The 144,179-nt window shown below is 46.8% G+C and overlaps 1 protein-coding gene across 2 annotated transcripts; it reads left to right on the top strand.

The window, feature by feature from the left end:
- Positions 1 to 37,708: 37,708 nt before the first annotated feature.
- LOC144808021 (indolethylamine N-methyltransferase-like) lies at positions 37,709 to 82,495 on the top strand. 2 transcript variants are annotated; one of them, XM_078673583.1, is made up of 3 exons: positions 37,709 to 37,891; positions 45,638 to 45,845; positions 81,750 to 82,495. In XM_078673583.1, exons 1-3 carry the CDS (start codon positions 37,741 to 37,743, stop codon positions 82,006 to 82,008), a joined length of 618 nt encoding a protein of 205 aa, XP_078529709.1. In that variant the 5' UTR covers positions 37,709 to 37,740; the 3' UTR covers positions 82,009 to 82,495. The 2 variants fall into 2 exon arrangements, with proteins under 2 accessions (XP_078529709.1, XP_078529710.1); XM_078673584.1 differs by lacking the exon at positions 81,750 to 82,495 and adding an exon at positions 78,698 to 78,908.
- The last annotated feature ends 61,684 nt before the right edge of the window (positions 82,496 to 144,179 follow it).

Raw genomic sequence — 144,179 nt, 5'->3', positions numbered from 1 at the left:
TGCGGCCACCTCCTCCGCACTAAAAATCTCCCGAGCTATAACTTGCTCCCCGCTCAAACGCCCGCACGGGAGCCGGGCACGGGGTGCGGGACCCTTCCCCTTCACGGGCTGCTTCCCGGCTCCCTTTACCATGGTCTGGGCAGAAAGGAAGGTAAATAATAAAGGAGAAATAGAATAGGGAAGAAGAAAAGAAAAGAGTTAATAAAAGTAGTTTAAAATTAACCTAAGTAGCAGAAAACACAACAATATAGAGCTAGAAAAATAGAGGGATAGATAATAAGTAAAATAGAACAAAAAAACTTCAAACAAGCAAAGGATGGCAGAGATTGACAGAGGATACAGAAAGCATGCCCAGAACCATAGCAATGAATGAAAAACAAGATGGCCGCGTCAGTTGACGACCGCGTGGGTAAGTTTGCGCGAGATTTTCCACGCGATCACACGCGAACATGTACTAGAGAGCCGCACACTTTGCGAGATTACATATAGCACCCGGAAATGGAATTACGTCACGCAAACAAGATGGCCGCGCCCATGTACGACCGCTAGGGTAACTTCGCAAATGTTGCGCTACAAGCGGCTTGCAAACACGCAAAAAATCACGTGAACAAACACGCCGCAAAAAAACCAAATCGTGTATTTGCACGAATTTGCGGCTTCCGAAATCGATCTCGCACGAATTCGCGCCCCGCGAATCGCGCGAAATTGCAAAATAATGATTTTTGCAAAACTGAAAGCACTCAGCAGGTGCAAAAGTTCAATCTTAACATTAATAACCATTGCCTCTAGTGCTTCCTGAGGGGCCCCTCCAGATTTCAGTTGCCTACTTGCAACTATTCTATGACCCTGCACTGACCCTCACAGCAGGCTCAGAGAATAGCTACAAGTATGCCAAAGGTCCTGCAAAAAAAAATTAGACTGCAACAGAAAGCAATTACAGATAAGGAAGCAGGTGCCAGACTGGAAGTTCAAATTCAGTGACACATTAATCAATCAGCCCCTAATTCATTCATGTCAGTTGAGGCAGGGCAGGTGTGCTTTTCCCCCCATAATCTACAGTGATGAAACACAGGGTGGCATGGGTGAGCCAGAGGGTGGCAGTGGTGAAACAGAGGGTGGCAGTGGTGAAAAAGAGGGTGCTGTGATGAACCAGACGTAGAAACAACATGGTCGCGACCGTTGCTACCCGACAAGTAAGTTCGCGTTTGTGAACTGGTAAAAAACCCTCGCGAAACGGCAGAAACACTTGCGAAACCAAAAAAAACCAAATCCGCTAAATTCTCGAGAGTTCGCGGATTTTGCGGATTGCGAATCCGTAAACACGCATTTTCGCGGATTGCCAATTCGCAAAATTCGCCCATGCTTACTCCTTACTGGAACTCTTGATGGCCCTGGGGACCACCATTTCCCAGGGCCAGCTCTTGCAGTGTCTCGTGGTGCCTATCCCTGGGAGACTGCTGTTTGCTATGGTAGGGCGGGAGCGCCGCGGCTCCCACTTTAGCACAGTAAACTGGGTTACGATTTGAAAGAGAGAGCAAGTTAATCTGCTGTCTCTTTGAAGTAGGAAAGCAGATTGCTTTTCGTTAGAGAGAGCAGCATGGAAGCTGCTCTCTCTGAGAAAGCAATGATGGCTCTCGAAGGATGCGGGGAGCCGGCTGGGACTGTGGGTGCATTGGCTTTCTCCAATGTTATTTTTTGAGTCCCTGGGGATGGGGTCCTTTTGTAGCTCCTTAAACATTCGTACATATAACTTCTGCAAAATCATTTTTTGTTTTGGGGAACAGAGTATTACTCCAGTGACTTTGTCATCCATGTATCTTTTTTACTTTTTCTTTATTTGAATTCTGCTTTATTTGCAGTATGTTTCTACCTTTCTACACAATGAGTTCCACATCGTAGCATCCATTGCAGTGTTCTTAGCCTTTTTGTTCTTTTGGTGACTTACCAGTTTGTGTTCAAGATTCTGTGTCCTATTTGTGTTGCTTTCCTTTGTCTATCTTTTATGCAGTCTTTTTTTGTGTATGTTCTTTTGTATCTAACTTTATTTATTCAGTGGTTCACGCAGTGTGCGAAATATAGGAGTACATCTGTAGACATGAAGTTTACTCCTTTCCTTTGCCTCCCTCAATCCTAATTGAGAACATAATGGGGTGAGTCAAACTAAGGCAGTGCTGTTGTTATTTTTTTAAAGTTTCCAGGACAGTAGGTAGTATAAATAAATAAATAAATAAAGCACTTGACACAATGCAGAGTGACACTGTATTTATTATATTTAATTTTAGAATATTTTGAAAATAATATACACTCATGTACAAAATATTGTTCTTTTAATTGCTATATATTTCATATGAATCACCACATTTGCTGATATTACAGTGAAGATAAAATGAACGGTTTATGTATTTCTACAAGGACCTACAACATAAGAAATTTTGTATCGAAAATCAACAAAATTTGAAAGACGGTTTGACATTAGTCACAGTGTCATAGAAGAACTAGACAACATTTTTATAAGTAGGGAGAATGAAGAGGAAGTTAGAAACTCCTACATAGTTCCTTACTCTAAGCTCTGCTGACTATGCTTGGGATGATTTACTTCAATTTCTTGATTACACAAATTCATATGATGATACTCAATGTCATGTAAGGCTTCCAGAAAATGAGCATCTAAAGTTAAGTTTGGAAAATCACAGCTGATATCTACAGCATTTATATGTTCCTTAGCATACATTTTAGTTCTCCATGACGACGGTACCAGTACTCATTACTACCACGCTGACATGCCATGAGATTAATGAGGTGAGATTCCAAAATATTATCTTTCTGCTGTACTTTATGTATACATTTGTTTGCTGAAACATTTTGTAGATGTACATTTGTTTTCAATATATGGCGTGCGTGCTGACAAAGTCGGCGATGGAGTTGCTGAACTGAGGCCGGGGTCCAGGGGGTGTGTAAATCAGCGTTCCTCTGTGTACCTATAGAGTACACAGAGGTACAGAGTTATTCACAGAGCACAGAGAGTTACAGCATTACTCTCAGAGTTACAGAGCTACTTAAAGAGAACACAGAGTTACAGAGCTCCTTACAGAGTACACAGAGTTACAGAGCTACTTAAACAGTTCACAGAGATACAGAGCGACCTACATAGTTCAGTTTTATGGTGCTACTTACAGTGTACACAGAGTTACATAGCTACTTACAGAGTACACAGAGTTACACAGCTACTTACAGAGTACACATAGTACTTATAGAGTACAGAGTCACAGTGCTACATACAGCGTGCACAGAGTTACATAGCTATAGACAGAGTACACAGAGCTACTCACAGAGTACACATAGTTATTGAGGTATGTACAGAGTACACAGAGTTACAGAGCTACTGAACTACACACATAACTACTTGAAGAGTACACAAAGTTGCAGAGCTACTTACAGAGTACACAGAGTTATAGAGCTACTTACACAGCACACAGAGTTACAGAGCTACTTACAGAGTTCAGACTTATGGAGCTACTTAATGAGAACAAAGAGTTGCAGAACTACTGACAGAGTATGCATAGTTACAGAGCCACTCACAGAGTTACTTACAGAGTCACAGAGCTGCGTACAGAGTACACAGAGTTACAGAGCTACTTACAGAGTACACAGAGGTATAGAGCTGCTTACACAGTACACAGAGTTACAGAGCTACTTACAGAGTTCAGAGTTACGGAGCTAATTAATGAGTACACAGAGTTGCAGAGCTACTCACAGAGTATGCATAGTTACTTACAGAATACACAGAGTTATGGAGCTACGCACAGAGATACGGAGCCACTTACAGAGTGCACAAAGTTACAAAGCTACGTACAGGGTATACAGAGTTACTTACAGAGTCACAGAGCTGCGTACAGAGTACACAGAGTTAAACAGCTACTTACTGAGTACACAGAGTTACAGAGCTAATCAGAGTACACAAAGTCACAGAGCTACTTACAGAGTACACAGAGTTACGGAGCTACGCACAGAGTTACGGAGCCACTTACAGAGTACACAGAGTTACAAAGCTACTTACAGGGTACACAGAGATACATAGTTACTTACAGAGTACACAGAGTCATTGAGCTACTTGCAGAGTACACAGAGTTACAGAGTAAATAGGGTGGGGGTCTATGAATATGATGGAGGTGGTATGTGTAGATAATGGGGTCTGTATAGGAATATGATTATGTGTGCCTAAGGATGTGTGTGCATATCATGGTGGGTGAGTGGTTGTATGGTTGAGGATGTTTTGCTATATGATAGAGGGTGGATGTATGGACATCAATAGTGGATGTGTTGGTATGGGATTCTATTATGAGACTGAATTTTTTTTTAGGTCGAGGGTGGGTGAGCAAGTGCTAGCAAATGCGCGTTCACTCGCCAGACCCGTATATGCAATACCAGGCTTGGAATCCTCCACAGCATACCATTTGTTTGCATTATTGTTGCTGTACATGCATAACTTTCTTTTCTTTGTGTGGTGCACAGACCAAATACAGATTCATTTTCTTTGATTAGTACCCCTGGGCTCGCCATGTGCTGCTTGCGTCGGAAGCTGGATACTACTTCTGAGCCAAGACATGGGCAACACTGGCCGCGACATAGCTTTTTTTTCATCTTATTTAACTTATACTCAACCCCTTCAGCTTCTTCTGCTCTCCCTCCTATCCCTGTTTGCGTTCACTTCTCCCACCCACCCAATCTTTCTTTTTTAAATGTAACTCATCACCACCTCTCCCTATTTTTTTTTTATGCCATCCTTGGTCCCCCCCCCCTTTGATCCACACTCCATCTCGCTAAACTTGATCAAAAAAATTGCTGAGAAGAAACCGGCGTAAGCCACTTTATGTAGCTTTCTAAAATCATCCCATTAAAAATCAACACCACCTGCCACCACCTCTCCAGTTAGCCAGTCCCACCAAAAGCTAATCAAACCCTAAAAAAGAGTACTGCACCTCGGAGCTTTGATGCATGCTCCACAGGGCATTATCAATCAATCAATCAATCAAGGACATTTATAGAGCGCACTACTTACCGGGAGGGTCTCAAGGCGCTGGGGGGGGGGGGGGTGCTGCTACTGCTCGAACAGCCAGGTCTTGAGCTTCTTCCTGAAGGAGAGGTGGTCTTGGGTCAGGCGCAGGTCGGGAGGGAGGGAGTTCCAGGTCTTGGCGGCCAGGTGGGAGAAGGACCTTCCTCCTGTTGTCGTTCTTCGGATGCGGGGGACGGCGGCGAGGGCGTGACTGGCTGATCGGAGGTGGCGTTTGGGAGCGTAGAAGTTGATGCGGTTGTTGAGGTAGCTCGGGCCTAGATCGTGTAGGGCTTTGTGTGCGTGGGTGAGGAGACGGAAGGTGATTCTCTTGGTGACGGGGAGCCAGTGCAGGTCTCTCAGATGTCCGGAGATATGGCTGCGTCGGGGGATGTCGAGGATGAGTCTGGCTGAGGCGTTCTGGATCCGCTGGAGTCTCTTCTGGAGCTTGGCGGTGGTTCCGGCATAGAGGGCGTTGCCGTAGTCCAGTCGGCTGGTGACGAGGGCCTGGGTGACCGTCTTCCTGGTCTCGGTGGGGATCCACCGGAAGATCTTCCGTAGCATGCGCAGGATGTTGAAGCATGACGAGGAGACGGCGTTGACTTGTCTGGTCATGGAGAAGGAGGAGTCCAGGATGAAGCCCAGGTTGCGTGCGTGGTCTGTCGGTTTGGGTGCGGTGCCCAGGGCGGGGGCCACCAGGAGTTGTCCCAGGCGGAGGGCGAGGAGCCCAGGATGAGGACTTCCGTCTTGTCTGAGTTCAGTTTCAGGCGGCTGGTCGTCATCCACTCGGCTACATCTTTCATCCCTTCGTGAAGGTTGGCTCTGGAAGCGGCGGGGTCGTTGGTCAGGGAGAGGATCAGCTGGGTGTCATCGGCGTAGGAGATGATGTTCAGGTTGTGTTGGCGTGCGATGGGCGCGAGGGGGCTCATGTAGACGTTGAAGAGGGTGGGGCTCAGCGAGGATCCTTGAGGGACGCCGCAGATGACTTCGGTGGCCTCTGACTTGTACGGTGGTAGACGGACTCTCTGTGTTCTTCCGTCGAGGAAGGATACGATCCATTCCAGTGCCTTCTCCTGAATTCCGACGTTGCTGAGGCGCTGCACTAGGGTGCGGTGGCAGACAGTGTCGAATGCCGCGGAGAGGTCTAGGAGGATGAGGGCCGCTGTTTCTCCGTTGTCCATCAGGGCTCGGATGTCGTCGGTGGCAGCGATGAGGGCGGTCTCGGTGCTGTGGTTGGCTCGGAAGCCAGACTGTGAGGGGTCGAGGGATCCATTCGTCTCGAGGAAGGCGGCCAGCTGTTTGTTGACGGTCTTCTCGATGACTTTGGCTGGAAACGGGAGGAGCGAGATGGGGCGGTAGTTCTTGAGTTCGGTGGGGTCCGCTGTTGGTTTCTTTAGTAGAGCGCTGAGTTCGGCGTGCTTCCAGCTCTCCAGGAAGGTGGCAGTGTTGAAGGAGGTGTTGATGATGTCCCGCAGGTGGGGTGCGATGACAGCGTCGGCCTTGTTGAAGACGTGGTGAGGGCAGGGGTCGGTCGGAGATCCGGAGTGGATGGAGTTCATCATGCGGACGGTGTCATCGGTGCTGATCGGAGTCCAGGCGCGGAGGGTGGTGGTGGGCGGCGTTGCAGCGGTCGTTGTGTGCGATGGTTGAATGCTGAAGCTGTTGTGTATGTCCGCGATCTTGTTGTGGAAGTAGGAGGCGAGGGAATTGCAGAGGTCTTGCGATGGGGTGATGTCGTTGTTTCCGGCGTTGGGGTTGGAGAGCTCTTTCACGATGTTGAAGAGTTCCTTGCAGTTGTGTGAGTTGTTGTCCAGTCGGTCCTTGAATGCAGTTTTCTTGGTGGCGCGGATCAGTTGGTGGTGCTTCCGGGTGGCAAGCTTGAGGGTGGTCATGTTGTCCGGTGTTTGTTCCCTTCTCCAGACTTTCTCGAGGGCTCGGCAGTTCTTCTTGGAGCTCTTGAGTTCATCGGTGAACCATGGGGCTTTCTTGCTGCCGGGTCTGCTGGGCGGGGTCCTCAGAGGGGCGAGTTCGTCCGCGCAGTTGCTGATCCACTTCGTGAGGTTGTCGGCGGCCTGGCTGGGGTTCGCTGAGCTGGCGGGAGGGTGCTGACTCAGGGAAGCGGCGAGCTGGTCGGCTGTGATCTTGTTCCAGCTTCTTCGGGCAACCTGTTGCTGGTGGTGGTGGGTCGTCGTTCTTCTGAAGGTGAAGTGGACGCAGCTGTGGTCCGTCCAGTGGAGTCCTGTGGCGTGGCTGAAGGCGATGTCTATGCTGGATGAGAAGACGGCGTCGAGTGTGTGTCCGGCGAGGTGGGTGGGGGTGGTCACCAGCTGCTTGAGTCCCAGGTTTGCGAGGTTTTCCAGCAGGGTGGTGGTGTTGCGGTCGTCGTTGTTCTCCAGGTGGAAGTTGAGGTCCCCGAGGAGGATGTAGTCGGCTGAGGGGAGGGCGAGCGGGCTGATGAAGTCGGCGATGTCCTCGCTGAATTGTGTGCGTGGTCCCGGGGGTCTGTAGATGAGGGTGCCTCTGAGGGTGGTCTTGGGGTTGACGTGGATCTGGAAGTGCAGGTGTTCGGCGGGTGCGATGGTGTCGTCGGTGTTGGTCGTGATGCGGATGGTGTTCCTGTGAATGATGGCGATGCCTCCTCCTGTCTGGTTGACGCGGTCTCTCCGGATGATCTTGTAGCCGTCCGGGATGGCGATAGCGATGTCGGGCGCTGAGGAGGCGTTCATCCAGGTTTCCGTGAGGAAGGCGACGTCTGGGGTTGTGGTGTCGAGCAGGTTCCAGAGCTCGACGGCGTGTCTGTGGACGGAGCGGGTGTTGAGCAGGATGCACTTCAGGTGGTTGCTGCTGGTGTTCTGCTTGGTGGACGCTGGTGCAGTGCAGGTCCGGGTGCAGGAGAACTTGCAGGACTGGCAGATGAAGGGTCCGTGGGTGCGTCTCGGGGTGGCTCGGTAGCAACCAGGGGTTCGGCCGGCGTTGAGTGCGTTGAGGGTGGCGGCGTCGTACGTCTGGCGGGTGGGCTGGGGTCTGCGGGGGCCAGGGGTCCTGGCACTGGGCGCGGTCCAGGCGTGGACGGGCGTAGACGGGCTTACCTTTGGCGCACCTTCAGCGCTCAATCGGTGCTCCCGCTGCGCGTGTCCGCTGCGCGGTCGCTCTGGGGACGTCATAAGAAGGGAGCCGGTCGGGAGGGTCTGCGGGGAGGCGGGAGCGCGAGCCAATCGGCTGTCGGGGGGGCGGGCCACGGGCTGGGGCGGCGGGAAAAGCTGGAGCCGGCTTGGCGGCCCTCGGGAGGCTGGGGCGGCGGGAGAAGCTGGTGTGGGCTCGGCGGCCCTCGGGAGGCTGGGGCTGCGGTAGCGGCAGCAGGCACAGGAGCGTGGGGGTGACCAGGCCGAAGGCGCAGTGGTCACTCCCTGGAGCTTGCTCTGGCTCCCCTTAAGAAGGGAGCCGGTCGGGAGGGTCTGCGGGGAGGCGGGAGCGCGAGCCAATCGGCTGTCGGGGGGCGGGGCCACGGGCTGGGGCGGCGGGAAAAGCTGGAGCCGGCTTGGCGGCCCTCGGGAGGCTGGGGCAGCGGGAGAAGCTGGTGTGGGCTCGGCGGCCCTCAGGAGGCTGGGGCTGCGGCAGCGGCAGCAGGCACAGGAGCGTGGGGGTGACCAGGCCGACATTGAGACATTTGCCCTTTCTCCGTTCTTGAGCACCCTTGCTTTGAACTCAAAGTGCATAATTAGATGCCCTCTGAACCTTTCATTAAATTGGCAGGTGTTACATTCAGGTGTGCCCCACCTTATGTATTTCAGCAGTGTTTAGATGACGGATTGACAGATGTTGAAGTATAGGTATCAGAACAAGTAGAAGAACTATATCTTCAGGCAGGTTTCATTTTGCAGGAATGAAAGTTTAATGCATCCTTTGATCTTCTGAGGATAAGGTTCACATCACACAAACAGACAGAGGCGGCGCCAACTTCCTCCCTCCAGACGAGGCCCCGCGGCGCTGTCTACAGAGACTTCAGTTGATATTTACTTTGAAGAGCTTCAGCACACAGGGCACTTTCCTGGCTTTTACTGGGGAAGCAGGTTCCAGTTTACAGCACGTGGCACTTCCACAGCCTCTTCAGAGCTCTTGGGCTCTGCTTGGAAGGGCCCTGGCCTCAGAGTGACGCGGAGCTTGGAGCTGCCATTTTGTACAAACAGTGACAGAGCGAACGCCACGGGTTTATGACACTGGTCAAGCAGCTTATGCTCCTCTTAGCACACTAGATCTTTGTGGAAGCATTAAGTAGTATTTTATACCTCTCTATTCATCCTGACACTTGCCCTAGTATAAAGTAAAATGAATCCAGCTAGTAAGGTGAAGCCTTTGACAGCAAGCCTTTATTTAACTTATCCCTACTCCTCCCTCCTCTTTCAGAGGATCCTCTGCTTGAGCTTCACGAGGTGGTCCATTCGATAATGAGCTCCACCATGAAGGCAATGAATGTATTGCTGTGAGGTCACTCTCAACCTTCTTGAATCGACTTTCATCCCCTCTCCCACCATGCACTACTGAGGATGCTCTTTCATCACAGAGTCACCTTTCACCTGCTCTGTGTTTGGAGAAACCAAAAAAGTGCTCAAGGAAAAGAAGACACCTACCTGTGGCATCTCAAGTTTATAAGGAGCGAATATTTTGGCCAGTGTCTGATTGGCTGTAGTTGGAACTCTGCAGAAGGGGGCGAGAGTGATGGAAGCGATGAGGGGTTGTTACCTTTCAGGATACAGGTTCTACTTCATCAATTACTCTAGATTTGAATCCAGGTGGCATTGAGGTGAGGGTGATCCACAGGTTCAGGATGATTTCATGTCTGTGAAAGGGTCTGATAACGTTATCATTGATTTCTAGGGCAACCTTTCTTTATCCAGGTTCCATTGTTCTAGCTATGACAGGAGAATGGGTACATTTATTTTCCATTTGTGATGCTGTTAGCCTTCGTTGAAACAAAACACAAAGGGTGGGGCCGGGAAGCTTTGCAAACCAGCGGGTATTGGCTCCCAACTCATGAATCATTCACACCACAAAATACCTGGGTCAAACACTAAGAACACGTTAAGTACCTAGAATATGAGAGGACTATTCCATTATTAGGATAAAATCCTTCACCCACCAGAGGTGACATGCTTCATCATATGGATTATCCTCACACAGTGACAGCTAATCACGGTGCGGGCTACAACTACCTCTCTAATTTGGAGGCGCTCTTCGTCTGTTTTCAAGGTTTGGTAGCAATCCCTATGGAGTAAGTGGGTTGGTGAGGTTAGCAGAGGTTAGCCGTGTGTAGACAAAAAGTGATGTGAGGAACATGGTTAAAATTAACTCCTACAACAGGTGTTCAACTTCATTCTTGTCTACCTGGGTCAGGTTTAAAAAAAACTGGAAGGACACAGCAGAAGTCAAATTTCTCTGCCTTGTGTCATGGTCAGCCAATATGTACCCGGGGTGAACAGACATTTGTCAGGACCTTGGAAAAATAAACTTCTGCTAAAAAATGTGCAGTGATAAGAAAAGGAATATAGAACCATACAAGTGGTACCCAATGGTTCATCAGGAGATCGGCTTCTATCAAAGTAAGAAGATGTAAACATGGTCACAACAACATGTAGGTTATAACCAGAGTGTTACTCACACTTATCAATTGTAGTGCTGTTGGAAAAAGTTGATGTTGATATGACAAACAATATATTCATTTATGTGATTGAAATTGCGTCTTTTTTATGAATTTGCACATTGTGAATTCACATCAACCCCAACTAGCAAATACGTAGTCAGGCAACTAATGTGACGTAGGGCTTAGGTTATTGATTAACAGGTGGGGTGGCAGGTAGCTGGAAAAGACATGCACGGACAGGAAAACTTAGATCAATTCCACACATAGGTGCAGCGACACTACAATGGTCAAGGGAGATTGGCCCCAATATAGCACATATGGTTGGAGGGGGTAATCGGACTCCTAAAACACCATAAAGTCAGATGCCAAATAAGTTATATACATTTAGCTAATCAGAACACTGAACATACAGTCATCACATGCTCCCCATGCTGGACTTCCGTACATGTTACCCACTGGCCACCATACAAGGATTGCTGGAAACATTTTATGGCCTGCGATGAACTGTATTAAAGAAGGCCACTGGTCAATTGTAACTTCAGATAGGCATCAGACCCTATGGGGCACATTATGATAACAGGCGGATCGCCACCACCCGTATGGCGTGGCGATTCGCCCGCTAAAAACCTCCGCCCGCTACTTATTTTCCCCTGCCACATTACCATGGCGGAGGGGACCCCGGCGGACGGGAATACCGTCCGCCGGTTTCCCGCAGGTAGGCAATCCGCCCGATTGCCTACCGGGTGGAAAAGCATTTCATATGGTGGCGGTGTCTGTTAGACACCGCTGCCATATTACTATGAGGGCGGTGACATGCCTTTCCGTGGCGGCATTGTCTCCATGGAAAGGCATGCGGGGATTTCTTGCTGGGCCCGTTGCGGGCCCCCAGGGACTCTGGGGTGTGGAGGGTGCACATGGGGGGTACCTATGGTACCCCCCTGCATTTCAATGTACAACGTGGCAGACACCGCACAGTGCTGTCACGTTGTGCATTGAAAATCACAACATGCATTTTTAGCATTGCGGCGGGCGGTGCTTTCAGCACCGCCCGCCGCAATGTTAAAAATGCGGGATGCGCCCACCAGTGTGGCAGGCGCATCCTAATGGGATGTGCGGGACCGCCCCTAGCATTGCGGGCGGTCCCATTTCCCACTAGTATGGCGGGCGGAAAGTCCGCCCGCCATACTAATGTGCCCCTATGTTTGTAACTGTTCTCCCGGCCTAAATGTTTGTTTGAACATTTGGTGAGCCAGATAGGAGCTGATTGTTACCTCAAACCCAACTGCAGCCAAAAGAAGGAGACCCCTCCCAGATGAATTGACATTTGTGCATAAAGGAAGGAGAGCAGACACAGCAATTGAATGGATGTTCTGTTGAATTTGCGGGGCGAGGGTCTGTCCTGCAGCAGCCATCACAGAGGGTAAGAGACTACATCAGAAATGTAGTTTGGCATATAGTAAACTATGGATAAGCGTAAAAAGATAGCCCGAGTGCTACTGACAGAATCCGACATATTACCTAGTTTATATGTCCTAGCTGAGTAGTCATAAGGCAGCCTCGGAGGCGATCTTGCAGAAGTCACAATTTTTAGATAGTCAGCACGCTAGAAATAGTGAATATTTATTGTATAGCCCACTATGGCTCCCAGGACACTATTTTTGTGATTCAGATATACTGATTGGGTGCAGTAATTTTTTTTAGTCTAAAAGAGATTCTCAGTGCCACTGGTTTCTTAAAACTGGTGGTATCTGAAAGTAGTGAAAGGTGTTGGCTGCTTGAACCGCTGGGCGTGACACAGATGGTACTCTTGGCCCCTGGGTGTGATAAAGGGTGTGATTAGGACATTTAGGGAAAAAGATTAGGACCTGGGGGATTCTGTGTAGCTTGCGTGTGGCCAATGCGGCTTGTGGTCCTCGAGTTACCACTTTCTTCACATCTATTACCTTTGTCCCTGAGCAGATATTAACAGACTATCAGGCTCACTTAGTTCTGTGTACCATGCAGAGCTTGCCCAGTCTACAGGCTAGCATGCGCTAGGGGTGGGTGGAGTTTGCAGAGTCCTACTACGCAGAATTTTGGGGAGTAAAAAAAACTCTGCCTCGCTACTTGGAGTTCCACTTGTTGGGGTAGTTTGCCATCGCACCCGTCCGTGCCCCCCCAAATATCATGTGATCGGCATACATGGTGCACAAGTGTGTTCGGGCATTCTAAATGATGCACGAACAGCATTACGCAGTCCGCATGGGCGTGGCCATCTTGTTTTTCTGCTCTTCGTTATAGTGCTGGGCTTAAAATGTATCTGTTGATAATCTTTGTAATCATCCTTCCTTATTACTTTTCTACCTTACATTTTTATTTTTTATAATAGTGTGTGTCTTTGTGTTTGTGTATTTTATGTTTTTGTGCAATATTTTGGTGTTTTTGTGACTTTTTGACTTTATTTCCCCTTCTTTCCTAATTTCTTTTTTCTTTACTTTGCCTTCCTTTTTAATATTACCCAGCCAGCGCCATGGCAAAGAGGCAACTTCTTTGGAGGTGATGTTTGGAGAGGAGGCGGTGGTGGCACTAGTTTTTTTGTGCAGCGCTACCTCCCCTCTATGCTGGCAGAAAGCGGCAGGCCTGGTAGTGGTTGCCCCCAGCGGGAACGTTGGTGGGTGATAGGGGATGGTGTGCCGATGCGTGCGGCGCACCAGCAAGGTTCGGCACATCACCCAGCATCTAAAGCACCGGTGGGTGGACATTCAGGACCAGGAACAGGACCTGCTGAAACTGCTAGGCATCGAGATTCTGGGGCTCGGTGAGAATTAATTATTTGCTTTGTTCGTTTTCTACAATGCTAAAACATATTCCGAATAGCCTGCTGCTCACACTCAGAGCTATGTTTAGTTTACGCTGGTATATTATTGTGTGATTGAGTTTCAAGTTTCTGTTAGGCAGGTGCCACTACCTAATCACACTCATCAGGCGCTTGCTTTGGCTGTTTAATTGAGAAGCAATTGCAGACTGTTCTCCTGTCAATATAATGAATCACTGAGTAGCGCGTTCTCTCTGTGACTTTGTTTCTGTAGCTCGTACAGTTCCAGGTTATTTAATTGAATTCACAGTGAAGTGAAGTATGCATCTATTCATCGCAAAAAAGAGAGACTGAGTTGGTCCATCAAGGGTGTTGAGAAATAGGAATTAATAAAATCAAAGATCATTAACTGCAATACAATAGTTCCAAATACAGTTTTTGTTAAGGAGATTTGGAATATGGATTTACAACAGTTTATAGACTCAAGTCGAAACTAGTAGCGCTATAGGTGATCTGTTTGCTTTCATAAAACATTTTGTGGAGATTATTAAGAGAATCACTAATCTATTTTTATTTATCTTCTTAATTCCTTTCATCAGCACCCAAGGGCAAGAAGAGGGACTTTTCTGAGGGTCCGGGAGAAGCTGGTCAGCTGGCTCTGACCACCAGCGCGGCTACCAAGGGCTCTGCTAATCCCAGTAAGTCCTTTGATGATTGTTGTGGACTTCTTAGGATAGAATCTTGGGCTATTGGAATGTTGCTGCTGTCTATCATGAATATTCAGAGAGATGGCCTAAGTAAGCTAGTGTTTCAAATAAAAATCACCATGTATGGTTGTTGAGATGTCTATCCTTTGCCTGCTTATGCCTAGCTCAAACACAGTTCAGTGCATGCAAGACATTTGCCATGGTCATCACGGACCACATTCACCCACTCTAGTGTGCTGCTGACCCATTCATTTATAGTTACAGTATACCAGCAGTTTCCGATGACTGTACAGCAAGGCTGGAAAAAAAGGAAGAGGTCCCAATCCCATTGCATTTGCTATCTAACACCAAATCTCTTTCATTGACCATTATTCCATGGCTGGCCTGTCTAACTTTGTGAACGACCTAATCAAATACCCAGAGTAATATTTGGAAGATACTAACTGAGCTGTAGTGCTAAATTGCTGTTGTATTTGGGGTTGCATATCTGGGAGCTATAATAATGTGTAATGTTTTATTCTAGCCACACAGACTATATGTGATGCCGGCTCAAGTGACGCTGCAGGAGGAAACGGGTCAGTGGGAGGGGAGAAGAGGCAGCAGGGACGGGCACTGGGAAGTCACATAATAAGTTGCAATAACTATGCTCACTAGCTATTGCCATGGCGTCTCTCATCGTCATCAAAAATGACAGTAAAGTGAAAACCCCCTCAGCCTTACCAGCCACAAAAGTGGTTGAGTTATTATGGCCTCTCCTATCGGCAAAGCAGCAAAATCTCACAACCTGAGCTTTGACGGTTTGAGGGAGTCATGAAAGAATGGAATGTAACTTCAAAGAAGGGAAATGATACATGAGTTAAAGGGTGCGCGGTGGGTAAAGGGATGGATGGGCGAAAGGATGGTTTAATGAAAGAGTTGCTATTGAATGAGTGGATAATGTATTGGAAATTTTAGTGAAAGACTGGATGGGAAAAAGTAAAGCTTAATCTTGGTGGCTATGGGTGAATTAGAATTAAAGGATGTATGAATATTTGGATTGTTTGGATGAATAGCAAAGCAGCTCTACATCTTCTCATGAGGGACCTTCTGCTGCTCACCTACTCTGCTTAATTGGTTTATGCAGGATTATCACTATCATTCAAATCTATAGTTCTATGTGGGGGTTCTTTATTTATTATTTTATTCGTAGTTCTACTCCCTTGATTAGCTGTCTTTGTTAAGTGAGCCACATCTATCCTACCTATCATTCATCATCCCCCCTGCCGCCCGTGGCATTTTTGCCAACTATGACCGAAGTGCAGCATGGGTCAATAAATTTGTGACTGCAGTGTTGGCTGTGTAATTTGCATCTGCTTCAGTTAATGCGGCATTTACAATGTTTTTAATGCATTTCAAACCGAACACACAAGGTGTGTTGTCCCTTCACCCACTCAGTCAGCTCTTAGTACTTCACTCCTTTATTTTTTCATATGTTCTTCTGTCCCAGCCTACCAAATTGGAAAATCCATTCTTGGCATGTGTCCACATTTAATGCAATACCCATGTGGAGTGATTCAAGAACATGTTTTATTGTTTCCCATAACCGATTTAATTTGCACTTGTAGATTTTTCCCTTTCAAATTGTACCCTGACTGAATAAGCCAAAAATGATGAATCGATGATCAGTGTTGTGGCCCCTCTATTATTTATAGATTAAAAAAAAAGCTCTACCCTACCTGTCTCGTCCCTCTACCCTACCGCTGCAGTAGGGAAAATCAAGTTTCCTTTCCATGGTTTCTGCCCAGCAAATGAATTTGTTGGAAATACGTGGTGGCAGGCGAGGCCAAAGAGTAAAGTGAGAGTAAGTGCTTGATTTGATGTAAAGTTTGGCATTTGGGATACACAGTGACGAATGTGCCAAATAAAAACTATATAACCCATTCCTTTCCCTGTAGTACAGTCCATTAGATTCATTTTCCTCAACGTCTACTTAAAGGCAGACAGGATATTGTATTAACATTTGCATTTCATATGTGAGGTGTGTGATGTAGTATCTTATTAATTATTCATCTGACTCTTTGGAGACAGAGTAGAAATGCATTTGGTGAAGAGCAGGGCCATCGAAATTAAACATAGATAATTGTCAACTGCAGCTGCAGAGAGTAGCAGACTAGCAGAGGCGCTGGCTAGCAATGAGCATTTTTTTAGCCTCAATGTATCATAGTGGACCACTCCTATCTCTGCCTATTTAATCAAACTGATCCTTATAATCTTAGCCTGCTACATTGGTAGGAATGATGTCTAGCATGCCTGTATAAACATCAAAATCATATCTCAACAGTACTAGTACTTGTTCCAATGTGCACTGTTGCCAAGACATATCATTGCTCTATACATTTTTAAGATGGCGGTCATAGTTTCTGAGAAAATGCGCAGATGCGCTGCAGTCTGTCTTTGACATCTGATTTGGACCATTTAAACAGCAATGTTATTGTTGAGTCTCATGAATGGCTGGAATTTTTCAGAGTCATTGGAATCTTCAAACTAAAGTGTCTTGTGCCTGTGAGCATTTGAACATTAGGATGTTTTTTGTTTCATTATTAGAGGTGACGCGATTACTGTTTTTGCCATTACAGAAACGAGCATCTACTTTTCCAATATTTAACTCAGATTTGGAGGTTTCACATTTATTTCAGGTTAGTGAAAGAATACAGTTGTATGTCTTTTCATGGAAATGTCATGTAATTTCGTGGTGGCTTTTAGAACTAAGGGTGATTCTGATGTTTAGATCATGTCATCTCCATAATGAATTGGAGTGCAGTTCTGGTTTCTACATTGAGTAAGTAGTGTGGAACTAATGAATTCACAAGCGACTCGGACTTACCGGACCATCGAGGCAAGGGGTGGCTGCCTTCAACCCCCGGTCACTCTTGGACCCTGCCAGCTGTCTCCCCCCGCCGCAGCAGCCTCTGACACCGGGCAGCGGCCGCCGAGCGGGGGAGACTACTAATCCCGGTGTCCATAGCGGCAGGAAGCCGCCAGAGCACACTTCCGCGCCAGGAGGCGCTACTAATTCACCCTACAGTCTCGGGGGAGCGGGCGACTCGGACTTACCGGACCATCGAGGCAAGGGGTGGCTGCCTTCAACCCCCGGTCACTCTTGGACCCTGCCAGCTGTCTCCCCCCGCCGCAGCAGCCTCTGACACCGGGCAGCGGCCGCCGAGCGGGGGAGACTACTAATCCCGGCATCCATAGCGGCAGGAAGCCGCCAGAGCACACTTCCGCGCCAGGAGGCGCTACTAATTCACCCTACAGTCCCGCGTCGCGGGAGCGCCGGGTTAAGCCTGGGACAAGGGCGGGCCCTCTGTGGCCCTCCGAGGCCTGAGGAGGCCGGGACGGGCCACCCCACTTTTCACCATCACAGAGGGAGGTATTGTGCTTCATTATTATTTGACCTTTGTTTGGTATTTCTTTAATCTATTACAAACACGATGTCTATATGGGAAGAGTTCAACGCCCTATGTGGTACAAAGTATGTCCCTGATTCTATAACCTCCCCAACTGTGGATTCTTTTTGTCTTAAAGCAAATGACCCCGCTGATAAAGCTTACAACCAAGTAAATGCTGTGCCCCTCGGTTCCTACAATAGATGGAAGCATGACATCGAAACGAACTTTGGGAACAATATAAGTACACAAATACTGTGCACCAATGCTATACCATCACCTGCTAATCCAATAGCATTTATCGAGGACCCGGCCGCGGACAAACTAGAGGACCCTCTTTTGTCTCTAAATACGACTTTATTGGTCAAAATTGAGCAACTGCTGGTTGCTACCATCTCTCCCTTGGTTACAAAAATGAATGAATTAGGGGAAAGGCTGACCAATATTGAGTCAGTAATAAGAAAGCACCTGCTTCCAGCTACTACTACGGCCACATGCTTTCGCTCTAACCCTACCATCGCCCCCGAAATGCATAAATCTGGCAATGGTGCCACCCAAATACAGCCATCATGCACACCTACCCTAATAGGCCCCAAAGTATTTGTCAAACCTGCACCAAAAACCCATACAGTGGCTAGATCCGCCTTGGCAAGAATGCCACATATCAACCTACCCCCTGAGGCCGCCCCGTATGTGTCTGTCCTCTCTGGGGTCCCTGACCTCACCCAGGGAACACGCGAATCCCAGCAGGATCTGCTAAATAAGGCCACCTATTGGCTAAAAAAGAATAGACCCTTGCCGCCGGGGCTAGACGGGGGTATCTTGAGTGTCAGGAGGGTGGGATGGTTAGGGACGCTACCCAAATGCATTGCTGGGGATCTGGTACTAATTAAATTAAAAAACACCAATGTTGCCCACTTTTTTACGAGTTTGTACCCCCAAAGAAAGACAAGGCACAATTCGCATTTGGGATCTGTATGATTTTTACCCGAGCTCCCCTCACATTACATAGGACTAACTCTTAAGCTTTTAATGGCAATTGAATCTTGCACAATAATTGTTGAATGATGGTTTTGTATTGTGTCTATGAAATGAAATGTTTATGTTTTTTATTTATTTTTTATTTTTATTTTTATTCCTGTATTGTCGATGCTTTTATGATTTTTATTTTAAAATCGAATAAAGCTTATATTTGATTTGATTTGATTTGAATTCACAAGCATGGCATGTGGAAAGGGGGTAGTTATAACTATACACCAATTTAGCTTACTAATTCTGAAATGCACGAGGTGTATTACAGACAAATCAATGACTGCAACACCAATAGCAGTGATTTGCACTACGAGATCAAAAAGAACCAAACATGACAGCATCATTATCACCAAACACTAAACAGTAGCATTTTGTGTCTAAGGATGATGAATGGTACACCCTACACTATGTTATTTGATACTCATTTTTGTTATTTACAGATTTGTCCCCTGATGAAGGGATGCATGTCCCGAAATGCATTGGGCATTAAAGAACAGAACATTTGTCCATAAATAATTGAAGGGCTTTAATTCTGTGATGTATATTTCTGAAATTTCTAAGAAATAATTTGTGTACATGTCTCCTGAGGATTTGAAATAAAAACATTTCAATTTAAATACTAATCTATCTTGAATACAAACAACTAAGGGTCCTAGCACGATGGCGGGTGGACAAAGTCCGTCCGCCACCGTAACGGTGAACGGGACTGTCTGCCAGAGGATTGGAGGTCCTGCTATGGTCATTAGGATGCCACCGGCACTGTGGCGGTGGCATCCCCCATTCACAACATTGTGGCGGGGGTGCTCACAGCACTGCCCACCACAATGCTGTGAATGCACGTTGTGCATTGGCATGGACAAGGTGACAGGCACCGGGCAGTGCCTGTCACCATGTCCATGCCAATGTAGGTGGGTACCTGAGTGCACCCCCACCTCGAACACCTTGGGAGCCCGCAAAGGACCCCCTAAGGCAGGAAGCGCATGCCTTTCCATGGCGGCAATGCCACCATGGAAAGGCAAGTCTCCGCATTCATCATAATATGGATGGCAGTGTCTTGTAGACACTGTCACCATAACAGTGAACGGGACCGTCCACCAGAGGTGCGGCAGTACTGCTGTGGCCATTAGGATGCCACTGCCACCGTGGCGGTGGCATCCCCCATTCACAACTTTGTGGTGGGTGGTGCTCACAGCACCGCCCACCACAATGCTGTGAATGCACGTTGTGCTTTGACATGCACAAGGTGACAGGCACCGCACGGTGCCTGATACCTTGTCCATGCCAATGTAGGGGGGTACCTGAGTGCACCCTCCACCTCCAACAACTCCACCTCCACCCTCCACCTCGAACAACTCGGGAGCCCGCAAAGGGCCCCCTAAGGCAGAAACCACATGCCTTTCCATGGCAGCAACGCTGCAATGGAAAGGCAAGTCTCCGCATTCATCCTAATATGGATGGCGGTGTCTTGCAGACACCGTCACTATATTGTAGCCCTTTTCCGCCCGGTCACCTGTCCGACCCGTGGAAAACCGGTGGACGGTCTTTCCGTCCGCCGGGTTCCCCACCGCCATCATAATATGGCGGGGAAAATGGTAGGAGGGCGGTGGGAAATGACGATCCAACCGCTATACTAATGAACCCCTAAGTGTGTTAACATTTGTATTTGCAACAGTGCACATTGGAACAAGTACCGGTACTTGAGATATGATTTCCATTATTTTAGCACTGTTGGACTTGGCCCTGCTTGCAGGGTCATCCCGAACTTTTTCTCCTTCCCCCTAGCCATTTTGCTGTTGTGGAATGAGGGGTTGTTGGACGTTGGACACTTTAGCGCTGGTTAGCAGTGCCACGAATGTGTGCTTTCTGCCTTACATAGGTATATTAGGAGCCCCCCCACCTTTAGGGGACATCTCCCCCATGGTAGGAAATGTATATGCCATGTGTGGTGTGGGAGCAAAATAATAAATGCTGGGCAATGGTGTACGCACCTTTATTTTCACCATTGCAGAAATGTCACTTTTAAAATGGACGCCATTTATGTCTGCTTGTGCCGCCTGGCTGAGGAGGGTTGGCGGTCTAGCGTTTGAAGTGACAAGGTAATCTCCACCCCCGCCCCCCCACAGTGACTGTTGAGGCTGGAATTGCCAGAGACCTTCTTGAAGCTTCCAGTCCTTTCTGGTAGGTGGGGGGAGGAGCGTATATGTAGAGCAGTAGAGATTCCATGTGTTCAGACTGAACGTGGGCTTGATTGAGAGGGGACACCTTGCCAGGAGGTACCGCTGCAAGGGCCTCTGTGCTGGCCCCATAGCCCATCTGTACCCCTCTGCTGTCCACAGGGCCAGTGAGAGCCTTTGCTGGAGTGAAGACTGCTATGTCAGGAGGAGTGCCACTTTATGGGAGATGACTGCTTCTAGGCGCTGCTGTCCTGTACTGATGAGCGCCCCCTGTCTGCTGATCTTTGCCCAGCCTTGCCTGCTTGCTCTGCTGCCCTAGCACCTCGTGAGCGCTATACTTTGACTGCCTGTATTCCAAGGAGGTGAGGAGTGTGGGTACCCCACTTCTTGTGTGGGGCTCTGGATCCTCGCCAGCTCCCTAGCACTTGGGAGGCACTATTTTCCTGATTGCCAGAGGAGGAGCTGACGCCTGCAGCACGGTGCTGTCATAGCACTATATCTCGATCCCCAAAGAGAGGAGGAGCGTGGATCCTGCAGCTGACGTCTGGTGAGGGAGTCCCACTGCATGTTCCTCTAGCACCTCGTGGGCTCTATATTTGGAGTGACTGGGCTCTTCCTGCTGCCTAGTGCCTTGTGAGGACTGCAGCGCTATCCAAGCCCCGAAGAACTTTCCTGCCACCTAGCGCCTCGTGAGCGTTATCTTCTGGTCGCCTGCACTCCAAGGAAATGAGGAGCGTGGGTGCTACTCCCTCGGGTGGGACCTTGGGACTGTGGGCCATCTAGCACCTTGTGAGTGCCGCCTCCAGCCCCTGCCCAGGAGAAGAAGGGGCGTGGGTCCTGCAGCGCTGTGCTGCCAAAAGGCTATATTCACATTGACTGTGCTCTGCTTGCTGTCTAGCGCCTCGTGAAGTGCTACAACTGTTTTCCAATCCCCAGGACTCTTAGACCTGCATTCCTGGACTTAGCGCTGCAACTTTACTCCTGCATGAGGGGAGCACTTTATCTATACTGCCCACCTGAGAGACAGCTACTTCCAGGGAGTGGTGACAATCTTTGTAACGTGTGTGCATGTTTGAGGTTCGCCATTCTGACTTGAGGCCTAATGCATTTGTATGCACAGTGTAATCCTGCCATGATGTCCATGCTCTTATGCTAATGAGAAATGCCCTAAAGATTCATGCCTAAGGTGTTTATACCCCAGGATTGGTGCCTATTGTATTTGATGATGCCTAATGCCATGATGTATGCCTAACGTGTCTTTACACTAATGATATTGCATTGATGCCTCATCTGTTTTACTGCATAAGGTGGCTGCAGGCTAATTCTATGCGTAATGTGTTTCAAAACCTAAGGTTGATGCCTGATGTTCTTTTTCACCCAAGGCTTATACTGTTGGTGTTCTGCCTAATGATTATGCTCCATGCTCATGACTCATGCCTGTTTCCGTTTTTGGGCCTAAGCTTAATGTCAGGTTATGATGCCTCATGATTTATGCCTAATGACACTGCACTTATGCTAATGAGGTTGTTATGCTCACTGTCATGCATAATGTGTTTCCCGGTCAATGTGATGCTGAAATGATGCATAAAATGGATTATTCTTCCAGCTCATGTGCCTATTGACATGCCTCGTGTGTTATGGCTAATGTATGTGTCTATAATGCTCATGGTTTCTTTTACCCTAACGCTCACCAGGTTGGTGTTCCACATAATGTGCCATGCCCCGGACTGCTGAGGAGGTATATGCCTATTGTTGTGCCTGAGGTGCTTTTATGCCTATTGAGATGCCGCATGCATATGTTTAGGTCTAATGAGGACACATAATATGTTTTAGGCCTAATGAGGTGCTCAGATATTCTAGATTCATGCCTGATCTTATGTGATTATGCTGAATGTGCTATGATTCATGACCTAATGTGTTTATGCCCCATGCTAAAGGGATTTATACAAATGCGATGTTGCTCAGTGCATGGTCTTGCCAGTAGTTACTGGCTGTTGCGCATTTATTGATGGACTCTACATTTACTGATTATACCTTGTGATGGTTCTGGCAGTGGCCAGATTGGCCCTGCCTTGTAAATAGTCCCCTTTATAAATAGCTACTTGGTGCCAGTTGGCGCCATGTTCACAATTGTGATTGCATCCTACTGTGTTTGGTTTAATACACAAGTTATTTTCACATCACCTGGTGTGGTCTTGTTTTGTAGTGTGCCTGGTGTGTCGCCTGAGTGTGTGCTGCGCAGATGCTTTAAACTTTCCCCCGCGTTTGGCCTATCCGCTTCGGCACCACGCTACCCGTTTCTAACAAGCACCAAACACAACTTGTACTCCATATAGTGCATGATTTTTTTTTAGATTTTTTTTTATTGTCTCTTTTATAGCGCACAGCTACCCCAAGGGGTGTCCCGGCACTTTGGCAAAGAGAACTGAGGAAGAAAATACAACACAGCTACTAGCAGAGGCCAAAAGAAAATCAGACGGAAAAAAGCCCGGTCTTCAACTCCTTACGAAAGGAAAGGAGACTGTTGGCTTTCCTTAAGGAAACAGGAAGCTCATTCCAACATCGTGGAGCCAAGTATCGGAAGGAACGACCTCCGATCCGGGCGAGTCTGATAGGGGGAACAACGGCTTTGGCCAGCAAAGCCGACCGTAGAGTCCTCCTGGGCACATAAAATGCCATGCGCTTCCTCATATAATCAGGGCCAATCGAATGAAGGGCCTTCGAATGAAGGCCCCTGATGCCGTACTAATCAATGAGAAGTCATTTATTTTCAACTCAAATTGTCTAACTCAGTTTATAGTTACTTGAAAAAACTTTAGAAGAAAACATATAATCAAATCATAGTTTATGTAATCCTGTGATGTTATTCTCTGACTGTTGCATGGGCGAATTTTGCGAATTCGTGGTTCGCGAATTCACAAAAAAATCTGCAAATTCGCAGATTTTCCCGCGAAATCGCAGATTTTTGGGCAATTGCACTATACTCAACTGGAGTACTTTCTACTGGCTAATCAGTAAGTGCTACCTCGTTGGGTAAATGTATCGTGCTTTTCCTACACTACAGCAGCGTAAAGGCCCGGAAGAGTTGTCTTCAGTGACCCCGTGTTCCTTTAACTTTGCCACCGTGCCCATAGGCGCCAAGGTCCTCGAGTGAGCTGTCCATCACAGTGGGGGAAAGGGCGGGAAGAGGTTGCATAGCCTAGTATGTGTGGGGCCGGGCTTCTGTGCGAGTTCACATGCCTCTTGTTTATAAAGGGTCAGAGACCGATCAGAGCAGCAGATGAGGAGAAAGCAGTAAGTGCTACCTTGTTGGGTAAATGTATCTTGCTTTTCCTACACTACAGCAGCGTAAAGGCCCGGAAGAGTTGTGTTTAGTGACCACGTGTGTCTATAACTTTGCCACTGCGCCCATAGGCGCCGAGGTCCCTCGAGTGAGCTGTCCATCACAGTGGGGGAAAGGGCAGGAAGAGGTTGCATAGCCTAGTGTTTGTGGGGCAGGGCTTCTGTGCGAGTTCACATGCCTCTTGTTTATAAAGGGTCAGAGACCGATCAGAGCAGCAGTTAATTTCTTTGTAACCATTTTGTAAATGGTTACAAAGAAATTAGCTTCAACTTGGGCACCTGCTGTAACCCTGTAAGTGCTTCCTGAGCAAAATTCATCCCGCTCACGGATATGCAGATTTTGCCGCGATTTTGCGCGATTCGCGAAATCGCGGAATATCCGCAAATTCCGCGAGTGGAACAAATTTTCCGCCCATACTTACTTCTGACACACAGTCAGTGCTTTTTTATGTTTAGCAACATGTGTGGATAAAACATAACTGTAGCCTTATGACTCTCCTAATCATAATCACCATAAATAAATTCCAATGACACTAGTGCTACTCTGGCACCCAGTAATTTAAACAATTGGTTTCACAGAGCATTGTTTACAATTTAGATTTTTTTCCGCAATATAGCTACTCCTGCCGGTCCAGCCAGACCACCTAACAGGCAGGAGGTAGCGGCCCGTTTGCAGCAGCACATGCTGGAGCGTATCCAACAGGAATACCGGTGGCTGGTGGTCCTGGAACAGGAGGAAATTAATACACAATAGCCAGGACCCAGTGCAGCTGGTCCCCCGCAGCCTCCAGCCACCTGACAATCCCATCCCCATCCCTGGCGCCACCACCAGCCAACTGCTGCCACCCCCCACCACCCTAGCAACAGGCCTTTGCTGTGCCACATCCTGCAGTGGCTGAACACCATCGATGGTCGGCTCACAACGATAGAGCAGAGCCTGGACCAGCTCTGGACCGACATCCATAATGCCTTCTTCTAGCCTGTTTTTCTTTTTTTTTTTTTTTGGGAGGGGTTTGTTGGATGTTGGGGCTGGGTGGAGATGGTGGAAGCGAGTTGGGACTGAATTCACTTTTTCTTGGACATTTCTAGTTTTGGAGCTTGGATCAGTTTTGTTTGGGAGAAGGGGTGAACATGTTGTTTGGGTGGAGAGGGTAAGATTCTTTGTAAATAAAGAAATGGAAAAACTATTTTATTCCATCTAAATTTATGCCTGAAGTAGTTCTTTTACTTTTACTTTACAGTGCTGCCTTCGTCTAATTTTACGCAGCCTGTTTATGTGTGTGTAACTTAAGAGAGAGATAAGTACTTAGCTATAGAGTCTAGGCATATATTTGTCCAACTATCTTGACCCTTATGGGGAATGCAGCCATGATGACCGATATTGTGTAGAACTATCTAGATAAAAAAACAGCAGCAGTTTATTTATTTCCTACTAAGTTAAATTACATCCATACTGGTTGTCTTACCTGAAAATACATGCAACAATAACTGGGGAGGCATCACAGCTTCACAAGTGTGGTCCCACTTTTAGTTCCACCCAGGTAATCCCCAATTATACGATTGTTCTGAATGATTGATTGATTATCCATCATAGGCAACAAAATTGAAGTAGAAAGACTGAACACATGGGTTATATATATTTATCAAAGATTTACAAAGAATTGACACAGCGTGAGTACCAAGTGATAGCACAATGAGAGTGCTTGATTGTGCAGAAAAAGAATAAATAGCAATACAAGTAAGTTTTGGCTAATGTGGAGCTAGCAGTATTATTTGTGAAATCCTCAAGTTATAAAAAATGGACTCAAAGTCTGGAGTGGACAAGCTTAGGTTAGGCGTATACAGTTAGGCAACACAAGGCCTAATTGATGATGGTGACTACAGATGTCCTTCATTCTATATCTGTAGGAAACTGGCTCTATATATAATACACCAAAATGAGATATAGTGTGTATAGAGTCCAGGTGGCCCCAGAGGTAGGCAGAGGTTAAAGTTAGATAGAACTTTACTCTATTTGTGGTAGCTTGGTCGAGCAGTAAGGCAGTATCAGAGGACAGTGTAAGGCATTTGATGTACACACTCAGTCAGCCAATGAATTCACACACTCAAGAACTGAACTCTAGGCCAATTGTTTTTGTATAAAAATATATACTTTTGTTTTATTTTAGAAACAAGCAAGTCTGGCACAGGTAAGCATTAAATACTTTACAGTAATAGGTTGCTGAATGTAGAACAATTTGAAAATGCAATAGGAATTGTACTTTGTTTGATTTACAGGGGATGCAGTAAGTTGCAATACTTAGCAAATACAGTACACTGAAATTAATAGGCTTTTTAGTACATTATAGGTAAATTACTTTTCATGTTACTTTTCTAACTCAGTGCTGGATACCTAGATTCTGCACTGGGACATCTCCTGAACACAGGTAAGTAAATGCGTTTTGGTTATTTGTGTGATTTTTAAGAAATATTTTCAGATATCAAAACTCCACTTTTTGGAAGAAAATTGTCAATGTTATCCTATGGCGGAAAAACAGGTTATCGGTTCACAGGTAAAGTTATCAACTGTGGTAGTTAAGGTTCTGGGGTTAGACTCAGGGGTCCCCCAGGGTCATCGGTGCAATCTTGTTACACCCTCAGCGGCACTAGAGCGGCCTGGTGCAGAGTGTTGAGGCCCAATGTTATCCAATAGGGTTTGGGGGCATCCGGGTGGTGGCTGCTAACAAGCAGGCCACTGGGCTGTGGGAGCAAAGCTCCCAGGGTTTTGGTCAGGGAAAATGGGGAAACAAACTAGCACAAAAGGTGCACCCTCAGAAGCACTGAGACGCCCGGGTGCAGAGTGCTGTTTCGACGTAAGGCGCCCATGGTTTCCAATGGAGAACCTCTAGTTTGCAAAAGCACTGCAGGCAGGGAGACAAAGGACTTCTGGGTGCGACCACCACTTTAAGAGGTAAGTTGGGAAGTTAAGGGTTGATTAGGCACCATTGGTTTGGGCACACAAGTCCGTGGGCCGTCGGGTGCAGAGGTCCCTTTTGAGTTCAGATCTTCTTACCAGCTCCATGTCGCGGGTTCGGGGGGCCTTCTGGATTTAGGCTGCAGACATCAGCAGGAGGCTTGCGGCAGGTTAGGGGTCACACGATCTTGGTTCAGGATCGTCTGGGTGATCTCCTTCTGGTGTTTTTCCCACTCGAGCTCAGGCCGGGTTCCTCTGGTGCAGAGTGGGCTGGATTCGCGGTTTCCAGCTGCTGCCAGAGGTTGCAGTTGAACAAATCCGGTGTTCACAGGAGAAGCAGTCTTTGGAAGTGAAGGCAGGCAGGTCCTACTGGGTTTTTGAGGTTACTAGCTGCAGGACACACCGGGGTTTCACAGGAGCAGGAGCTCCTTCGAAGGGAGACAGGCTTGAAAGGCTGGGGCCAAGTCAGTGGGCATTGTCCTCTTGTTAGCTCTGCACGGCTCTTTGGTCCTTCTTCTTATCTTGTTCCTTGTCGTTTCTGGATCTGAAGAAGTGAGGTTCAGGGTGCCCCCTAAATACTAGATTTAGGGGCGTTATAGGTAGGTAAAGGGCAGGAACCAATGGGTCTCTTCCCTGGGGTAGGTACACCCCTATTGTGTCAACCTCCAGTGGGAGGGGGAAAGGAGCCTGGTCCTGGTTGGCTGGGTCCCCCCGTCCACAAGATGGCCGGGACTCAGAGTTGTGCTTCCCTCGCCTCCCCGACAAGAGGGGTGGAATTGGCAGAGGTGGAAACAACTCTCTGCCTCACTTGTTTTTCCCACTGGTTCTCCCACCCAAAGTGGGGGGTAGAACCAGCAGGGACCAGTTGCTGAAAGCAGAAAATGGTCTGGGGAGGCTCACTAAGGCGGCATGCATTTGAAGCTTCCCCTTCATGAACCCTGCCCATCCTGGGGGAGGAGGCTTGGCAATTCATCACAGTATGTGCATTATTTCAGGCCCCAAAGAGCAGAAGGCTCTCAACCCAGGGGTCCAGAAACATGTCTGGTGGTGGCAGCTGAAAGCAACCACTCAGCCTGGAGACTAGTGGTGGGTTAGTTTTCAGGGGGCATCTCTGAGATGCCCTCTGTGTGCATTTTTCATTAAATCCCACACTGGCATCAGTGTGAGTTTAATGTTCTGAGAAGTTTGATACCAAACTTCTTAGTTTTCAGTGTAGCCATTATGGTGCTGTGGAGTTCGTAATGACAAGCTCCCAACCCCATATACTATTAATGGCAGCACTGCACTTACAGTGCCCAGGAAAGGACCTGGGTACTGTAGGGGTACAGGGCTCATGCACCTGTACCCTCACCATTGGCATAGGGCACCCAGCTAGAGGGGTGACGGATCTATGCCAGGGCAGCGGGCTGCAAAATACTAGCCAGCAGATTAGCAGAGCTCTGTATCCAAGATACCACCCTCACTCTATTGTCATCTTACCTAGTGGATAGATCTTTCTCCGTTGAACTGTGAGCTCCCGTTTCCAGGTCATTCAAACTGCCTTGTGGGGTGCCTCATGGCTCTTCTTTGAGCCCCACACTTTTCAATGTATATGTGGCTCCTCTGGCCTCGATCATTAGGCAGTTTGGGTTTTCAGCTATCTCTTATGCAGACAACGCCTAGGCAGTGGAGTCAGTCTCAAGCAACATAGAGGAGAAAGACAACCGTTTCAATTGTTGCATGACGCAGGTAAACCAATGGATGCAGTCCAACTGCTTGACATTGAACAGCAAAAAAACCTAGATGGTGACCTGCCAGTTTGGGCGACCGCCCAACCCCAGTGCATAAGGTCGAATATCTAGGATTCATCTTTGATGACAAACTGACATTCAATAGTCAGATTAACAAGCTCTCCTCTACCATGTGGTTCATTTGAAAAATTATCGGGAAAATCTGCCCATTTATCCCCCGATGCACTAAAAACACTATTCACAGCCTTGGCCCTCTCCAGATTGGACTACGGTAATGCCCGCTACGTGGGGATCCAATCCCAGTACTTACTAAATCTGCAGCGACTGCAGGATGCAGCAGCCAGAAGAATACTGGATATCCCTAGGTTTGAGCCAGTCTCCCACAAAAGGATTACATTTAAATCACAATGTTTGTCATTTAAAGCTCTACATGGCATAGGGCCTCAGTTTTTGAGGACTCACCTGAAATGGTATGTGCAGGCCAGAAGTTTAAGATCAGCTCATACAAAACTTCTACAAACACCTAAGTTCAAGTAGGCCCGCTGGGGTGGGAGAAGTTTCCTGTTAGGGACAGTTAAGACCTGGAACCTTCATCCAATCACGATAAAGAGCAGCAAATCGTTTATATCTTTTAGAACGGCGCTAAAAACCTGGCTCTTTGCCAACTGATTCAGCTTGTATCCCACTCCAGCATCACTCTGCCCTACCGACTGTAGTGTCAAGATGCCCCTGGACATTTGTGCGCTTTACAAATACACCAATCAAATGAAACCAATCATTTGAGTAGAGGTTTGACAAAGAAAAGAACTACAACACATGGCCACCATTCATCGAGCAATAACCATCACCACACCATTCGCCATCAATCTTTTGTAGAAGGAAACAAAGAAATGAGTATGAGAGAGTAGAGATAAATGCATTGCAAACAGTGATCCAACTCACCATTTATCTAAATGTTCTGTCTTCGAGGTTGGGAAGTGAACCCACCCACCCACTTCTCTTAGTTAATATGATTGTTAAAAGAAAAATGATACTGTATTGTAAAATTGGGTGGTACAACTTCATTGTCCTCGGGAATTTCCACTCACTGGGGCCTGTCTGCACTGGTCCGGTAGGTAAGCAGGAGTGTTGTTGAGCTTAGCTAGCTTTCGCCTTTAGCTCTTGAAGGAGACTAGAAAAAGCCCTTCAGATTGTAAACTAGAAACTGTAATTTAGAGTGAACGATGAGGACAGAAGGGAGGTAAGCTTAGCGTTGTGTGGGCGTGTTCATAGTGTGCGGTGGCAAACTGTGTAGAAGGAGGCTGATAGGTCCAGGAGGATGAGGGCTGCTGTTTCTCTGTTGTCTAGCAGGGTCCTGATGTCCTCGGTGGCGGCAATGAGAGCGGTTTTGGTGCTGTGTTTGCTGCATATTTTAAAAGATTGAAACCAGATGTCATTCTCCTACAAGAGAGACACTTAAAAGGCAATCAATGTGGGTTCTTATGATGAGGTGCATATAAAACAATGGCCCACGCTGGATTCTCCACCGGGTAAAGGGGTGTGGCAATGCTCATCAGGAAATCCTACCCTTCAGACTAGAACGCACTTGGGCAGATTCCAACGGTACATATGTAGCAATCAAAGGAGTGTGGAACAGAAGAAACGTCCCTTTTGTTAGTGTATACGCACCACCCAAGCTCCAAAGGCAAAGGATGGATAAGCTTGCAACAATTTATTAGAGGCTGGTTCAGACACACACATTATTGGGGGCAATTTTAATAACATAATAGACCTCAAGAGTGACCGTATAACTGTCCCAACGGGAATCCCAAAGAGACGCCGCTCAAACGGTTTGCAGATAGATTACATATTTGCCCCACTGGGGGAACTTGGGGAGATACACAAGGTAGAATATTTGGCAAGGGGCCTCTCAGATCACTGGCCCTTGTGGCTCACCGTGGGTAACTGTACACAACTACAGAATGGGGAATGGAAATTTAACCCATGGGTACTTAAAGACCCTCAGGTTGCTAAGGAACTCAGGGTGGACACGGAGTTGTATTTTAGTGAGAATGTTGGGTTGGTGGACTGTGCCTTTAAATTATGGGACGATACAAAAGGGGATGATGGACGGAGCGCTTGAACAAATCAAACACTCACCCTCAGTCAACTGATCTGGGTTTAATCCATCACCATTCTTTAGCTCACTCGGCCACCCCAGTTCAGACATGGCTATATACAAATCAGTCTGACCCTGTGCCTCATGAGAACAGTACAGCCCAAACTGCCAAGCCATGTCTTCCTTGGACCGGAAACAAGCATCATGGGACCAGTTTCGGATTCATAATGCTCATCAGCCAGGCTATCTTGAATCCAGTGGCCAAGTGAGCAAGGGACTCACGTCTGAGCATACCCTGCCACACTTAGGGCGAACAAAGCGATACAAAAGGGGATGATGGACGGAGCGCTTGAGCAAATCAAACACTCACCCCCAGTCAACTGATCTGGGTTTAATCCATCACCATTCTTTAGCTCACTCGGCCACCCCAGTTCAGACATGGCTATATGCAAATCAGTCTGACCCTGTGCCTCATGGGAACAGTACAGCCTGAACTGCCAAGCCATGTCTTCCCTGGACCGGAAACAAGCATCCTGGGACCGGTTTCGGATTCATAATCCTCATCAGCCAGGCTATCTTGAATCCAGTGGCCAAGTGAGCAAGGGACTCACGTCTGAGCATACCCTGACACACTTAGGGCGAACAAAGCGATACAAAAGGGGATGATGGACGGAGCGCTTGAGCAAATCAAACACTCACCCCCAGTCAACTGATCTGGGTTTAATCCATCACCATTCTTTAGCTCACTCGGCCACCCCAGTTCAGACATGGCTATATGCAAATCAGTCTGACCCTGTGCCTCATGGGAACAGTACAGCCCGAACTGCCAAGCCATGTCTTCCCTGGACTGGAAACAAGCATCCTGGGACCGGTTTCGGATTCATAATCCTCATCAGCCAGGCTATCTTGAATCCAGTGGCCAAGTGAGCAAGGGACTCACGTCTGAGCATACCCTGCCACACTTAGGGCGAACAAAGCGATACAAAAGGGGATGATGGACGGAGCGCTTGAGCAAATCAAACACTCACCCCCAGTCAACTGATCTGGGTTTAATCCATCACCATTCTTTAGCTCACTCGGCCACCCCAGTTCAGACATGACTATATGCAAATCAGTCTGACCCTGTGCCTCATGGGAACAGTACAGCCCAAACTGCCAAGCCATGTCTTCCTTGGACCGGAAACAAGCATCATGGGACCAGTTTCGGATTCATAATGCTCATCAGCCAGGCTATCTTGAATCCAGTGGCCAAGTGAGCAAGGGACTCACGTCTGAGCATACCCTGCCACACTTAGGGCGAACAAAGCGATACAAAAGGGGATGATGGACGGAGCGCTTGAGCAAATCAAACACTCACCCCCAGTCAACTGATCTGGGTTTAATCCATCACCATTCTTTAGCTCACTCGGCCACCCCAGTTCAGACATGGCTATATGCAAATCAGTCTGACCCTGTGCCTCATGGGAACAGTACAGCCCGAACTGCCAAGCCATGTCTTCCCTGGACCGGAAACAAGCATCCTGGGACCGGTTTCGGATTCATAATCCTCATCAGCCAGGCTATCTTGAATCCAGTGGCCAAGTGAGCAAGGGACTCACGTCTGAGCATACCCTGCCACACTTAGGGCGAACAAAGCGATACAAAAGGGGATGATGGACGGAGCGCTTGAGCAAATCAAACATGGACCCGCAGTCAACTGATCTGGGTTTAATCCATCACCATTCTGTAGCTCACTCGGCCACCCCAGTTCAGACATTGCTATATGCAAATCAGTCTGACCCTGTGCCTCATGGGAACAGTACAGCCCGAACTGCCAAGCGATGTCTTCCCTGGACCGGAAACAAGCATCCTGGGACCGGTTTCGGATTCATAATCCTCATCAGCCAGGCTATCTTGAATCCAGTGGCCAAGTGAGCAAGGGACTCACGTCTGAGCATACCCTGCCACACTTAGGGCGAACAAAGTGATACAAAAGTGGATGATGGACGGAGCGCTTGAGCAAATCAAAAACTCGCCCCCAGTCAACTGATCTGGGTTTAATCCATCACCATTCTTTAGCTCACTCGGCCACCCCAGTTCAGACATGGCTATATGCAAATCAGTCTGACCCTGTGCCTCATGGGAACAGTACAGCCCGAACTGCCAAGCCATGTCTTCCCTGGACTGGAAACAAGCATCCTGGGACCGGTTTCGGATTCATAATCCTCATCAGCCAGGCTATCTTGAATCCAGTGGCCAAGTGAGCAAGGGACTCACGTCTGAGCATACCCTGCCACACTTAGGGCGAACAAAGCGATACAAAAGGGGATGATGGACGGAGCGCTTGAGCAAATCAAACACTCACCCCCAGTCAACTGATCTGGGTTTAATCCATCACCATTCTTTAGCTCACTCGGCCACCCCAGTTCAGACATGGCTATATGCAAATCAGTCTGACCCTGTGCCTCATGGGAACAGTACAGCCCGAACTGCCAAGCCATGTCTTCCTTGGACCGGAAACAAGCTTCCGAGGACCGGTTTCTGGCATTCCAGCCGTCTTCAGCCCGGCTTGCTTGAATCCAGTGGCAAAGTGAGCAAGGGACTCACGTCTGAGCATACCCTGCCACACTTATGGCGGCCAAAAGTGGTACAAAAGGGGGTGGTGATGGACGGAGTGTCTGAATCAATCAAACACTCACACCCAGTCAAAAGATCTGGGTTTAATCCATCACCGTTCTATAGCTCACTCGGCCACCCCAGTTCAGACATGGCTATATGCAAATCAGTCTGACCCTGTGCCTCATGGGAACAGTACAGCCGGAACTGCCAAGCCATGTCTTCCCTGGACCGGAAACAAGCATCCTGGGACCGGTTTAGGATTCATAATCCTCATCAGCCAGACTATCTTGAATCCAGTGGCCAAGTGAGCAAGGGACTCACGTCTGAGCATACCCGCCCACACTTAGGGCGAACAAAGCGATACAAAAGGGGATGATGGACGGAGCGCTTGAGCAAATCAAACACTCACCCCCAGTCAACTGATCTGGGTTTAATCCATCACCATTCTTTAGCTCACTCGGCCACCCCAGTTCAGACATGGAAGCTTGTTTCCGGTCCAGGGAAGACATGGCTTGGCAGTTCGGGCTGGACTGTTCCCATGAGGCACAGGGTCAGACTGATTTGCATATAGCCATGTCTGAACTGGGGTGGCGGAGTGGGCTATAGAACGGTGATGGATTAAACCCAGATCTTTTGACTGGGTGTGAGTGTTTGATTGATTCAGATGCTCCGTCCATCACCACCCCCTTTTGTACCACTTTTGGCCGCCATAAGTGTGGCAGGGTATGCTCAGACGTGAGTCCCTTGCTCACTTTGCCACTGGATTCAAGCAAGCTGGGCTTAAGACGGCTGGAATGCCAGAAACCGGTCCTCGGAAGCTTGTTGCTGGTCCAGGGAAGACATGGCTTGGCAGTTCGGGCTGGACTATTCCCATGAGGCACAGGGTCAGACTGATTTGCATATGGCCATGTCTGAACTGGGGTGGCAGAGTGGGCTAAAGAACGGTTATGGATTAAACCCAGATCTTTTGACTGGGTGTGAGTGTGTGATTGATTCAGATGCTCCGTCCATTACCACTCCCTAAAATCATGGACAGTTGTGAAACATATGGTACACATGCGAGGTACAAAATCAATTGGGGAAAAATCATACTTATATCCAGCAGACAAGAGTGGCGGCTATAATGCGGGCCTAAGTCAAATCCAGTTGGCGCGGGAGGGTATAAAATATCTAGGGATCTACATCACAACAAAAGGAAAGATGCAACTCTGTAATTTGTTACCAAATTGCATTTCTCTTATGCAATTCGAGATTAGGAATGGTCATGTTTAGGGCATCCCCTCCTAATACCGAATAGCAGTGGTATGTATAAATGTTTTGCGACCGAAATGTGGTCGCAAAACTTTCATATTTACCGACTTTGTAGAGAAGGCAGTAACCCATTCGCAAACAGGAAAAGGTCTCCAAGCGCTACATTACAAAAATGATATATTGCTATATTCAAAAAGCAATCACAGGCATGGTAGTCTGCTGACACCAGCATGCCACCGTCCCTGTGATTATAGCTGTTCCCAATGGGTCGCAAATTGCGACCTGCCTCAGTAAAATTGATGAGGTAGGTCCATTTGCGACTTATTGGAAATCCCAAACAGTGTCGGAGACAATCCTGTACAGTACTGTTTGCGATTTCCTGATTGCAAATCACAAGAATTCATATTTAGGAAATTGCAAACTGACTCTTTTGTCCATCTGCCACTCGATGTGGTATGGCCTTCAGTTTGCTAATCAGATTTCCTAAAACAGTTTTGACTGATGTAACATATTGAGATACAGTTAGAGTGTATGATTTCTAATCAGGCTCAATGCTTCAATCCCCAGAGAAGTACAGAATACTGGGAAAGCTTAAGTCATTTTCTGGATTTTGTTTGCTACATATTGGATGAGTGAGGGTTGTGTCACAAATGAATACTTACTCTTTAGCTATAACAAAGGCATCCCCTATCTCTATGAGGTCCCTTTGGGTCATCGTTTTGCCGAACATCAGGACCATAGTGTGGCTAGAGATAGAGCACACGTTAATGCACCACAGCCTGCATGGGGCGTAGGGCTTTAAAAAGCCATACTATAAAAGCCAGGAGCAATACTCATATTTATGATGTTAGTGCTTAGTAGATTGTGGAGAGATTGAGTGCCTAGACCACCTGGCACTCAGAGCACCCTTTGAAAGTCTCCCACATCTGAGCTGTATTCTATTTACCATGTGCATCCCATGGTGTAAGCGCCACTCCCATCGCTGCTGCAGCCCCAGCATCATCTTGTATTACCAGCTGTCATTGAACTGCAGCTTTATATCCCTGGTGGCGGCTTAAGCTTTTGAGGCCTTCCATGTGTCAGTCATGTCCCAGTGTTTCTGATCTAGTTGTCTGAGCAGCAGCAGCACCCTTCTGCACCAGAAGCTGCACCATCTGAACGGTGAGTGGGGTGTTAGTGGCACCTCCATTAAAAAAAAAAAATGTTGTTACTTGTTTTATTCAGTGCAGTTAAAAAACTTCTTTATTTAGGCAAAGCCATAAAATGTTTCCATCAATACAGTTAATAAACAACACCTCAATCCAATCAGTGCTAGCAAAACGTGCCATGTATTACAGCCTAAAATATGTTCACATCTTATATTTATACACATTATTATATACAGTTCAAAGAGATAGTTACAAATGTGCATTCATTATTAAATTGATAAAATCAGCTTTTAACAATCACAATTTTAATTAATAAGGGACAACCTAATCATTTGATAGCTAGTCTTCTTTTTGTCAACATCCCCCCAAAAACATTGATGTTGCACTGACATACAGTGCAGAAGGATCTATTCTTAGGGCTTATTTAAAAGCCCTTGCAACACTTTTGTTGTGTTTCGTCACTTTTTATGATGCACTGGCAGTGTAAAAAATGCACCATGTGCCTATTTAAAAGTGACACATATAGGCAGATGCATCACTTTGTAAACCCCAACGCTACGTTATACCTGTGCTAGTTATAATGTATGCAGGTGGGTAATGCCCCTGTATCTAAGCCTGGTAGAAGTGGCGCATTGAAACCTATCAGATTTCAGTATCCCACTTCTAGGACACCATTGCGTCAAATCTTTCCACCTGCCTCATAGCAGGCATATGGGAGATGCAGTACTATAATCATTGCCCTCCCCCCTGCATCACGCTTACGACACAACTCCAGTAATGCGTCCGTTTTGTGCCGACAGATAACGCAGAAGTACTGATGTATCTTTCATTCCTTATGATATGATGTGTCATAGGTAAATATGACGCATCCATTGTGTCGCAAGGAGGGCGCACGGAGAAGTGTTGCATTGCTGCTTTGTCACAGCGATGCAACACTTCTCATAAATCAGGCCGTTAGTATCCTCGAGGCAGAGCGGCGACACAAAGTCCCCATTAATCTGCATAGAGGTGCCAGCAAAGCCAAACGAATCTGGGCATAGGCCGGGCAAGCACAGAGCACATGTGGCTCAGTCTCTGCCTCGTCGCCAGTTCTCAGTATCAGAGCTTGACCACTTTACAGTCAAATACTTTAAAGGGAGAGTCCCTACTCTATATTGTTTCCTATCTAACCGGACCGTGATCAGGTCTGCGTACATCTCTAACCCATGCACTACTTTAAATGTAAACATTCCCCCGTCAGTAAGGTGCCACCACTTTGGCTCTTCCCTCTCTATTGTCAATGCCCAGGACTGTTGTTTTTTTAGTGAACTATTTGTTGTGTTACTTGCAGTATGCAGTGTTCAGCAGTGCTTCTGAAAACCACTAGTTTATATTACTCTGATGATACTAGCAACACTTACTGAGATCACCCTTGTGTTACAGGCAGGAAACACATAGCAGCCCCTGTATCTACTAGGAAGATCCAGTGGAGCTCAGCAACATTATGTGCTGTCGACCCCTCTTTTATCCTGCACTCTGATGTTACTTGAGAATCAGGGTAAACACTGACCATTAAACATCCTCCTAATGGGAATACATACGAAATGAGCAGCAATCTAGCATAATGTGAACCGGTACACAAGCAGTGAGTCATGGGGGAGGCAGAAGCCAATATATATTTATCATAATCACATGCTGAATATGTCAACACATGTATTAGCTTGTTTTGTAACTGCTGACTATAAAGGTAACGAGCTATTCAATAAAGAAACACTCAGCCATAACAACCCATCGCAAAGTCACACCACTTTTGGTCCTGAAATGGCTGCTGGTGGTTCAGTGCCCAAAAGTGCATTTGAGCAGAACTTTGATCCAGAGTTTATGTTCAATTTATATTTTCGCCTTGACTGTCCATTCGCTGAGGACACGGTGGCCAAAGGACTAAAAGCATTGGAAGAAGCTTTCACCACATGTAAGTACACCTTTGCACAGCTACACGCCGACTTATGCACCATACCTGGGCTCTCGTTACAAATAGCCTTTTAATGTGACATTTTTTAGATGGATTTTTCAGGTGTGATAAATACTTGTTTTTAGCTCAACAAAATGCTCTTGTTCCTGTCAATGCTGGTAATTCCCCCCCCCCCCCCGTAAATATGCCAAGTTTGACCCGCCGATATGTATTACAAAACCCATAATGATATATATGATACAATGAGTTACTGCCCAGCGCACAATGAACTGAGATGCCCTTAAGGGGGTCCTTCGACCTTCCTGAGCTCAATCATTTTGAGTGTCTTCACTTCATGCAATCACTGCCTCCAGAATCCTGTTTTCAGACGCTGTTCAAATGTGCTTGGGACAAAAACCACCTTAACTTTCCGACAAGAACATGAAACAGAGCCACATTCAAATGTGTTGTGAGAGGCCCCAGGGCTCACTGTGGACCAGATGTGAGAACCATTGTGCAGGTTGCAGTCAGCCCATTGAACTGTTTGCAACCGGAAAAATGCATTGTGTCATGTACAAGAGAAAAGATGCCACTCGGTAACTTGTTACCAAATTGCATTTTGCTTTTGCGTTTCGATATTAGGAGCTGTCATGCTTAGGGCATCCCCTCCTAATACTAAATAGCAGTGGTATGTAGGAATGTTTTGTGAACGAAATGTGGTTGCAGAACATTTCTAGTTACCGACTTTGTAGAGGAGGCAGTAGCCCATTTGCAGACGGGAAGGGGTCGTCAGGGGCTGCATTACAAAAAATGATATATTGCTATATGTAAAAAGCAATCAGTCACTCAGTCAGGAACCATGAATGTTTTAATAGAGAAGTATAGTAGACTGGGAAAGCTTAAGTCGTTTGTAGGATTTTTTTTGCTGCATATTGGATGAGTGAGGGTTGTGGCACAAATGAACACTCACGCTTGAGCTATAACAAAGGCAACCTCTTTCTTTATGAGGTCCATTCGGACATCAGGATCATTTCGAAAGAATGTAGCCCGTAGTGTGGCTAGAGATAGAGCACATATTAACCCCTTGGGCACAGCCGCGATTCTGCGCCTGTGCGGCGTTTTTCGAAGTGGGCGGGTTTATGACAGCCCCCAGCCGTCATCAGCACACGAGCCCCGTGATGCATGGCCGTCATCAGCATCGAAGGGGTTAATGCACCACAGCCTGCATGGTGCGTAGGTCCTATTAAACCCAGTAGTAATACGAGTATTAATGATGTTAGTGCTTAGTAGATTGTTGAGATGTGGATTGTAAAAAACACCTGGCACTCAGAGCGCCCTTTGAGAGTCACCCACATCTGTGCTGTATTCTATTTGCCGTATACATCCCATGGTGAAAGCACCACTCCCATCGTTGCTGCACCCCCAGCATCATCTTGGACTGCCAGCAGTCAGGAAACTGTAGCTTTATTTCACTGGCAGCCACGGCCGGTAGTGGGAGTACCTGCCGGGCGGTGATGTTGGGAGGGGGAAGGGCAAAAAATAAAACGAATTTCGTTGCGCGCACTGCATCGCATTTGGTGATGCAGTGCACGAAACGAAATTCGTTTTTTTATATGTTTACTTACCTGTAAAGCTCCGTAATCCATACATTACTACCCCCACCCTGCCCCTCGCCACGTCACCGCCCGGCAGGAACTCCCACTAACGGCTGTGGCTGATCACTGGTGGCAGGAGTTGTTGGCGACCTGACCGTTTGAGGCCATCCATGTATCAGTGATGTTCCAGTCTTTCTGATCTAGGTCTCTGAGCAGCAGCAAGCACTCTTCTGTTACAGACTACACCATCTGCACTGTGAGTGTGGTGTTAGTGGCAAGTTCATTAATCGAACCATTTTGTTACTTGTTTTATTCACTTCACTTAAAAAATACTTTATTTAGGCAAAGCCATAAAAGGTTTCCGTCAATACAGTTAATAAACAACATTCTTAATCTAATCATTGCCATTAAAACGTGCCATTTATTACAGCCTAAAATCTTTTCACATCTTATATTTATACACATTATTATATACAGTTCAAAAAGATAGTTAAAAATGAGCAAAAGTAATCAAATTGATAACATTAGCTTTTGACAGTCTCAATTTTAATTAAGAAGGAACATCATCCTCATTTGATAGCTAGTCTTCTTTTTGCCCCCCTAAAATAATCCGTGGTGTTGTAACGCCTGCCGTTTCAACACAGCTGTTATACAGCGAATGCCTTTATCATGCATATTTTAACAATGATTATGCCTTTACCACGCATGCTTTTACAACAAATTTCATTGTTGAAGCACGAAAGTTAAAGACATATGTGTAGTCAAGTTTTTCCATGATCCCAACCTGAGCCCAAAAACAGGCCTCGGGTGCCCCAAAAAAACAGGGTGAACCCCCTTGGTCCCCAGCCCTAAGAAGGAAAAACAGGCCCACGCCCTAAATTTTAAAACCGTCCTCTGGCACAGCAGTCACCCTGGCTCCCTGCCCTAAAAAAAGCCGACCCGCAGTGGCACCATCCTAAAAACGTCATGGACCCACACCCTCCTGTACAACCCCACTTACCTCACGATGAGCCAAGCAGCTCCTGAACACTGATGTGTGGCACAGTTTGTGTTTGTCTCTTCGCTCCTCTAACAATGTCAATAGCCTTTACCACAATGGTGCCTTTACTACAGCTACCATACATAAGCCCTTACCACCAGTGCCACGCATATGACCTTATCTTTACAATGTTCATTTGTTGTAAAGGCATGAGTAGTAAAGGCATATGCATTGTAAAACCTTGTGTGGTAACGGATACTCGTGGTAACAGTCCACATGTTGTTACAACCACGTGGCAAAGGCTATGCGTGATAATAGCTGCGTTTTAAATAGTTTTTCTTGTTTAAAAATGCATTAATCAAATACAATGTTATGGTTCTTCAAAATGTGTATGAAGTAAAGATTTGTTACATGCACCAAATGTTATAGATCCTCCTTTTTGTTCCGTCTTACATGTTGCGCAACACTCCAAACCCCACTCACATCTATACTGTGTCCTAGAAAACATAAATAAAGAAAAAATATGGTGGGTGATGAGAATAAGTAGCTGATAATGAGCATTAAATTATAGAAAATTTAGATTTTTTTGCACCATTTCTAATTGCAGTAAATACATTGGTAAATCCAGTTGGAAAATCTGACCTTCAGGTAGGGTCAGATTTGACCAGGTCATGCACACATAGGTTGACCAGCAGATGTCATATCTGGTCTTTAGTGTGATGTATACACGTCCATGAATGAGTCTAAAAATAGCAATGTGGCTGGCTTTGCAACCAAGAATAGTTGCACATGCCAAAGAAAACTTTGATTGATAGTGAAAAGCCTACTCTAACATTAATAGTGTTTGAACCTCGTGATGCCCAATATTTGGGTGTGAAACACCTTTGCAGTGAAAAGATTCAAAGGGCTATTTCAGGTTGTAGACTGTGGTGCCATTTCTCCAGAGAAAAGCTCTACTTAAGGCCATATCCTTTTCATATGTTGACTTAAAGCTTTATTAGGAGGTTGCTAGTTCCACTGTCGGCCTGCCAACAGTGTCTACAGGAGGACCACCAAGCCCGTTCTGCACCCGCCCACCGGATTCTGAATGTAATCAAGGGGGGGCGGGCATTACTGCTGCAGTCACACGGCGTTGGCTGTGCAAGGCTCATAAGAGAGTCTTAACAGAAGACTACTGCCATAACAGCTCCCGCAGCACACTCCTGCATGATGTGGCCTGTATGCCACACCGTGCAGGAAATGGTGGTGCAATTCCAGACACCCAGGACCAGATCCTGCCTGGGACCCTGTTAGCTCCCCTTTCCTGCTTGTCCCTCACCCTTTTCATGGCAGGCTCACCACCATGAAAAGTACAATGGATATGTCGGAAATAATATGCTCGGCTGTGCCGGAATCTGCATCACCAGCATACTGAGGCCATTTGCAGCCTGCCGGCGCAGTGGTATTCTTGATCCCAGTGGAGCGAGCAGTCTTTCGGTGGTCTGACCAGCACACTCAAAATACTGCAGGTGAACGCGCAGTGGTGGTGACGGTCGGACCGCCACCGCGAGTACAGCAGTCCTGAAGACCGCCGTACTTGTAATAAGGCCCTTAGTATAGAGATAGAGAAATCACTTTAATGCTTTTGTACTATATATTGAAAAAAAAAACTAATTTGAGGAAAAAGATTTTGGAACATATGTTGAATATATTATGTTGATATTAGGTCAGCACCTCTGCCGGACAAAAGGTCACACCACAAACTGGCCCTGAGAGGCTGCCTCCCCTATAGTGAATTACTTTTCCAAGGTGTAAAATGGCTACCATTGGACAAAATGGACCTTTGGGAATAAATGGCTTTTTGGCAGATTTCTGGTAAAAGACTGTTAGATTTGGGCATCTCTAGTTGGCAGAGGTAGGTACCTTTGTCCAATAAGGGGCCCTTGCGTCTAGTCTGGGTAAGGGGGTACACTCCCAAAATAACCCCTGCTCACCCCCTTGGTAGCTTGGCACGAGCAGACAGGCTTATCTCAAAGGCAGTGTGTAAAGCATTTGGGAACACATACAGTAACTCAGTGACCACAGATGGACACCACACAAGTTGTAGTATAAAAATAAGTATTTTATATACACTTAACATAAGACCACAAACGACAAAAATCCACAATACTGTACTTCAAAAATGGTAGAATTAACTAAGTTCTCTTAAGATGAAAAATGCGACACTTTGAGTTCAATGTACCTTATGATGCGTAACGCTATACAACGAAAGTGTTGCAGGGAATGTGATGCGTCGGTTCCTTTCACGCAAGAACGGTGATGCGTCGGGTCCCTACTGATGCGTCGGGGATGCGTCGGTTGTTCTCTGCAAGGGGAGGTGATGCGACGGTTTCTTACTGCTCTGCTGTGGCAATGCGACCAGCAGTGCGATGAAGATCCGGTGCAAAGAAACGAAAATGCCGTCTTCTTCTTGATGTGACATGATGTGTGCATGCCCAACGGCCATGCGGCGACTCAACGATTCTTCTGAGCCACGACAGGCCCAGGCCCTGCGACACGAATCCTGGTGATGCAGCAGTGTCTGATGCGACGTCCATCCTCTTCTCCGGCGATACGAGGTGCTTGGGCGGCAATGCGACAGCGGCGGCGACACGCTTCTCCGTTGATGCAGTGGCATCTGATGCGGCGTCGATCCTCTCCTCCGACGATGCGACAACAGCGGCTGCGGCAGTGACACGCTTTTTCTTCGTGAGTCGCGCTTCAAGCTCCTTGCAACACGCAGTCCCTCAGAAAGCCCAACACAACTGCAGGCACTTCCAAAGAACTCTTGGGGAGCTGGTGGGTGAAGTCCCGTTGTCCCTGAGACTTCAGCAGGAGGCAAACTCTTTCTCAAGCCCTTGGAGATCCTTCACAAGTTGATGAAAGTACACACAAATTTCCTCGCTCCTCTCTTTGGCAGTTAGGCAACCACTGCAGACCAATCCCCCAAGCAGCATTTCAGCTTAGGGATTGTCTCTCTGGTTCCTCTCCTCAGCAAAGGTTTCTTCTTGTTTCCCAAAAGTGATCTAATTCTCTGGGGTCTGGGTCCCCCTTTTTATACACAGTTTCTATGTGTTCTCTGAAGGCAGAGAGGCCTTTGCCTAGTCCAAACCAGTTCTGGAGCACTCTGTTTACTTGTATGTATGTATGAATGTAACTGAGCTTATGAAGCGCCTGGTTACACGTAGCAGTGTGTCCCCGCGCTGTACCGCTGAGGAACCCATCCTGGCCTGTTCCTGTGAGGCGCCCACTCCTGGGCACCCCAAGGTGAAGCCAGGCATCCTTAGCGATTAGGGCCGGTGTGGAGATTAAGCAAGCTATTGGCCAGAGTTGCAGAGTGGGACCCATGATTAGAGTAGGCACCGTGGCGAGAATTATCGGGACCGCGGACAATGAGCCCAAGTCCCTGCAGCGATGGGAATTTAACCCTGGTCCCGGGTCAGATCTCTGCATCAGGGTCTGCCGCTCTAACCAGTGAGCCACACTTCTCCACTTGCCTACGTCTTTCCTTTCACAGTGCAGGGCAGAGAAATCAGACGCACCACAGGAGGTGGAGCCAGCATTGTGGAGGGAAGGCACAGCCCTATTCATGTCCCAGGTGCAACCCCTCCCACCCATATGCATGTAGATCTCTTTATTCAGCCCTGTGCTGACTCGCCCAGTCTCCTGGAATCCCCCAGCCCCTGTCACTCAAATTCCAGACAAATAATACACAACCTAGCAGAGGCAGGTCTGGATAGTTAGGCAAGAAAATAACTACTTTCTAAAAGTGGTATTTTCAAACACGGAATGTTAAAACCAACTTTACTAAAAGATGTTTTTTATCATTCTGAGTTCAGGCATACTAAACTCGAATTTCTACCATCTTCTCTGAGTCAGTTAGGATTATAAAATGTAATAATTCTAACAGCCCATTCTGGCCTATGGGGAACAGGTATTCTTGCAATACTGAAAAAAGAAAATGGCTGCAATTCACTATTAGGACACGCCACACACACCAATGCATGTCCTACCTTATACTTACAATGCACCCTGCCCTTGGGCCTACCATAGGGTTGTCTGATATGAAGAAAAGGGAAGGTTTAGGGACTGGCAAGTGGGTGTACTTGCCCAGTCAGCATGGCAGTACCAGACTGCACACAGGCTCTGCGATGGCAGGCCTGAGACACAATTTACGAGCTGCTCTGGTGGCTGGCACAACCAGTGCTGCATGCCCACCAGCAGCATTTGGTTTACAAGCCCTGGGCTCACACAGTGCACTCTACTAGGGTCTGACAAGTAAACCAAACCAACCAATCATGGAATCACTAATCCATACATCAATTTACCATAGGGAGAGCATATGCACTTTAGCATTGATCAGCAGTGGTAAAGTGCCCAGAGTCAAAAAACCAACTAAAACAGGTCGGACAAAATATAGGAGGAAGGCAAAAAGTTCAGGTATGACCCTGCAAAAAGGGCCAAGTCCAACAAAGACCCACAGGTATTTTATAAAATGTGGTCACGGAAGTGAACGAGTACTACAATAAGCTAGCTGGAACTTTTAGAGTAACGTATTGATAGTGAACTTAACTCTGGAATGGTCCTGGAATGGTCCTGTCGCCCCAGGAGGTGTAGTAGGCATAGCTCTAACCTCAATTGGTTATCCAATGGTCGTTTTCTAATTATAGATGGTTAGTCACTGAGTAGTCACAGAGTAGGAATATACAGCTCCACAAAATGGCACAGGGGTCTTGCTATTTTTTAAGGACCCCAGTATAGTGTTACGTTGATTTGACTTCGCTGAAGGAAAACATGTTGAGTTTTGCAAAATTGCCAGAGTTATGCTCATACTTTCTCATATAAAATATTTTTACTTGAAATATACTGGATTAATAACTCTGGCCCGGATAAAAAATGATCTTGACGACAGGGTACCCCTTCATAACCGTCCCACCTAAATATAAATCTAACAGGACATAAAGGGATTTATATTTCAGCAGACGGGATATCCGTCACCTTAATGATGGAGTACCCTGTCTGCCAGATCTAAATCAGGCCTTCTGTACTATTGTATACATTGTGCTACCCTGTGATGATGATGTAGACTGTGACAATAGTCCTACTTTAGTGCATTTACTGTTTGTAAAGTGACTTTTTCAGCTAACGAATTAACTTGCAATTCTTTTCAATCAGATGCCGTTAAAGGAGATCTTCTCATAGGAATTAATAACAATCCCACAGTTCACCAGTACATTTCAGCCAGCAAATACTTCAAAGAAATCATTGCAACAAATTACTCCAAACGCTGCCTTCAACAACTCGTGAAATGGCTGAAGAATGATCCTGGAGCTTATGATTACTCACATATTTTCAAATATGCTTGTAAACTTGAAGACGACAGGTGATGTATGAATAAAGATATTTTTTAGCTATCACAAGTTGCAATATAATAGTATTGTTGTGCTATTCGAAGATTCCATCCCTTGTTTAGAGGATATAAATGAGCTATATTTCTTTACTTCACAAAGATTTAGCGCAAGAATTTTTGACTATAGTTTATCCCAGTATTAAAATTTAAAGAATCTAGAGCAGATTTACAAGAACTGACACATCTCTGCATATTAGCAGAGATGCATCAGTTAATTTGCATCACACAAAAGAATTCTCGTGCCACCATGGATGCGTCGCATTTACAATGCAGCGCACCGTGGCGCAAGGATTGACAGATGCGTGGCGCATCTGTTGGCATAAAGGCAACGCATTGCTGGAGTCATGTTGGAAGCACAACACAACTCCTGCAATGCTTCACTTTGCCTATTATGCTGCGTCACTCTTTATGCCTGATTAAAGCAGGCATAAGGTTTTGACGCAGTGGCATCGTAGAGGCGACACAGTGAAATCTTGTAGATTTCACTGCAACGCTTTTACGAAGCTTTCTTATGTCGGAACGCTCACCCTGCATACATTATACCGGACGCAGGTATGATGTAGCGCAGGGATTTACAACGTGACGCATCTCCCTAGATGCATCACGTTGTAAATATGTTACAATGTGGCGCATTGGTTACGACGCCGCTGCGTCAGAATAATTACGCAACCGAGCATAAAACTGTTGCAAGGGGCCTGTAAATCTGCCCCTCTGTCTTTCATTTGAATATGATTTATTTTCTTTCCATATTATCACAGCTAATAATATTTCATCATTTATGTTACATAAACCTAGATCTGGAAAGGTTTGAATAGCCTGTACAATGTAAATATAGTACCGATGTGCACTTTTAAATAGTATGATTGGTTGTACTATACACAAATAATGAGAATGATAGTCAGAAGGTTCATGGCATTTTCCAAATATCACTGAATGTCTTTAAGTAGGGCAGCCCAGAAGGCCATTTACTCCTATTCACTTATTTTGTAGTAATATTTGGGCATTTTATTGGATTATATACAGTACCGTGTGCATGTTATTAGAATATTAATTTATGAGCATAGGTTTTGGAAAATAGGTTGTGATCTATTTAACCTCCTGCTTTTTGCTTTAGGACTACCTGCTTTTTGGACCTCTGCTTTAAGTAAAAATTACTCGCTGTAAACTCTTTTGAAATGGATTATGGGTGATAGCTGCCAGTGCTTGTTTTTTTAAAGCAAGGTCTGCTGCTGTGCACTTAGTTGGCAGGGTTTGTCTAGACGTGGACCCTTGCTCACTTTCCCACTCGATTCAAGCTAGCCTGGCTGGTGAGGGGTGTCACCCCCAAAAACGGTCCCAGGATTCTTGTTTCCAGTCCCGGTAAGACCTGGCTTGGCAGTTCAGACTGGACTGTTCTCGTGAGGAACAGGTCAACAATGATTTGCCTATGGCTGGGTTTGAACTGGGGTGGTGAAGTGAGCTAAAGGATGATGTTGGATTCAACCCAGATCTAATAGTGACTGGGGTGAGTGTCTGAAAAGTTTTAGCGCTCCATCCATCATCTCCTTGTGTTTGCTTTACTCTAATTTTTTCAACATAAAACTTGTTTCGGTAGATGCAGGCCATCGGAGGTAAGCAATTCAACTGCCTGCTTCTCGGGGTCTTCTCTGCATTTTTTCACGCAGAGAAGACCCCAGAGAATTTGACTCCAGGGAAAGATAAAATACAGCAACCGACTAGTGAAAAAAACTAATATGAAAGCAGGATTGTGAGAAAGACTGACAATCATTCCGGGAGAACAGGTTGAGACACACTGCCATAAGCTGAATTGAAAGTAAAAGACCAGTCGGAGCATAATTAAAACAGGATACGATAGACATCCATTATATATTTCCTGCAGCAAAAGGAACAAGGAAATGGCAAAATGTCCTACGTGAAAATTTCATCGCCTTCATGAAGACCTTCACATAAGCAATTTAAGGTCTCCTATCGAAGGTCGAAACGCGTTGGCATTCTTCAAAGGCACCTTCAAATTGAGAGGTTTAGAGGACAAATGGACACAATACACACTCAATAAAGAATCTTGTTGAGAACTCATACTTTAATCTTGAGTCTTTCAAATTGAGCATAAGATTGTCCCTGACCTCCATTAGACCTCTAGTAAAGCTTTAGGTGAGAACCTAACGAGGAAAGGTTCCTATAGTAATTAAATATTGTGTAGGACCAATACAGCTTGTGTTAAAGAGAACATGTAAATACGTGTATATGTTTCAGATGGGAATAAGACTTTATATTGTTGTTTTGTACTGTATATATGTAAGTATTGTAATGACAGTAACATTTGCAATATAATTCTATGGTTATGTTCAAAATATATTTGGTTTAAGGAACCTTAAAAAAGCAAAATATAAGAAATTATTTAAACGCCCTTAAGTTAATAAAAAGGACTAATGAGGCAAAAGTAAACATTTTGATTTATGGTTTCAGGGGTATTCTATGTATACTTATTTATGTTGATTCCTTCCCCTGAAGTCCTCAACAGAATCACTCCCCTATTTGTTTGAACTCATTACAAACCCATACAGTACACCACGCTCTAACTTCGTCCAATGATGTGAGGTTGAGTGTTGGACAAAAAATCTTCTACCACCCTAATGGTGTTGCATAAACTGTGGCTATAGGCTTAGTTCTACAGGGTCTGACTTTCTCAGCCAATTATGCCTGAAGTGAATCCAGTGCACCAATGCTTAAACATAAAAGTTCAAGTTGTTTTAGCCCCACACAATACCACTCTGTTCTCTTGTTCATGTCAATTTTTTCTAGGTTACTAATAATTCCTTAACAAGGTTTCATGGATGCAGTGGTAATTCAAACCCAATTTGAATGTTCAGAATATCACACACAAGCACTGCACTAAGAAAGAGTAAAAGTGCTTATTCCATAACACTAATTCTGTTGCTTAGCACAGATAGAATAACCACATATAACATGAATAATACAGAACTAAGGCACATAACTAGCTATGACAATAGCATAAACATGTCGGTGAAAGTGAGACATTAATGTTGCAACTTAACACCATAACGCCTACTTCTGAGGGATATGCTATGAGAGCATGGAGTAGATGGAGTAGATTAGCTTGCTTATAGAGTTTATTAAGGTACGATTTACTGCACACCTGGGCTCACCTCTTCCCCTCTCTTGGTATGTTATCACCATTCAGCACAGGATCGCAGCAGTCTGTCATGCTGGCAGGTTCTATCGGGAGAATCTCAGATAGCATCTGGTGTGATGAGCTGGGCAGAAGCTCATATACAGAATGGGTTGGGGATGATAGAGGGACTGAAACAACGTGATGGACATGATAGATGGAGACCGTGGGACACTCCAACGTTCATCAAGCTACCAAACTGAACTCCCTGGTGATGGGCTTGAGCTGGACAGATCCCTTATGGCGGTTACATGGCGAAGGGCAGGGTTACACTTATTTTTCGATGGTACATGACTCATACTCCCGACTGGATTATATATTTGTGCCATCAGGGGCTGCCAGTAGGCAGACGGCTGTAGAGATCCTCCCAAGAGGTTTGTCAGATCACTCCCCAGTCGTTCTTATGGTACAGTTGGGTCCTGTGAATTGACCCCTCTGATGGTGTCTGTCCCCCTGGAATCTGCAGGATGTGAAATATAGGGAACACACAGGGCAGGCAATCGAGCAATACTTAGACATCAATGTTGGGTCGGTAGCAGAAGCTGAACCCCTATGGGAGGTGATGAAGCCAGCCATACGGGGAGTCGATATATCAATTTTCGCAGCTGCACTTCATGCTCGGAAGGAGTCGCTTCTGAGGTCAGAGGCCCACATAATGGAAATTGAGTAGAAAGGTAGGGAAGAGGGGGGAGTCTGGTGTGCTGACAGCTGGTGCTGGCGCGGCAGACTCATGCTGACCTCCTGGTGGTTGAGGCCGGGTTGGCGTGGTTGGCGTCCCACAGTTGGATTTACCAGCGGGCCTCCATGTCAGGGAGCCTTACGCCCGAGGTCCTTCCCAGCATACCAGGCCCAAATGAAAGGGTTCTTGGGGACCCCTCTCTAATTGCAGAGTGCTTTGCAGAGTTATATACTCCTAAGGAGCTTTTACAGGAAGGCATGATACGCTTCTTTATTGACAATTTACCACCCCAGGCCCACTTGGACAAGGCACGCGCAGAGCAGGATCGCCTGCTTACCAAGGAGGAGCTGAGCACAGCGCTGGGGGACTTGAATTCGGGTAAGGCACCGGGTCCCATTGGTTTCCTGTGTGAGGTTTTTAAGAGGCACTTCCCTAAATTGGGGCCTCATTTTCTTAGAGTGGTTGAGGAAGCTAGAGAACAAGGTTGCCTTCTGCAAGACTGTAGACACGCAGAAGTGGTCGTGTTTCATAAACCGGGCTGACCCCTAGACCACCACGTTTTGTATTGTCCTATGTCATTGTTGAATGTCGAGGCAAAGTCTTGGCCAATGCATTGGCCAATCACCTTCAATCTCATATAACTAACTTGATCCATTCTGACCAGGCCGGGTTTATGCCCCAGAGAGCACAGCACCATAATATTCGCCGTGTGCATGTTGCCATAGCCACCATCCGGGCATTAAGGGAATAACTGCCCTTTTACTGGCAGATATGGATAGGGCATTTGACTCCCTTAGTTGGGTATACCTGTTTGCACTCCTAGATCACCTTAATATGGGCCGTCGCATTTTGTCATATCTAAAATTGTTGTATACAGACCTTACAGCGTCGGTGTGCATTGCGGGATCCACTTCCTTTACATTTTCAATTGGAAGGGACACCCGCCAGAGATGTCCCTTGTCACTATATCTTTTTGCCTTGGCAATGGAGCCCCTGGAGGCGTGGGTGCAGATAGATGCACAGTTGACAGGTTTTGAGTGGGCACATGGGCTCTCAAACCGCATTGCATTATATGCCAATGATGTCTTATTCTTTTTAATGGACATCAACAAGATGCGACCGAGGCTGCTCCGTAATATGCAAAATTTTAGGGAGTCTTCAAGTCTTTTCATGAATCTCCATCAGCAGTGCAAGTAACTACGGAGGGGTGAAATATCTGGGAGTCTTCCTGGTGGCCTTGCCAAATGTGTCATGGGACAAAAATATTGTTCCGATATTGGCGCGGGTACGTAAGGAGATAAAAGTTTGGTCGCACATGCCCTTCTCCCTCTATGGCAGATCGAGCATTTTTAAAATGGTATCACAGCCGTGTCTACTCTACAAGCTGCAGAGTCATCCATACCCGGTCAACCCTAAGTGGTTTCGCCAAATTAATGCAGCATTGGGCCAATTTCTGTGGGCGGGGGGTGTCTAGAGTTGTGCTGTGTACCTGCTTTTAGTTGACGTACTGTGGGGGGTTGGCTACGTCAGATGTCTAATCGTACCATATGGCATCGCACTTGCTAACACTGAACAAATGGTGGTATGGAGAAGGACATAACCTGTGTATGCAGTGGAGGGGAGATGCATGAAGGTCTCCACCCATCATACCATTTTGTACTCGGCACCCCTGCACAACTCCCTACCACCGGCCATGAGGATGGTATTCCATGTGTGGAAACAGTCCCTCCGTAAGATGTGTTATGGGACAAGATGACCAGGTAAAACCCACTGTGGCACAATGGGCGTCTATCACAACTGGCTGCTCTACCTGGGTTTCGTGGGTGGGACAATATATGAATCTCTTCATTAGGGGCTGTGATGTGAGGTTCTGTCCTGAAATCCTTCCAAGACCTCTAGCAAGAGTATTAGATGCCAAAAACAAAATTTTATAAATACCTCCAATTTAGGCGCGCCATTTCTACTGGCATCGCAGGGTTAGAGGCTCTCCCCGAATGTAGCCCTATTGAAGCCAAGAAATTTATGGGAGATCTACAAGATAACAACATTTCAAAAATATATCAGTCCCTGGTGACAAATAGCTTTTCTATGTTAGACAAACTTAGAGAAGTGTGGGAGAGTGATCTTGGCCCACTGGATGGGGATGATTGGATGGAGGCATTGGTCTCCCCTAGGGAGGAAGTGGCGTGTCTGCGTCTCATCCAATTTAAATACTTGCACTGGGTGTACTAAACCACACTAAGGCTGTGGAGGGTGGGTCAAGGGTCATGCCCGATATACTTGTGATGTGGTCGGGAGGAAGGATCCCTCATTCACACGATTTGGCATTGCGCAGTACTCACAAGATTCTGGAGAGGGATTCTGGCTTGTCTCGCAGAAGTTTTGGGGTGGGAGCTCCCCTCCTCACCAAGATGGGTAATCCTACCCATTATGGAGGGTGTTGGGGGTAATATGTATAAAAGACATTTGTGGTTGTTGGGGCTGACATTGGCTAAAAGGGACATTGCATGGTTATGGAAAGCATCGGTCCCGGCTTCTCAGTCAGCATGGAAGAATGGTCTTGACATTTGTATAGGATTGGAGATTCCAATATTTAAGGCCAGGGGATGCCCGCAAAAACATCCCAAGATCTGGATGAGATGGGCGGACTATCGGGGACTCTACCTCGATCCAGTGCCTCCTGCAGATGTCTCGGTATTGGGATAATCATGCAGGCCTGTTGGGTGAGGGACCAACTACGTAGAGATGAAATTCATTCTTTGGAGTGGGTGCTGTGGTGGCAATCAAGATGCAGGTGTGGAATAGTGCAACACAGGGGTTATTACATTCATGTTACCTTGTTTTTTATGCTTACAATTCTGAAATTATATAAACTAAATGTCAATGTCATTATTCTGCATTATATGCTATGGAAGATGTCTTTTGTGTTAAGGAGCTCTGAACTGTGTTTTATATTTAAAACAATAAAATTTGTTTATAAAAAAAATATAAGACGTACTAGGATAAAATTATGTCAATACAGATTACACTGTTTGGGCTATAGCTGTTATTTTACCTTGGAAAAGATACTTGCCCCAGAGTGCAGTCACATAAGGAATTCTTATTTGTGTAACTATAGGGAGGTTATCACACTTTAATGTATTAGGGTCAAAGGCATATGACACATTTGCGATTCAAAAGCATATGACCGTTATACATTTCCCCAGGGAGGTAAAGACCACCATGTTTTAAAACCTAAGAAGGTAAAGTCTGCTATTTTCAAATCAGACCTATTGTGAAATGGAGTCCTGGCCTGGCCACAATTGAGTCTGCCCATAGGGTCTGCACGACAATGGACAATTCACTCCATTCACCAATCCCTAAATAAGACCCTGTGCCTGTTCCTGAAAGCTGGGAAGATGGTGTTCTTAGCATATAAAACCTTTTGATGACCACATTTATAGTGAGAAAAAACATATACTTTCTTGCACGGTACTTTTCTCCAATGTTTAAAAATAAAATGTTGCTATTCTTTGCCTTGTTTTTCTGTTCTATCCAGAAATCTTGATTACACTACCCTTAGATTCTTACTGTGGAGAAAAAGGTAAACACTTCTGACCTGGGAGGCAAAAGGACCCAAATTTGGACTGGATAGCCTTTGTGGAAAAAAGTGTTAAGTGTGCAGTCTCCCAATTGTCAAAAAAGTACTGAATCACATGGTGGGGCTGGGTGGAATATTTGGCCCTCAGAAGCAAGGGGTGCAAATATATTGGCACAGTGACCTCTGTGTATCTGAACTCTCTGGTATAAAATCCCTGGATTATCCAATGTCCGAGCGCTGAGCTGTTGAATGGAATCACTGATTTTGATCAGTGTAAATTATAGAATAATATGTTGTTAAACTTAGTGATACATGTTGTGTTTTAAGTTTATGCACTACAATACCATTAAAATAATGTTTATGTTTGTAAAACAAACTCTTGGGTTTTCTAAAACCTTCCAGATTTGGCTATGACATTCTCAACTGCTCGAATTGGTTTATGTGTAAGCACATTGATTTTGGTCGTCAAGTGTTTAAATCGTATCCACAAAGAGGAATAATTGACTTTCCGTACAAGCTCCGTTTGGAATGTCAGGATGACTTGGGCATTTTTTTCCAAATGGAGGGCAATAGTAACAAAAGCTTTGAGACAGAAGTGGTAAAAAAACAACATTAACAAGGAATAGTGGTCAGTAAAGGATAAGGGGTATATTTGTCAAAGTTTTGTAACACACGTGCACCGCGCAAGGTGATGGACTTAGAATGAGAGTTACCTTGCGCGGCCCTGTATGACTTAGTAAATCTGGAGTGATGCAAGGCGGCACATGTCACTGCATTGCGTCGCTCTGACCTGGAACGGCATTCCATGAGGGGAGCCTGGGCGTCAACTGAGTAAGACAAGATAACCTGGGTCTTCACATGCTTTCATCAATGGATGTTGGTGCATTCCCAGATTTACCAAGACTGTTAAACCTGGGAGGTGAAGAAGGAAAAATATATACATTTCTCATTGTTGTTTCATCGTTCATTGTATGCTGCATTCTGCAACCCTTTCAGAGAGAAGAATGATTCCTGCTCAAAAATAATTCTGCAATGGAGCAAGGGTGCCTTCATTGCCGGTAGGCACCAACAAGTGCGCCAGTGCAGTGAGAGAGCAGGACTGATACGGCGTATTCCTGCCCTCTCTTTTTCACACAGCGCAGCACAGCAATGTGTCTTGCTGCGCCGCAATGCTTGAAAGATTGATAAATAGATATTTGTTTTGTTGAATAGGTTTTGGGGGAGTTTTAGAGACCAGAACATGAAAAAAACATCAATACAATATTGATTTGAAATAAGAACCAGTAGAGAGACATAGAACATAGTCAAGTAATTTAGAGAAAAAAAGCAATACAACTCGATAAATATATATCATATTATGTTGTAAAACTATTGCGTATGAAAGAGGGAAGAAAGAAAAAGAGAAAAGGGAGAGAGAAAAAAGTAACAAAGAATATATATGTATATATATATATATATATATCTGCCACCAGTCCCGCCTCCACAAGAAAGAACGGGTCCGACACATGCATAAAGGTTTCTCCAGGTAAGGATTTATTGCCACCAGCTCATGGACGCAAAGTTGATAAAACACCGGGCAGACGCGTTTCGGCGTTTGCCTTCCTCATTGCCAGCTTCGTGCTTTTCAAATGTTATTTTCTGCGCGGGCCATAGCCTGCCGGTTCTATTCCCCTTGGAACTTGGTTAATCCAATTGGAGGCACTGCTCTTGTCACCTCCTGTTGCAGTGCACTATGCTAGCTGGTAGTTGTAGTCCCCACGCATGCTCATTGTCCTTCGTGTTCCCGCAGCATATCACAGGCAGTCTCAAAACACGGACTCTGGTTCAGTGACCGGTCCGTATATATATTCACTGAAAAAACCATAGGTTTCACACACGTTATAGTTACAAATTAGCATTTAAAAAACCTTAGAAATTCACTGAAAAAACCATAGGTTTCACACATGTTATAGTTAGCTGGATATTTCTCTCATACAACACCTTTGAAATTCCTCCGTTATAGTTAGTTCAGCTAACTATAACTCGCACGCCCGCAATGCACTGCTGATAACGTCACATATTACATCACTCATGACATGGTCAGTGACATCACTCATGACATCACTGTTATTATTATTATTATTATTAAAGGCTTTTATATCGCGCTCTATTACTAAAGAAATAGTATCCTGGCGCGTTGAAGGCAGAACAGTTGGGAGAGGACTAATGACTAATAACTGAACATAAGAAAAAACAGTTTAAACTATTGTATTAAAAAGGTGAGTTTTTAGTCCTTTCTTAAAAACATTGAGAGTCGAAGCAGTTTTTAGGTGAAGGGGAAGGGTGTTCCAGGATTTTGCTGCTCTTACCGAAATAGATTGGCCGCCAAGTCTGCAGTATTTGAATTTGGGAACGGACATTTGGCACAGGTTGGCCGATCGCAGGAGGCGATTAGGGACATACAAGCGGAACCTTTTCCACAAGTAGATAGGGCCAATTTGATGAATAGCTCGGTAGGCCATCACTAAGATTTTGAACTGAATCCTGAGGGCAACAGGAAGCCAATGAAGAGCACACAGCAAAGGGTGTGCACTAGAACGCCTAGGAACATTGAATGGGAGCCTGGCAGCAGCGACTTCTGAATGACCTGGAGGCGGTGAATCAGGTATGCCGGTAGTCCGCCAAACAGACCATTCGCGTAATCCAACCTAGAGAGTATCAAGGCGCGAATAACGGTCTCTTTAGCTTCTTTCGGCAGGAGAGGGAAGAACCTACGTAGAGTTTTTAGGGTAGCAAAACAGACCCCCGTGAGTTTCTTAATGTGATCCTCAAACTTAAGGTTCTTACTGAACCAGACTCCTAGGTTTTTTACTGGGCCAGATGTGGCTTTTGGAGGGGGTAGGTCAGCAGGCCAGAGACGCTCATTAAAGTCCTCAGGAAAAGAGCCATACAACAAGATCTCAGATTTACTTTTTTTTTTTTTTTTTTTTTTTTTTTTTTGGTTATAAACTTTTATTCAGTGACAGTACATACACACAGCTCTATGCCTACAACCCTGAGGCCGGCAGCCACGTAAGTGAACATCCAGATCATCATAGTAGGACCGGCAGATCAACGGAGCGGGAGCCCCGCAGGGAACAGTGGGAGTCCCGCCCCCTCTCAACTGTTGGGCACACATACTCTCGGTTCCATGGCCCACCCATCCTAACCCAGCCCCCCCCTTCTGGAGCCCACCCAGCCCCAATGTGTGGTTATGTGTGTTAGTGTGGAATGTCTGCCTATCCCCTGAAACCCAGCCTATAACCTCTCTTACAACCACCCCTCTCAAACTAACCCCCTTCCCCCCCTTAACTACCCCCGTGCTTGCCTCTGCGTGAGTCCCAATCCTATGCCTCTTCCCTACCCGTCCTCCCAGACCGTGACCTACCCTCCACCCACTCCAAATCTCAGTGCCCCCTGTGTACTGTGACGACCCGCCCTACAAGCAACTCACTGGAAATAGCAGTCAAAGGGCATACTGCCACATACTTCCCACCACCCCTGGGGACTCATCCAATGACGCACCCAGGCCTCCACTAAGCACTTAACACAAAAGAGTAGAGCCCCGAGCCTCAGAGTCCTCCTCACCGATTTGGTTCTCCTCTTCCTCATGCTCCGAATCCGTATCAGACTTTTTGGTAGAATACGTCAGGTACTGGTCCCAGAAATTTTTGGGTCTGCTGCGAGGGGGTAGAAGCTCGCTATAGAGCTGCGACTGAGTGCACCCATTTATCATATCTCTGGACCATCTATCTTTGGTCGGGAGAGGACCTCTCATCCAACATCTCGCCACCGACCGTCGGGCCATTATGAATCCCAGGTCTGCAAGGCGGCGCATCGCCGGTGGGAGAATTCTGGAGTGTCCCAGGAGAGCCAGCGCCGGGTCAACCGGAATCTCGGTCTCCAGTATGGAGCCCAGCTCCTCAAATACGTCCGCCCAGAATCTATTGATGCCCGGGCACGTCCACGCAAGATGCATGAAATCCGCCACCGGAGAGTGGCATCGCTCGCACTCCGCTGATTGTCGGAGGCCATACCTATGTAGGCGTTCAGGGGTGTAATACACTCTTTGCAGGAATTTAAAATGGATGAGTCTATGTCGAGCATTAATGGAGACCCTTCTGGTATTGCGGCAGCAGTATTCCCACATAGAATCGCTTATTTCCGCCTGCAAATCCCGTTGCCATGCTGAGCGAGCTTTGGAGATAGTATGTTGGCCGCTACGCTGGCCTATCCGGTACAACCGGGATACAAGGTGGCTAGGGGATGGCGTCTTGATAACGTACGTCAGTTCCGGGATCTCAGGAGGCTCCTGCATGGTCACGCCCAACGTGTCCCGTAACGCCGTGCGGATCCTGTGGAAATGGAAACGCTGCATTAGCGTGGCAGACGGCCTGGATTGTGCCAGCTGTGTCCAGGTGATCGCTGTGCCCTCTATGAATAGGTCTCCCAGCTTGAGTATGCCCAATTGTCGAAGCGCACACAGGACCCCCTTCTCCCGTAGGGGTGAGAGCCACACAGCCCAGTCTATAGGGACTAGTGGGGAATACAATAGGTCCTGTCCGTGTCTCCGAGCCAATGAATGCCACGCATGGTTAGTCGCCGTTATTGAGTCCAACGTACCAACCCGACGCGAGGCCGGTTCAAACACCGTGGCCGGCGGGGGGAGAGGGGCGGCGAAAAGGGTTTCCAGTATCACGTGGGGGATGTTACGATCCCCGTGAGTCCATGTATGCAAATGCGTCGCTTGCGCAACCCTGTAGTATCTCTCTAAGTCGGGAGCCCCTAATCCTCCTTGCTCATATGGGAGCGTTAGGATTTGCCACTGTACCCTCGGTTGCTTGCCCCCCCAGGCCAACCGCGTGAGAGCCTGGGTCAGCGTCTTGAAGAAAACCTTCGGTAAAGTCACCGGGATGGTGTTGAACAAAAACAGGAACCGGGGCAGGACAATCATTTTCATCAGGGCAATGCGATCCGATAGGGAGAACGGCAACCTGCACCACCTGTCAATGTCATCGGACAGTCTGGAATAGGCCACCCCATAGTTCTCCCTCACCAGAACGTCTGGGTCCGGGTGCAACTGTATGCCCAGATATCGAACCGGGTCGTCCGACCACTGTAGCGGATAATCCATCTCAAACTTACTCGTTGCCGGGGTCAGCGGGAACGCGACGGATTTGCTCCAGTTTACTTTCAGTCCTGATAACGCTCCAAACTGCACTACTTCTCGCAGCACAGAGGAGAGATTGAGCTCTGGGTCTCTAACATAGAGGAGGGTATCGTCAGCATACGTGGATATGCAGATCTTGTACGTAGGGAAGCTGATTCCCTCAAGACTATGGTATTCTCTCAGCGCGCACGCCAGAGGTTCAGCCACGAGCGCATACAGCAGCGGCGAGAGAGGGCAGCCCTGCCTGGTGCCCCTGCATATTGCGAAGGGGTCCGACACTCTGTTGCCCAGGCGAATTCTAGCCGATGGTTCATAATATAACGCGCCTATCATCTGCAGGAAGGGTTCTCCCAGGCCCAGCTTCCGCAGCACTCTGGACATGAAGGGCCATTCGACGGAGTCGAACGCCTTTTCCATGTCCAGAAATACAGCTAGCGCCCTACACTCCGGTTTGACATGTTGCATTGTCCCCAGCACCGTGCGTATGTTGTAGGTAAGGCTCCTGTTAGGGATGAAGCCAGCCTGCTCCGGAGCGACCAGTTCCGGGGTCAAGAGAGCCAGACGCGTCGCCAGAACTTTGGCGTATAGTTTGGCATCAACGTTTATTAACGAGAGTGGACGGTATGAACTCCGTTCTGTCGGGGGCTTTCCCGGCTTAAGGAGAGTAATAATGAGAGCCTCTCGCATGGTCGGCGGCATACAGCCATCCTGACATATGCCGTCGAACAGAGCCGACAGGTAGGGAACCAGCAGGTCCCCGAAGGCCTTGTAGAAGCCAACCGTCAGCCCGTCGGCTCCCGGAGCACTGCCCGCGCTCATGCTGTTCAGGGCATCAACTATCTCTTCCCTCTGAATAGGCATCATCAGGAACTCCCTCTGCGCGTTTGATAGCTGTGGCATTGCAATAAAGTCTAAATAATCATCTATTGCCCCCTCCATGCCGGTAGATTTAGCCTCATAAAGAGTGGAATAGAACCGTCGAAACTCTTCTAGAATCTGCTCTTCGTCGGTCAGGAGCTCTCCCGTACCCGACACCAATTCGCCAACTACAAGCTGTCGCCTTTCGCCGCGAACCATGTTGGCCAGCAGGGATCCAGGTCTCCCACCTTCGCCATAAGTGCGTGCTGTAGCATATTTGCCCATGTGTTGGACCTCCCTATCGGCTTCCACATTGTATTCTGTTACTAGCTGTTTAATAGTAACTAGTGTGTCCCCGTCAGGGCCAGCCTGTAGCTTCTGCTCCAGCTCTGCCAGGCGCGTCTCCAGGTGTTGAAGCCGCTGCCGAATGGACTTAAGGACGCTGGAGTGTTTGGCCATAGCAACACCGCGCACATATACCTTGAATGTCTCCCACAGCGTTTGGAAGTCATCCACAGAGCCCAAGTTGATGTCAAAGAAGGTCTGGATCTCCTCCGCGAGTTCGCCCCTAAACACTTCGTCTAGTAAAGAATATGGGGGAAAGCGCCACGTGAATGGGGGAAGGCGAGGTGTCGGCAGATCGAGAAGCATGAGGAGAGGAGAATGATCTGAAAGTGTGCGGGGCAGAACCAGACAGTCCCTTACTCTGCTGGCCAGAGGCCGCGACGCTAGCCAGTAATCAATTCTCGTGTGTATTTCGTGGTATGAGGAATAGTGCGTGTAGCCCCCTCTGGTATGGGCCTATTCCGCCAAACGTCAAGTAAATCCAGACGCGCCATTGCAGTCCGCAGCACCGTAGCCGCTGCCGACGGACTCCTATGCGGTCCCGCCGACCTGTCCAACATCGGGTCAAGAATCATATTGAAATCCCCACCCCAGAGCATCCCTGTACATTCATACAGCTCGCATTTCTGAGCCAATGTCGTATAGAACTCCGGGGAATCAAAGTTTGGGCCATACACATTCACCACCATGCAATCAAGACCTCTGCCCTGACATCTGCAGAGTACATACCTGCCCTCAGTGTCAGCTTCCAGGGGAGTCAGTGTGAGTTTGGAGCCAGGGCTAACCCAAATGAGGGTCCCCCTAGAGTGTGTTGTGAACCCAGAAGCTACACTGCAATTCACCAGACCCTTGTGAAGAAGCATTTTGCTGTTCAAAGGCAAGTGTGTTTCCTGTAACAGTGCAAGGTCTATGTGATGTCTGCGCAGGTAGCTGAGGACTTTACGAAGCTTCCTGAAGTCATTTAATCCCCGTACATTCCAAGTCAAGACTTTTAAGTGTGTAGGTGCCGGCTCACTCAGTGCCGTAAGCTCGGGAGTATCAGTCCCCCCCGCCATGGCAGAAGACAATAAAGTTGCGGAATAGATGTGCGTGTACTGCGGCTACACAGTCAAGCAGGAGAAACGGAAGGGGAGCGACGGCAGCTTGCATATTGGGAGGTCCCCGCACAGATTGGCAAAGCACATTTTCAATCAGGAACAAAAAGAACAGTACAAGTACAAAAACAAACCCCAACATTCCACCCTCCTCCCACAGCTGACCCCCCCCAACTCGGTCACTCAGGTCCCCATCCCACCCGCCCCTCCCCAACCACCAGTCCAGAAACCCCATAGCCGACGGCTCGCGGGCAAAAGGTAGCCAGCCACAACAGGCTCACCTAGGAAGTCTCAACTCTGTTGTCCCGAGTCCCCACCCCCCGCCGTACACCATCAAGTATGGATCACCCCATCAGATCGCAGATTTAACTTCTACGTATCCCCCAGCTATGCCGGGGGCAACTTCCCCCCCCCTCCACCCACGCCCCCAACGCCGCAACCATCACCATTCCAACAATAATGAGCAGGGAGAGCCACCGTCACAGTGGGTGCAGTCTATACACAACAGTGAGCAAGAATCGTAACCCGCCTCCCACGCCCTCTTATCTGTGACCTCTCGGCAGTGAATAGTCCCTCCGAATCCAGATCACTCCAAGCATACACAACCTCAAAAAAGGATCAGATGGTAGAACACAGTACCACAGTTCGTCCATCGCCAGGTCACTCCTGATTGTCCCCACTTTGCTGACCGTCGTCCTCCTGATCATCCGCGTGCTCTTCGGGTTTGTCTCGAGCCCATTTCTTCAACGCTTTTTGCAGCTCCGAAGGATCAGTGAAGATGTGCGAGTGGCCCTGCCTATTCACACGCAGCTTGGCTGGGTACAGCATGGCGTAATCAAGGCCCATATCCCTGAGTCGTTTCTTGTGCGGCGCAAAGTGTTTGCGCGCCTCCTGTACCCGGGCCGTGAAGTCGGGGAAGATGGAAATCGCTGAGCCCTCGAAGTGTAGAACACCCTTGGAACGTGCCAACCGAAGTGCCGTGTCCCTGTCTCTGTAATTCAACAGCTTCGCAATAATTGGCCGCGGAGGGAGACCCGGGTTAGGACGTGGGCCTAGCGACCGGTGAGCGCGTTCGACCACAAACATGGACGAGAACACTCCCTCTCCGAGCAGGGTGGTTAGCAGGGTTTCCACAAACAGCTCCATTTTCCCGGTCTGAGTGGTCTCCGGCAGGCCAAGGATGCGAAGGTTGCATCGACGTGACCGCGCCTCCAAATCCTCCGTCTTGTCTTGCAGAGTCTTGATTAACGTTTCCGCCCGGCGTCTCGCGGTATCCAAGTCTGTCTGGGCCTCCTCCACCTCCGTGATGCGCCTTTCAGCCATGTCGTGCCTCTCCGTGTGTTTGTCGAGACGCTCCGCCATGCGGTCCATCCTATACGACATGGCGTCCATCTTGGTCCCCAGCGCCGTGATGTTTGTTTGAATATTCAATTCCATGGAGCGGAGCATCGATTTTATCTCCGAATTGTCCTCTGGGCGATCACCCGCGGGCAAGACCTCATCCTGGTGCGCCTGTGGGCTCAGTACCTGGACCCTCCGCTGCGAAAAGGGGAGTTTGCTCTGGGTCCTGTCTCCCTTCCCCATGTCGCGTTTGTTCCCGTTATGCTCCCGCCTTTGCGCAATGGGGAAGCTGGCCACCAAGCAAAAGTCAGCCGCCTGCAATCCACAAGAGCAGCTCTACTGTGAGTTCAGGAGAGCGACCGGCGCTGGATATGGGCACCCAGACCAGCCTGGTATCGCTTGTGCGACGAAGCAGCAGGTCCGCAATCACCAGGTAGTGCTGTCACCGCCGGCAAATCTGTGGGGCCCAGGCCTCGCGGCGAGAAGCAGCAGGAGAGCGGGGGAGGTGCGCAGGCCCCAGGAGATGGGCCGATCTCAGGCAGGGCAAACTGTCCAGGGCACCCCGGGAGGGCAGGGGGGGGGGGGGGAGACAGCAAGTTCCTTCACTCCCCCCTCCGCTGATAAAGTCCGCTACGACCGCTGAGTGTGCCCCTGGCGCCCCCGGGCCGCGGAAGACCGCACCTGCGCCCCGTCCCCACCCGACTCCTCACCGTAGGGTAAAGCGAGGGCCGGGTCCGCTGTGTGAGTGATGATGGCCGCGCTCCCCGCGGCCACGCCTCTGACACTTCTCCGAGTCCTGCGGAGGGTCCCGACTACTGGCGGTGTTGCTGCCAAGATACTGCCGCACGTCACCGCACGCAACGCGGGCACGTTGCAACTTGAGGCCGCGGATCACGGGCCCTCCAGGAGTTCCAGCGGGAGCAGCCCGCCCGCTCCGCCGGAGCTGAAATGATCCGTTGCAAGCCGGGCGGCCAGGCCCCCAGGTGTTCCGCGACACTGAGGGAGGGAGGGGGGGTCGTAGATCGTGGGTTGCAGCAGAATAATGAAGGATAGAGAGATGGTGCCGACGGAGCTCCGGGACTATGCGGCCATTTTCCGCGGCTGCTAGCTCCGCCAAGATCTCAGATTTACTTTCGTTGCATTTCAGCTGGGCACGTGCTAACCATTGGAAGACCGAGGACAAACAATGTTGGGCCACCGACGTATCTAAATTACCTCTGGGCCAGGTAAACAAAAGCTGCGTGTCGTCGGCGTATGCCATAATTTTTGCACCCAACTGTTCAGCAAGGTAAATCAAAGGGGTAAGATAAACATTAAAAAGTAGAGGGCTTAGGATGGACCCCTGGGGAACACCTGTAGAAAGTAATTTAGGGGTGGAGGCAAAAGGAGGCAGCCAAATTTGTTGTGTGCGGTTATCTAAGAATGAAGTTAGCCAATCAAGTGCAGGGCCGGTAACACCTATATCCGCTAGTCTGGCGAGTAGGAGGGAGTGAGGCACCGTATCGAAGGCAGCAGAGAGGTCCAATAAGATCAGAGCCGCTCTGCCACCCTCGTCAAGACACTCCCGAATGGCCTCCGAGATTTCAACTAAGGCCGTCTCGGTGCTATAAGTAGCCCTAAAGCCAGACTGAGCTGGATGTAGAGCCTCTGTTGATTCGACAAATTTATCCAGCTGCTTGAAAACGGTCTTTTCACAGATTTTTGCAAGAGCCGGGAGCATAGATATAGGCCGAAAATTGGACGGCGTGGTCGGGTCTAGACCATTTTTTTTAAGCAATGGGAGCAATTTTGCTTGCTTCCAGCAAGCGGGGACAGTAGCCGTATGGAGTGAGAGGTTAATAAGCTGGGTAAACTCATTTCCCACTGTTTCTGCTAAGCCCGCAAATACTCTAGCCGGGCAAGGGTCAGAAGGAGATCCTGATTTTAAGGCAGCAATAGTAGAGCTGATATCAGAATTTAATTGGAGGGTGAATTCAGCCAACTGCTCAGTGCGTGGGGGCATTGAGGGAAGCAGAGTGGTTAAAGGTAATGGAGAGCCATTACAAACCTTTTGCAGGTCCTCCTGGATTTTAACAATTTTTTCAATGAAGAACTCAGATAGTTCTTCACACCATTCCTTTGATGCAGGTAACATAGGTTGAGAAGCACAGGGAGATGTAAAGCTTTTTACAATAGTAAAGATTTCCTTACTGTTGTTGTTCGCTTTGTTAATACGTCCTGTAAAATAGCTACGCTTGGCCGATCTAATGGCTGCATAATACTTTTTTTGTGCAGCCCGCAGATCTTTTTTCGCCTCGGGGAGATAAGCTTGTCTCCACGCCCTCTCAAGTTTTTTGCAGCCTGATTTGAGGTCGCGGAGGGCATGGGAAAACCAAGGTTTGGAGGGGGTAGAGCGGAGCCTGCAAACCCGGCTGCTATTAGTTGATGTAGCAGTCGCGCATTCCATCCATGAATTAAATGTGCTGGCAGCAGCCTCAATATCAGGAGGAAGCAGAGGACGAGACGCCTCAAGTCCCTCAGAGAGGGTATTCACGTTAATCTTCTGTGTGTGGGCAGTTTGGGGTTGAGCCGCAACAGAAGTCAAAAGAGGCCAGGAAAATCTGACAAGCTTATGGTCAGACCAGATTACTGGCTCAGGTTGAAATTTGAGCATACCAGATCCAAGATATGTCCTCCTAGATGGGTTGGAACATCCACCCACTGTTGACATCTCAAATGACATCACTGATGACATCATCCTTGTGAAAGAGTGGCAGACCTCCTCTCAGCGTAATATAACCCTTGATACACACATTAAAAAATAGAAACTAAAATTTTCAAAAAAATGGAGATACCAATACCAGTTAGAACAACCTATTCAGTAATTCCAAAATCTACATTAAGTCCCCTTGCATACTGGGGGTCCCTGGGGGCCAACTAGCCCACCGGGAACCTCCAGTATGCGTCAGGAGGCTGCGATGCAGAGACGTGTAATGAGGCCACGCCTCTTTTTACACCTCTCTCAAACGCAGCCCCCGGGCGCGTTTGCAAAGGGGGAACTAATTCCCCTTGCATACTGGGGGTCCCTGGGGGCCAATTAGCCCATCGGGAACCTCCAGTATGCGTCAGGAGGCTGCGTTGCAGAGACGTGTAATGAGGCGACGCCCCTTTTTACACCTCTCTGCAACACAGCCCCTGGGCGCGTTGGCAGAGGGGGAACTAATTCCCCTTGCATACTGGGGGTCCATGGGGGCCAAGTAGCCCACAGGGAACCTCCAGTATGCGCCAGGGGCCTGCATTGCAGAGAGGTGTAATGAGGTAATTTGAAAAAAAGCAGACCGAGTTTAAAAAAAAAAAAAATGGGGCCTTGGGGGTCCTTGTGGGACCACCTGAGCAGGCCTAGGGGGTCAAGCTGTTTCTACCCTGCCCCCTTTTTGCGTTATACACGTTTGTTTTTCTGCTTTCTTGTGCCTCGGTCTACCGAGCACAAGATGGCTGCCAACACTGTGAGAAGTTGGCCTGGTATATGATGTTCACTATTCTAGTGAGCACCTTGCACCAGTCCAAACAACCCTTATGGTGATGGTTGTAGAGTCAACCTTATCGACCAGATATCCTAGTGGTAGCATGGACAAAAACAGTCTTAGGCTAAACTCAAGAGGGCATGTGAAGCCAGCTGTTTTACCATATGCAAACCTTTTAATACCAACTGAAAGGACACCACACAGGTTATATATTCAAAATAAATATGTATTTATTTCTAAATAGATCCCCTTAACTCTTTATGAGCACAGGAGCACAAGCGTATAACAAGGAACTTAATATAGCATACAAAAGTTGCACAAATATGGATAGGCCCGGGGGGCCCATATAACCATATACTAAAATAGTGGTATATGAACCACGTCACGAACAATGGAAAGGCCTAGGGCCTTGGGAATCACTGGGGCTACACTGGACTAACAGTAGTTAGGACGTCGGCGGCCCACAGGATGCGGGTGCAGTGTCTAAATGCACACGCGTGCACCAATAGAAGTCAATGGGTGCGTAAAGTTAGAGAGTTGCAGATTTGGAAGTCTTCTGACTGGACTAGAACTTAACCACTTAAAACTAGGACACTAGGGATGTAAATCTCTACAGGAGCACCGCAATACTCGCATTACCTCACCCACAGGAAGTGGGTGCATAGGTGTCAAAGTGTGTCGGGTTTCGTCGTGGAATTCTATGGAGCCTTGGAGAAAAGATGCTGCAGGCGGCCAGGAGAGAAGAGTCCGGTTGGATCCAAGGGTGGATTGAAGATGTAGAGTACCTGAAAGCAGAGGGGACAGAGTCTGGGTCACTAGCCAGTGACCAGGAAGGAACCAGGAAGGAACCCGGCGATGTCAGGATGCGATCAGGTGATGTCGTGAAGCTTGTCTCTGCTGCCACGTAGACCAGGAGGTGTCGACGACGACTAGGCGCTGGGCACGGACTGTCCCTCAAAGGCTCTCGCTGTCGGTGGTATCGGATCTCGATTCGGAGTCAACAGGCTTTGGCAAATGCAACCCACGCAGGACTCAAAGATGACTTCTGGATCAGACCAGCAAGGTCTGATGGGCTGCTCCTTATCAGGGGAGCAAGGGCCAGTCTGGAGCAACCAGACCAGCATTGAAAATTTGAAGGTTCGTTGTCACAGAGGCCACTAGCCAACGGGCAAGTGACTGGACAAACGCATTGAGCAGGAAAAATGCAAAAGGGCCCCACGCAGCACTCGGTGAGTGTGGAGAGGTGATCTTCGCTGCAATTGATGCTCGGGGCTGGGGCGTCTCAATCCCCAATGCACAGCTTCGAGGGTGCCTCAGGAGCTGCACGGAAAGCACTTTGCTGGCTTTCCAAGATGGCCGGTCCCACGTCTCACGTCCTCTCCACAGGTCTCAGCTTTGCTGTGGCTGTGGATCGGGCTGTTGGATGTCTGGAAGGCTGGGTCTTGTCGATCTCTGTTGTTCGAGCTCCGGCGGGAGCAACAACAAAGCAAACCATTGAGCGCTTGATGGTGCCTGCTTGCACAGGGTGGTCACTCCTTCACCACAAGGGAGATTCTTCAGTCTTCTACGTCGAGTAGGATGTCGAAGGGTCCAGAGTTTCGTATCAGAGTTTCAGTCAGGATTATCTAAAGTCTAAGGACACAGCTCCTACCTTTATTCCAAATCAAGGGGCTGGATTACCTGCTAGGTCCCTCCTATGGGTGGGTTCCAGGAAGGGGGTGGTTACACCCCTTTCCCTTTGTCCAGTTTTGCGCCAGAGCTGGGGCTGGAGTGCTGGTTTGAACAGGACTATGCATGGGACACCTTGTGTGCCCCAGGCAGTGTCTCGTTTCATTCAGCCCTCCCTGCCCCAATCCACTATCTCCTTCTGGGGTGGTGCTAGCACCTCCCTGTGACAGGAAACCTATTGTCCAAGCCTCCCTCGCTGGAAGGGCTCCCAGCAGCAGGAGGTCAGACTTGTGTCTGTGGCAGCAGCGTCCATTTTGTGATGCTGAGGTTCTGGTTAACTTTAACTGGGTTTAAGGAAAGTAACATGTCTTCTCCCTCTAGAAGGGTGGAATGCTACCCCCGTTACCAGAATTGGCGAGGGGGTACTATTCCAAAGCGTATGACACCTTACACGACATGTTTTGATAAAGCCAAACCAAAGATAGCATTTAACCGCGAGGTTCATAATGCACTTAAGGGTATGGCAATATCCTAGAACAGCTATAAGGACATGGTTCCGCAACCTGCAGACAGGCTCAGCTCATGCTAGAGCACCATCTCACATAAAACCAAGCACTCTGTTTATGTTATGTTTATGTTTATGTTTATTGGTTTGTATAGCGCTGAATCACCCATGAGGGTATCTCGACGCTTGGAACTTTGACAGCATAACAGGCCCATGAGTTAGAAGAGATAGGTTTTTAGCATCTTTCTGAAATGGGTCAAACTGGAACAAGCCCGTAAATGTAATGGCAGGTGATTCCAAAACACCGGAGCCAAGTAGAAGAATGCTTTGCCACCACTGCGCAACTTTTTTATCCTAAGGATGGTGATCAGAAGCTTCGAACTGGATCTGAATGATCGCGTGGGGGAGTAAGGGGTCATTTTACAAGTCAGATACCTTGCCCTTGCCCTCTGAGAGCTTTGTGAATCATACAGCCTATTTTGAATTTTATTCTTTTTAATATGGGGAGCCAGTGGAGTTGATTCAGGAGAGGCTCTGAGGGTGTTCTGGCAGGGGCGTCAACAGTGAGGCGGGCGGCAGTGTTCTGGACTACCTGTAGTCTCTTTATGGCAACACTGTTGGCTGAAAACATGAGGGCATTACAGTAGTCTAGTCTACTGAGAACTAAGGCCTGCATAAGCGTTTTCTTGGTGGAGATGGGAAGTAGGGGGAAAATCCTGCGCAGAAGGCCAAGTATGTAAAAGCAAGTTCCCGCCGTGGTGTTAGCATGCGTCTCAAGAGTCAATTTGCAGTCGATTCTGACACCAAGGTTTTTGACCGCTTCTTTAGGGGTGGGAGCAGTGCCTAGTTCGTCCGGCCACCATGTGGGTGTCCAGGACTGTTAAGGCCGGCCATAGGAGTGACTTATAGGTGTATATGTGTCCAGATATAATGTTAGACATAGGTATACTATATCTAAGCAAGGGGTGAGTACACGACCTTGCCCCAGCTGAGTGATCAGCCAGTTGTGTCAGTTTGGATGGCCAGCCACGGGTGGCAAAAGATATGCTGCAGCCCCTGGTACGCCTTGGATGCACCTATGCCCTGGGTACCTATAGTACACTGTACAGGGGCTCATAAGGTGACCCAATCCCAATTGGTAATGTACCTAAGGTACATGGTTGTGAATGAAGAGAGAGAACAGCAGGGCTGTGGGTCTGATTAGCAGGCCCACAGCCACATTAAGTCGAAAACCAGTGAAGCAAAAGCAAAAAAATGGGGTGACCACAGGATAGCAGACCCTACCCTCCTACAAACACTTCCTGGTTTGGAGTGTTCACAGCCAATGAGCATGCATCTCGTACTCGGAAAGGTACGCGTACGGTACTCATACGGTACTTGTACCCCGCGATTTTTGTTAAAAAAAAATTGGGGGTGCCTTGGGGGTCCTTGTGGGACCCCCTGAGCAAACCTAGGGGCTCAGGGTGTCTCTACCCTGCCCCCTTTTTGAGTTCTACACGTTTGTTTTTCTGCTTTCTTGTGCCTCAGTCTACCGAGGCACAAGATGGCTGCCAACACTTTCTGGTTTGGAGTGTTGACAGACAGTTAACAGCCAATTAGCATTCAGCTCATGCTCGGGAAGGTACAGAGTACAGTAAGCTTACAGTAAGCTTACCGTACTCGTACAGTACTCGTATGGTACTCGCACCCAGCGTTTTCTGTCCCAAAAGAAATTGGGGGGTGCCTTGGTGGTCCTTGTGGGACCCCCTGAGCAGGCCTAGGGGGTCAGGGTGTTTCTACCCTGCCCCCTTTACGTGTTTTCCACCTTTGTTTCCCTGCTTTCTTGTGCCTCAGTCTACCGAGGCACAAGATGGCTGCCAACACTTTCTGGTTTGGAATGTTGATAGACCGTTGACAGCCAATTAGCATTCAGCTCGGGAAGGTACAGAGTAGAGTAAGCTTACAGTAAGCTTACCGTACTTGTACAGTACTCGTACCCCGGGATTTTTGCCCCAAGAATTTTTGGGGGGGGCCTTGGGGTCCTTGTGGGACCCCTGAGCAGGCCTAGGGGGTCAGGGTGTTTCTACCCTGCAACCTTTGCGTGTTTTCCACCTTTGTTTCCCTGCTTTCCTGTGCCTCAGTCTACCGAGGCACAAGATGGCTGCCAACACTTTCTGGTTTGGAGTGTTGACAGACAGTTGACAGCCAATTAACATTCAGCTCGTGCTCGGGAAGGTACAGACTACAGTAAGCTTACAGTAAGCTTACCATAACACCTCCAATATATATCTCTCTGCCAAATTTGGTGTAATTCCGTGAAGCCGTTCGGGTTGTAAATCTGGCTAAAGGTCATATAGAAAATTGCATGGGGAAAACACGTTTTGGGACCCCCCTTTTTTCTCGGCCCCCGCTTCATGAATCACCCCCAAGCTTTCTGTAAAGGAGCGGAGCGGAGGAGGCCATTTTCTTGGAGAAGTTTGTGAAGACTCGTCCACCGGTGCCAAAGTTATTCCAAATAGAATGTTGCGGATTTCCTATGGAAACTAGGTTTTAACTATAACTACCTTCTGGCGACCACCAGTAGGTAAATAACATAATATATATATATATATATATATATATATATATACATATATATATATATATATATATATATATATATTACCTACTGGCGGTCGCCAGTAGGTATATATAGTTAGGATTTTTTCTCTATGGGATTTTTGAAAATTCTATGTCTAATAACTTTGGCGTTTGTGGACGGAATTGGCTGAAATTTTCAGGAAAATTGAACATTTTGTTTCTGAGCAGCCCCTGAAAATTTGGGGGGGTTTCGTCAAGGGGGGGCCGAGAAAAAAGGGGTCCCAAAACGTGTTTTTAACATTGAGTTTTCCATAGGGCGGTTGGCCTCACTTTTAGCCCGAACGGCTGAATGGATTTGCACGAAACTTGGCAAAATTGTAGGGACTGGTAGCCCGATGTGCCTTTGCTAGGTCTCAATATATGTGCTCCAGTGGATTTTGAGAAATTAACGTTCAAAAAAAGATATATATCTGTAACAGCGGACCAGGCAGCGCTCCAGTTCGCGTACTTTTCGCGTTACGGAGCTTTGTGAAGCGAAGCTGATTGGTTCTCCGGCGTCTGTAAACATTCCAAACAGTCCGTAGCGGCCGCCATCTTGTCTCTCGGTAGGATCGAGAGACAAGAGGAGGCCAAAGCGAAGGGGCAAATGACCATAAGGGGGCATAGTAGATCCTCCCTGACCCCCTAGGTTTGATGTGGAGGTTTTAAAGGGGCCCCGCGGGGCATAAAAAATAAAAATAATAATAATCGAACGGCTGAATGGATTTGCACGAAACTTGGCAAAATTGTAGGGACTGGTAGCCCGATGTGCCTTTGCTAGGTCTCAATATATGTGCTCCAGTGGATTTTGAGAAATTAGCGTTCATAAAAAGATATATATCTGTAACAGCGCTCCGCTTCGCGTACTTTTCGCGTTACGGAGCTTTGCGAAGCTGATTGGTTCTCCGGCGTCTGTAAACATTCCAAACAGTCCGTAGCGGCTGCCATCTTGTCTCTCGGTAGGATCGAGAGACAAGAGGAGGCCAAAGCGAAGGGGCAAATGACCATAAGGGGGCATAGTAGATCCTCCCTGACCTCTTTGAGACATTATTCATTTTTATTTTTAATTTATGAGGTTGTAGCGAAGTGATTGTAGTATAAAAAAAGAGTTATAGTATAGAGTGCAAAAATCGGTTCTTTTTGGAGGGGCAAAAAAAACCCCAAAAAAACGTTTTTTTGGTGGGGTGCGCCCGGTTAGCGTAACAGGAAGCGGACTGGGGAGCGTACTACAAGGAAAGAAGAATGATTGACTTTTAACTTATTGTATGTTTATAGACTTGTTTTTCTGCTGAGTGACGTCTCGGCCTATCTCCACGGGATGCAGTCCCTACCATCTCGGCGTTTAAGCCCAGGGGGACCGGTAGTGTGGGAGAGATAACGGGGCATATTATCAAGGGGGTTTATCTCCGCTTTTTTGGCTTTAAAAGCCAAGAAAGCGGAGATAAAATTATCTCTGTATTACCTAGCTGTTGCTAACACCAGTTAGCGACCGCTAGTAGGAGATAGCGACCATCTTGGGCTCCACTTTGCATGTCAGTGATATTTATCACTAATGACATGCAAAGTGGGCATGCCAAGATGTTAGCATACTGGAAACAGTCGCTAACATCGCTATCTCCTATTACCAACTTTTGGAGATATTCGCGCTAAGCGCGAATATATCCAAAAAGTAACACCTGCCCTGAGCAGTTCTTAGCCATGTTATCCAATGGGAGGTGGATAACATGGCTAAGAGCATTAGCTCGGTAATGCATGAATATCGCTGACTTTTCAGCGATATTAATGCATTGCGGCCGTTTTTTATCGCATTTGCGATAAACCTTGATAATAGCAAGGTTTATCTGCGATAATTTCTGACGATGCTTAGCGGTAAAAAATTCGTTGCTAAGCATCGTTAGGGATAAATATCGCTTAACTTTGGTAATATGCCCCAACGTCTGTTAACGTTCGATTCGAAGGAAATCAGGAAGTGTTGAAAAACATTGTCTGCGCCATCTTGCCTTTTTTCAAATGCCACACTTTTGTCGTGCACGGCAGCCATTTTAGATGCCTTGACCAGACCCACTCTCTGCACGCTGTCGATCCTTAGCATGGCTCCCCACCCTCGCAAGCATCTCCCCCAGGCACTGGTCACCCCCGCTCTCTGTCTTATGCATGGGCAATAAACCTCCCCCCATCAGCGCTGCTCTTCCCTGAGAATCACACCCTGTGCCCGCCCGACACCTCCCTTTCGCCCTATTCACTACCGCACCCTCTGACACTCCTTTTCCTCTGTGTCCGATTGTCCAGGCCGGTCCTAGGCTATCAGCTAGCCCTGCAGATGTAGTTTATGGCCCCAGCTGTAAAGAATCACCCCTCTTCAAAGGAGTTATAGTAGATCAAGGCCCACACCCGATGAGATCCGTCACACCACACGCGTTCCTACTATCTGAAAAACATCCTGTATTGTGATTGGGGAGGGGACCGAGCCTGAAGCGGAAGATTCCAGGGATGACTCTTTGTACAACAAAGTTTTTACAATTATGTGTCACATTAAAAATATATAGCACTCCAACAAAGTAGTAGGATTATAAAACTTTAATAACTTATAAATATATACAACAAAACAAAAACAGTAAAAACATTTAAACATTTTTAGGGAAAAAGAAGGAAGTAGCGGTCGGTTGTGCGAATAGACCCAACGCAGCACAACGTCCAGATTTCTGGACGGCACCCAGGTGATGCTGCCTGGGTGCCGCACTGATTTCGGTATCCGGCGTGAGGCGTCGCGGGGGGTGAGTCATCAGTAGCGGTCTGTTGTGCGAATAGTTCCAAGGCAGCAGAACGATGGCACCAAGGTGATGTCCAGTAATTTGCCGCCCTCCGAATAACGGCGTGGGGCGCCCCGGGGGGGGGGGGCGTGAACGGGCTTCTCCAGGTGGAGTCTCGTCTGCTGTAGTGGGGCGCCCCTTTACCGTTTCAGTTGCCATTCCGTCCGCTTTTGGTCCACTGTGTCAAAATCCGCAATTCAGATGAGTTGCGCCCACTCTTGCGGTGCAGCGATAGGCGGCTGTCACAGGACTCTCAAAATGGCGGCAGGCTCTTTCCTTTTTGGGCCTGGTCCACTGAAATGGCCCTGGGACACCTTGGAAATCGGACGCTTGTCTGCTAGTTCTTGGACCCCATTCTCGAAAGCATCCCCTCCGCCTTGAGGATTCTACAAAAGTTTTGGGGGCCCCCGACTCATGACTCCTGCAGGCTTCTGGTGGGGAGCGGCTGCCATGATTGCTCGCGGAATGACCACGACGGAGCCACGAGATGGTGGTGCTTTCATGCTGACGCCAGTTCAGTCTGAAACATCCAGAAACAGGGTGGGGCTTTCATCGTTTTGGGAAAAAAAAAAGTTTTCATCCAATGAAAAGTGTTATTTTTAGGTCATATGATCAAGCCTTCCATCATTAGGAAACCAAAAGTAAAATGAACCAATGAAAAGTTTTATAAACAAGTCACATGACCTGTTATGCGGCATAGGGTATAAAATGCGGAGAAAATACGTTGGCACGTGAGGCGGCGTCAGTAGCGGACCGATGTGCGAATAGGCCGAAGGCAGCACAACGCGCCAAGATCCGGATGGCAAGGAGGTGGTGTCCAGCAAGTTGCCGCACTGGTGTGGCCATCCTACAATGGTAAAAGTCGGCGTGGGGCGCCCTGTTGGCCTGTGAGATGGCGGCAGTAGCGGACCGATGTGCGAATAGGCCGAAGGCAGCACAACGCGCCAAGATCCGGATGGCAAGGAGGTGGTGTCTAGCAAGTTGCCGCACTGGTGTGGCCATCCTACAATGGTAAAAGTCGGCGTGGGGCGCCCCGTTGGCCTGTGAGATGGCGTCAGTAGCGGACCGATGTGCGAATGGGGCCAAAGGCAGCGCAACAATATTTTCTGAATAGAAGACACCACAAGGCGCTGAGATGCCAAGATCCGGATGGCACCGAGGTGGTGTCTAGCAAGTTGCCGCACTCGTGTGGCCATCCTACAATGCTGAAAGTCGGCGTGGGGCGCCCCGTTGGCCTGTGAGACGGCGTCAGTAGCGGACCGATGTGCGAATGGGGCCAAAGGCAGCGCAACAATATTTTCTGAATAGAAGACACCACAAGGCGCTGAGATGCCAAGATCCGGATGGCACCGAGGTGGTGTCTAGCAAGTTGCCGCACTGGTGTGGCCATCCTACAATGCTGAAAGTCGGCGTGGGGCGCCCCGTTGGCCTGTGAGATGGCGTCAGTAGCGGACCGATGTGCGAATGGGGCCAAAGGCAGCGCAATAATATTTTCTGAATAGAAGACACCACAAGGCGCTGAGATGCCAAGATCCGGATGGCACCGAGGTGGTGTCTAGCAAGTTTCCGCACTGGTGTGGCCATCCTACAATGCTGAAAGTCGGCATGGGGCGCCCCGTTGGCCTGTGAGATGGCGTCAGTAGCGGACCGATGTGCGAATGGGGCCAAAGGCGCTGAGATTCGGTTACCACCGAGGTGGTGTCTAGCAAGTTGCCGCACTGGTTTGGCCATCCTACAATACTGCTCCGAATAACGGCGTGGGGTGCCCGAAGGGGGGGGGGGCCTTCCTAGGTGGAGGCTCGTCTGCTGTAGTGGGGCGCCCCTTTACCGTTTCAGTTGCCATTTAGCTGAGTTTCGGCCGCTCTTGATGCTACAGCGACAGGCGGCTGCAACAGGACTCTCAAAATGGCGGCCCGTTCTTTGGATTTGGGCCTGGTCCACTAAAATGGCCCTGGGACACCTTAGAACTCGGACGCTCGAAATTTTTTTCCTTTCCTCTACACGCAAAAAAAGGTAAATGCCCGGTACGTTACACGCTTCATCTGCCACGATGTACTCTCCAGAGGAACCGAAAAAAAACATAGTTATGGTAACTATACCATGCATCGTCATATGGAGAGGTGGCACCGATTAATTATAGTGCTGCATAAAAGAGAGATTTGGAGGAGAACCCCCGACCTGCCAGTACATTCATCAAAGAAGTGGCACTGACAGCATCAGAGGCAAGGGAAACGGTCCCAAATATTTAGAAGAACTTTGGAAAGATTAAAATGACATGTTTAGATTGTGGCAAATTAATTTCATGTGGACAGATGAGTGTTACTCTAATAAATACAGCATATGAACATCATCATAGTCGATGGTTGGTGGAGACATTTTGACTATATCCTTGACCTGCCCGTCCTCGCCCAAAATGGCGCCGGAATAAATGGGACTCGTAACTCCTTGTTGTGTACTGGTTGCAGAACCTTGATATCACGAGATACGTATGCAGTTTTGAAGCACATGGCGGGCGGGGACGAGAATTGATTGAATATTTCGACATCCCTATTGATATTAAGTTCTGATGTGTTATTGATTACTTTACTATTGAAAGTTCGAATTAACGTCACCCATGGTACTTGCCCGCAAATGTATATCTAGATAATTTTATTGTAACTGGCTCTGTCGTATTTTAATTATAAAATGTACGTCCACCGATTCCGCAACTGTTAGACACCTTAGTTCTTGCAACCTAATGGCCCGCCCGTTACGTTCCTCTACAGTGTAAATGTCTACTCATCATATACGATTACAGTTTGCTCCGTGGCCGGCCCACGTGGTTATAGGCTCGTATTTGTATAATGACATTTTCACAATAAAGGTTTTTAAAAGAAAACATGGTAGTAGTATATACATTGGTAAAGTTTTTAATAATAGTCACTGTTTTAGAATCAGTAAAAGGCAAGTGAAATAAAGCAGACCAATTACATGAAGGGTAAAAGGTATAATACGCAGGAACGCAGTAAAGATAAATGGTCAAGGGCTGTTGTGTTTTCTACTCCTGCAACATAAAGTGATCGATAAGAATCTCATATTCAGGCGTATCGGCGACTAAGACAGCAGGTCGACCCTCTTTTGCTCAACGGCTCCATCATGGGACGAAGAAACGCCCTTTTTCTCGAAAAAAGAATATATTTTACTTGCAGGACAGTTGTAAATTTTCCGGGAAAGTACATTAGCCTGGAACATTATAACATATATTTAAGAAAAAATAATGTTCGGAAGTAATAAAAAGCGTACTTTTTAGGTCATATGACCAAGCCTTTCATCATTAGAATAAGAAAAGTAAAATGAACCAATGAAAAGTTTTATTAACAAGTCACATGACCTGTTATGCTTACGTTACGCGCTGCGCGTCGCGCCCCGGATCACTTCCGGATGCGCTAACGCGGCGCGTCATATGACGCATTACGCGACAACGCAGGTCCAGAATATAGTCAAAATGTCTCCACCAACCAGCGGTCGGAACACAACCCCTTTCAGCAGGCTAAATAGTTCTGTTAAATGACAACAGAAGGGACAGGCAACAAGAACCATCAGTCAAAGAGGGGAGGGCTAGTTCTTCTCTACCGGGTCACGTTGGGGCGCTACCGGAACTGATCGAATTGGTAGTCTACAGTGTTTCTGGATGTTTCAGACTGAAGCTGGCGTTAGCATGAGAGCACCACCATTTCGTAGCTCCGTCGTGGCCATTCCACGAGCAATAATGCTAGCCGCTCCCCACCAGAAGCCTGCGGGAGTCGGGGGCCCCCAAGAGTGTTGTAGAATCTTCAAGGCTGAGGGGACGCTTTCGAGAATGGAGCCCAATCTCTAGCAGACAAGCGTCCGAGTTCCAAGGTGTCGCAGGGCAATTTTAGTGGACCACGCCCAAATCTGAAGAGCCAGCCGCCATTTTGAGAGTCCTGTGGCAGCCGCCTATCGCTGCACCGCAAGAGCGGGAGTAACTCAACTACATGGTGAGCGAGACACTGTAGTCGAAAGAGCGGGCGGTAAACAGCTGAATAGCGGAAGAGGCACAGTGTAGCAAAAGCGGGCGGAATGGCAACTGAAACGGTAAAGGGGCGCCCCACTACAGCGTGTCTTTAGGTGTAAGGGATTGTGGGACAAGGTCAAGAATGGAAGAGTTACCGAAAGGCAAAAAGTTCCGCTTGATCCCGGGAGCCGGCCACTTATGTCGGGGGCGATCTCAGGCCACACCAGGAGAACACGACTTGGGGAGGGGGCCGGAGCCAAGCGCCCCCTCCGAGTCCGCGCCATCACACCGTCCCTCGGGGGCCTCCGTCAAGCGGTTCAGGGTGGCACCGCATCACATTGTTTTCAAATGCAGTCACGTCCTCAAACAGCCCCCACTTACATTAAGAATAGTGAAGATGAAGCAAGTGCAAATAGGCTTCAGACAGTGTTACAAGCACTCCTCAAAACTTTGAACCATCAGAGTGCATGAGTTTCATGCTCGATCGATTGAGCTAGCCGGATCGGGCAACAAAAAGTATAAAATAGGTATGTAATTAGTTACTTAATAAAATGTTTTACCCTGTTACTTTGCTGGTGTGTTGCATATATTTGTAATATTTGCATAGAGTTTATCGTTATTTTGAGCGGGTGGGTGGCGGAGCCGAGCTGTCTTGCAGCCATCATGGTGTGGAGCTCAGTTCATCTCACTAGTTTCGTATTTGTCATGAGGGGTTGTTCCTAATGTTTCTATTTTAGCGAGGTCAAAAAGAGATCCCATTAGTGGCCTACTGATTTTGCTCGATTCCTTTTGTTTTTTAACACGATTTTTTGCTATCTGCAAAGACTAAACAGAGTATTGCGACTCTGTGCTTGTTTGTAAATAGAGAATGAACCAAAGAGAACCAATTCTAAAACAGTAAATGCTTGGATAACAATCGATCAAATGGAGAGAGAAGCAGGCACGACGGATTACAACGGGGGCAAAGGCCTGCGTTAACTACCCTTCACTATCTGCAAAGAGAGAGTACTCCTAATAGAAATGAGGGGGGGCAGCATTCAAAGCAGATCAGTGTGCATAAACACGAAAATGTTTTTTCTTACCACGTACTTGACATTCGACAGCTTATGATATTTGCTATTAAAAAACCATTGAAATTCACAGAAAAAACCATAGGTTATAGACCATATATAGTTAGGAATTAGCATTTACAAAACCTTGAAAATTCACTGAAAAAACCATAAGTTATAGACTATATATAGTTAGGAATTAGCATTTACAAAACCTTGAAAATTCACTGAAAAAACCATAGGTTATAGACCATATATAGTTCGGAATTAGCATTTAAAAAACCTTATTTTACTCACACAAAACCATTGAAATTCCATATATAGTGTAGCCGGGCCCCCCATGCGCGCCCCGCTCTAGGGCGCGAACTAACCTCATGTGTCCCCCCCCTTCTCTTTCCACAGCCTGCAACCTGGTCTGGCCCAGAGAGATATAGTTGCGACGACGAGGAAGACTGGCCCTTTAACTGGACCGAAGGTGTGCTGGAGGAGGAGCCGGCCCCACCGATAAAAGACGTCCCTGAGCAGACCCAGGTGTGTTTTTTCACCGGAGGAGTGGTCAGTGTGAAGGAGAGCGGAGTGGCGGGAAGCAGCGAGGACGAGCAGAGGAGCGGAAGAAGAGGAGACGAGGAGCAGACGTGGATCGACAGCGGACGCTGGATCAGCGAGCTGAGCCTACAGGAGGAGGAGGCAGCGCCATCCCAAGAACAGAGAAGGGAGCGGATTACCGGGACTGCAGCTGACGACCTTGAGACGAGAGGAGCCGACAGGAGAGGTACGGCGCGGGAGGACACGCCCGGAGGCCAACACCACGATCCGCCCAGCCGTACGCCAGGAGGGGTACGGCTCACAGAGGTGCGTGACCGCTTCCTGGGGTGGTGCAGGCGTAGAGCGAATCGCATCACGTAGTGGGGCAGTGTACATAGACACAACCCAGAGATCAACTCACTTTCACTTCACCGCACAGTTTGGGATAAGAGGGAGGGAAAGAGGGGGGGTGTGTGGTAGCACTGGGTGATTCCCTCACGTACCCTTCCCTTTGAGTCCGTGACAACAAGTTCTTCTATAATTGATACCCGCCTCTCTTCTGTTTTCCCCCCACCTGGTGGTGTCGGCGAGGGCGGACAGCACGGAGCCTCCGGGAGCCAGGAGAAGGAGGAGCCCCGTCCGGAGGAAAGAGGAGGGTATTGTCCGCAAGACCCGAGGAGAGAGAAGCCGGTCCCCTCGCAAAGTGCAAGTGCGCAAGACCTGTACTGATTCTTTGTTAGAACGAATAAATTCAAAACCCACAAAAACACGACTCCTGCCTATTCCTAGCTCCGCTGCTACAAGTTAGTTGCACTAACTATATATCGCGCACCCGCAATCCACTGCTGATGATGTCACATATTACATCATTCATGACATGGTCAGTGACATTACTGATGACATCACTGATGACATCTCAAATGACATCACTGATGACATCACTGATGACATCTCATTTGACATCAATGACCACATCACTGATGATATCATTCATGTGACAATACAATTCATCTCCTCACATTTTAATATAACCTCTGTTACACCCAGTGTTAAATATAGAGTATAATTTTTGAAACCATTGACACACCAATACTAGTTTCTACATACGCACTCACTGATTCCTACGTCTACACACACATTCACTCATTCACCCATACAATCATTCATACATACAATCACTCATCTTTACAACACTATCATATGCACTCATACACCTATACAGACACTCACACTCTGCCACTCATCCATGGAGTTACTCACACACCTAGTCAGTCCTGTAAAGAATCAATCACACTTCCATTTTCTAATCTATACAGTTAAACATAGAGCACCTTACGTTTTCAACCATATACTAACACATACTTACTCTCTTATACAATCATTGATACAAGTACACATTGATCTGCACAGAGTCACACACCTCCCAGCCAGCCACACACACACTCAGTCTCCCATGCAAATACTTGGGCAATCAATCAATAACCCATATAGTTACTCATATAGCTACTGATCAACACATGCAGCAGTTTACAGAACAACAGACATAATGATGCACAAATTAAGACAGTTTAGTCACTAACCCATGCACTCAGTGAGACACATTTAATCACTCACTCATACATTCAGTCATGCACCTACTAAATCCTTCGTCCAGACACTTATACATCTACTCATTCTTCAATATGTAAAACATATTTAAACTTTACAGAAACACACAGTCACTGGATGTTGTCATCAGTGATGTCATCAGTGATGTCATTTGAGATGTCATCAGTGATGTCATCAGTGATGTCACTGACCATGTCATGAATGATGTAATATGTGACATCATCAGCAGTGGATTGCGGGTGCGCGATATATAGTTAGTGCAACTAACTATATATGGAATTTCAATGGATTTGTGTGAGTAAAATAAGGTTTTTTAAATGTTAATTCCGAACTATATATGGTCTATAACCTATGGTTTTTTCAGTGAATTTTCAAGGTTTTGTAAATGCTAATTCCTAACTATATATAGTCTATAACCTATGGTTTTTTCAGTGAATTTTCAAGGTTTTGTAAATGCTAATTCCTAACTATATATGGTCTATAACCTATGGTTTTTTCAGTGAACATATATATATATATATATATATATATATATATATATATATATATATATATATATATATATATATATATATATATATATATATATATATATATATATATATATATATAATGTAGTAACTAAGATATAATAGTATTCACAGAGAGATATAAAGTGAAAGGTAGCCACAGTAGATCAGATTTAATTTTCTGGGATATTGAGAGTGAAGAAACATTAGCAATTCTGTGTTCAAAAGATTGATAAATATGACCCTAAAATTATATGCTCCAGAGCCTGGTGAAAATTTCTCACGAAACATACAGCTGTAACATGTTTTTACGTCAATAAACTTTGTTTGTTCGCATGTGAGAGCCTTATATCATCCTGTAGGTCGCAATAAAAAGATTTTCAAACATTTTCAGAGGTCAGAGTACAAGATGTTTTAGGATATTTATGCACCAGGGTGAAATGTCCTAAATGCCGTACACTTTCATTCCTGCTTTTTTATTTTCCGTATGAAGTCTTCAAAAAACATTCTAATGGTAGATGTCATTTGTAGCACTGTGTCTCCTACAAATGCGGATATGGGCTTTGAGGGTCTGATCAGCTATCTATAGTGGAGCTCAACAGCTCTGTATGTTTGTGCTCCAGAGAAAAAAAGAGCAGCAAGTCATGCTTGGCCCAATCCTTTGCAGACTTTCTTACATAATATAGTACTCTCACTTAGTTTATTTCTCATGCATTTTCGATTTCTGTGTCAACGTTTGTGAAATTATCAGTCGTTATGAATGTAATATGGGCTATACATTTATTGTTTCCTGTATATATATTTATTTTTAGTGACAATTGGATGGAAATTCAAGACAGGTTGAGAAGAAAAATCAAACATACTGCAGAACACGATGTCTGTAAAAGTGACCCTCTAGCCCCACACGTCTTTCCTCAAGCCGATTGTCTGATCACGGAATACTGTTTGGAAACGATTTTTTTTAACAAGGACGCCTACTGCACCGGTCTGAAGAATATGTCATCCCTTTTGCGAGTAGGAGGCCACCTTTTGATGACTGGAGTGATTGCTAGAGATTACACCTCGTGTTGAGGACTCACTGTACTCTGTATTAGATATCACAGCAACATTTTTTCTTATTGCATTTAAAGAAAGAGAGGTTGTATAGTCACCATTGAATAAACTCCAAAGTTAAGGGCAGAGGGCAGAGTCCACGAGAAGACTCATAATCGAGCCTCCGGTCTTTATGATCTTTCCAATTTTCTGATGATTGTCTTATTTTCGTTTTTACTGCTTTCACTTACAAATGTTGTCTAGTCAAAAATGCAGCCGAATCATTAGAGTGCCATTGCCACCGTATTCCTGGGTTGTTCTTCCTCTCTCTCTTCGACTGTCACTTACCTTAAATACCTGCTTCCATGATAATCATTGAAAATCAATCATGAAATGATTGTAGTATTTGTCTTCCACATCTTCTAGATAAGGCATCTGGACATTCCAATCATATCTTACCAATACTTGGATCTCTAAGGTGTAATTGCCTTTCATGCTAATAAAACAAACAGCAGTCGTGACGCTTCACAGTCTACTGTCGTCATTGCAGTATCTAAACGTATTATGATGCTGGGGCAAGAAAATATGTGCAGGGATAGGCTTGCTCTGAATATAAATTCATACTTTGCAAAAATGATGTCAATTTAGCGAAGTAGGAAAACAAATTAATTCTAATAACATCCTGTGGTGAAATATGTTTTTTTTAATTCTGAATCTGAATCTGAAAATCTTTATTTCGGCATGAATACCATAAAAGCACAATACATAAATACACTAAAACATTACTTTTAAAATACACAACTTGCCGTATAAATTCATTCAGTTTTCATATCAATTTTAGATAAAGGCTAAAAGTTTAACACATCATAAAAACTATTCAATCTAGTAGAAACAGTCTGGGACAACAAAAATAATATTTCATCAATTATCCCTCTGTTATTAATAGGCAATGATTTCAACTTAACTGCTTTTTACAATTTGTAGCCCAATCTTCTTCGTTGGAAAAAAATGCTATGCAAGAATCTGCTAACACTAAATACAATAGGTTGACTAGTGTTAGTCAAAAGAATCCTTAGAGCCTGGGAACATGATCTTAATCCTAATGTTAAGCATATTGGTTTGATCCATCTCCTTCTAGCCTTTGCATATGCTGGGCAGAAGAAGAGGATATGTAGCTCATTTTCTATTTGATTACATCTACACATGGTACATAATTCATCTTCTGCGTGGTTTGCCGAGTTTGCACCGCCAGACCAACGTGCCAATGTTGAACCGATTTGGAGATTGCCATATCTGAGTTTCAGAAATAAGGTCTTTGCTAGAGGTGGTTCTATTTCATCCAAAAAGGTCTCGAAGAATGGATCATTTTTAAAGGTAAGAAACCTTGTTACAAGTGACCCACTAGATAAAGCGTTTTTGGTCATGTCCGTAATGTACGTCCAAAAGCACTTTTTTACCATAGTTTTTGAATGAGGTGGAAGTAAATCTGGATGTTCCCAGTAATGCGTTAGACCTAGTAGGGTAAGCCAAAATTTAACATGTTTGGTCCAGGATATCACCTTGAAGCTATCAAGCTCCATGATTTCTATGAGCCCTGCTCTATATACTTGCAACTCGGGTACACGCCACAGCCTGATCCATAGCAGTAAGGGACGTAGAATAATATGATGGTCCGTTCTACGAAAGTTTAAATCAAGCTGGAGCGGAACCAGAGGAGTACTTCTAGGGACTCTGACCAAACTTCTCAAAAAGTTATTATCCAAGACCCTAAAGGTATCTTTAGACCCTGGGGCCCAGATTTCAGAACCGTATAACACTGCAGGTTGAACCTTAAATTTAAAAAGTTCAACCGCAGGGGACACGGCCTTACTGGTACTTTGGCCTTGCTCTCTAAGAATAGGTTTAGTGTTCTGACTAAAGATCATCTTACATTTTTCCATTTGGGCTTTCCATGTGAAATTGGAATCCAATGTTACCCCCAAATAACCAAAATGCGGGACTGATTCCAGTCTCAATCCATTTAACATTAAACAGCCTTTGTCAATTTTGGTTGGATTTAGAACCATACACTTTGTCTTTTTACCATTTATCTCCAATCCTTTCTTATTGCAATAATCGTTAAAAGAATTTAGGAGAGCTTGGAGACCTTTTTTTGTCTGCGAAATCAATATGGTATCGTCCGCAAACAATAGGGAAGTAACTTTTTCGCCATTCAACTTTGGAGAGTCGTTCTTACATCCCTCCAAATGCAGGGGAATGTCATTCACAAATAGCGAAAACAATGTGGGGGCCAGTACGCACCCCTGGCGCACACCACGCTCGATAGGAATTTTGGGTGTTAGTTCCCCTTTTGGGCCCCAACGTACTCTCGCAAAGTTGTCTCTATGGAGCTCTTGTATTTGCGCTATCAGGGTGGGTGGCATCCCTACTAAGTTCAATGTTTCCCACAGTAAATTACGTGGTACTAAATCGAATGCCGCCCTTAAGTCGACAAACGCGACATATAGTTGGCCCTTTTTGATCTTGATGTATTTCCAATAGAGACAACAAAAGCGGAAAATTTGATCAATTGTACTAACTTTGGGTCTAAATCCCGCTTGGTATCTTGACAAGATTGCTTTTTCCTCCAACCAATCATTAACACGAAATAGGATATGTTTAGTATAGATTTTTTGTAGTATATCCATTAGGCTTATTGGACGATAGTTTGACGGATCCATCCTATCGCCCTTCTTATAGATTAAAACAATTTCAGCCCCCTTCCAACTTTCTGGGAAGTCTAGATTACGGGATAACACGTTACACAGATAGTTGATATAGGGAGCCCATATTTTTAGATCATGTTTATACAAGTCTCCCGGAATTTTGTCTAACCCAGGGGCTTTGCCAGGCTTAATCTGGGTTATTGCCAATTCTGTTTCTCCTAGAGTAAAATCCAAGGTATCCCTCGGGATGGCATCGCTTAAGGTTCTGTCTGTAATGGGTTCCTCGTATTTCTTATAGAGGTTAGAAAAATGAGTTATCCAGGTATGTTCGTCTAAATAGACGTCCTTGACCACTCTACCTTGGTGGTTCCCATTCGCTATCAGCCTCCAAAAGGCTGTGTTATCACGTTTTTTAACTGCAGACAGCAGATCTGCCCATTTTGCCTCCTCCCATGCCATTTTACTTGTTTTTTGGATCAGTCTATAGTTATTTCTTGCTGCCATAATGTCTGGTTGTATATTTGATTTGATCGCAATTAAAAGTGCCCTCTTGGACTCCCTGCAGTCCTTAGTATACCAAGGCTTACTGTGTGGCAAATTATGTGTCTTCTGCTGCCCTTTCCTCGGCATTTTAGTAACTAAAGGCTTTAGAACATCAAAAAAAATTTGGTGTAACTTCGTAAAATGACTATCATTCTCCTCCTTTGGCAGGTCATTTAGATATGCCCCAAAAATGCTAGCAAAGAGTTTGTAAATTTCTGATATAATTTCGCCATTGTCCAGTATTAGTGGCCATTTAAGAGAACGTCTATTGTTGCTAATGTGGATCTCATTTTGGTCACCATTGATTCCTGCTCCAATCGGAGCAGAAAATATACCTCCAAATATGGAGTCCTCAATCTGGAGGACTAGGGGGAAATTATCACTTTCTAACCTTACCGTTACCTCCATGTCAAGAAGAAATTCCCATGATGACACCGAGGCAATGATAAAATCAATATTGCTTGTATATCTCCCTCTGTAGAAGGTATGCTTCTTCAAAATATCTGACGGTAGCCGTCCATTGCATGCCCTAGTGCAATGTTCTGCACATAATCTCGTCATTTGGAGGGCCATAGGCGAACATTTGACTGGTTTGGGGTTATCTAGAGCAGGGATCCCATTTGCCTCGTCTTCTTCTGAGAAGATATCACTAAACCCCACAATGGGCTCGAAGTTGCAATTGAAATCACCTCCCATGATAACATAATTCTCTCTAGTGTCCAAATTACCCAATAGGAAATCTAGATGGATCAGTAGAGGAGATTCTCTTGAGATGGGTGTTGGTCTGTTGTAGACATTCACCAAATATAGTTTTTTCCCTTTACAAGCATTGATTTTCAGAATCAATATGTCAGGGGAATTGGTGTCCATTACTTCTATGTCCACTCTTAAGTTGACTTTTACCCAGATCAACAACCCTCCCGAGGGTCTTCCACTCCTAGACGGCATTGCACTAACACCATAAGATTTGTATCCTAGCCTATGTATAGTTTCAACTGACCAGGTCTCTTGTAACATGCAAAAGTCAAAGGAATCAATGAAACTTGCCCATTCAGGGTCCCTTAGATTTTTTGATACCCCAGCTATATTCCAGGAAACCAATTTTATGGGCTGGCATGTTTCCAAAGTTTTTTCCATCAATACATTTCCCACCTCCCCAAGTACTATAATAGAGTGTTCTGGACTAGTTGTATCAGATTCTATAGGCATCAAGTCATTTTGAAATGCAGCATTTTCCTTCAATAACAGGATATCCTCAGTTATTGGTACTGGCACAGGCAACAAACTTACATTCCCCAAAGGTTTGATTTCACTAATGTTAACACCAACTCTGTGTAGACAAGATTCACATCCTACTTCACCCCCCCCCCGACAGTCTACCATTCTCCAACTCATTTCCATCATACCCCTTGGACATTTGGCATCAGTCGCAGTCGTCCAAACCGCTAAAAATGTCAAATCTATTATAAGTTTCCAAGGGAGTAAAGGGCATTAGATGATCCATTCTTCCATTGTTGGAGTTGGTTTGCCTATGGGGGACATGATTCCAACCAAAAACATCAGGCGCTGGTACAGGGTTTGAGGGATAAAAGGTCTCCACAGAATTGGGTCTAGTAAGTGGTTGCATCGTTTGATATGAATTACCAGCCCTCTGCATAGCTGATTGATAAACACAAGGTATGGTTTGAGATGTTGTGTGCGAGGCTGGTTGATGCTGGAAGGGAAAAACCACAGACCTAGGGTAAAAATATGTCAACGGTCTGGGTATTATGCAGCTACTTGTAATACCCATAGGCCAATTTAATACATATTGTACTGCATTAGGATCCCTAAAGTTTACAACCACCACGTCGCCCTCGATATTTTTTGGTCTACTTCCCAACCATTGAAGGCGTCGTACATGGATTATTTCGCCATTTATATGGGGTGCTATTGGCCTGTATAAACGTAGCCAATGCGTTATCTTGTTTTTTAACTGTACAAAATCCTCCCTCTTTCCAGTTTGTAACACCGGGACCCCTGTTAAGACTACCACAAAGGGCACTGCCTCTGGTGGTAGTTCTGGATTTGGTACTGGTTTGGGCCTTCCCCATCTTGGCTTTGGTCCCCCCACCTCCGCCGATTGGGTTTCATTTGGCATAGTAACTGTATTATTTGATGGTTTATTTACAGCAGTAAGTGGTATAGAAGCCGTTTTATTTTCTAAGTTTTTTGGGGCCGGGGTTGGTTGGACAATAGTTATAGTATTCCCATTGGGCACCAAAGTAGAAGAATTCGTCAACAGAGTAGATTTGGCTGGTGGAGCTGGAGAAGCTGGAGCAGCTGGGCTGGGCTTAATCACGCTAGATGGTTTATGCGTTTCTGAATTTAATATTTTTTGGTTCGCCTCGCCCTTATTTCCCAGAGCACGCTCAAGTGAGCTTAGTCTTAATTCTACTTCAATCAACCTCTCCAAAATTGATGCAGAATAGGTATTAATTAGGCCTTCTATGGAGTCTAAAGTAGCAGAACCTCTAACTATAGGGGGCACTATAGACATCACAGGGACTTCAGCAATATCCTCCATATCTATAAGCATAGCAGGCGATGGCGGGGATACAATAGTAATAGGCCCTTCAATAGCAGATGGGATAGTTTCAGTACTAGCTACAAGGGTCTTCTTCTTTTTCCCAAAATCTGTATGACTTATTTTTGGTTGTAATGGGACCCCCCCTTTTCGCCTTCTTTTACATGGGGGTGGTCCATGTACCTTTGGAGCTAACATAGGTTTCTTTGCTTTACTGCACACTGTTTTTGATGGTATGGGAGTGGGAGATTTTGGAACAATAGAAGTACTCGTGTGTGTACTAACATCAGAACCAATCGTGTCCAGTTGGAAAGAGTTGGTTATACAAGGAGTAATAGCAACTGGTTCCACAGATTGGCTATCAGTTGCGTGGAGTATAGCATCAGTTAACTGGGAACTTACACTAACAATCAGGGAAGGTAAGGATAGTGGGGACATGCGCCGTTTTTTCAGGCTTTCCACAGAGCGGCGGCGATCCGCACGACGCTCTGCCAGGACAATTTCCAATGGAATGTCTGGGGAAGCTTTAGTAAAATAATCATCAAGAGTTTTATTTAGCGACGCTCCCTGTTTCTCTGCCATGATAAGAAATGGAAAAATGTAACCATCCACAAACAATGGGTTCTAAAAGCACAAAAACACAAGGATATGATAGCAAAGAGCCCAAAAGTAAATACCAGGGAGTAATGTCCAGTCCGGTCTCGATGGTTCTCGGAGGGTCCGCCCTTAGTCCGGGCTTTGTCCCGGGATATGTTCCGCACACACGTCCCGCTAACGCGTGGGTGCACCAAGTCTTAAACTTTCTATGAAAAGGGGGGCGGAGACACGGGAAGAGGCGGCAGGTGTGCTCGCTGGGTCACGCACAGCCTGCCGGACCTCGCAGTCCCGTTCTCCTTTGGCAGCAGCTCTCCCCCTTGCAGATTCCAAAGTCCAGCGGGGCTCCAAACGGGCAGCAGCAACACAAGATCACTACCTCCTTAACGAGCGGCACCCGCGAAGCGGGGGCCGCGAGGAGTTAAGACACACACAGGGCAGAGGGCGGAGACACGGGAAGAGGCGGCAGGTGTGCTCGCTGGGTCACGCACAGCCTGCCGGACCTCGCAGTCCCGTTCTCCTTTGGCAGCAGCTCTCCCCCTCGCAGATTCCAAAGTCCAGCGGGGCTCCAAACGGGCAGCAGCAACACAGGATCACTACCTCCTTAACGAGCGGCACCCCACAGAGGGTTGTATAGTAAAAATTGTCATTCTTGGAAACTAAATCTTAACACTCCACCCTTAAAATGACTCTCAACTGTTCTTTTGACTCACAGAGCTTCTAAATTTCCTAGGGAAAACACCAGACCACATTAGATGTAGTATGAAGGATTGTTAATATAGTATGAGAAATGTACAAGTTGCGATAATGTGGAAGGTTACTCAAGCCCACAAGCCCTACAAACTGAAGGGGCATACTTACTAATCTTTCACACAACAAAAAGCATCAAAAAAGTATATGACAAAATATAATGACATGACTTGGCTCCTCAATGTGTTAAAATGGGTTTATTTGAAATGTCTAGGGCTACTTGCTCTCACATTCTCTGAGTTTCTTTCATTATCACCGGCGGTCAAGTCCTTGCTTTTGCAATCCATGCACTCTTTGATTTCACATTCAACCTGTTTATTTAGGCCTGGCCACCAAAAATGGAGTCTTAACTTCTCTCTGGTCTTGCTGATGCCCATGTGTCCCGGATGTGCCAGTTTCATCAACCTATTCCACAGCTCCACAGGAGGAACAAGTTTGGTACCCCACCACACCAATTCATAATGTGTTGCTAACTTATTCCTGACCTCTCAATATCCCCTGCATGATGGAGTGAACTTCTTACATTCACCCCAGCCTTTCTCAATGACTTCTCTTACTTGTGTCAACACCTCGTTTTTGTCACTTGATCTTTCCAATCCCCACAACCTATAATCCCCTCTGTGACTTCACACTTCAAACTCATCCAATTCCCACAAATGTTCCTCAGTGGGTTCCTCCACTCCCTGTGTTTTCACATTTACTAATCTTGATAAATAATCTGGCACTTTTCAGAGTTCTGAGTAAGTATTCCACCTTAAAATTGAATTCTTGCAATGAAATTATCCACCTGCAAAATCTACAGACCTCCCGGACCCCGACCACAGTTCAGCGACACCGTCGCCGACCTCATCAGCACCCACGCCCTCACCTCCATGGACTACATCCTCCTCGGAACCTGAACTTCCACCTCGAGAACAACAACAACGCCAACTCCACCGCCCTGATCGACAACCTCGCCAACCTCGGACTCAAACAGCTCGTGACGACACCCACCCACGCTGCCGGACAAACACTGGACCCCATCTTCTCCGCAAGCCCCCACGTCTCCTTCAACCACACCACAGAACCCCACTGGACCGACCACAGATGCGTCCACTTCAGCTTCAGGAAACCCACCACGCACCACCGCACCCAACAGCTGACACGCCGCTGCTGGGGCAAGGTCACCGAAGACCAACTGACGACCACTCTCGCCCGGAGACCACCCGCCGACCCCACCGACCCAGACACCGCCGCATCCAACCTCACACAGTGGATTAACGACTGCGCCAACACCCTCGCCCCTCTCAAGACATCCACAAATAACCACACCAACAAGAAAGCCACCTGGTTCACCGAAGACCTCCGGACCTCCAAGCACACCTGTCGGAAGCTGGAGAAGAAATGGCTCCATGACCGAACACCAGTCAACCACACAGCCCTTAAGAGCACCACCCGCAGACACCACCAACTCTTCAGGACCACCAAGAGGACCGCCTTTAACGACCGCCTAGACGACAACGCACACAACACCAAAGAACTCTTCAATATCGTGAAAGAATTCTACAACCCCAGCTCCAACACCAACGACATCCCTACATCACAAGACCTGTGCGACTACCTGGCCACCTTCTTTCACCGCAAGATCACCGACATCCACGACAGCCTCAACTCCGACCCCCCCGCACCCACCACCGAGTCCACCGCCCCTGCGACTACCACCCGCACCAGCCGCCTGACTACCTGGTCCAGCATCAGCGACGAAGACACCATCAAAACCATGAACTCCATCCACTCCGGATCCCCATCGGACCCCTGCCCTCACCACGTCTTCAACAAGGCCAGCACTACCATCGCACCCCACCTCCGGAAAACCATAAACTGCTCCTTCGAGACAGCCACCTTCCTGGAAATCTGGAAGCATGCCGAGATCAACGCCCTTCTGAAGAAGCCCAAAGCGGACCCCAAAGACCTCAAGAACTTCCGGCCCATCTCCCTGCTCCCATTCCTGGCAAAAGTAATAGAGAAGATCGTCAACAAACCTGCTACCTTGAAGACAACAATATCCTGCACCCCTCTCAATCCGGTTTTCGCAGCAACCACAGCACCGAGACCGCCCTCATCGCCGCCACTAACGACATCGGGACCTTGATGGACAAAGGAGAAACAGCCGCCCTCATCCTCCTGGACCTATCAGCAGCCTTCGATACAGTCTGCCACCGCACCCTATCAACACGCCTCCAGGACGCGGGCATTCAAGAGTAGGCCCTGGCCTGGACCACATCCTTCCTCTCCGGCAGAACCCAGAGCGTCTGCCTCCCACCCTTTCGCTCAAAAACCACCGAAATCATCTGCGGCATCCCACAGGGATTCTCCCTCAGCCCGACGCTGTTCAATATCTACATGGCTCCTCTCGCCCACGTCCCACGACAACATAACCTCAACATCATCGCCTACACCGACGACACCCAGCTAATCATATCCCTCACCGAAGACCCCCACACCGCCAAAGCCAACCTCCACAGAGGAATGAGGGCCGTAGCCGACTGGATGAAGGACAGCAGACTGAAGCTGAACTCAGACAAGACGGAGGTCCTCATCCTCAGACCCGCCCCATCAGCTTGGGACGACTCCTGGTGGCCCACATCACTAGGCACAGCCCACTAGGCACAGCCTCGGAACCCACGGACCACGCAAGCAACCTGGAGGTCATCCTCGACTCCACCCTCTCCATGACCAGGCAAGTCAATGCCGTCTCCGCGTCCTGCTTCAACACCCTCTGAATGCTCCGCAGAATCTTCAAATGGATCCCTATCGACACGAGAAAGACCGTCACCCAGGCCCTCGTCACCAGCCGACTCGACTATGGGAACGCCCTCTACGCAGGAACAACAAACAAGCTCCTGAAACGACTACAACGAGTCCAGAACGCCTCAACTCGACTAATCCTCGACGTTCCCCGCCGCAGCCACATCACACCTCACCTGAGAGGCCTGCACTGGCTCCCCGTCAACAAGAGGATCACCTTCAAGCTCCTCACCCACGCACACAAGGCACTCCACAACACCGGTCCTGCCTACCTCAACAACCGACTCAGCTTCCACACCCTGACTCAGGACTTACAGGGCTTCAGAAGACTCCTCAAGACCTGGCTCTTCGATCAGTAGTGCCCCCCCCCCCACCCCCGGCGCCTTGAGACCCTCACGGGTATGTAGCGCGCTTTAGAAATGTAATGATTGATTGATTGATTGACTTGCTACTGCACCAACGCCCTTTCTGTCAAAAATCTCTTTCAAATGTTTGTGATCCGTTCTGACCACAAACTGTGAGCACCATAGAAAAATCTTTCGTTTTTATAGGTTTGGGTTGCAGAATAAACAAAGGGTACTCAAAAGGCAGCTTTTTAAAACTTGGAGGGCATGCCTCACCCTAAGCAATCTTGTTAGGAGTGGAGAAAATAATTTCTAGGAGCCACTGGGATGGTGCCCCTGACACTAATGGATTTCCAGCGGACAATTTTCAATCACAATTCACAATTTTAGGCAGATAATTTAGTCACCTTATTTGAGTATGCCCTCACTAATCAAGAAATTCCAGATAGCTGGCATGTCTTTATTATCCCCAGTTTATAAAGCTGGTCAAACCACCTTACCATCCAACGGTAGGTTGATTGCTTTAATGGATGGAGAGGCAAAATATTCTGCATCATGTATGCTAGCAGTCCTAACAGACTTGGCTGAAACTAGTTTGTTGGTCCCAAAGGACCAGGCAGGGTTCATTAAGGGAATTTGCACAACTACCAACACCCAGATGCTGGCCTCATTAATCGAAGATGCAGGAACCGCTCTTTAAATGTACACCGGTGCTATGTAGATTCTCATTCAATTTTTTATGCGGTGCAGAGAGTCTATGCTGGGGAATGCCGTCTCTTCTCCTAAGAGTTATGTAATTGCAGTACACGAATACCTGGACAAGAATCAGGTTGGGTAATGGTAAAACAATTTCCAAAATAATTCCAACAAGAAATGGTCTAACACAAGTCTGTGTACTGGCTCCTTTTTTTAAAGTCGTATGTTGCTGAGCTTTTTTATGCCTTAAATAAGTTTAATTCCCATTCTCCTATGGTGGCTGCTTGACCCTGCTTGACGTTGGAGCGGCCCACTGAGCACACGGGGCCGCTCTGACTGTCTCTCTCCCCCTTGCACTCCCTCGTGACTCACCGGCTCTTGGCAAGGGGGGGGAAGTTCCTCAGCGCAAATGCGGCGGCGCTGGCGCTTTTCTCGTCGTGGCGGCACTCTTCCGCTCTGGAGAGCCTGGTCGAGCCTTGCTGCACCGCACTTCCCCGGGGACCCCTTCTCGAGGTGGCAGGGCTCCCCTCGCTCATGGGAGCCCTGCCGGTCCGCCATGCTCCTTTTTTTTTCTCTCGCCCCGCCCAGCTTCCTCTCGAGGCAGAGGGGGGAAGCGGAAAGTGAAGTGTGCCAGGCCCCGCCCATGTCCCGGGTGAGAGGCGCCTGACTTCCGCCCCGGCCGCGGCGGTGAATTGAGAGGAATAGAGGGGTAGGCTCCCTCGAGCAAATTATAAATAGCAGGGTAGGCACATGCAAAACCAACCTAATAAGTTCAACAGAGATCAAATGAGGGGTTGGCTCCAACACCCACAAGGCAAAAAGTACAGGGAGGGACCTTCCAGAAGTGCCAAGTCCAACACAACCCCCTTCCAGCCAAAACGCAGGGCAGACCAATCACCACTGTGATGGGCTTCCCTGCTTTGGGCGATAGAACATTGACGCGGTCCCGCACTGTAAGGACACCCTCCGGTTCTACGCCACATTGTTCCACCAAACAAGCACACTAAAAAAAAAACTAAAAAAAATTCAGGCCCACAAAGGCTACCCCACCGGTACCCCTTAGTTTTCCACGGCTAGGACCAGGCCCTAGGCCACCCAGATACCACTGGTCCTTGCCCCCCACAGAGTGGGGGGTGGTAACCCCTGGCATATAATAGCCATTCTCCACTCCCCTTCTCAGTGGAGTTCCAAACTACCACTGATCCCTCAACCTAGGGTCCGTACCCTCAGGCTGACCAGAGGTCTTGGACAAGAATGCCCCACCCTACCTCTACTTCTGGGGTTGCGCACTCTCCCAGGAGAAGCACCCTCCAGAACACAACTCTCCCACCAGTTCAGGACCTCTCCCCTCAACCGGTCTACCACCTGGGATCTAAATTCACTGGATGCACAGGGGTCAGAGGCGAGGTCTCTCTCCCTCCGCACCCCCTCTCAGCCAACTTGAATGGTACTGCCAGACACCCGAACTACTGGAACCCTGCTTTCAGGTGTTCCACGTTCTCTACACACTGAAAGATCCTCCTCAAACGGCTTATTAGTATAGCCTAGGCCCCCGACCTGATGTTCCCTGAAGAAACAATCCAGGTCCTGAGACTGGGTTTCGGGCACCTGGAGACACGCAGTCCCACCCACTCCTTCTCCTCTAGGACCGGACGTGAGCCCCTACATCCGTGCCTAGCTGAGCTACTCTGAACCTCTCCTCTCTATGTCTCCCTCCTCACAGAACCTTACCAACTCGAACATGCTGTATCTAAACAGACCACAGAAATCCAAAGCAGGCTCCACTTCGCGGACGTTCTTGAGAAAAGTTCAACACAGGGGACCTAGGTGTCTGAGCTAAAACCGAAGTACACACCAAAGTATTCAGCAAGCTCCCTATCTCAGAGAACTTACACCAAAGTAGTCAGCAAGCTCCCTATCTCAGAGGACTTACACCAAAGTAGTCAGCAAGCTCCCTATCTCAGAGGACTTACACCAAAGTATTCAGCTCCACACACCATTCATACACACACACCCCCTCTCGGACTGGTAAGGCAGTTTCTACCGCCCCTGATTACTCAACCTGACCACGCGTGACACAGGTACCATTACTCCGGGAATGGGGAATGGGACGTTCACATCCATCCAGTGCATCACACATCCATCCCCACCCTTCTCAAGACTGGTAAGACAGTTTTTACCGCCCCTGATTTCTCAACCTGACCACCACGTGACACAGGTACCATTACTCCGGGACCAGGGACTGGGACGTTCACATTCATCCAGCGCATCACACATTCCTCCCCAAACCCCTCTCAAGACTGGTAAGACAGTTTCTACCGCCCCTGATTTCTCAACCTGACCACCACGTGACAAAGGTACCATTACTCCGGGAACGGGATGGGGGCACACAAACCGGACACACTTTAGCTGCCACCACTGGATCCCACCCTTACTGGTGAACCCGGAAAACTCCCACAGAACTTAGGGGATGATCTACCCTCCCGAGCTAGGGACACCTAACTCACAGGGCACAAGAACACGTTTCCAATTAAAGGACATTTCGAACAAACCTAAGAACAATAATCCCTTTTCGTGTGACTATCTAAAAATGCAGAGTTTTGTAGTGGAGCCAGTTGTCGCTGTGGTACTGCGCAAACACAAGTCCATTTCCCACCGCTGACCACCAATGTTAGAAATGGTATTTCTGGTTGGCTAATGCTTGCGCCAAAGTCAGGCAGAAAACACCATTCCTAAAGTCAGGGCAAGGAAGTCACCCGCCAAGACAATCCCTGCTCACCCTCTTGGTAGCTTGGCACGAGCAGTCAGGCCTATCTCAGAGGCGATGTGTAAAGCATTTGCGCACGCACCCACCAGCAACAACATCCCAGGCCCCCCACAAAAGGAACTCCACACAAGGTTATAGCACGAATAGCCTTTGTATTTTCAAACACCTTAGAGTAGTAACCACATTATGTACACTGTGCCATCTGGCGTGGTGCCATATTTACATGGGGATATTTACATAGGACAGGGCCACATGGACCACTATCAGGAATAAGCACTTGGTTGAACTAGCATTCTGTAGAATTAGCACTTGGTAGAATTAGCATTTTGTAGAATTAACACTTCGTAGACTTAGCACTTAGAACATGGAATAATTGTAGCACCAAATATCAAATGTAGCACACAACCAGTAACCACTGGTAGACGGTAAGTACATCCTACGCAATCCTGACCACCTTAGGCCTATATGTCCGCAGGGAACCATGAACTCACTAGCATAACTATACTAGGAAAATCCACCTCCTAAGCATAAACACATTTAAAGGCATCGGAACACAGGGTGCGCAAAACATACTACACACAGTACATTTCCTACCACCCCAAAGCATTAGTACATAACTCACATTGGCACCTAAATCACAGTAGGCACCTAAATCATATTAGGTCAATCAAACAAGGTCCACCTCCTATTGGGTGGGTGTATGTCCGGATGTCAATGGAATACACCTTCTATGTTAAAATACCCCTCACACACCAAAAGGGCCCTTGGTGTCATGCTTCATCATCGGGGTCTTCCCGTCCCGCTGCGGGGCGGGGCAGTGCTGCGACAAGCGGATACGCCGGAGCACCTTTAGATGGAAGTGCTATGTGTATGGAGTGAGTGTCAGTGGGGTCAGGAGTGAAATATTAGTGAGATAATAAAAAATACCTGGCCTAGTGGAAAAAAGAACTTTATTAAACACTGGCTGGTATTATTAAAAGAAAAGTGAAGCGGAGAGATGGAGCTAGTTAATGGGCTCTCTCTCCTGTGTGGGTCAACATGTTTCGAGGCGCGGGGCCTCTTCGTCAGGACCAAAGGGGAGATCCCCCTGTCACTCACTAGTGTTTTCTCCACAAAGGTAGAAAAAGTGTATGTACAAAAAGTGAAAAAAAGAGACTATGTGTGTAAATACCATTATCATAACCACGGAAGCAGCAGACAAAGGAGGAAGCACAAGCGTGCAAGGGGCTCATTGGGACCCCACTATACCCTTCTGTCTAAAGCTGACTCATGAGGCATTATTTCCTCCATTGAAAAGCATACTACATTATCAGTGTGGTAGCATAAAAGTGTTGTAATTATTATTGGTATTTACACACATAGTCTCTTTTTTTCACTTTTTGTACATACACTTTTTCTACCTTTGTGGAGAAAACACTAGTGAGTGACAGGGGGATCTCCCCTTTGGTCCTGACGAAGAGGCCCCGCGCCTCGAAACATGTTGACCCACACAGGAGAGAGAGCCCATTAACTAGCTCCATCTCTCCGCTTCACTTTTCTTTTAATAATACCAGCCAGTGTTTAATAAAGTTCTTTTTTCCACTGGGCCAGGTATTTTTTATTATCTCACTAATATTTCACTCCTGACCCCACTGACACTCACTCCATACACATAGCACTTCCATCTAAAGGTGCTCCGGCGTATCCGCTTGTCGCAGCACTGCCCCGCCCCGCAGCGGGACGGGAAGACCCCGATGATGAAGCATGACACCAAGGGCCCTTTTGGTGTGTGAGGGGTATTTTAACAAAGAAGGTGTATTCCATTGACATCCGGACATACACCCACCCAATAGGAGGTGGACCTTGTTTGATTGACCTGAATCCCTGTTAAGAGGAGGACGTGCCCACCTCGGTGCCCATCGGCACCACCTCTTCACTCCCCCCTTTTTGATTTCCTTAACCTAAATCATATTAGACACATAAATCACATTAGGCATATAAATCACATAAGGCACCCAAATCATATTAGGCACATAAATCACATTAGGCACCCAAATCATATTAGGCACATAACTCACATTAGGCACCTAACTCATATTAGGCACATAAGTCACATTAGGCACATAAGTCACATTAGGCACATAGGTCACATTTGAGAATAAAATTGACTCCATCTATGGAAAAATCTTAACATCCCAAAAGCAAAAAGGTATCCTAAAAGTTCCCTCCTCAATTAATAACATCAATTCCTCGTTGACTGCCTTTCCTCAAATTCATAGTAAAGATCTCCAACTATTGATTACCCATGTAAAAACTGGGTCCCCTGATGATCTCCTCCCCGCCAAAATCATAGCCCCTTTGAGTACTCTGCTGGGACCTTACATTCAAGATGTTATAAACCAGTCTTTAATGAAGGGACACGTGCCAAATGATTGGAAGAGAGCGGTGGTGAACCCCATCCGTAAGAACGCTGCCCTCCCTTGGACGGAGCTTGCCAACCTCCGGCCCATCTCCCTCTTGCCATACCTCAGCAAACTAGCCGAGAAACATGTCAATACGCACCTGTCCAATTACATCGAGGCAGCGGGCGGCCTAGACCACTCTCAATCTGGTTTTAGGCCAAATCATAGCACAGAGTCAGCCCTCCTTTCAGTGACTGATAACATCAGGATGTCACTTGATGGGGGGGGCTCAGTGATTCTGGTGCTATTAGATTTGTCCGCTGCCTTCGACACGGTGTCGCATGGAATACGTCTAGACCGTCTGAGGGAGATGGGAATAGGAGGGACCGCCATGTCATGGCTGGAAAGCTTTCTCACGGGCCGCTAACAGGGTGTCAAGTTGGGCTCCCACAAATCCATCTGTAGGGAGCTCACTAAGGGAGTGCCACAGGGCTTGTGTTTGAGCCCCACACTCTTTAACGTGTACGTGGCCCCCTTGGCGGACATAATAAGATCTCATGGGTTCACTCCAATCTCTTACGCCGATGACACCCAGTTGCTGTTCCCCTTCCAAACTCTTACGCCGACAATAATGCAGTCCTTTGCAGACGGGATGAGAGCTGTAGCGGATTGGATGGCCCAGAACTTTCTCCAATGCAACGTGGCTAAAACCGAAGTCATGTTGTTTGGAGGGGCCACTCTACTATGGTCCCCAGATTGGTGGCCCCTGGAGTTGGGACCGGTTCCCGCCCCAAAGCAGACCGTTAAAAATCTGGGAGTGCGTCTGGACCAAGCATTGTTACTGAAAGATCACGTCAACCAAGTCACTGGAACTTGCTTCCGGGTAATTGGGCTGCTTCGACGTATCTTTCCCTTCCTGCCTGACATCCACAGGAAGACGTTGGTACAGACATTAGTCATCAACAGGATGGACTACTGCAACGGACTTCTCATTTCGGCCAATCAGGAACAAATGGATAAACTGCAGGTGATACAAAATACTGCAGCAAGACTCATCGTGAACGCCCAACCACGCACCCCATCACGTCCCCTTCTTTCTCATCTCCACTGGCTTCCAGTGAGACAACGTGTCAATTTTAAAAAATGTTGTATAATGCACAAGTGCATTTATGGATCAGGACCTAAATATCTAAAAGATATATTTGTACTGTACACACCCGGCCGCGTCTTGGAGGAGGTCAGGCTCTCTCTCTCAAAGGCCCAGTTCTGTGGAATTCCCTACCTGCACAGTTGAGACATACCACCAATCTTCTTTCCTTTCGAAAGAAATTAAAAACATATCTTTTTACTCAGGCCTAGTAATTCCTCTTCCATACTGCAGTATTGTCCTTGTCTGTCAACACAACACCAAAATGGAAGCAAAAGCGCGGAGATACCCCTTCGGGGCTGATTCAGGCGCTCTACAAATACATAAATAAATAAATAAAATAGGCTCCAATACCCACAAGGCAAAAAGTACAGGCTGGACCTGCCAGAAGGGCCAAGCCCAACAAGGACCCTTACACGCACACCCCAACAGACTTCAAGAACCCTACACACACTCACACACCCTTACAGACATCAAGAACCCTTACACACACACCCTGACAGACTTCAAGAACCATTACCCACACACACACACACGGCTAGGGTGCTTGACCTCGGACCTGGGGATCTGGGTTCGAGTCTCGGTAACAACGCTAAACATACTGTGATTCTGGGCAAATCACTTAATCTCCCTGTGCCTAACAAAAATGAATGTGTGTCCTCGTGTAATGTAACTGGTGCTATGTAAAGCGCTCTGATACCCGATTTGGATCAAGTTCGCGCTACATAAAACTCTGCAAAAAAAAAAGAACCCTTACACACACACCTGACAGACTTCAAGAACCCTTACACACACACACCCGACAGACTTCAAGAACTCTTACACACACACCCCAACAGATTTCAAGAACCCTTACACACACACACAACCACACACACACACACCACACACACACACAACCACACACACACATAACCACACACACACAACCGCACACACGCACACACACAACCACACACACAACCACACACACAACCACGCACACACACACAATCACACACACAGACACACACACACACACACACACACACTCCGACAGACTTCAAGAACCCTTACACAATCACACACCCGACAGGCTTCAAGAACCCTTAGACACACACACCCGACAGACTTCAAGAACCCCTACACAAACAAACGATGACAGACTTCAAGAACCCTTACACACACACACACACTCCGACAGACGTCAAGAAACCTTACACACACACACCACAACAGACTTCAAGAACCCTTACACACACAACCCTGACAGACTTCAAGAACACTTACACACACACATACACCCCTACAGACTTCAAGATCCTATACACACACAAACCCCTACATACTTCAAGACCCCTTACACACACACACCCTGACAGACTTCAAGAACCCTTACACACACACACACACACACACACACCCCTACAGACTTCAAGAACCCTTACACACACACACACACACCCCTACAGACTTCAAGAACCCTTACACACACACCCAACAGACTTCAAAAACCCTTACACACACACACACACACCCTGACAGACTTCAAGAACCCTTACACACACACACACACACAGACAGACTTCATGAAACCTTACACACATACACTCTAACAGACTTCAAGAACCCATATACACACAACCCTGACAGACTTCAAGAACCCTTACACACACACATACACCCCTACAGACTTCAAGAACCTAGACACACACACACCCCTACATACTTCAAGACCCCTTACACACACACACACCCTGACAGACTTCAAGAACCCTTACACACACACACACCACTACAGACTTCAAGAACCCTTACGCACACACACCCTGACAGACTTCAAGAACCCTTCCACACACAACCCTACAGACTTCAAGAACCCTTAGACACACACACCCTGACAGACTTCAAGAACCTTTACACACACAACCCTACAGACTTCAAGAACCCTTACACACACACCTCGACAGGCTTCAAGAACTCTTACACACACACACACACTCCGACAGACTTCAAGAACCCTTACACACACAACCCGACAGACTTCAAGAAACCTTACACACACACACACCCCAACAGACTTCAAGAACCCTTACACACACACTCGGAAAGACTTCAAGAAGCCTTTCACACACACTCCGACAGCCTTCAAGAAGCCTTACACACACAACCCGACAGACTTCGAGAACCCTTACACACACACACCACAACAGACTTCAAGAAGCCTTACACACACACATACGCACACATACTCTGACAGACTTCAGGAACCCTTACACATACACGCACACACCCCGACAGACTTCAAGAACCCTTACACACACACACAGACACACACCCCCGACAGACTTTAAGAACCCTTACACACACACCCCTATAGACTTCAAGACCCTTACACACATCCCAACAGACTTCAAGAAGCCTTACACACACACACTCGACAGACTTCAAGAAGCCTTACACACACACACCCGACAGACTTCAAGAACCCTTACACGCACACCCGACAGACTTCAAGAAGCCTTTCACACACACGCCGACAAACTTCAAGAACCCTTACACACATCCAGACAGACTTCAAGAACCTTTACACGCACATCCAACAGACTTCAAGAAGCCTTACACACACACCCCGACAGACTTCAAGGACCCTTACACACACACACACACACACACACACACCCCAACAGACTTCAAGAACCCTTACACACACACACTCACTCGGACAGACTTCATGAACCCTTACACACACACTCACTCCGACAGACTTCAAGAACCCTTACACACACACACAGGCACTCTGACTCCGACAGACTTCACACACATACACCCCTACAGACTTCAAGAACCTATACACACACACCCCTACATACTTCAAGACCCCTTATACACACACACCCTGACAGACTTCAAGAACCCTTACACACACACACACACGATTACAGACTTCAAAAACCCTTACATACACACACCCGACAGACTTCAAGATCCCTTATACACAAACACACCCTGACAGACTTCAAGAAACCTTACACATACAACCCTACAGACTTCAAGAACCCTTACACACACACACCCTGACAGACTTCAAGAACCCTTACACACACAACCCTACAGACTTCAAGAACCCTTACACACACACACCTCGACAGGCTTCAAGAACTCTTACACACACACACACCCCGACAGACTTCAAGAACCCTTAGACACACACACACACTCCGACAGACTTCAAGAACCCTTTCACACACCCAACCTGACAGACTTCAAGAACCCTTATACACACACACACACCCCAACAGACTTCAAGAACCCTTACACACACACCCGGAAAGACTTCAAGAAGCCTTTCACCCACACCTCGACAGCCTTCAAGAAGCCTTTCACCCACACCCCGACAGCCTTCAAGAACCCTTACACACACACACCACAACAGACTTCAAAAAGCCTTATACCCACACACACACGCACACATACTCTGACAGACTTCAGGAACCCTTACACACACACACACACACACACACACCCCGACAGACTTCAAGAAGCCTTACACACGCACACACACACACAAACACACCACCGATCATTTCACAGGTCTTTAAAAGACCATTTGCATGGTAATGAGGCTTTGTTCACCTTTTAGCGCCCCTGGAGCCCCTCTCTGACTATGACAGGAATCGCCCGGTCCCCACAGAGCTGCAGTCTGAGTCGCGCTGCCGCAGGGGTGTTTCCTGACACTCTTAAAAAAAATGTAAAACACGGGTACGATGTCTGCAAGGTCCGCGGGATGCCAGGGAAGGCTTGCCGGGCCGCTGGCGGCCCGCGGGCCGTACTATGAGTAACCCTGGTCTAACTCATCAGGGAGGTCTGAGGGCACTGGCGTAACTGTTGGTCAGTCAAAACTTAAAGTGCAGGCCACAGACACAGCTCAGGGAGTTCAGCCTGTTGATCGCCACTTACTCATCCTCACTGATCAAAATAAGTGTACTGGCCCATGGAGCATATCCAGATGGACTGCTAGCTGGCTGAGTTCAGCACACATTTGAAAATGAAGATTTCACGGTGTAAAGAATAATGTTAAGACAATCATATACGCATTAAAAGTGGGAAAGGGGTAAATGCCAAGTCCTGTGTGACCACGCCAATTATGTACTACAAACAGAAGTGGAAACAGTTTTACACTAACAGCTCCCCTTTGTGAAAAAGGCAAGCTACTCCTTCACTCTCTCTCAGTCAAACCCACCCTATTCTACACGCTCTCTAGCAGCTGCTGTAGATGTCTGATGTGTGAACAGTAGACACTCTCACAAACTCAACTTATTCTACAAGCTCTCTAGCAGCACCTGCAGACGACTGGAGTGTAAACAGCAGACACTCGCATACAAATCCACCCTATTCTACACCCTCTCTTGTGGCACTTACACACAGCTGGTGTGTGAACTGCAGACACTATCGCAAACCGAAGCTATTCTACAGCCTCTCTAGGAGCACCTGCAGACGGCTGGTGTGTAAATAGCAGACACTCGCATACAAATCCTGACTATTCAACACCCTCTATAGCAGCTCCTGCATACGGCTGGTGTGTGAACAGCAGATACTTTCACAAACCCAACCTATTCTGCACACTCTCTAGCAGCACGTGTAGAAAACTGATTGGTGAACAGGAGACACTCTCTCACAAACCTGACCTATTCTACATGCTCTCTAGCAGCACCTGCATATGGCTGGTGTGTGAACAGCAGACACTATCACAAACCTAGCCTATTCTACACGCTCTCCAGCAGCACCTGCAGACAGCTGGTGTGTGAACAGCAGACACTCTCACAAACCCAGCCTATTCTACATGCTCTCCAGCAGCACCTACAGACAGCTGGTGTGTGAACAGCAGACACTCTCACAAACCCAGCCTATTCTGCACGCTCTCTAGAAGCACCTGCAGACAGCTGGTGTGTGAACAGCAGACACTCTCACAAACCCAGCCTATTCTACACGCTCTCCAGCAGCACCTGCAGACAGCTGGTGTGTGAACAGCAGACACTCTTACAAACCCAGCCTATTCTACACGCTCTCCAGCAGCACCTGCACACAGCTGGTGTGTGAACAGCAGACACTCTCACAAACCCAGCCTATTCTACACGCTCTCCAGCAGCACCTGCAGACAGCTGGTGTGTGAACAGCAGACACTCTCACAAACCCAGCCTATTCTACACGCTCTCCAGCAGCACCTGCAGACAGCTGGTGTGTGAACAGCAGACACTCTCACAAACCCAGCCTATTCTACACGCTCTCCAGCAGCACCTGCAGACAGCTGGTGTGTGAACAGCAGACACTCTCACAAACCCAGCCTATTCTACACGCTCTCCAGCAGCACCTGCAGACAGCTGGTGTGTGAACAGCAGACACTCTCAGAAACCCAGCCTATTCTACACGCTCTCCAGCAGCACCTGCAGACAGCTGGTGTGTGAACAGCAGTTCTGGCCTCCAGAGTTTGGCTCCCCCCCTACCCCAGTTAAAACAGTAAAGAGTCTGGGCGTCATCATCAACACCGAGCTCTCCCTCAAGGCTCAAGTTGGAGCGGTGGTTTCTTCTTGCATGTACCAACTTCGGAGGATCCGCAAAGTTCGTCACCTTCTTCCCCCGGCGGCACTTACCCAAACTATCATTTCACTGGTACTTTCCCGCCTGGATTTTTCTAACGCCATCTACCACGGTCTCCCACAATTTCTGATACAACGTCTCCAAGTTGTCCAGAATCAAGCGGCCCGCTTGATTCATGGAACCCCCAGATGGCAATCAGCCAAGCCTCTGCTCATCAGCCTCCACTGGCGTCCAGTTGACCGAAGGGCCGCCTTCAAGGTGGCATGCCTCATCTTTAAAGCCCTTCACTGTTCTGGTCCCACGTTGCTAAAATCCCTCATTCGCCCTCACTGCCCAACACGCAACCTCCGATCAGCTCAACGCGACTTGCTAGTCACCCCTAAGAGCAAAACTAAGAAATTCGGCGGTCGCCGTATTTCCTACCTAGCTCCTGTGCTTTGGAACCTCCTCCCTCTCCCAATCAAATCCTCCCCTTCCCTCCTGAACTTCAGAAAATTGCTAAAAACCCATCTTTTTCCCCATCCTTAGTCAGAACTTCGTCACCTGCGCTCCCCCCTCATCTGCTCTGTCTATCAGCGCCAGGAAGCTTCGGTGTCAGTGCGCTTTATAAATTGCACCTAACATAACATAACTCTTACAAACCCAACCTATTCTACACGCTCTCTAGCAGCTTCTGCAGATGTCTGATACGTGAACAGTTGACACTATCACAAACCCACTCTGGGCCCGATTCACAGAACTAACTTAAACAAAATCCTAAACTTACTACTTTTGGTATTCACAGAAGTTAGGATTTTGTCTTAAGACAGACTTAAGACAGCCTTAAGATAGACTTAAGACAAAATCCTAACTTAAGTCTGTCTTAAGTCTGTCTTAAGTTTGTCTTAAGACAAACTTAAGACAAAACCCTAACTTCTGTGAATACCAAAAGTAGTAAGTTTAGAATTTTGTCTTAAGTTAGTTCTGTGAATCGGGCCCTCTGTTCTTTTTTAATGTTTCAAATATTTAATTGTTTCACATAGAGATACTTGCGGTCACTGTAAATGATGAATGGTAAGCCTCTGAACAGTCCAACACCAATGTGAAGAGATGCTTTTGGGCCCCCATAGTGAACAGTTGAATTGGCTCAGAGTACAGGTGAGCACCTCTTTATGTGTGCATTCATTGTCTTAAGTGACTCATGTAACCCATCATTTCTCCAAGTTAGAGCATGATTTTCTGACAGCACCGCTTGTAAACTGAAAGAGGCAAACTCTGCTCTCTGTTCGAAATCAGAGTATGATATTTGAATGGCATAAATACAGATACCCCCCTGCCCCTCCCTCATTCCAGAGAGAGTGGGCAGAGGAGCGATGTAATTTGTTTTTCATTTTTCTATAGAGCAATAAATAAGAAATCATACACATACTAACAGCTCAAAATAAAGACACTGTGCCAGCATCATTGTTAGGGAAAAACATTAGGCAATAATTGTGTGAGGCACACGGGGATTTTAATGTCTTCTGTAATCCAGTGCAAATGTCCAGTTTCTGCATAACAGTTTGGTGGCACATCGCACCAGTGCACGCTTCAAACATCTACTCTCAGTGTGACATCGGGTCTTGATGCTGGGGGTCTCTGGACTCCTCTGGGATATGCATGGCACCTGGGTTACCAGTGGGCTCAGTTCAAACAAAGGCTGTGAGTGGGGCTCATATCTTTCTGGGCCTGGAAGATGGCGGCAGCAGCATGGCATACGTTTCTAACTGCTCGTTACAATAAAGGAGAGAGCCCAACCATGCCTTATATTTAGGTGATCTTTCACCCCCCCAGCTGCAAGCAACCAGCCGCTTAGCCAGTAAAAGCAGAACAGCTGTTTATATCCTGTGCAACCCTAGGATATAGCAAACACAACAACATGATGGACAGAGTGCTGACACTTTTCAACCATTCACCCCACGTCTAGAGATCTGGGTTTAATCCATCGTTCTTTTGCTCACTATGCCACCCCGTTTGGACCCAGACATATGCAATTCAGTCTTGACCCTGCTCCTCATGGGAACAGTCCAACCCGAACTGCGAGGCCAGGTCCTCCCTGCACCATAAACAAACATATTGGGACCATTTTCAGGGTATCACCCTTCATCAGCCAGAGTTGCTTGAATCAAGTGGCAGAGAGAACAAGGGAACCACATCTGGGCAAAACCATGGCCACTTAGGGTGAACATAGCAAACACAACAAGATGATGGACGGATGCTAGGATGTCCCATTCCCAACTTAGTTGTGCCATCCTCTGGTTCCTAGGTACCTCATATTCGATCATGACAGATAACGTGGAGAGCACCTTGTTCTAAAATGCCTGCACATTTCTGTTAAGGCATTTGGGATAAGGTACTGCCGGATGTTGCACCTGTGAGGCCACAGCGGGCACAGTGGGCTATCTCATGATGCCCCAATCTTTTCAGTGTGAAGGTAGTTTATTATACTCACTAACAATATGTAATATTCAATACGAAGCCTGCCATGGGAAGACACCAGGCCTTCTGCGTGCAACAGAAGGACCGCATCCTAGTCATCACTTCAAAACCCAGATCCTTCCAGGGGTGCGCATTGTGTTCCTGGGCATGGGCGTCCTCCAAAGATGCTGGAAAATTCTGGAGATGAGTCGTTACGTGGTTGTGGCCTTGCAAAGGCAGACGAGTGGCCGGCAAGGCATTTGTTCTGTTAGTAAAGTTGTGGTGCTTTCCGCAATTGCTCTTCGGATTCTGTAATACAGGAAAACATCCATGTGGGGCTGTGCCCAGGTACCTCTCCTGCGTCTTGAATTTATTAACAAGGTAGAGGTCCCTGCATTTGGAGATGCCCTTCAGAAATAGTTGGGAGATGTGCTTTCAGTTCGTGTGTGCCAGAGATTTGTGCTTGCTCCCACAAAGGGAGGGAGGGTGCGTAGAGAGGCATGCATCCCATAGGCCCACCAAGCGAGCTTAAAGCTCTGGAGGTACACTCCGTGGTTGACATATGCATGGACTAATAAATAGATGTGTCTCCTAACAGAGTACGCAACAGGCAGGGAGCGACCGTGTCCTTTTCGTCTGCAATGCGTGGAGTGGAGCATATGGACGGATCCAATAGTAGGAGAAATGAGCCTGAGCGCACTGGTAGGATAACTCGGGATCTAGAGCCTCAAATCCTCCCAAGTGAAACAGGTGCATTAGGGTCTCCCATTTGATAAGGGGTTGCTTATTATGCCAGATTAACTTAATGACGAGTATGGATTCACTTCAATGAATCAATAAGGGTTCTTATAAAGTACAACTACTCTCAAGGCTCGAGGGATGAGGAGCTGTGGTTCAGTCAATGAGCCAGGTCTTGTGGTCATTCCTGAATTGTGGCAGCAATGGTGAGTGACTGAGGTGCAGAGGCAGGGAGTTCCAGGTCTTTAAAGTTAGGTAGGAGATGGATCTTCCTCCAGCCGTGGTCTTGCAGATCTGTGGGATGGTGGCCAGGGCCAGTTGGACGAAGCAGAGATGTCTGGTCAGTGTGTAGAAGGAGAGGTGGTGTTTGAGGTATGCAGGTCTGGCGTTGTGGTGGGCTTTGTAGGCGTGCATGAGGAGCTTGAAGGTAATTCTTTTGTTGGTGTCGAGGTTTCATGCACAGTCCGTGGGTGCGGGAGGATACAAGCACAGTAGTCCACCAGGAGTCATCCCAGGCAGAGGGGGTGGAGCCCAGGATGAGGACTTTGGTCTTATCTGAATTAAGCTTGAGGCAGCATTCCCTCTTCCAGGTGGCGACTGCCTTCATCTCATAGTCAAATTTGCCCTTGGTGGCTGTGGGTACGTCTGTGAGGGAGAGAATTAGCTGGGTGTCATCAGGCTGCAAACGGTGTCTTGTAGATGTTGAAGATGGCGGGGTTCAGGAAGGATCCCTGGGGCACTCCGCAACAGATCTCTGAGGGTTCTGAGTTGAACGTTGGAGGTCTGACTCTGTGTTTGGCTTGTGAGTAAGGAGCGGATCCATTCAAGGGCATGTTGCAGTTGCCGGCGATGTGGAGTCTTGCGCAGAGGGTGCAGTGGGAATCAGCATTGAAGGCAGCTGAGAGGTCCAGGAGGATGAGAGCAGCAGTTTCTCCTTGGTCGAGGAGGGTGCTGGTGTCGTCTGTAGCGGACAGAGAGTGGTCTCTGTGCTGTGGTTGCTTCCAAAGCCCAATTGGGTAAAGTCTAGGTTTGGAGTTAGTCTCAATGAACTTGGAGAGTTGGGTGTTGATGCCTTTTGCAATGACTTTGGCTGGGAAGGGGAGTAGAGAGATGGGTCTGTAGTTCTTGAGATCCATTGGGTCGACAGATGGTGTCTTTAGCCGGGGGTTGATCTCTGCATGCTTCCAGTCTTTCCGAAGATGGTGGACTCAATGGAGCAGTTGAGGTTGCAGCAGAGTTCGGGTTTGATGGAGGTGCGGCAGAGATCCGAGGGGCTTAGGAGTGGATGCTCCTTATGATCTTGAAGGTAGCATCATTGGTTAGGATGGTCCAGTTGGGCAAGGTCTGCTGGGGTCTTGATCCATTCAGGGCAGTGGTTGCGGATGGGGTGGTTGGGTCTTGTGTTGAGAAGCTGCCGTAGATCTCCCTGATTTTGCTGTGGAAGAAGGTGGCAAGTTTGTTATAGAGTTCTTGAGAGGGGGGAATCCATGCTGTCTCTGAGCTGAGTATGGTGAATTCTTTGACCATGACGGAGAGTTCTTTACTGTTGAGTGCTTTTGGTGTTGTTGCCTTCATGGCTGGCTGCTTTCTTTGTTGTTCTGATGAGTTGGTGGTGTGTGGTAACGGCGGTATTGAAGGCTGCGTAGTCTGCTACGTTCTTGCTGCTCCTCCATCTTTTCTCTAGCCTTGTGCAGGTGTGCCTGGACTGGAGGGTGAGGGAGAACCATTTGGCTTTATTGGAGGGCTGCTTGCCTAAGGGTTTCCTGAGGGGAGCCAGTGTGTTGGCGCAGTCGAAGATCCAGCGGTGGCTGTTGCATATTGAGGTGTTAGCGTCCATGGATGTTGGTGGTAGGGTTTTGCTGAGGGAGGAGGTCTTCGGTGGCCTTGTTCCAGCTTCTGCAAGGATCGCAGTGGCATTGTGTTGTACAGTGGGTTTGGTGAAGAAGTGGACGCAGTGTGGCTCGCAGGTGTAGTTGACAGAGATGTTGTATTTTATTGTATTGCATATGTTATTTCTGGAGCGCAGCTATTACGCCACTGGCGTATCTTGGCGCTAGGCAGAAATAAACGGTGAGGTACAGGATGGCACACACTGCCTCGGAGATTACTGAAGGATTAAATAAGACAGAAGCATGGAGAGTTTGGAGCTCCAAAAATCCAGGTTTTTAGAGGTTTCCTTAATGAGGCTTTAGATTGGATGAGACAAAGATAACTGGGGTGCATATTCCATGCTTTTGCCCAAAGAACAGTTACAGATCTACCTCCCTTAGATATATATCTGAAGGGTGTCCGTTTTAAAAGGTTGGCTGAGGAAGACCGAAGAGGGCGTGTGGTGACATAGGGCATGAATCTACATCTTAGATACATGGGTCCTGAGGCCCAGAAAGCTCTAAAAGTGATGACAAGTATCTTAAATAGCACCCTTTTGTGAATGGGTAGCCAATGCAACGTTTTTAAAGCTGCAGAGGCTGAGGAGCGACGTGGCAGCTTAAGCACCCGGGGCCTCATTTATGAAAAGTGACGCATCGCTGCGTGAAAACAGCGATGCGTCACTTTTCACTGCGCTCTCCCTGCGACATGATTGATGCGTCATATTTATAATATGACGCATCATGTCGCAAGGAGTTACAGATACGTCAGTATTTCTGACGTATCTTTTGGCGCAAAAGTGACGCATTGCTGGTGTGTCACAAAAGTGACGCAACTCCAGCAATGCTTCCTTTCACATGGGGAAAGCCCCATGTGAAAGGGCTTGCGTCAGTCTTACGCCTGCTGTGAGGCAGGCGCAAGATTTTGACGCAACAGCATCCTAAAATTGACGCAGTGAAATCTCATAGATTTCACTGCGTCACTATTACGAGGCTTTTTGCGGGTGAACGCCCCCTTTGCATACATTATACCTGCCACAGGTATAATGTAGCGCAGGGGTTTACAAAGTGACGCATCTGCTTAGATGCGTCACTTTGTAAATAGTGCGCATCAGGAGGCATGTTTTACGCCGCCGATGCGTCACAAAAAGTGACGCATCGGAAGCGCAAAACTCACGCAAGGCCTCATAAATGAGGCCCCCGGTGAGCTGCTGCGTGTTGAACGTTCTAAGGTTTTTTAAAGATTGCTTTGTTGGCACCCGCTTAGAGGCGATTGCAATAGTCTAACCTAGATGTTATAAGGGCTGCTGTAACAGTTTTCCTTGCTTTGGCCGGGAAAAGGTAAAAACACTTTTTCAGGGATTTGATCGGCTGGAAACACTTTACATCCACTGATAGTGCTTGTTGCTTGCGGAGAAGATGGGGTCCAGCGTTTCTCCTGCTGAGTGAGCTAGCATTGTGACCAGTTGTTTGAGTCCGATAGTGGCGAGGTTCTCAAGTAGGGATGAGGATGTACTCCATTGAAGTGAGCGTGGTTAGCAATGAAGTCGTCTATGGCTTCTCCGAAGGGGAGGGTTCAGTAGAGGGTGGCGTTCGGTTGGTCTGGATGTGGAGGTGCTTCATGTCAGGTGAGTGGTTGTCGGAGTTGGTTATGGGCCAGTGGGTGTTTTTGTGTACGATGGCAATGTCTCCTCCTGGTCTGTTGACGTGGTCCTTGCGGATAATTTTGGAGCTGTCTGGAATGGCAGTTTTGATGTCTGGAGCTGAAGTGTAGTTCATCCAGGTTTCAGTGAAGAAGGTGACATCGGGGGCATAAGAGTTGAGCAGGTCCCAGATCTCCATGGTGTGTCTTTTGAGGGAGCAGGTGTATAGTAGGATGCATTTGAGGTGACAGGTCCGGTTCTTGAGGGTTGTTTGGTTGGTGGGTCTGGTGTGCGGAGCCAGACAAAGGTGCAGCTGCAGTTGCGGCATTTGAATGGGCCTTGGGTATTCTTAGGCGATGCAAGGTGGCAGGTGGTGAGACGTCCAATGTTGAGGGCGTGAAGGGTGCTGGAGTCGTTGTGGTTGATGGACCAAGGACCAGGGTCTGTGGCACTGGTCAAGGTCCAGATGCAGATGGGTGGTAAGAGGTTTGCCTTTGGGGCGCCCGCTGCGTGCATCCACTGCTGCTTGCATCCACGCAGCCCCCGCTATTAAGTTGTGTTGAGGAGGGCTGGACAGCTGGGAATCAGGAAAATGGCACTGGAGGGGGGTGGGCCGCAGAGGACACGCAGCGGCAAGGGCATGGAAAGGGTAAAAAGGTGCAAAAAAGAGGAGAAATAAGAGAAAGTGAAAAGGAAGGTGAAAAAGAGCAGAGGAGCAAAAGGCAGGACACAGAAAAACAGAGGCAGAGAGCAGCAGCAGAGCAGAGGTGCGCCCCAGTGGACCACTAGGGATCAGGGCCTCGAACACAGGACCTGGAAGGTTCAGGGGGCAACGGCTACCCGGCAGAGCTTTAGAAGGCTGTTCCTGAGTGGGAGCGGAATGGTGGTAAAAAGAATACAGGGGCTTGGGGAGAAGCACAATTTTTATAAGGTTGATCCTGCCCACCACGGATAGGGGAAATGATATCTAGCCGGATATTTGGTTCATAATTTTACATATTTTCTGGCCATAGTACTCCCTTATTACCACTTCCATATCCCAAATCACCTTCAAGAAGGAAATATCGAAGGCCCAATCCTTTTCAGGCAACGCAGTGAGAATCTGGAACTCACTTCCGCCTCAGCTCCGGACCACCACCTCCTCCCAGGCCTTCAAAACGGAACTCAAAGTTTTCCTCCTTGAAAGACACTTCCAAATTAAACTCACGCCCTCTCTGTTATCTGAAGGAAGACCTTCCATTATAGGAAATTCTATTCTCCATGACTATGGAAGTGCCTTCCCAGTGTGCTCTTGTGGTTTGAGTGTCTGCCAAGTATTGCAGTATTATCCTTCTACCTGTGTTTGGTACTCTTTTGTAACATGCACACGTCACTTTTTTCTTGTAATGCACTGTTTGCTACCTCTTACATTTTGTTTGCTTTTGATACTTGCACAAGTGCCACCACTGCCTACGTAACATTTTGTTATATCCTGTGTTTCTTGTGTTTTCTCAACCTATGTTTTATTACTTATCCTATGTGTTCTTCACTAGACTGCTTAGTCCTAGTGCTTAGGTTGCTAGGTAATTATAGAATGTTAGGATTGTAATCTTCAGTTGAAGACTGAAACTTGATGAAGGAACACTCTGACAGATCTGGTTCTGTACTTGTCTTCAAGATTAAACTTATTTATAAGTTTACTCCTCTCTACTGTGTTTCTTGGACACAACACGTTTGTTCTTGTGTTTGAGTGTCTGCCATATATTGCACTACTACACCTCTACTTGTACTTTGTAAGCTTTTGTAACTTGCACACATGTCACTTTTTCCTCCTGTAATGCACCGTTTGCTCCCTCTTGTATTTTGTTTGCTCACAATTGTCACTTTAGCCTCATGTAACTTAACATTTGCTTTTGAGTAATTTGTTCACTTGCAATTTTCTCCTCATGTATCATTACTGTTCGTATTGTGAAGCGGTCTGACACCTTCGGGTAAAGTCTACGCTATATAAACACATATACAATAAAATAAAATAAATGGTGTCTTCCCACCAGTTCAGTGGGAAGTCAGGGATGAAACAGCATGCACCCCGCATCAGGGGCAAGATCTGGGACTTACTCCAGTTGATGGTAGCCCCGGAAAGTGACCTACAGCGCAAATACTCATGGGGTATCTTATTAAGATTGATTTTAGATTTGGTCATGTGATCCGCATAAAGCAAGGGAGAATGAGAATGTGTTGTGACATTTAACTAATGGCCTATTGCGCGTAGTGGAGTTCTGGACTTTCTTCTAGTTCCGTCCAGAGGTGTCAGGGACAACACCCGAAGACCCCGGAGTTCAACCTGTCTTGGTACACACATAAACAGAAACACGGGCTTCTCGATGGTGGCGTCAAAGACCAAAGGTTTATTACTGCAGGGACACAGAAGTCACAGAAACTACACATGGGCAGTATCTAGGAGCCTGTTCGGTTTGTACAAAGAGGGTTGTTCCTTATATACTAAATATTGGGCTTCAGGCAAATTCTTTACATGTTACCACAGTTCTAAACATTCGTGTCTTATACAATAAATATTTGGCGTTGCACAGGAATCGTCAACAGTATCTGATGTCAAAACATTACAAATGAGGGGTTCCCACTAGTCCATCATAATCCCATGTCAATTCTTCATTCAAGACCCGGACCGCCTCATCGTAAATTTCGTTACCACCCCCTACTAAAGGCCCAGAAGGAAGGGAGCAGAGCCAGGTGTGGAAGATAGAAAGACAGGATAAGAAATGTTTGTGGGTCGTAAATGGGCACGGTTACCAGCTTCGGCCGCCTAATCATGATCAGGCCAACGAACACAAGAACCAGTATAGCAGGACTGGCCTCAGGCTGGGGAGGCAGCTCTTGCCGAGTCATGCTGCCACAGCGTTGCTGGCCTAAGGTGCACGTGTCACTTGCAAGGTGATTCGCCGGCCAAAGCCTACGTGTCCTGTAATGAAAAGAGGTCATTGCGTGTCCATTGACTATGTGAGGGCAAGGAATACAAAATGGCTTCCGTGTTCTAAGATGGATGCCATGGGTAGATCACAAATGTGTTGGTAACAGGAGTGCTCTTGCTCTTAGCATAGCGAAAACACCAGGATATACTAAATGGATCATTTGCGGTTCACCGATACCAAAATTATGTATTTACGACAATGTTACAAACACGAGTAAAATCGTCATGGAACCTCAGACCCTCCTTTTGCCCTTACATAGGCAATTACTCAGTCTATATCAGAGTCAGAGTCCATTTCTATGCTCATTAGGTCAGCGACATGTCGTTGTATCATCATCCTGCCTCGTGCCTTTTCTCCTAATGCAGGTGGTTTCCTGAAACAGGTTGCAGAGCAGAGACTACACAGAGCGGGACCACACTGGATAATAAGACAGCACGAGAACAGAAATACTAGGATGACACCAATAACCATCAGAACCTTCCATCCCCACGCTGATACCAGAGTCCAAAACCACTCCATGAAGGACCAGTTTCCCTTATCTACGTGTATAGAGTCGGAAATCTTGTGTAGCTTAGAGATTGCTTCATAGACTGTTGGAGCATTATTAGGAATAAAGACACAGCAGCTCGATTGGATCATTCTGCATACCCCACCTCGGTCTGCAAGTATTACGTCTAGAACCATACGATTCTGCAACGTCATGAGACGATCCGCCTGAAGCTCAGCTGTTCAGTTACTAAGAGCACCTGCAGTTTCTGTAATAGTAGATTCAACTACCCGTGTTAGTTGGCGAAGATTTCTACTATTGGCCATAGGCCCCCAAAACGGAAGGAAACCTTTGAAGAAGTCTCCAGCTTCTTGACCAGCGGTATCTTCCTTGCTGAAGACACCTCTTGCTAATCTGGGTTTATGATAATCTGAAGAAGCAGTGTATGTCGGGGGTAACAATCGAGCAATATAACATGAACCTGAAAAGTCAGCAGGCAGCCATGTATATGCTCTGTCCTGACAAATGAAGTAGGTACCCCTAGCAGTCAGAAAGGCAGGGGAGGAGTTAGACGGAAATACGTAAGTCTCAACGCACTCACTCTTCCCTAGCTGAGCTCTCGGATTTCTCCCATTTCCTTGCAAACAGACCTGACCTCGGTGAGGCACGACCCAAACTGAAGTGGAGCTTTTACGCTTGCTTTCTCCCAAACTAAGGCGATACTCTGTAGAGTTCCAACTCAGATACACCAGTAATTCATCTCTAGGATAAGATGGAGTATTATTGACGTCTTTAATCATATCAATAATTCCCTGGACTAAAGCTTTGTTGGCTGAGTTGTATTTAGTGGACCGTGGTGGACGCGGAGGATAGGTCTCAAGGGCATATGAAAAAATGGTCTGAAAGGCCTGAAATGATCCATTATAGCTAAAAGGCAAGACTAGATAGGGAATGCCTTTATCCATAGTGTGAGGTATCAAGCCACACACCCAGCAGTTTGTAGTATTAACTATCAGTTGGTGTTGATGCAAGAGCTGTACAAATGTATTATTAATAAATTCTGAGCGTCGAGCTTGTTCGTGTTCAGGAAATGAGTGAAAAGAATGCATAGAAGAAACCGTAGAAGTAGTAGGATCAAGGGGAGGTACTGTAGCTATTGGCACAAAAATCAAATGTACGCCAAAGACGATTCCACCCACCAGCGTCATCAAAACAATTAAAAATGTAACTGCACATTGCATTAGAAAGCATTTGCTGTGTAGTATTCTGTACAGTCTATTTCTGCGAACATAAATTACATTTTCTCGTTGTAGCTCAGGAAGCTCCATCTTCTACGACCGTTCGCGACCACTGATGATGTGTACGTAGATGAAAATGCCTCTATCAGCCCTGGGAGTTCCCAGAACTAACAGAAAGATCGACCTTGTGTCAGACCCCTGCAGATTCAACTAGGCACACAGCCACGACCCTACGGCTACCCAGACGGCAAGGCAATTTTAAAACAAAAAGAAACAATACAAAGTATTAGCAAACTTCCTGGCTGGAGGCAATGTATAGAAAATGCAAATCTGAAAATAGGCAGTTTTCTGCTTTATTTGTCCATATCGCGAGAACGTAAGTTGTATCTCAGTTTTGCAGGAGCTGTCTGATCTGGAAACAATGTATTTTCAGCTGGCGTTGCAATGTTCACGTTCGCAGATGGCAAATGTTCTTTTGGTGCAGAAGGCAAATGTTCAGGGTTCAAAAGAGCAGTTTCAGGAGGAGAGTCAGAACTTGGTGAATCCGTGATCAGTTCTGCATCGCTGAAAGGTATGAACCTGGGGACTCGTTCCGTTTCAGAGGCACCGATTCCTTTCTTTACCCAGTTGTCGTAAGGAAGTGGCAGAGGCACACGTTTAGCATGTGTCGTGTGGATCCAATGTTTCCTTCCGGCCACACGAATAGCAGTTCTCGTTGCTAACAGGACCTGGAAAGGGCCAATAAATCTGGGCTGAAGATTTTTCGTTCTTGCAAAATTTCGGATGACCACCTGATCACCCGGTTTCAGCTGATGGCCTGGACTCTCCGGTGGCTTTGGCAATGCGTCGAAAACCTGTTGGTGAATAAGACTCAATTTAGCAGTCAAGTCGAAAAGGTAATCAATTAACATTGGGTATTCCAGCTGCTTAAATTCTTTCGGTCTAGGTACCCCCCAAACATTTGCAGGACGACCGAAAACTATTTCGTAAGGACTAAGCCCTACTCTAGAATGTACAGTTGCTCTTGTTGATAGCAAAGCCAAAGGCAATGCATCTGGCCAGGACAAACCCGTGGATGCTTGTATCTTAGCGAGTTTCAGTTTAAGGGTGCCATTGTAACCCTCGACTAAACCCGCGGACTGGGGATGATTCGCACTATGAAATTTTTGCCTAATCCCTAGGCCGGCACACACACTCTGCATAACTTTCCCTACGAACTCACTTCCGTTATCTGACCATACAATCCGTGGCATTCCGTATCGGGGGAAGTATTCTTTAAGAAGAATTTTGGCAGTGGATAAGGCAGTATTGTCCTTCAGTGGGTATGCTTCGATCCATCTGGAAAAAGCACAAACTACCACTAGGACGTATTTCAGGTTATTACAACGGTCCATGTGAATTAAGTCTAGCTGGATCACTTCAAAAGGGCAGGAAGGGGGAGCGAAGTGACCTGCAGGTGTGGGGATTCCCTTGCCAGGATTATGCATCAAGCATACCATACAATTTCTCACCACTCTCTCTGCACATTTACTAATTCCGTCATTCTTCCAGACCGGAGCCAACATCTTACAAATCCCTTTTGAACTGATGTGCGCTGTTCCATGTGCCATCGTTACTACTGCAAGCACATACGCATCAGGCAACATCCAACGCTGTTGTTCCGACAAATCAATCCAACACCCACTCGAGTCCAATTTACCCGTGCTCTCTCTCCATGCACGTTTTTCCTCCTCAGTCGCCTCTTTCTGAATTTCCTTCACGCTTTCCACTGTGTCTTCACACATTCCAGACTCAGAAATCCATCTTGCAGACGTTGCAACATACATTCTACTCATCATATTTCTAGCTGTCTGTTTTGCGATCTCATCAGCAAAAGCATTCCCACGACCAACATCATCCGTGATTGCTTTATGAGCACTGCATTTCACAATCGCAACTTCAGTTGGTAAGGTTAGAGATTCCAACAAGTCATTAACTAGCTGACCATGTTGAATCTTAGTCCCATGGGACGTAATGAAACCTCTTTCTTTCCACAAACGGCCAAAACTATGGGCCACGCCGAACGCGTACTGACTATCTGTGAACACATTCACTCTCTTTCCCTTAGCTAAAACGCACGCTCTTGTTAGCGCGATCAATTCTGCAGCCTGGGCAGAATTCTGACTCACTCTTGCAGTCTCCACAATCGTACTCAAAGTCGTTACGGCATAGGCAGCAGTCACATCACCATTCTCCAATTTGAAGCAAGACCCATCAACATACAACGTGCCATCTGGATCTGACAACGGAGTAATTTTTAGATCGATTCGTCCTTTTGTTTCTTCCTCAGTTCTGAAACAACAGTCGTGTGGTTCGGAATCACTCGACTCTTGGCTAGTCGGCAACAATGTTGCTGGATTCAATACATTGCATCTTTTGATCTGAATATGACTAGCTAATAGTGTCAGTTCATAGCCTGATAATCTAGCACTGGTAAGGTGTTGCGTCTTGGTTCGGTTCATGAGTGTATCCACAGCATGAGGAACCATAACTACTAGCATGTTGTTCATTACTAAACCAGCAGATTGTCGAATGGAAGCTGCAGCTGCGGCTGTAGCTCTCAAGCAACTAGGCAATGCTCTAGCTACTGGATCTAATGTTGATGAAAAATACGCACAAGGGCGTTGTTTATCACCAAATTTCTGCGTCAAAACACTCAATGCACAACCTTCTCTCTCGTGGACATAGAGCGTAAATGACTTACTGTAGTCGGGTGTACCCAATACAGGTGCTGAACACAGTGCATTTCGTAACTCAGAAAAACTCTGCTGACATTCAACAGACCATGGTACCGGACTCGGAACACCTTTCTTAGTCAAGGCTACTAATGGTTTTGCTAAAAGAGAAAAATTTGGGATCCATTGCCTACAATAGGAGGTAATACCCAAAAAGGCACGCACTTCTCTCTGCGTGCTAGGAACATTCATCTGTGTAATTGCTTTTATTCTCTCTGGGGTCAACTTCCTTCCCTCCTTTGACAAGAGATGACCTAGGTAGGTCACTTCTTGGCAGCAGTATTGCATTTTTGAAGGTGACACCTTGTGATTTAAATCTGACAAGTGATGCAATAAAGAAATCGTAGCTGTTTTGCAAGTTTCCTTGTCATCGGCAGCCACTAGAAGATCATCGACATACTGTACTAAAGCAGAACCACGAGGAAGTACGAAGGAATCTAACTGACTTTTTAATGCTTGACTGTAAATGGATGGGCTTTCACAATAACCTTGTGGAGCGCGTTTAAATCTAAAACTTCGTCCTCCTAGAGAGAAACCGAAAATATCTCTGCTTTCCTCGGCTATCGGAATGCTGAAAAAGGCATTTTTCAAGTCGACAACTGAAAACCATGCTGCTGTAGCGGGAATCAACGTTAACAATGCAGTAATGTCTGGTACCACAGGAAACTGTGGGATCACAATTTTATTAACCTCTCTAAGATCAATTACGAACCTATATACTGGAGGCTTTGTAGGGTCAGTTCGTTTCAAAATAGGCAGTACAGGACTATTACAGACATTACCTCTAGTCTCTTCTACAACATCTTTCTTGATCAGGTCTTGTACTATCAGTAGGAGCGCACGCTCACCTTCACTAGAGATTCTGTATTGTGGAATTCGTGGAAGTTTGACATTTGCTTTCAAAGTTACTACATAGGGTGGAATTTCCAATAGACCTACATCATTAGGACCAGTCGCCCAAAGAGTATCAGGGAGTGAACGCAGCTCTGGTGGGAGCGCATCCATCGACAAGTACATCGGGGAGATGATTCTTTTACCCAACGTAAGCTGTACTCCCGCTGGAGAACAGTACAATGTCGCGTACAGGCGTTTTAACAAGTCTAAACCAAGCAGATTTTCGTTACAACCTGTCGTCAAAATCAGGGGTGCTTTCAATTGACGGGGTCCAACAGAAATAGGCAAAGGACCAGAAACAGGGTTGTGAACAGGGGCGCCCGAAAAACCTACTGAAACGTTTGTTGAGCCAGACAAAGGTGCGCCAGGGAGTTTTGCATGTATGATAGAACTTTTTGCTGCACCAGTATCCAACAGAAACGGTTCGACTATACCTGATGTTGCTACTGCGACATAAGGCCCACTCTGATCTACTGGTACTGATACTACTCCCTCTCTTTGTCCATGGCTGTCCTAGTATTCACTTTGCTGACCTTCCTCACTAGCTTCATAATAGTCTTCAACATGATACTGTGGAGACCTATTCTGTTGGGCAGATTGTCCATTTCGCTGGTCGAAATAATTAGAGGGGCGATCACTTGTCTGTGGAGGCATAGCACCTCGTCCTCGACCTCTAGAGTTTTGCATAGAACTACCACGACCTCTCTGAGCTGCCGCATCATTATTTTGTGTTCGAACTGGACACTCACTTTTGTAATGACCTTCCTTTTTGCAGTAAGCACATTGATTCCACTGGTATTGTGGCCTTTGAAAGTTATAATCCGTTCTTTGATATGACCCCTGCTGCATATTAGTTTGATTCATGCGAGGCGGATAAGCTTGTTGTAAAAGTACTTTAGTTTTTAAATCTTTCGTCTTTCTATCTGATTTTTCCTTCTCTTCTTTATCCCTATTTTCATAGTACTGAGCAGTCGCAAGTATTTGCGCAGTCGTAGAGACAGCCCACGCACTTTCAGAATTCTTTAATTTACTACTAAGTTCTGGCAACAGATTGTGCACAAATTTATCGACAAATAATCTCTGGCCTCCTTCTGTGCTCATATCCTGACCACTATGATCCACGAAAGTCTCCTCGAATCTTGTGAAAAAGTCGGAGACGCTTTCGTCTTTCTTCTGTTTGCACGCGGACAATTTGTCCCAGTTAACGCGCAATGCTGGCATCAAGGTTTTCATTAAATCGATTATTCTACCAGGCAAATTAGCAATTAAAGGTTCAGGTTTGGAACCACCTATTTGTTGACCATCCGCTGCAATTATAGCTGCCCAGTCACCACCTAGGGCAACTGGATGATTCTCTTTACGAATTTTAGCCCAAATTGGTTGCGGTACTACATTACCAAACAGCAGATCTATGTCAGTTAAATTTAATACACAAGCGTCAACTGTTTGAGCTAACTCTTTGTAGTACCCTGCAGGATTTTTACGCGGATCTGGCAAAGCCTGTTTTACTGCTAATACTTCAGCTCGCTTCCATGGAATATGTATCCATACTCTCTGGAATTGGGCCGGAGCGGCTGCAATACCAAGCGGTGCATTAGCTTGCACAGCTTCGCGCCAAATTGGTGGAACCTCTCTCATTGGATATTGACGATTTCGTTTCGTACTACGTTTCTCTAACCTTCTCGGTGAAAGAAGGGATGAGTCGGATCTATAACTTAGAACCAGTTCCATCGCTTCTTTTATATTTTGTCCAACTATCATACCTGTAGCAAACTCTTTCTGAACATTAATTAATTCTCCTAGATTTGATTCAGGGTCATCCTCTTCCAATTCCTCACGTAGAAGGAAACACATTTCATCGAACACATATCGTTGTGTCGGTTCGTTCCATTGCATAAATGTATCTAATACATTTTGTACATTATATCTTCCAACTTTCGAAACCCATCTAAGAGCAGTGGAATCTAGTATTCCTCTTTCTTCAGTACTGGGAAGCTGACTACGTCTCTGCACAGAGTCAGAGGTAGGAGTCTTAATCAGAGTTTTATAGAAGGGAGATAGAATATTAGAGACAGAATCAGTGATTCTTCGACGAACAGAAAGCGGAGTCATAATATTAGCAGAGGCAGTGAATAGAGTAGCAGTTGGAACAGATAGATCAGGAACAGTAGGAGTAGCTTGAAAATTAGCTTGTGAAGTAGCAGGTGTGAGCGACACAGGCATAGGTAAAGAAGTCGGCAACCCTAGAAGAGGGGTTGTCGAAGGAACATTAATATTGACCACAGGAGGTACAGGAACTTGATTCAGGGGAGCGAGAACAGGGACACCAGGTTGTCCAGCAACCGGTAATTGAACATTCGGTATAGGTGGAGCCGTAGCACCCTGTGCATACGGTGAGGGTGATCGTAACAAGTAAGACAACAGGGGATCCTTTTCAGGGTCCTCTACTATCTTAGCCGTACTCGATTGTAAAGCAGGATAGCACTTGTCTATCGCTAAATTACGCTCTCTATCGGCCACCTCCATCGCTTTCTCAGACTCGTTGAGTTGCAGCTGCCTAGCAGACTGTTCTAAAGTCAACTCTTGCTCTTTCTGTTCTTTCTTCAACTTTTTAATTTCTCTCTGTTTAGATTCTTTTCGCCAATAACGGAAAGAATCAAACATTGCCGGCCGGGCTTTCTTCTTAAACAACCTTCTTTCTAGATTATCGAGAATTTCAGGTTCAAAACTACCATGTAGTGGCCAACTAAGGACACCATCTTTTTCTGTATAGCGGATCCATATCTCGTTATAAGAGATAGGGCCCACACCAAATTTGCAATATAGATCATAAAGGGGAGTTCCAATCGGAGGAACCAAACACGAGTCCTCCAACTGGGAATCACTGTTGCAACTAAAACAAGACAACATACAATTTTTCTGACTTACCATTTTATAATCCGGAACACAAGACAAACAAAACACAAAAAGATGCGCACTTGAACCGAGAACTTAGGCCTACCAGAACTGACAATTGTATCGATACCTGAACTGAACAGAATGATTATCGTAACTAGAATAACCAGTGATAACCTTACAGAACTGAACTGAACTGAGAACTAAAAGGATTATCCAAATAGGAGCAACCCTCACAAAATAACCAACTAGCAACCACTAAATACTTAACTGAGGCACTGAAGACGTCACCAAGGAGAAACCCGTCACGTTTCGCCGTACTGAGGACTGCACCTCGGGTCCAAGACAGGGCGACGGTCAAGGCAACGGACCACTGCAGCCGTCTGAACGGGAACCCTCGTGGAAGAGGACGTCGGGGCCACTTTTGCGATATGCCGGGATCGATGAAGTGGGGCGCCTCCCTCTGAAATCTTTACACGAAGCTCCTCGAATTCTTCAGGCTTTTGGACCGGTACCGAATGACGTCGCCCCACGTTGGGCGCCAAATGGAGTTCTGGACTTTCTTCTAGTTCCGTCCAGAGGTGTCAGGGACAACACCCGAAGACCCCGGAGTTCAACCTGTCTTGGTACACACATAAACAGAAACACGGGCTTCTCGATGGTGGCGTCAAAGACCAAAGGTTTATTACTGCAGGGACACAGAAGTCACAGAAACTACACATGGGCAGTATCTAGGAGCCTGTTCGGTTTGTACAAAGAGGGTTGTTCCTTATATACTAAATATTGGGCTTCAGGCAAATTCTTTACATGTTACCACAGTTCTAAACATTCGTGTCTTATACAATAAATATTTGGCGTTGCACAGGAATCGTCAACAGTATCTGATGTCAAAACATTACAAATGAGGGGTTCCCACTAGTCCATCATAATCCCATGTCAATTCTTCATTCAAGACCCGGACTGCCTCATCGTAAATTTCGTTACCACCCCCTACTAAAGGCCCAGAAGGAAGGGAGCAGAGCCAGGTGTGGAAGATAGAAAGACAGGATAAGAAATGTTTGTGGGTCGTAAATGGGCACGGTTACCAGCTTCGGCCGCCTAATCATGATCAGGCCAACGAACACAAGAACCAGTATAGCAGGACTGGCCTCAGGCTGGGGAGGCAGCTCTTGCCGAGTCATGCTGCCACAGCGTTGCTGGCCTAAGGTGCACGTGTCACTTGCAAGGTGATTCGCCGGCCAAAGCCTACGTGTCCTGTAATGAAAAGAGGTCATTGCGTGTCCATTGACTATGTGAGGGCAAGGAATACAAAATGGCTTCCGTGTTCTAAGATGGATGCCATGGGTAGATCACAAATGTGTTGGTAACAGGAGTGCTCTTGCTCGTAGCATAGCGAAAACACCAGGATATACTAAATGGATCATTTGCGGTTCACCGATACCAAAATTATGTATTTACGACAATGTTACAAACACGAGTAAAATCGTCATGGAACCTCAGAAGTGCTGATGTAGTTTTGCTGCAAGGGTTTCAAAAGCAAGTACAAATAGAGTCAGGGAGAGAAGGCACACCTGCTTAGCCCCTGTATAATGAAAGGGGGGCAAACACATTGGTATTTAAGCATATTTATTTATTGGTGCTGCATATAATAACTTTATCTATCCAAGGAAGTTCTCATTCTGGCAAGAATGGTGAAAAGATACTCCCATTTTAGCGAATCAAATGCCTTGAAGCTTGTAGGAATGCCGCTACGGCATCTAGGTCCGGGCCCAGATCTTGCAAAAGTGTGAATAGGGTCTGTAGACTATGTGCAGTTGATCATCCCGGTACAAGTCCCGTTTGGTCTGGCCACACTCGAGCCGGGAGTAGGAGATTTCTATGGTTTGTTATTAATTTGGCAAAAATGTTGTCTTTATTTAGCAGTGATAAGGGGCAGTATTGATCACAGTATTGTGATGGTTTACCTGGCTTTAGCAATGTAACTAGGATGGCCTCACAGAGGTTTGGGGAGAACATGTTCTGCTCGTGATTCTTCTTACAGTGCTAACAGATGTGGGGCTTTAGGTGTCAGCTGGCCACAGATCACCTCCTGGAGTTCGTCCAATGTGATAGGCTGTGACAGGAAGTGATGCTGCACTGACGTGAGCCAGCCCAGTGTGATATTGTCTAAATATTCGCTCACAGATTGGTACTGGAGGTTCCTCAGATGGTATAGAGGTTGGAATAATGTGTGTGGAAGTTGTGCAGGATCTATGAAGTCTCATAATGTTTGCCACCCTGAGAGACTACAGAATGATGCCCACGGGTGTTTCATTTGTTACGCCAATGATCTACCTTGTCATTCTCCAGACATTTAGGTGCCAACCACAACTCCTCCAGGACCACGCTTCATGCAGCACAACCAGGGAATGCTCAGACAATGTATGAGCGAGGTTTTGCATACATGTGATCCACAGGCACACGTCCAGAGAAGCAAGCCAAAAACCAATCTGGACCACACATCATGAACAACCGAGTAGAAGGTGACCTCCCGCCCATCAGGATTTTGCGGGAAACAACTGTTGCAACACATGCGTTACAATGCATGCCATTACCCTGCATGTCATTGCAACGCAAAAGGCTTGTTGCAGGGGGTAGAAGGTGTTGGATTTAACTCCAACACCTTCCCTACTGTTGCACACACTGGAGTTGGAATAATAAATTATACTATTCCAACTTCCAGCGCGCCCCGATAGCAAGTCGGGGTAAAGATTTGCGCTGCAACGGCATGCGGGGTAATGGCATGCATTGTAACGTCAAACAACCCGATTTCCCTGCCTCCCAATCTCAACCAGCATATGATCTTCAACTATATCACTCAGGCTCCTGGTCCCCAGAACTCTGTCATGAGTGAGACACCAGGATCTGTTCTGGGTGTCGTTGAGGGGCAGTTAAAGTCTCCTTCCCAAAGTAGGGAGGTGGGGTAGGAGGACGCTATGATCCCCCATAGAGCGTTGAAGAAGTGAGGGTCGTCATTGTTGGGACCATAGCAGTTCACAGTCGTGAGAGGCAGCGTCCCCCATCTACCTTGCACCATCACATATCAACCCTAGTGGTCCGAGCGTGACTCCTCCACCCTTAAGAGAGTTTTCTTCTTAATAAGTATGGCTTCACCTCTCACATATGAGGAGTAGGAGGATAGTTATATGTGCGATGCCCACTTCCTGTCAAAGGCAGGGCAGGGCATGCCTTTAGGTTGAAATTAGTTTCCTGCTATAGGACTATAGATAGCTTATGTCTATATAAGAAGGCGCTTTTAACGTGGTCCACCCAACCATTGTACATTCCATGTGATGCACACCATCTCAGGAATGAGAGTGTTCCCTGTGTCAGTCATGAAGGGAGCATTTATAGCTGAGTGCGCTCCTGTGTGAGCCATAGCTTCAGTAAATAACATATCGCCCATAGGTAAAATGCTGTGTATGCCTGTGGAAAAGTAAATTTTGCCATGTTCTGTGTCCCTACGCGTCCTCCATCATATGTTATCTGTGCATGATTAATATGCATATGTATTCCCCATGTTCGATTAAAGACGCAATTACAGTTGTGTCCATCTCTAGTATGCCAGTTTCCAGTTCTCGTGAATACTACGAATATCAGGCCTATGTAAAGTTACGTTGCCACGTTTCTCAGTGTGCACGTTATTCCATTGTAAAGTCCCCGTTTCTAGGCCTCAAAAGGGCCCGGACACCAGATTCAGCTCCTGTCTCCTGAGCCTCGCTGAGGAGCGATACAGCCCCCACCTGTGTTCCTGACCCTTCACTTACTTCCTGCCTCACAGTGCCCGGTTCAGCCTGGCTCTGCCTCTGAGTCTGCCAAGAGTATGTTATGATTCTAGTTATCAGTCCAGCCCTCCTTCTCTGCATTCCTAAGTTACTGAATCGCATCAATAGTTTCCGTCATTGTCTAGCCTTTACGTCTCCATGTAAGAGAAATACTGTATTTATGGTCATTTAATATTCTTCATCACGCACTACATGTAGAATAATGCATGCTCCAGTCTTAGAGTCTGTTAGCCTTTACCCCGATAACTTTTGGATTCTATCAACATGTTCTCTAAACATCAGATACTAGATACTGTTTAGGTACATGTCGCCCTGACTCTCCAGACTTCAGTCTCTGCTCCTAGCACAGAGTTCGTAGCCCCCAGCTTCTCCTAGTAACACGTCATTGCCAGTTTGCGCGCACCACCAGGTTAGAGGTCCCGGCTCCTTAGGTAGCCCCCTCCATGTTTCCGCCCCATTCATGACATATTCTGTTACGTTTGCATCACATGTCTATGTATACGCCCTGTTACACCCACTTTCACCCTTATCTTTCGCGACTACTACGCGTCACACCCTTTGCTCCACCCACTGCTCCGCCTATCGTATGTATTGTAATGCAACTGTTTTAGTATATATGATCGTGTATTGTTATTAAATGTTAGCGCGCTCATCCCAGATCCAGCCCCGGCAGCTGCCGGGCCCTGCCATCCTATTCCTGTGCAGGTTGTCCTGTTCCTGTCCTTTATGCTGTAATAAACCTGCAAACTCCTACTACCTCGAATCTTGACTCTTATTTATTGAGCTATCTGTTATTGCTATGCCTAGACAAAAATAGATCCGGTATTATTTATTTATATACCACATGCCACAAATGCCTAAAACAGAACCCGTGCCCGCCCTAACTCACCCACACTGATGGCCCAATCCCTTCCCTGCCCAACATAACAAAACAATAGCAGGCTTGGCTGTGAGAATCTTTCAAAGGGAAGGAAGATGATATAGGAAAACAGGAAACAAGAGCATCTCTTACTTGGTAAGGAAATTCTCTTGATGGTCTCCCAAGAGGTCCACAGTGACCCTCCATGTACGGCATACACAGGTGCCAAGTGGATCATTGTTGCATATGCTGTTGGACAATGCAAAAAAGGTATCAAGAAAGGAGGCTTTTGGGATCCTCTCGTTCATAAACATGCAGGCAGTGAGTGAGGACAACATGAGGAAAACGTCTCAGGAGAGGCCGAACAGTGGTACCCAGGCTCCAGAGAAAACAATGAGAATACCAGATGGCAGAGTCAGATCAGTCGGAATCGACGGGATAAGGGGGGTCATTCTCATCATCGTGGTATGCTCTGCTGTCCGCACCCTATGGTGAATAGTTTTTAGGAAATCTGCCCGCTTGCTGTGGAGACGTACACACATGCTGGTGCCCTTCATGTATGACCTTCTGTTAAGCCAGATGGAGCATCACATGTTTCAAGTTGGCCTTGAGTGACTTGGATCTTACGCCTGGCCTCCTGGCCTCCTGGCCTCCTGGCCTCCTGGCCTCCTGGATTGCCAGTGTGAAGTCTGGGTAAATGGAGATGTTGTTTCCATCAAAGTGTATTTCCCCTTTTCTCTGGTGCAGCTGAGTGCTGTATCTCAATGGCAAAGGATTAGCAGTCACGCCGTTATTGGCCGTGCAGGGTCTCCTGGTGGCACTGTGTGTCCTCTCCACCACTAGTAGTCAAGAGAAGGCCTCCCCACCAAACACACCTAGGAGCAGACTATCGATGCAGTCCTTCATCAGGCCAGTATTCACTGATTCGTGGACACCTAGCATGTGAATATTATTGCCGCACAACCTGGCCTCTAAATGTTCATTTTTTACATCATTGACTCAGAGGACCTTCTCTATATTTTGAAGCATTTTTCCTTTCGACATAAGCAAGTCCACAGTTGTGGAAATGTGGTGTTCAGCTTCCGTAAGGCGGTCCTCATGCTTTTCCAACTCACTGGTTATGGAATCCATGCGATATGTCATGGCGTCCATTTTGGTGTCTATGAAAACGAGCCTGTGCTGCATCACCTTGAGCTGGGTCTGAAAAGGACGGGTGTCGATCTCTTCTAGAGGCGGCTGTCCCTGAGAGGTCAACTTGGATTCACACCATGTTTCAAAGGGCAGTTTCATTTGCCTGTTATTCGCTTTGCCCATTTCGTGGTGGCCCGGAGTTGCTGCTGTTGTGTCTTAGTGTTAGCACCTTACGCTTTCCTGGTTCTAAGCGTGGAGACACTTGAGCTGATGCTAGACCTCCTATCCCTCGCAGGAAAATACCTAAACAAAGCATGGTCACGGGGGGGATGGGAGGTTGTAAGAAAAAAAGAAAACTGTGACTTGCCGTGCTACTTCCAGTCAGCAAGTGTGCAACACAGCAAAAACTAGAGAGCCTCTGAGTCTGCAAAGGTAGATGAGCACAGGACATGGACCGCTGGCTTGCGAAGACGCATTGCACTGGAAAAAAGAAGAAGACACAATTAATATCATATACCAACAGGCCTTATCAGGCCTTATCATGCATGTGCATTGCATAAACGTACATGACATTCACTTACACGCTTCTTCTGCATATGGCATGAAAGGTGAAGGATAAAGTTCACAACTTGGAATCTCTGAGACTCTCGAGGAAAAGTCAAAACCCAGCTTGGAGCCTTTGGGACTCCTGGGATAAAACGTGGAACATGAGTTGGAGTTTTCTGGCACTCTCAAGGTCACACTTCAAACATGAGTTGGAGAGCACACTTGAAACACGAGGTAGAGTTTCTGGAACTCCCAAGGTCTACTAGGAACACAGGTTGTAATTTACACACTCCCAATGTATACAAGGAACACAGGTTGTAATTTACACACTCCCAATGTATACAAGGAACAGAGGTTGTAATGTACACACTCCCAAGGTCTACTAGGAACACAGGTTGGAGTTTACACACTCCTAAGGTATACAAGGAACACAGGTTGGAGTTTACGTACTCCCAAGGTATACTAGGAACACAGGTTGGAGTTTACGTACTCCCAAGGTATACTAGGAACACAGGTTGGAATTTACACACTCCCAAGGTATACAAGGAACACAGGCTGGAGTTTACACACTCCTAAGGTATACAAGGAACACAGGTTGGAGTTTACGTACTCCCAAGGTATACTAGGAACATAGGTTGGAGTTTACGTACTCCCAAGGTATACTAGGTACACAGGTTGGAGTTTACACACTCCCAAGGTATACTAGGAACACAGTTGGAAGTTTACACACTCCCAAGGTATACTAGGAACTCAGGTTGGAGTTTACACACTCCCAAGGTATACTATGAACACAGGTAGAAGTTTACACACTCCCAAGGTATACTAGGAACACAGGCTGGAGTTTACACACTCCCAAGGTATACCAGGAAAACAAGCTGGAGTTTACATCTCCTAAGGTATACAAGGAACACAGGTTGGAGTTTACGTACTCCAAAGGTATACTGGGAACACAGGCTGAAGTTTACACACTCCTAAGGTATACAAGGAACACGGGCTGGAGTTTACACACTCCCAAGGTATACATGGAACACAGGTTGGAGTTTACACGCTCCCAAGGTATACTAGGAACACAGGCTGAACTTTACACACACCTAATGTATACTAGGAACACAGGTTAAAACGTACACGCTCCCAAGGTATACAAGGAACACAGGTTGAAGATTACACACTCCCAAGGTATACAAGGAACACAGGTTGAAGTTTACACACTCCCAAGGTATATTACGAACACAGGTTGAAGTGTACACGCTCCCAAGGTATACAAGGAACACAGGTTGAAGTTTACACACTCCCAAGGTATACTAGGAACACAGGTTGAAGTTTACGCACTCCTAATGTATACTAGGAACACAGGTTGAAGTTTACACGTTCCCAAGTTATACAAGGAACACAGGCTGGAGTTTACACACTCCTAAGGTATACAAGGAACACAGGCTGGAGTTTACACACTCTCAAGGTATACTAGGATCACAGGTTGAAGTTTACACACTCCCAAGGTATACTAGGAACACAGGTTGAAGTTTACACGCTCACATGGTATACAAGGAACACAGGTTGGAGTTTACACACTCCCAAGGTATACTAGGAACACAGGCTGGAGTTTACCACTCCCAAGGTATACTAGGAACACAGGTTGAAGTTTACACGCTCACAAGGTATACAAGGAACACAGGTTGGAGTTTACACACTCCCAAGGTATACTAGGAACACAGGCTGGAGTTTACACACTCCCAAGGTATACTAGAAACACAGGCTGGAGTTTACATACTCCCAAGGAATACTAGGAACACAGGTTGTAGTTTACAGCCCCTCAGAGGGTAAAACGTAGGCATGACATAATGTTCCAACAAAGTACCACAGAATTAAGACAAAACAGGATACAGGGTAACGCACTCTTGGGGAAATAAAAGAATAACTCTATACAGAGTCAGGGGTAGGTAAGGAAAGACAGGCCATGCATAGAAAGTTTATGATTTCTAATAATAAATGTCAAACTTTCTTAGTATCTTTGAGTTTTTATTAGAAACATGGTGAGAGCCTATGTGACAAAAGGGAGTTGACACATGTTTAGTCCCAAGTGGCTGGCATGTCTAGGGCATTCTCAAGGTACAAACACATCGGCCATTATGTACTAATACCCATATAAGAAGACAAAATACATAACAATATCAGGGCAAACAATTAGTCATGAAAATAAGATATATCAAAAGACAAGGATGGCAGATCAATGGTAAGTAGAAAAATGATACGCAATGCAAAGGAAAGAATAAGAGAAAAGTAAAAAAAGAAGAGAAAAATTTAAAAAGGGGAAGGGGAAAAAAGGAAACCAATTGTAGGTTCAATAAATGATTTTGAGTTACAGTGCTCATAATATACAGTCATTCGAGTGAAGTTACATAAGGATTGCAAAGGAAACACGTTGTGCCAAAATCATGCCATGTTTATGGTTAGTGAGAAAAGATATGTTCTTAATAAAAAAATGTAAAGTCAAAAGAGGTCTGTTTATAGGAGGGAAAGCAGCAGAAGGTTGAAATAGCTTTTGGAAAAGCACCAGGAAACCCAACTGTAAGGAGAGTGAGATAAAACATTATTTGGTTGTGACAAGAAAGAGAGAAAAAATGAAGGTCAGCAGCCCTGAAAATAGCAGAAATTAAGAGGTATGTAATCTCACTCGAATGAATGTACATTAGGGGCATTGTAACTCAAAAACATTCAGTTGTCTCCTTTTTTTCCCCTTTTCCATTTTTTTAAAATGTGTTTTACTTTTCTCTTATCCTTCCTTTGCGTTCCATATCATTTTTCTGCTTACTTGATGTCCTGGCAGAACTCTTTACTTTTATGCAGAATTAATATTTACATATAAGTAGAACTGATCGAATCAAGAATACCCCAAATATAAAATCCTAGCAAGCGGTGCAGTCAAAATAAAAGTTTATCTATTACTTCCTCCAGAAGCATGGCCGAGCCAGCTGCATCAACACCCAACATCACCACTGTAATCTCCACCAGATACAATGTTATCAGGCAAGACCGACAACACAGACTCAGGGGAGAAATCAACATCAACTTGAAGGACACCATTAGCTGTAGCACCTCCTCAGAAGCTGGAAGTGATTATATGGAACACCTCAACTTCAAACTGCGAATCACAGCCAGCTTCACCCTGGGCAGAACCCTTGTCTACCCACCCACAGGACCCAGTGCCGACTTCACCAAACCCAATATCAAGAGAACAATAGTTTTTATTAGTGATGTATTAGGATGTATTAGGATAGCTCATAAAGATACAGCTCAGTGGTTGTATGCAAATGGCTGTTCAGGAATATAATAAGGCGGAAGTAGTCAAAGACTGTTTATGTTGAAAAATATTATATTTCCTTATATGCAAATTGGTAATGTGTAAAGTGTCCCACATGAAAGTGGTAAAAAAAGAAACAATAAAATACAATGCATATATGTAACCAACAAAACAACATGAATGTAAGTGTTTCCACAAAACAACACCGACCACATAGAAAAATGATCAAATGCATCAATATATCAATTAAAGAAAAGATGCATTTCAAAGGATATAACTTTGCTAAGACATCTCTGGGGCGCTTCCTTTCACCATGGATCAATGGGCAACCCGGTGGACCCAGTCAAGCTTGACTTTGGGGCCACTCTCCCCTAGGAGCTCTGAGGACAGACCCACCATGAAGGCCTCCAAATCTGGACCCTTCGTCCCCATCTCTAAGTTTCACAGCTGAATATTGTTACATGTTGAGTAGTTCTCTAGGTCTTTGCATTTCAGTAGTGCGGCTTCAAGGTTGTCTTTAAGATGGTCGGAGGAACTCTCCAGCCAGTCAACTCACTGTGCCAGGGTCTGGCATGTAGTATCGAGGTCAAGTGTCTGCACTCCAATGGAGTCTACGTCCTGTTGTAGAGTAGTCAATTTGGAGGGGAGGTCTGTCCGCAGAGCTCCAGAGAGGTAGCGAGGTCTGCTTTAAGTTCTTCTCCCAATTCTTTTTTAAAGTCCTGAGGGGAGGATAGGAGATCCTCCTTAGTTAATGCCATTTCGCCTTATGTGGTTTCAGATGAGTGAAATCTTTGTACTTCAGTCAGTTCAAAGTAGCTCGACACTCTGTTCTTTTGTGGGGTTTTCTGAGGCCTGTGGAATTTGGCTTCTGATGCAAGTAGAAGGTTGGCGAGTTAGTTCCCCCAAGCGATGGGCCGCGGCTCCTTAGATGTCTTTGTGCCCTCTAGGTTGCCGGAAAGTGTCCATTTAGCTATAGTGTGGCCAATATATCCCCTGGAAAGCTCTTGTAGGGGTGAAGGCGCTGAGCATACTGCTTTATCAGGGGGTGCAGTTCCTGTTTACTCTAATTATGGAGGTGGGCTCTGCCAAGACAGGAAGGTTGATAGCTGGTCGGTCAGCACCGACCTGTTGGTGCTCTCTGTAGCACGTTTGTTGTTCTGGGCATGTTTCACTAGTGCCTGATTGTGATTGCACAGTACACAGAAGCGAAATTAGCGTTAACACGTCAGGCGTGTTTTTTTGTTTAAACTCTCCCGTAAGCGCCAGAAAGGGAACCCCCGGGGCCTCATTTATGAAAAGTGACGCATCGCTGCGTGAAAACAGCGATGCGTCACTTCTCAGTGCGCACTCCTTGCGACACCAATGATGCGTCATATTTAATGTATGGCGCATCATGTCGCAAGGAGATACAGATACGTCAGTATTTCTGACGTATCTGTAAGAGCAAAAGTGACGCATTGCTGGAGTGTGTCACAAAAGTGACGCAACTCCAGCAATGCTTCCTTTCACATGGGGCAAGCCCCATGTGAAAGGGCTTGCGTCAGTCTTATGCCTGCTGTGAGGCAGGCGCAAGATTTTGACGCAACGGTGTCCTAGAAGTGACGCAGTGAAATCTCATAGATTTCACTGCGTCACTTCTACGAGCCTTTCTTGCGTCAATACTCCCACTTTGCATACATTATACCTGGCGCAGGTATAATGTGGCGCAGGGGTTTACAAAGTGACGCATCTACCTAGATGCGTCACTTTGTAAATATGGCGCAACAAGGCGCTTTGTTTACGCCGCTGGTGCGTCACAAAAAGTGACACACCGGCGGCGTAAAAATGACGCAAGGGCTCATAAATGAGGCCCCCGATGTATACCCTTTAGCCCATGTTGTGCCTCCTGCCTTGTCTCCAGGTGGGAACAGGGGCACTCCGGGCCCCAGAAAGGAGAGGAGCCCTGGGTCCCTAGTGTAACTGGAGAGGCTGAGTTACAAGGCAGCTAGTTGCGGGAGAAGCACCTGCCAGTTGTTATGAAGAGCACTCAGTGGTGTAACCTGTACCGACATTACCTCTCATATGTCAGTACCTGGGCAGTCATTAATCCACAGTGGGTGCAAAGATAGTGCATAGAGAACGCCTCCAGGCCTTCAGTGCAGTATCAATGGAGTTTAGCACCCCCTCAGCCAAGCACTACATTGCGCACCCACCATTTTGAAAACAGACAGCAGGGCCTTCCCTGGAACTACAAGGCCTCTGTGGGATGAGACACAGCACCCCCAGGGGCCCCACAGCCGAAGGCGCGCCAAAGGCAAGCCCGTCTGCGCCCGTCCGCGCCCTTTCAGGACCAAGGGCCACGAACCCTGGTCAAATATTTGATTATTCTGACACCTCAATACATTATTCTGCTGATCAACTGATGAAATACCGTCCAAATAATGATCCTGATTGCAACGTTTGTCTGCCGTTAGACAATGCTTCTTGCTGCCCTTGATGTAATTTTTATGTTTTGCACAACATCCTTAAAAGCCAATACAAGTAAGATTTCAAATAACTCACCTCTTTTAAAAACCAACCTATCATTGGGCAATAACCCTCTGAATAAAGCTTTTACTTTTTGGAATATTAATTGACGTTCCCTCCCAAAACATAGGATGGACATATTTGACTTCCTGAATAGTGAACATCCTGACGCCATCTTTTTAACAGAAGTGGCTTCACGATAGCTCCGGTCCTGATGTGGCCTCAGCCTTACCATCTAACTATGCTATAGTTAGAAGGGATAGAGTTGACGGGAAAGGCGGAAGAATAGCTAAAATCTATAATAAATCCTATCAATGTAAACTGTAAGATTTATCTTTTCCGAGCTGTGAAGCAGCTCTATTTAAAATTACGATGAACCCTGCAAATTACCTTTTCTGGTATTCTTATCTATCGGCCTCCCGGACCATCAAGCTCCTGGGTTTCTTCACTTCCAGACTTGGTCACCCCCCATGTTCTCAAAGTGGCAAATTTCACTATTTTGGGTGATTTTAATTTACATCTCGATAAACCAGACTGCAAGGTCAGCAATACATTGATCGCTGACCTTGTTGCATTAAATCTCATACGTTGTAATACTGGTCCCACACATATTGCTGGCCACCTGCTAGATCCCATTTTTCAAACTGATCTGATCTGCAGTGTGACCCTGCTCTTCCTTTATGCTGGTCAGACCATTTTGCAGTTACATTTTATTGTATTTTTTCGGTGACTCCAATTGTTGATAATATTAGTATTCCACAGAAATCCCGGAATTGGAGTAAGCTGGACCTTGAAGCTTTCAACAAACACCTGGCTAATAGTACACCTTGTATTGATCATATGTCAACCACTTCATTGAGTTCAATACACGATTTGATTCATTAATGCAGTTGAGTACTGTCTTCCTTTATCTATAAAAAAAATCTATAATCATTGTCTTCCAGCTCCTTGGTTCACGGAGCAATTGAAAATTGAAAAAACCAAATGTAAAGCTCTGGAAAGAAGTTGGAGAAGAAATTACGCACAAGACGCCAAATTAAAATATAAGCAAGCGTTAAAGTACTATCAAGCACTTTGTAAATCAGCTAGGAAGGACTATGTGTCTTTCACTATTTCTAAAGCCCAGAACTGTTCGCATTCTCTGTTTTCTATGGTGAAAAAACTCATTGGTTATGATACACAGTCTTTGCCTCCGACTTTAACTGAACAACAATGTGATAGCCTCGCTAACTACTTCATGGACAAAGTGGAGCAAATACATTCCTCATTGAAAAATACTCAGTCAGCGACATCTGCTATGCCACTTTTTACGTCTGAGTCCACTCATACGGTGGAGGAATCCACCAGCTTAGATACTTGGGCACTCTTTGACATTGATTCTTTTAAGAAGACTTTCAACAGTGTCAAGTCTGGCTCTCCTTGTGATCTTATCCCTGTATCTGTGTTGCAGCAGATGGAATTACCTTTTCTTATGGTAATTATGCAGCTACTCAATGCTTCTATTATAGAAGCTACTGTCCCGTCGGAATGGAAACATTCCATGGTTCTCCCCCTTTTAAAGAAAGCCAATGCTGACCTAACTCAGCCATCCAACTTTAGGCCAATTTCTTTGCTTCCAACCTGCTCTTAAAATTTTGAAAAGCATGTTAACTTATAATTAACCCAATTTGTCGAATCTGCTGACTTTCTGCACTCCTCTCAATCTGGCTTGAGGGTCGGCTATTTGACCGAAACTACTCTTCTTGGAGTAACAGAAATGCTAAGACAGCGACTGGATTTGGGGGACACCGTGGCTCTTATACTACTTGACTTGAGCGCCGCATTTGACACGGTGTCCCACACTGTGTTAATTAAGTCCTTGCAATCTCTTGGCATCACCGGCTCAGCGCTCGACTGGCTTTCATCTTTTTTATATAAACTGACATTTCAAGTGTTTTCATCTAGAGCCAGCTCTAAAATACACACCTCTTCTTATGGGGTACCCCAAGGTTCAATCCTTAGTCCTCTCCTGTTCAACTTTTATGTTAAACCTTTGGCGACTATAGCAGAAGAGGCTGGGTTGAGCCTTTTTTCCTATGCAGATGATACTCAAATCATCTTTTCCCTATCTACGGATAGGATGCCTGGACCTTCAGTTCTTCAGGTTGGCCTGAAAAACATTGCATCTTGGATGCAACTAAATCTACTCAAGCTTAACAGCGAGAAAACAGAGGTCCTAATTTTCGGGAAAAAAAAAATCTTGGGGGCCCACAGCACTGGCCTTGTGAAATGGGTGCTCAACCTCAGCCCACTGATCATGTCCGTAACTTGGGAGTCATCATTGATGACAAATTATCTATGAAGCAACAGGTAGTAAAAGTGGCAGCTACTTGTTTCACCATTTTAAAATGGTTGAAAAAAATCATCTGGATGCTCCCGGTCTCCACTCAAAAAAACCCGTAGTCCAGGCACTTGTGACATCTAGAATGGACTACGGTAACATCCTTTATTTGGGTTCAAATAAGGATGTCATGCGGAGGCTGCAGGTAATACAGAACTCTGCTGCCAGGCTGCTCTGTCAGCTTTCTAAAACATCTTCCACCTCCAGTGTTTTGCGTAACCTTCATTGGCTCAGGATTGAAAACCGCGTTAAGTTTAAGGCCCTGTGCTACATGTATAAAATCAAGGCTGGCTCTGCTCCTAAATACTTGCAAAGCTTAGTTCAACTTTATCAACCGTCCCGTCTATTACGATCGACCACTCAGGGAAAATTCCTGGTGCTGAGGATTAAACTTTACAGAATGGGAGGTCGCTCATTTGCTTGCCTTGGCCCATCCATGTGGCACTCTCTTCCTATCGCTCTTCGTAATGAAACTTCTTACATGAATTTTCGGAAACTTTTAAAAACGTGGTTATTTAACCAATAGTTTTCTTCCCTCCGCAGTCTTGTTTTCTTTTGCTCTCTGTCAGCTTTAGCGCTGGGAAACCCTTTTTGGGTAGCTGTGCGCTATACAAAATTAATTTAACATATAACATAAAAGTCCTCAGCTTGCCGGGTTAGAGCTGGTGAAGGCGTGCGATCCCCTGAAGCCCCTGGAAGGGATGTATGTAGATCTTTGTATGCCGCGGTCTCTCGACTCTGTGGCGCTGTGCTGATTTCAAGCTGGGGGGGTCCATTAGGGGTGTGGTGTTTACTGCAAAGCTCCATGACTCCGCGCCCACTTTCGGTACCTTGAGCTGAGTAGTATCTGATCTGGTTAGTACCCTCAGCAGATGGGCGCGTCCCCGCCTGGGCCCTGTGGCAATCAGCAGTCTCGATGTAGATGGTGCCCACTGGGTCACTCGTCTGCGCCTAAAGGGGTTAATCTGCAGCCACCTCAGTATCTCCTATTCCCGGTTTCCTCCACTTCAGGATAGGACTTTGATAGGTGCTCTCTACACATTGATTTTCTGAGCTAATCAAGTGGAGCTCGTACGGATCACATCCGCGAGGCCATGGTGTTTGGCCGACATCAACAACTTTCATTTACATTTCCTCTGCTCCCCTGGACAGGCCTCTCCTCCTCTGCACCCCTGGACAGGCCTCTCCTCCTCTGCACCCCTGGACAGGCCTCACCACCTCCTCTGCAACCATGGACAGGACTCACCTCCTCTGCACCCCTGGACAGGCCTCACCTCCTCTGTACCCCTGGACAGGCCTCACCTTCTCTGCACCCCTTGGAGGGGCCTCACCTCCTCCTCTGCACCCCTGGACAGGCCTCACCACCTCTGCACCTGGATAGGCCTCACCTCCTCTGCACCCCTGGACAGGCCTCACCTCCTTTGCGCCCCTGGACAGGCCTCTCCTCCTCTGCACCCCTGGATAGGCCTCTCCTCCTCTGACCCCTGGAAAGAACCACACACCAGACAGAGATAACTACACACCAGACAGGGAGAACCACACACCAGACAGGGACAACCACATACCAGAAAGGGGCAATCACACACCAGACAGGGACCAGACAGAGACCACCACCGCCTCAAAAGGGGCAACCACACACCCAACAGAGAGAATCACACACCAGACAGAGACAACCGCAAACCATACAGGGAGAATCACACACCAGACAGAGACCACCACACACCAGAAAGGGATAACCACACACCCAACAGAGAGAACCACACACCAGACAGGGAGACCTACACACCAGACAGGGACAGCCACACACCAGACAAGGAGACCGCACACCAGACAGGGAGAACCACACACCAGACGGGGAGAACCACACACCAGACAGGGACAACCACACACCAGACAGGGACAATCACACACCAGACAGAGACAACCACAAACCATACAGAGAAGACTAACCATCAGACAGGGAGAACCACACACCAGACAGAGACAACCACACACCCAACAGAGAGAACCACACACCAGACAGGGAGAACTACACACCAGACAGGGACAGCCACACACCAGACAGGGAGAACCTCACACCAGACACGGAGAACCACATACCAGACAGGGACAACCACATACCAGACAAAGAGAACCACACACCAGACAGAGACCACCACATACCCGAAAGGGGTAACCTCACCCAACAGAGAGAACCACACACCAGACAGGAAGAACTACACACCAGACAGGGACAGTCACACACCAGACAAGGAGAACGACACACCAGACAGGGAGAACCACACATCAAACAGGTAGAACCACACACCAGACAGGGACAATCACACACCAGACAGGGACAATCCCACTCCATACAGAGAAGACTAACCATCAGACAGGGAGAACTACACACCAGACAGAGACACCCACACACCAGACAGGGAGAACCACACACAGGACTGAGACCACCACACACCAGAAAGGGGCACCACACACCGAACAGAGAGAACCACACACCATGAGGTATCGGGTTCTATCAGGTCTACATACTTGCAGGAACACTCGAACACCATAAAACAGAAGTTGGCACGGAAACTGAAAATGCAAAGAGACAAGTTTATTAGAACCCCATGGGGTGGTGGTACATTCCTACAGCACCCTTCGGCAATGCAAGAAGTATCACACCGAACATCGGTGCGCGACCTCTTTTATATAGTTTAACAGCAATAAAAGGTAGGTGGTATACATTTGAACAGTTTTAGGTACATATAAGGGCATTTTTGGAACACAGCCAGTATGTGGGAGGGGTTTAATATCACTGGTCAGTTGGGAGGAACATTCCTAAGGAGTGACCACTCTCTAGTCCAAAGATCAGATGTACGCATGCGCGAGACTGACTATTGCTAAAAATAGCCTGTTGCTGGGCAGGGTAAAAGTTCATTGGCATGAAGAAAGGACAAAAGGGCACGCTGACCACGAGGCCGCATGTTCATACAAAATGGAAGCCACCGAATACAAAATGGCCCCCGCACGTTTAGTCAAGTTAACAGAAATGTTCGTGTAGCTGAGCTTAACGCTAATTCAGGTACTGCCAAATTACGACAGACGACCCTTTTAGCGTTTAGCTGAAGCTACCGCATAATGGGAGTAATCCGAATGTTCATCATTAATATCGATCAGCATAATTTGCTTGACTTCAGCATTACTCATCTGTACATTTTTAGCAATAGCTCGTTTGTATGGGATACAGGCTGTAATACATACAGTACATAAAGTAGGACCACATTGCATACATAGGCAACAGAAGAAAAATATCCCAATAATCACACATAGAACAGTTAGCAGTTTCCAACCCCAGGTACTAAGCATAGCCCAAAACCAGCTAGAAAAAGTCCAAGTACCATTGTCAGTGTGAATTTCAGAGGCAATTTTGTGCAACCTAGAGATAGCATCATACACAGATGGTGAATTATCTGGCACATAAACACAACAACTACTTCCGATGATGCGGCATGCACCCCCACGATCAGCTAACACTACGTCCAGAACCATCCGGTTCTGAAGCGTAACGATTCTTGTAATCTGAAGCTCTTCAGTTATATTTCCTAAAGCAGAAGCAGTTTCATTAGCAACTGCCTCCACAACACGTGTTAACCATCTAATTTTCCTGCTGTTTAGGGCAGCACCTACAAAAGAGAACAACCCTAAATTAAAATCCACATTTTGTTGTAGTGAGGCGTCGGTTTGGTCGACATCATCAATATCCAATGTCCTCTTAACTCTATTCAATATAAAATCGTGATACAATACAAAATCATTATGGTACATAGGTGGGGCAATAAACACAGGGGGTAATACAAAAGATATATAACATGTACCTAACCATCCAAGAGGAAGACGATGATAACCTTTATTACCGCAAATAAAGTAAGTGTTTCGTGAGGCCACAAATGAAATACCATTGGGTGTACCAAAGACAAGAGTAACATTGCATTCACTTCTCCCCACCGGAATTGTTCCCTTATTCCTAATACAAAGGTCTGCTTTTGTATCAATAACTGTAATTACATGTAAACTGGTCATATTTGTAAGTCTCTGATTGGTAAAGATACGAGGCGTAGATACATTGTCCGGTCGATATTCTTCCCACTCAAATTTAGTTCCTTCTGCTTGTGGATAGCCATCTCGATCGTTATAGCAAACCTTGTTCAATCGAAAAAGTAATCCACCTTTTGTTGGCCATCTTAATGTAAAGAGAAGTGTATACCACGCATTACATGAACCATTGTGGGAAAATGGAAGAGGAATAAGAGGTGTTCCTCCTTTCTTTTGATGTCCCGGTAACATCCCACAAACCCAACAGTTGGACGTATTTGTCATATTGTGTGTGTGATGTAGAATTTGAATGAAACTGTTATTCAAGTAAGTCTGTCTATGTCTCTCCTCATGATAGGGCAAAGTAAAATGGAAATGTTCAGATGGAATTGGAGTGGTAGGCAGTAAATAGTCCCGTGCAGGAAACAATCTTTCTATAGTCCAAGCTATTACTGCTATTACCACCATAGTCGTAGCAACAAGAACTGCACCCAAAATGTTTCTATTTCTCAATGTCATAGGTGCCATAGTACAAAGAACGAAAGTTTCAAAAACCAAACTAAAAATAAGAATGTGGTACTGAGAACCGAGGCTGCCGCTGGTGTCTTCTCCGAGATTCAAGACGGGTGTCGCTACACTGGACAGAACTGATCCCCCCCCCTTGATATTCCCGGCTTCCGTTTTCACAAACCTCGGAACGGTTACCAACCAGTCACAAAAATACAAAAATGTATTATTTCCTTGGCCGTAGATTGTACTTCACTCCGCCAGAAGTAGCGTGGTCCGGGAAGGCTCCCTCCGACTCGTTGGGCATAACAGCTGGGCTTTTCTCCGCATTCAAGATGTCTCTGTAATCGGACAGCACTTCAGGGTTCACCAGATCCGGAGAGACACGTCGGCAGTGCGTTGAATGTATCTACCGCTTCTTATTCGTGACTCGCACAGCCGTTCGCGTTGCCAGCAGCACTTGTTCAGGGCCACGCCATCTCGTCTCCAAACTGCTGGATCTCTCAAACACCCGGATCATGACATGGTCGCCAGGACGAAGATTGTGAGCCTCTCCAATGGAATTGTCGGGGAGTGCTTCTCGAACCTGTTGATGGATAGAAAGTAAATCATTTGTTAATCGTGCCAAATAATCGTTCATCATTATACAAGGCACATCATGTATCAAACGAGGCTTTGGAACTCCCCAGGTATTCATGGGCCTTCCAAACACCACCTCATAGGGTGTGAGGCCAGTTCGAGAGTGTGGCACTGATCTAATGGACAATAATGCCAATGGCAAAGCATCCGGCCATTTCAAAGACGTGGATGCCACGATCTTTGCTAGCTTCAGCTTCAGAGTCGCATTATACCTTTCTACTAGACCTGCTGACTGCGGGTGGAATACAGCGTGGAATTTTTGTCTAATTCCCAATCCTTTCAGGACATGCTCCACTATCTTCCCAACAAAATGAGGACCATTATCATTCCACAAGAATTTACAAACACCATAACGTGGGAAGTATTCTTTGAGTAATACCGTAGCTGTTGTTAATGCTGTATTGTCCTTTGTGGGGTAGGCTTCAACCCATTTACTAAAAGCACACACCACCACTAGGACATACTTGAGGTTATTACAGCGCTCCAGTTGGATGTAGTCCATTTGCAGTACTTCGAATGGTGCAGTAGGTGGAACAAACCCTCCTTTAGGAGTAGAGGTCCCTTTAGCAGGATTGTACTGTAGGCATATCAGACAGGTCTGCACTACTCTCCTAGCCGTGCTGGCAATCTCAGGATGCTCCCAAACTCGTGTAATCAATTTCGTAATTGCAAGAGCTCCGACATGTGCCAGCCCATGCATCATTTGAACCATTGCTTGCAAGTAAGCGGCAGGCAATTTCCATTTCTCCATGTCTTTGCTTCTCCAACAACCCTCATCATCCAATACTCCCTCTGTTGCCCATGTTGCAAGTTCTACTTTAGATGCTGACTTCTGTATGTCTAGAATTTCTTCTCTAGCATCATGCCATCGCTCAGCTTGCGATCTCACCACATACATAGGGGAGTCATTTTGCAACATGGCAGTCTCTCTCGCTATGCGGTCTACAAAAAGCATTTCCTTGCCCTATTTTGTCTGTCACTTTCTTATGTGCACTACATTTTATTATCGCCACCTTCTTTGGACATAATAGTGCATTCAGAAGGTCACATACCTGTGGTAAATAAATAAATAATACCCTATTTTTGAATGTATAAATGAATAACAGATAGCTCAATAAATAAGAGTCAAAATTCGAGGTAGTAGGAGTTTCGCAGGTTTATTACAGCATAAAGGACAGGAACAGGACAACCTGCATAGGAATAGGATGGCAGGGCCCAGCAGCTGCTGGGGCTGGATCTGGGATGAGCGCGCTAGCATTTAATAACAATACACAAGCATATATAGTAAAACAGTTGCATTACAGTACATATGATAGGCGGAGCAGTGGGTGGAGCAAAGGGTGTGACGCGTAGCAGTCGCGAAAGATAAGGGTGAAAAAGAGGTGTAACAGGGCGTATACATAGACATGTGATGCAAACGTAACAGAATATGTCATGAATGGGGCGGAAACCATGGAGGGGGCTACCTAAAGAGCCGGGACCTCTAACCTGATGGTGCGCGCAAACTAGCAATGACGTATCACTAGGAGAAGCTGGGGGCTATGAACTCTGTGCTAGGAGCAGAGACTGAAGTCTGGAGAGTCAGGGCGACATGTACCTAAACAGTATCTAGTATCTGATGTTTAGAGAACATGTTGATATAAACTAG

The sequence above is a fragment of the Lissotriton helveticus genome, chromosome 1_2 (assembly GCF_964261635.1).
Source record: "Lissotriton helveticus chromosome 1_2, aLisHel1.1, whole genome shotgun sequence".
Taxonomy (NCBI): Eukaryota; Metazoa; Chordata; class Amphibia; order Caudata; family Salamandridae; genus Lissotriton; species Lissotriton helveticus.
The sequence above is the reverse complement of the archived record's forward strand: the minus strand, read 5'-3'. Positions and strand labels throughout refer to the sequence as shown.

Bases quoted from the DNA above. Each gene is read 5' to 3' on its own strand.
- LOC144808021 (XM_078673583.1), top strand. From the start codon at position 37,741: ATGGCTGCTGGTGGTTCAGTGCCCAAAAGTGCATTTGAGCAGAACTTT. The intron at 37,892-45,637 runs GTAAGTACACCT...CTTTTCAATCAG, and splicing joins GGAAGAAGCTTTCACCACAT to ATGCCGTTAAAGGAGATCTT. The intron at 45,846-81,749 runs GTGATGTATGAA...ATTTATTTTTAG, and splicing joins TGTAAACTTGAAGACGACAG to TGACAATTGGATGGAAATTC.